The sequence below is a fragment of the Myotis yumanensis genome, unplaced genomic scaffold, assembly GCF_028538775.1.
Source record: "Myotis yumanensis isolate MYYU_CA2020_CCGP unplaced genomic scaffold, mMyoYum1.0.hap1 SCAF_3, whole genome shotgun sequence".
Classification (NCBI taxonomy): domain Eukaryota; kingdom Metazoa; phylum Chordata; class Mammalia; order Chiroptera; family Vespertilionidae; genus Myotis; species Myotis yumanensis.
The window spans coordinates 166,687,561-166,799,298 of NW_027223754.1; the positions used below are offsets into that span (position 1 = coordinate 166,687,561).

Consider the following 111,738-nt stretch of genomic DNA (forward strand, 5'->3'; position numbering starts at 1 on the left):
TTCTGTCATCACAGAACATCCTGCTGGACAGCACGGGTCCGCACAACACCTTTTTACCTGGTACTAACCGTGGATGACACGCCCTGGAGACCTGTTGGGCAGGTAGTCACGAAACTGTTCAACATCGTATAGAAGATAGAGAGGGACTACCCTCCCTTTACATCAAGCAATGCTGCTACTGGATGCTATGAACAGGGCCCTCAAAAAAGACATAAAGGAAAAGCAACTCACAGGCCATGGGTTTGACAGGTTTAGAGCTTCATGTGGCAGAGATAGGTCGGTGGTATGCTGGGAAATACCGATTCTGTAGTCGGAGGGCATCAAACAGAGCCTGCCAGGAGTGGCCGGAGCCGTCTGGTCAGTGTCTCTAGCTTCTGCTGGGACTCCTTGGAGGCTGTCTGTGCAGTGTGAGGTCTCTCCGCCGGCCCTCGGCCAAGAAGACAGCGTAGCTACGGGGATGCCTGCCAACACCCTTTCAGACGTTAGCACTCATGTGGGCAAGAAATCTGTGAGGCTCCTGAAGGAGTTGGTGCGCCAAGTGACCGAGAGGCACAGTGGGGTGTGGAGCAGAAGCGGATGGGCGGGGGGGGGGGGGGGATTCAGGAGGAGGGGGGTCCTGCTCCAGACAGATGCTCTGAATCTCTATCCAGACACGTCATATGACAGCTGTTGCCAACCTTTCGGACCTCATGGACCACCAGTGGCCCGTGGACCACCGGTTGGCGACCGCTGATTTGTGATACACGAGGTAGTGCGAGTTGGGCTCTGGGGAAGCTGACTGTGAAATGTAGGTTGAAGGGCGGGGAGTTTACCGGGGAGAGGTCTCTGGGTCACCAGCTTTGATGGCAGGGAAGGAAGTTGGTCACACAGGGGTCTCAACCAACCCTCCTGGGGAACTCTGAAATGGGATGGCACTTGCCAGGTTTTTATATTCCTTCATCAGCTAGTCACTGGATGTTGGCTGTTCCCACAAAGAATGTGACCTTCATGTGACCTTGAGCTAGGTGGCTCTTTCAGCCAAGGGCAGGTAGGACTGAAGGCTGTTCCTTCACAATTTGTACTATCAGGTGGGCCCTTTCAGAATGGGCTGCTCTGTCTTGGGGAGGGGCTGGAAGGCTTCCAGGCCCTTCCCAGGGCTCTAGGTAGTGGGGCATCACAAGTCCCAGACACTCCCTCTAGAGGAGGATGTCACCAGCTTCTTCCCAGCTCTGGACTATCTGTTCTTTTCCTAAGTCATCTTGAGCTTTACCACTAGGTGGTGCGACTGCTCTACATGGACAGGTTTGAGCTGTGGGCTTGGCTTCTCTCTTCCCCCCACTCTCCTCTCTCCCGACTCCTGTCCTTTCTCTATTTCTGTGAAGCTGAGTCCCTGACACAGCAGGCACTTAGTGTTCATCTCTCCTCACACCAGTGACCAAGCAGAACACATAGGAACCTGCTCTCTGGCTTTCCAGGACACCTCTGGAGTTACAGCCAGGGAAGATTCTGACACTCACACCTTAGCCAATGGCCCTCTAAGGCTGAGCTCTGGGCTGGGGCCTCTGAGCACCTTCCATGGAGGCCCCAGGTTTCCTCTGAGGTCCAGCCTGGTTGTTTCCAAGCACAAACACAGCACTGCACTCAGTGCTGGGGATACAGCAATAAGACAGTCACTGCCCCGGAGAAAGGCACAATCCCGTGGGAGAAAACAGACCATAACCAAGCAGTACAAGCAGAAGCCACAAAGTATAACATTTAACAATATAAGCTGCTGGGTCCCTGTCCTGGTTCTGCCACCTGTTACCTGTATGACCTTGGACAAGTTACTTAATGTTTTTGAGCCTCAGAATCTTCATCTATACAACAGTAACAATAATAGTACTTACTTCCAGGTTTGTTGTTGTGATGTAATCTGTGTAAAACATTTATCACACCACCTGGGCGTAGCCATGAATCACAAATGCTGGCCAGCATCATTATTACGTTGCAGAGTGGAGGGATGGTCAAATCAATTTTCATCAGATGTTGACCCTGCTCTCATCCCCGACCATGGATGCTTGCTGCGCTTTCTGGACTGGCCCCAGGTGATCTCTTAGGCCTCTGGAGCTATGGGCTCCTCCTGCAGGCTCCAGGAGTAACTACTTCAGCTGGAAGGCATCATTATGCCATCTGGCCACCAGGGGGCAGCTATGCAACTTAATAAGCCAAATGGGTCCCAACTGAAACAGCCTGCTTAGAGAGAAAAGTGTGGGAAAGAGATGGGAAAGTAGGCACATAAACTGAAACACATGGGACTCTAGCTAATACGGTCCCCAACTTCCTTCAATTATGGTCTTTCTTTTCCCAGCTTTGCTTCCCCAATGACTACCACCACCCAACTTCATTGCACACATAACCAACCCGTAATTAATGATGGTATTCTCTGGTAAGAAGTGGCTCATGCCCAGAGAAGGGGAATCAAAATGAGCTTCAAGAATCAGGTTTACGCCCTAACCGGTTTGGCTCAGTGTATAGAGCGTCGGCCTGCAGACTGAAAGGTCCCAGGTTCGATTCTGGTCAAGGGCATGTACCTTGGTTGCGGGCACATCCCCAGTAGGAGGTGTGCAGGAGGCAGCTCATCGATGTTTCTCTTTCATCGATGTTTCTAACTCTCTATCCCTCTCCCTTCTTCTCTGTAAAAAATCAATAAAATATATATATTTTTAAAAAGAATCAGGTTTATTCTATGTATTTGTTTTGTTATTGCTTCTCATTTTTACCCAAGCGCTTCCCAGGTCCTAGCTCCTTTGGTGAGATAAAGCCTACTACGACCAGGTCTGTCTGCTTCTCCAGGTTCACGTGTCACTGTCCAGATGTTGGAACTCAAGCCCCTGACACCTCCAACCACTTGCTGGTCTCCAACCATGTGCCTTGGCAGCCTGCCTCCAGGAACCAGCAGTTTTCAAGAGAAAAATAAGCACCGCAAAGAGCTTTTGTTTCTGTGGGTTATATCCATCAATATTTACCATGTTAGAAATTTAAATTAAGAAATTTGAAAAACACATTTTAAAATAACACTAATGAGTCCTATATAACAAAAGGCTAATATGCAAATCAACCGAACAGCAGAACGACCGTTCGCTATAATACACTCAAAGCAGGAGCTGCCCCATGGTGGTCAGTGCACTCCCACAGGGGGAGTGCCGCTCAGTCAGAAGCCGGGATCACGGCTGCTGAGCATAGCAGCAGTGGTGGGAGCCTCTCCTGCCTCCGCTGCAGGCAGGCAGTAAGGAGCGAGGTGTCCCGGACTGTGAGAGCCCCAGACTGCAAGAGGATGTCTGACTGCTAGCTTAGGCCCAATCTCCCCAGACTGCCAGCTTAAGTCCCTAAGCTGGCAGACAGACATCCCCCGAGGGGTCCTGGACTGCGAGAGGATACAGGCCGGGCTGAGGGATACCCCCTCCAGTGCAAATTTCATGCACCAGGCCTCTAGTCTATTATAAGTTCACATAATTTGTATTAAAACAACCTTTTTCCCAAAGCAGAACAAATTTAGTGACAACAGGGTATGGTTTTATAGTCTTGCAAATCTCTTTAATGCTGGCTTACTAGAAGGCAGCTAGATTCTCATATCTGCTTCTACAATCCATCTGTTAGGATATCACACATCATGGAAGCTCTGGACAACTCCTCTGTAGAGAAGTGAGAAAATGAGAGTAAGAAGGCAAATGATGTCTTAATATTATTGTGAAAAGAGTTTTGACCTTGCAGAGCCCCTAAATGGGGCTTAGGGACCCGTAGGGATCCCAGACTACACTCTGAGGTCCACACTATGCATTTTTATGTGTTGTTTCCTGACATACCCTCCACTGGCTCTCTCTCCCCCCATTTTCTCAACTGGGCAAACTCCTACTGCATCTTCAGTTTCCAGTTCAGGCCTCATGTCTCCCATAAGTTCTTCCCTGGACGTCACCCTGCTAAACCCCCCGCCTGCCCCATCTGGGTAGAATTGTGCACCTCCCCTATTTATAGAATGAAGTGTACATTGTAGTGGGTTTCAAGTTTCTGTTTTGCTTATAAGGCTCCCTTCCAGACTGGAACAAAGGAGGGAGGGATTCCATAAATGTTGCTGAAAAGATGAATGAATGAATGAATACAAAGCCATGTACTACCCACTTCTGTGAGTGTCTGCTCTACACAAGAGGTGTCAAGTTTAAAAAATCCTGCTCGGGTCCCTACTAGAAAATGAGATGCAAACAGACTTATGCAAATTTAAACACCTTCCCCTGAACTTTGGAAACTGAGAAGTTAAGTCCCTGTGGCTTCAGAACCCACATGCTAACTACCTCTCCCTAAAGCATCTTTCTGTAGGTGGACAGTTTGCTTTCTGTACCAAAATGCAGAGTTGGCATTTTTTCCTATTCATATTTATCTGATTTGATTTATCCCACATCTTAGCCTGCTCAAATGTTTGAATCCTCATCTTGTCATTCAGTATTTTGACCATCCTCCTGGCCTTGCATCTTCCAAAACTTAGGTCTGCAGACCATGCACAAAGTTAATTCACACAGAGCCCTGGGCCAGGCCCCTCCTGCAGGTTGCTTTCAGGGCTCTGTGGTTCGGCTGTTCATGACATCAGAGGGAGCCAGAGAAGGGGGTGTGTGATGAGAGACTGAGCTGTAGAGGGGAATAGTTGCAAAGACCCAGGCACCCACCGCAATTTGGGAAACCCGTCCATGCTTCCACAACCCCTCCGTCCTTAGGACCCAAGAGTCTCACCCCAAGTGTGGACAGATCCTTATGGAATTAAACCGTATCTGAGCCAAGGATCAGAGATCCAGTGTTATCTGATATAGGGATGCAGGGAGGAGTAGATCAAGTGTCAAATTCCAAGCTGAATTGTTCTGCAAATTCTGTCTGAGCTGCACTCGGGAAAGAGAGGCATGGTCTCCTAGATACTGGTTGCTGAGAGGAGAAAGGCGACGGGCAGTGGGCAGAATGCTCCTTAGGCATCCCTATCATGGGGGGCGGGGGATGGAAAAGTCACATGTCGCCAAGCCTGGCCATCCTCATTTAGCTCCATGGGGCCTCCCCACTGCCCTCTTCACTTGCACTCAGAATCCTAAAGACATCTGGAAAGGCCTGTGCCACCCCATCTAAGTAAGAATCCCGTAGATGCCTGTGAACATCTGTGGCAGCTGGCACAGGGCTCGGGGCTCGGGTGAGGGGAGGCAGGGGCCCCATGTCTGCGCCTGGTTCCTGTTTCTCCATTTGCCTACCCGATCAAGCAGCCCATCAGAAGAGGCTCTGCCACCAAGGCTAGCCCACCCTGGGCCTGAGGGCTGTGAGCACCAGCCACAGAGTGTCAGGGCAACCTCTTCCTGGGGTCCCTCTGTTTTCTCCACCCCCCCCCCAATCCCACCCCCATCCCACTGATTTAAATGCCTTCCCCTCTCTCCCCCTGGAGCCCCACAGAGGTGGCAGGGAGGGGGTGGTGGAAGAGCCCTGGGTGATAAAGTGGGGATGGGGAGACGAGATAAAGGAGGTGGCAGAGAGGCCAGCCCCATTTCCGCTCTGATAGGGACCCCACCCCAAGGGACTCGCTGACTTCTGCTGTGTTGACAGGAAAGCCTTGAGGTGGTAGAGGAGTGGATGGGAGGGGAGGGAAGGCTGTCGCGGGGCAGGATATCAGTGGCCTTGGGAGATGTCCGTTCGCTGTTGTTTCTCTTGGTTGTTAGTTCATTCTCTGAACTCCTCCTGCCACAAGCCAGCAAGGTGCTAGGCTGTGAGGGCTGCAAAGGCAGAGAGAGCTCAGGTGCTCTCCCAGGCCCGCTCCCTGCCACTCCCAGCCTGGAGGGAAGCAGCCAAGGTGGTGCATAAGAACATGGACTTTACAAGTAGATCGTCTGCCTCTGATAGTGTCTCTCACTCGCTGTACAACTTGGGGGAAATTAGTTGACCCCTCTGGGCCTTGGTTTCCTCTTCTGTGCATGGGGACATAGAGTCCTTGTGAAGATAACACCAAGAAAGGCTTGCAGCACGGTGCCTGGCAGGGCCTCATCTAGGGTAGCAGGTGAGGACGGCAGAAGCAGCACCGAGGGGAGCAGGATCTGAACTTCCGTGGGGCTGCCGGCAACCTGTACTTGTCCTGTCTCTTCCGTAAAGTGAAGATAATGGTACCCACTGCATAGGTGTGAGTCCATACACAGCGTCTAGAGTTGTGCCTGGCGAGTAGTAAATGTTGAGAACTATTAGCCTTTACTACTGTTTTCATCACCACCTGGCATCCTCTCCTCTACGCAGACATCCTCTTCCTTACAGGGGTCACCCTCCCCCTCACACACACACATCCCAAGTCAAGGCTGAAGGGGGTGGGAGTTGGAACTCACAGGTGGGCCCTCTCATTGAAGGACTGGGATGGCACCCCAGCCACGCACACAGCCTGCTCACCATGCCCCTCCCAGCTCCAAGGCAGCAGGGCAGCTTCTGTCTTGAGTGGAGCCACCCCAGGCAGGGGACCCTGTCGGGGGGAGCTGGTAGAGGGGCTCCTGGCCCTGGGCCCCCTGTTCCAGGCCAGGGCTCTGCCTCGCCCCATTATCTCCTCCTGCAAAACCTCCTCCACCCGTCAACCCCCAACCGAGATTATAGACCCTCAACTGTCTCCAACTGCTCTGATTCATGGATAAGGCTGGACCCTGTCCCCACGCCACAGTCCCTGGCCACCCCCACCTCTGCCTGCCTCTCTGGGAGCTGGGGAGCTGGTGTCCCTGGGGCAGGGGACCAAGGAACAGGGTGGCCAGGAGGACGCTGCCCCCTGCCCGTGGGTGGGCTCCAGAACTCAGAAGGAAAGCCAGTCTCTGATGGGGAGGGACCCGGTCTCCCTCTGTCTCCTTCTTGTTTCAGTGCCGCTCAGCCTGTCTTGTTTCTGTGTCTCCAGGCCGCTCTGCAGTTTCTGCCTCTCAGGCGGCTCTTCCCCCACCCCCAGAGCACACCTGGCTCCTCACATCAGATAACCCAACCACAGCAGCTCCCCTTGCCCCAACCCCGCTTCTAGCAGCCCCCTTCTCGCCCCTCGCTCTCTTCCTCCCCCGCCTCCCCCACCTTACAGCTCCCCAGGCTCACCTAGATTCCCCTGGGAGGCCTGGGGGCCCCCAAAGCCTTACTGGGTAATGAGTGTGTGAAAGACAACTCTTCTTACCCGCAACACACACACACACACACACACACACACACACACACACACACGTGCACGCATGGTGGAAACTTCATACCCGTGTGCCATGTAGGAAACAGAGTGAGGGGGAGGGACCCAGGGACCAGCCTTGGGGTATGAGGAAAATCCAGCCTGAGGAAGTGAGGGGTGGGGGGTCGCAGAAAAGGCTGGGGGTTCCACCGTTTCCTGCTTCTAGGGAAAGAGAAGCGTCTTCCCTCTCCCAGGGCTTCCTGCTTGCATGAGGTCATCCCCGTCCAGGCCAGGGTCTGGGCCGGGAAGCAGACAGATGTGATCTGGGCCCTTCACAGCCCCAGCCCCTGCCTCCCACTCCCCAACAAAGGCCGGGAGGGAGGAGCTGGGGTGGGGGTGCAGGTGGGACTGGGGGATGCTGGGTTCAGGGAGCAGGGATGAGGGTGAGATCTGGGCAAGGAGGGCCAGTACACAGGAGTGGGGGACAGGGACTGGTGGGTGCCTGGGAGGTGGGCCTGGAGGTTTTAATGCCTCTTGACAACAAATGAATCATAGGCAAATGATGTGGAAATGATGGCGTAAATAAAGACGTGTTATTTCAAGGCCCCAGTGTGTCACTGTAGGAAGATAACTGAGGGGGGAGGAACAGGAGGCTTCCCGGGCAGATGGTGCCCGTAGGTGGGGGCCCAGGTAGAGTTCCTGTGGGGGGCGGTGGAGGTGATGGCCCACTTACATCTCATGTCACCTTCAGGCGATGTGAAATGGCAGGTGGCTGACCACAGCCCGCCAACCCCTCCCCCAGAGCAGAGCAGCCCTCCCATCCCCTAAGCTCCTTGGCAATCCCTCCCACCCTCCCCTAACCTCCCTGGGCCACTGCTACCCACACACACTGTTCCCTTTGCCCAGGATCTGCTCTTGACCTACCTTGGTTCTGCCCTCTGGGGCTGCCCCTCCAGGACCAGGGACACAGGAGCCAGTGGAACGCCAGGAGCTTCCAGTGGCCAGAGCACCTGGGAACCCAGGCCGAAAACCTGGGCTTTTCCCATCAGGACAGCGCTGAGCTAACACCCACAGTGACAGTGCCTGGCACATGGACAGAGCCCAGTATATACCTGCACCTGCTAAGTGAATAAATTCATCACCTCCAAGGGGATGTCAGGAGCCTACGAGTAGCCCAGTCTAGGACTCTGGCCAACCTCCATCCCCACTCACCACAGCTCTTTACAAGGTTGGCAATTATTAAATAACTAGAAAAATGTGTATACTCATACCACCTTACATAATCATTACTATTGCATGCATTTCCTCTGAATCTTTTTCTCTGTGCTTATGGTGTGTGTGTGTGTGTGTGTGTGTGTGTGTGTGTGTTTAAGACAGTTGCCATCACAGGGCATACACAAATCTATATTCTCCTGAGATGCTAGGCTGCATTCATATGCATCTTTTTATCAGCTTTATAATTTTCTATTAAGTGGAAATATAATTTACTTCACAATTTTCCAGCTGTAGGTGTTCAAATTGTTTCTAATTTTCCCCATTACAAATCGTGTGGTGGTGGACATCATTATGCACTTATTCCATTCTGTTTCGGCTAAAGAAAGCCAGTTTAGGTACATTGGGTGGAGTCATTGAGCCAAAGGGTAAAAAACATTTTATAGCTCCCACTATATATTGCCAAACTGATTTCAAAAGAGGTTACACCACCAACAACAACGTGTACATTTCACCACACTCACTGATGTCTGAAAGTGGCTTCTACCTTTATCTTGTTTTAATTGGCGTTACTTTGAACATTTCCCTACCTTTGCTTACTAGCTGTTTCCTCTTTCCCTGAAGAGTCGTTTCTGTGCTTTGAACTTAGTCTAGCATTGTTTCAGTGTTTCTTATCAATCCGTATGAGCTCTCTCTATAAGAATGATTTTAAAGCATCGTCCATTCCAATTGCGCCCAATCTCTCCTTTTGGACATTTTTCCCCCCTTTGGATTCAGACAGGGCACTGACGCCTGCTTCATTGACCTCTCCGACTGCTGCCTCTCAACCTCCTTCCGTGGCTGCCACCCCTTTGCTCACCTGAAACCTTTGTTTTCTCAAGTGTCTGTGTTTAGCCTTCTTCCGGGTCCCCTTCGTTTCCCTTCTTTCCTATTTTCCCCTGCTCTGGTGGTCTCATCCACTGCTACCTACAACTCCAGCTCTCCCCGATGACCCCAGATCTTTATTTGTCCTCCCCCCTATTCAGAGGTCCAGAGAGTAACTGTCCACTCAATCTGCCCCCCCACCCCCCGCAACCCTGCTATTGAACCACCAGCACCTCAATCCACATGTCCACAGCTTGACTCTGTTTTTCTCTCCAAATTAGCTTCTCCTGTTTTATTCCCTAGCTCTGCTGCCCTAATACCTTTGGGCCTGGTGGTGTGTTTGGAAGGGGAAAGTGGGTAGAGGCTAGTTCTCCTGAAGAGGAAATGAGATTCTACCAACCTCCAGCTTGGAGGAAGAGGGCTGGGAAGAGGAGGAGGAGTCCATTTTTCTAAGAAGATGCTGCTCTGTGACTCAGTTTCCCTGGTTGCCTATAAAGTAGGACTGGCTCTAGGTCTAGAAATAGATGCTTGAAAGCCAAAGTAGGTGGCCCTCCTCCTAGAGCAAATTAACTCTTAATATTGACCTCACTGGCCTCCTCCTCCACTTCTTGAGCCTCTTTCCCAGCAAGAGACTACAAGGGCTGACGAAGAGGTTAAGTTAAGCCTGTGCTGGTCAATACAGAAGCCACTAGCCCACGTGCTACTGAGCACTTGCAATTTTGTGTTTTGTTATGGTTTTTTGTGTGTTTGTTTGTTTTGTTTTTTAATCCTCACCTGAGGATATTTTTCCATTGATTTTTAGAGAGAGTGGAAGAGAGAGGGGAAGACCGAAATATCGATGTGAGAGCAACACATTGATTGGTTGCCTCCTGCACACACCCTCACCAGGGCCCGGGCTGAGGAGGAGCCTGCAACCGAGGTACCTGCCTTTGACCAGAATCGAACCTGGGACCCTTCGGTCCACAAGCCGATGCTCTATCCGCTGAGCCACACTGGCTAAGGCTTTTTATTTTATTTTATTTTATTTTTGATCACTTGCAATTTTGTTAGTTAGAATTGAAATATGCTATAACTATAAAACCTAAACTGGATTTCAAAGGCTTGGTATGAAACAAAGGACGTAAACTATTAACAATTTTTTGTTTTGATTACATGTTGAATGACAATATTTTACATATATTAGGTTAAATAAATACACTATTAATATGAATTTCACCTTTTTACTTTTTCTTTTCGTAAAGAAAATTTAAAGTTACATGTGTGGCTCACATTCTGTTTCTTTTGAGCAGTGTTGATCTAGACCCCCCTGCAGGCAAAACTCGGGGCTCCAGGCTGAGGCAATGACAGGTCGGTCCCCACAGATTTAGATGCAGACCCCATTGGAGATATCACCACCCAGTTGGATACGCAGGACAGACTTTGAGTGGCCCAGTGGCCTGGACAAGGCAACATTTCCTGGGCTGGCGTGTGGCTCTCCAGAGCTTGTCTCTGTGATGCCCTGTTACTCCAGACACACAGTCACCCAGAGCCACCCACCTCCATAGTTCATGGAGAAGTTCTTCATTCATTGAGGCCAGGCCCTGGGCCCCTGTCCAGAAGCCCAGAGGCATCCTTTCTCCTGTCTAGCGCCCTCTCTCCCACGCACCTGCGCTTAGGCTCAGCCCACCTGTGGGCTGGAAGGGGATGAGAGAGGGAGGCGGGCTTGACATGCCCCTGGGCCTGTAGATACATTGGCTGGGTCAGCAGATGTATTTTATGCTCAATTTTGAATGTCTGTCCTTCCTGTTGTCCCACTGATAGGGGAACAGAAAGGGAATAGGAGGGAGCCAGGAGGGAGGGCACAGCCCACTGGGCTGCCCTTCTCCACTTCCTTCTCTCTTGCCTGTGCCCCAGAAGAGCCATAGGAGGGCACCAGGAGCTGGGACCACAGTCTGCACCGGTCTGCCCCCCTTCTCCCGCCTAGATGACTCCACCTCTCCCAGGTCCTGGCTGGGATCCGAAGGCCCCAGGCAAGTGGGGGAAGAGGAGCCACTCCTACTTTCCCAGCAGCTGCTGCTGCTGCCTCTTCCTGTTTTGCTAAAACTCTGGCTCTGGACCCAAGGGGGTGGGGGAAGTTGCCAGCCGCTCCCGCCCCCCCAAAGGTCAACCTTGTCCCCCTGGTCCTCTTAGCTAGTTATTTATAGCCCCCCAGGCCCTGGCTGAGGAGCTAGATCTCTCCTCCCTCAAATGTCAGCAGCTGTGGCTATTACCCCAGGGATGCAGCCAGATGTGCAGATCACTCCAGATGTGCTGTTGCCAGGATTGGGGAGAGGAGGCAAGGCTCTTTCTACAGCCGGTTTGGGCATTCCCAGCAGCCGGGTCCAGGTTCCTCTCAACTCTGACACAACTGAGACAATACCAGAGGACCTCGGGAGGGTGGGTCCAGCAAGTGTCCCCCCTCCCCTAGCCCAGCCAAGCCACCCGGCACGCCCCGCAGGGGTCAGCTTGGGTTAGAGACCCATTTGGATTCCTTCGCATAAATTAGGGCAGCATCACTGCGATTGAATTTGTAGGGGAAAACTGCGGCTTAGAGGGACAGAAGAGACAGGACACTGTCTCCTGTTACTAATGTCAGCATCGAGCTCCATCCCCAGCAGAGCCCTGTGTGCGTCAGGCTCTGTGCTGAGCACTTCATGTCCTGATCTCAGGAGTCCTCACAACAACCCTAATATGGCAGGCACTCCACACCGCCCGTCTGCAGATGAGGAAACCGAGCCTTCGAGAGGTCAAATTCCGTGCTGCAGCTCACGCAGTGGGTGAGCGACCAACACCAACCCAAGCAGCCCGACTCCAAATTCTTGCTTTTAACCACAATATGCCGCAGCCTCCCTTCACCATTCCTCTACAGGTTTCTAAATGGTTCCTTTAAAGCTCAGTGTGGAGCCCATCCTCAGGGTCTGCCCAAGAGTAGAGAGTGGCCTTGTCTCTCAGCCTCCCAACTACTGCCTCAGGCACGGAGGCGGCAGGTCAGAGCAGGATTAGTGCCCCGGCTAAAGGACCCAGTAATCCATTGGGTCCTTTCCAACACGGAACTGCTGTGACCCTGTGAACCCAGTGTCTCCTTGGCAGCACCGGCTGTTGGAGCCCCTGTCTGGCAGCTCTCATCCAGGCTCTTTTTGGCTGCCTCCTGCTCTCCAGGAAAAGATGCATTCCTCCATGATCGGACCTGTGGCTTCTTTTGCCTCGGTGCCGTGCCCAAGAACCTGGCACAGATTAGACGCTCAATAAGTAAGTTACACGCGATGAGAAAGAGTGCAGTGGTGGTCACATGTGGGTGGAGTACTTCAAAGTCTTAGTAAGGACACTCCCACCCATGTCCCTTCCTAGCCACCTTCACCCCATTTCACCCTCACCTCACTCAGCTCATTGCTCCTTTCCTGCCTCCACTCCCTGGACATGCAGGGGCCTGTCCAAACCCACTCCAAAACCACTCCTAGGGAAGAGAGGTGAGTGCCAGCAGGCCAGGACCTCCTTAAGGTCTTTCCTGGGGGTTCCCTGGCTACAGACAAGTGCCTCCTAAGAGGCACCTTTACAATTTGTAACAAGGCAGGACCCTGCCCTCCAGCCAATACAGCCACTGGGGCTACAGGGGGTGCTGTTGGGGGCATGGAGCAAAGCCAAAGCCCCAGGCTCACCTGTGGGTGGACCCCAGCATCCCTGCAGGGGCCCACTGGAGCGAGTAATCGTGAGCTGGCTGTGGAAAAACATTCTGCAACTCAGACGAATTTCTTCTTGCTCATGATTAGTGTATGGCCCGGTGGCTGCCTCCCTGACTGTAACCTCTGCTGGTACAGGCATCTCCGGGCTGGGCAGTGCGGACTGCAGAAGGAGCGCTGACCTAGAAGCTGGGACGCCCGAGTTCTCTGCCTGCTCCCCTCTCTGATTCATGACTAACCATGTCGTCTCTGGCAAGTTATTTTCCCCCTCGGGTCTTCAGTTTCCTCATCTGTAAAAGGAGTGGTTTGGATTAGGCCAGGGGTCCCAAACCTAACCACGCTTTAGAATTACCTGGGAGCCGCAGATTACTGGGTACCCCCCACCCCAAAGGGTCTGAGCAGGTCTGTGAGGAGGCACAGGAATCTGTTTTCACAGATTTTTCCAAGTGATTCTGATATATTATCGGGGTTGGGGGATCCTACAGACTAGATAATCTTGTAAATCTCTTGAAGCTCTTAGGAGCAAAGATTCTAGTAAATGGAACCGGCGAGTATCAGGAGGTTTGGGTGCTGGGAGGTTTTATCACAGGGCAAGTGAAGAGTAGTTTATTTCATTGTCATCATCATCATCACCATTATTATTATTACTGTGCTGACATTATTGTTATGGAGGGAGGTGGCCGTGACCCCAGCTGTTTGTTTCCATCACTAATGAGGCTCTGGCTTCAGGGGACCCTCACTTACCTCCAGGTTGGGGGTGGGACTGGGGTAAAGGGGAAGGGAGGAATGGGCCTTCTCTGGTGGGTGGGGCCTCTTGGCAAGGGAACCTTTCCTTCCCTCTCCTGGGTGGAGTTTGGCTGCATGGGCTTTGGCACCGCCCTCTGGGGCTGAGAGAGTGTCTTCCCACCCATATTCCTCCCCCACTTTCTGTCTCAGCTGCCTCAGCCCTGGGGACTGCCCCTTCTCCTCCTCCAGTCCTGACTTCCTCCCCAGGCTCCCTCAGTCCTCACCAACCTCATTCCTGAGCCTGCTAATCTGTTTGCCACCCCTCTGCTTCCTTGCCTTGCCCTGGCACATGCCTTTCTCCCTACCTGGAATGTCACCCCCCTGCCTCCACACTGACTCACATTTCTGGGCTCCTGTAAAGCCCAGCTCCACACTCGCCTGCTTCGTTCCGGCCAGGCTCTGCCCAAGCCTCTCCTCTTTGCGATGTACCCGTTTACGCTTGGAATAACAGAATCAGAAAACTGCTTTCGACTCAGAAAAATAAGTACAGATGATCCAAACCAGCTCCCTCATTTGACAGATGAGAAAACTGAGGCCCAGAGGACTTGTGACTTGGCCAAGATCGCACAGATAGTGAGATTTTTTAAATAGTTGGCTTTCCCAAGAGGCTTTCAAGTATTTTATGTGTTTGTTTTGTTTCTTCAACACATTGTGATCTATATGAGGGCAGAGGCTGTGTTTTTGTTTTTGCCTTTAATGTTCTTTATCTCCACTGTGGAGTGTGTGTCTGCGCGCGCGCGTGCACGCACGTGGTGCGTTGCACCCAGGGCTAGAGTAAGTAATTATACTATTTCTTATGCTCTCAGGACAATACTTCTAAAACTCACATTGGTCCAAACTTTTGCATATATTATTCATATGATCTCAGAGCAGCCCAGTGAGGTACGTAGCCAAATTAATTGTTATTTTACAAAGCAGGAAACTAAGACTTAGAAAGGTGAGACCCAGGAAGTTAATGGCAGAACCAGGCCTAGAATTCAAGTTCCTTGACTCCCAGCCCCAACCAGGGGCCCTGATACCCACAATGCCTCTCTTCGAGCTCTCTCCCGATGTTCCTGGGTACCTGGAATCATCAAGGGGGTGATCTTTGCCATCTTGTATATTTGTTGCTCTTTCTTCGTCCTGGGGTTGAGGAGAGCCTGTCTTTGGCTTCCTGCCCCTCCCCATCCTGTCCCACCGCTTTCTCCTTGTGTCCCCTCACAGCATTGTTGGCACATAGACGCATACACATATACTCAGAACTGCAGGTGTCTAGGGCGACAGACCACAGGGGAAACCACATCACCTTTGTTGACACTGAGGGAGGGAGGGGCGCAGGGGAAGGGACTTGCTTAGTTCTCGCCACCTGCCCCAGTCCCCACGGCCATCAGCCTCCCAACCAGAGCCATGTGGACTTGAAGCCATGCCTCAGCCTCTTCTTAATTTATCCATCCCGTTATGGCCCAGGAGGCTTATCACTTCTCTCAGGTCCTGAAATCCTGGATGGGGGTCTGCCTCGCTGCATCCCAAAGCCACACAACCCACTCCCCAATCCTAGCCAGAATACTTATGTAGCTCCCTAATCAATACAACTGTGAAAGGTGGGAACCAGAGGTGAGATAACAGGGCTGGGTCAGTGAGGAAGAAAACTTGGCATCTAGGGTGTCACACATAGGTCAGCTGGGACCTCAAATAGCCACGTATTACCAGACCTGACAGCAGGTTCTCCGTTGTTGTGACCTGCTAGAAGAAATTGCGCAGGCTGTGCATCAGACATATTCAGGATTAAGTCACTTACTGGCTCTGTGGCCTCGGGGAAGTCATTTTGTTTTTCTGAGTTTTAGTTTGCTCACTAAAACAATGGGGATAATAATGAGACATAAGTGAAAGGGCCTTGAACAGCATATGATACAAAGGAGACGCTCAGTAAATCCTAATGATCTTCCCTCCCTTCCTTCCTGCCTTCCACTTGTTATATCTGGTACCATGAAACCCTTTATTTGGAGTTGGGGACATGCCCCTCTATTAATCTGCCCCTTCAAAACCCTATGATATGGCGTTTGATCCCAGGTTCAGAAACTGGAATGCAAGGCCCAATCCAACCCAATGAGATGGTCCTCAGAGATCTCACCAGCCTTTGGGGACAGAGCGCTTTTTGATTGCCTTTGTGGAGAGTGTGTGGAGAGTGTGGACTGGGGGATGGATTGTGGCTTTGGCTGCTATATCAGGATGGCCGGATCAGGAGTGATCTCGAGCCCTGAGTTTAGACCAGATGACCTTCTGGAGCTTTGAATCCTGGCACAAGGAGGACACCTGGTAATATTTGCTGTATGAATGAATGGCCCCTTCACTTACTAGTTGTGTAACTTTGGTCAGGTTTCTTAACCCTTTATGAGCCATACTTTAATCATGACCATGATAAGGGTTATTGTTAAGAATAAATGATTTTCCCAGTGGCTCAGTGGTTGAGCGTCAACCTACTAACCGAGAGGTCACGGTTCAATTCCCGGTCAGGGCACATGCCCAGGTTGTGGGCTCGGGTTTTTGGCTTGATCCCTAGTGTAGGGTGTGCAGGAGGCAGCTGATCTATGATTCTCTCTCATTATTGATGTTTCTAAAGCTCTCTCCCTCTCCCTTCCTCTCTGAAATCAATAAAAATATATTAAAAAACAAAATAAAAAATAAATGATCTGATGTTTGCCAAGGGGGTAATATAAGACTGTTACATGGTAAATAGTCAGAAAAAAAGAAAAGAATAAAGAAAAAGCTAAGTATGGGAAGAAGAGGAAAAAGAGGGAAAAAAGTCAAGTAGGCCCAGAACCACAAAGAGGAGCCGAAGAGGAGCCCCTCAGGCTTTGTACTGGGCAGAGATTCCAGGAAGACTCGGGGGAGACAAGGCCGGTCCCATGGAGCTCATCTCTTCTGCTAGGTGCTTAGCTGAGCAGTCTGTGAAGAAGCCTGCACTCAAGAGCCTTTTATAAAAAAACCTTCCATGGTAACCAGGGTAGAGGAGAGAGAGGCAGCCTGTACCTTTCTGCCTCGTGTCTCTTAGGGTTCTTGGAGGCTCTCTAACATATCCCAGCAAGGGACATGTGACTTAGAAACTGGCTTAAGACTCGGTCATGGGAAGTAGGGCGTGTGAAATGGTAAGTAAACCTGGGGAGGGAGGGAGGGGCACAGTCCGTCTTCCCAGAGGCAGGTCCCACAAGCTACCTTCCTCTCTGTCTATACTTTGGGGGGCAGTGAGTCCTGGTGTGTGCAGAGAGTCAGGTGCTGGGTACCACGGGGCAGACACAGGCAGGGGGAGAGACCACCTTTTTTAAAATGTATTTTTATTGATTTCAGAGAAGAAGGGAGAGGAAGAGAGAGAGAGAAACATCAATGATGACAGAGAATCACTGATAGACTGCCTCCTGCACGCGCCCTCCTGGGGATCGAGCCTGCAACTCGGGTATGTGCCCCTGACTGGGATCGAACCCGGGACCCTTCAGTCCGCAGGCCAAAGCTCTATCCACTGAGCTAAACCAGCTAGGATGGGAGAGACCCTTTTTTGCTCAAATCTCTCAGAGCTCAGTGATTACGTCAAAAAGAAAGAGAAGGCTCACAAATAAATACATGATTGATGCACATGGTAGAAATGAGTACACAAAGGCCTGATTTCAGTCCAGAAATAACGACAGGAGTCCTGAGGGGATTAAGAGAGGGCGGGGGTGGGGTGGGGGATGCTAAAGGAGAGAGACACAGGGAAAAGACTGAGTGTCTGAAGTAACCAAGCAATTTTTCTGGAGGCCATGGGCACAGAAGAGGCATCTGGAAGGAGAGTGATCTGGTTTGGAAGTAAGGGCTGGGAAGAACACACCTGAGGTGGAAGAGCATGTGTCTTGCAGAGTCAGCATGGGGAGTCATGAGTAAAAAAGGGTGTGTTGGAGGTGTCCGGCTGGGGTATGGTCCTTGAAGGCCATGAATATCTGTCCCAATTCAGCAAATAACCATAGGGGGCTTGAATTCTGTGTAAGGCACTTAGCAAGACGCTACAAGAAATGCCATCACGACTAAGGCAGTAGCTGGGTTTGGGGGTGTCCACTCTTGAAGGAGAGTTGAGACAGACTGACAACGTGGGGTGGGGTCCTTTAATGGAAGGAAAGATCCCTCTGGCTATGGCAATCAGGGAATGGCTCCTGGAGAAGCTGGTACAGACTTGAGGACTGGAAAGATTTCAACAGGAGGAGAAAGGACTGTGAGGACATTCATTTTTGGAGGGAACATGATGAGCCAAGGTGAGGGAGTGGGAAGGAATGAGAACACGATGGGGAGCAGCCAGCAGCCCACTTTGGCTGCAATAATAATAGTAATCATAGCAACTAGCATTATTGAGCACTACGTACCAGGAGGCACTGGGCAGAACAGCAGCAAAAGAGAGAGAGAGAGATTGTGCAGCATGGAGCCAGGCAGCAGGGGGGCTTGGAGGCCAGAAAGGACTTTGGGAGGGTAAGTTAACAAGTGCACTCACCGCCCGCTGACTGAGTGCTGGGACACCCACAGGGACTGAAGACGGAAGTCGGCTGCTAAAAATCCCAGTTAGCAACTAGTGGTGAGGCTGGAGCTGTGCTTGTGGGAACTAGGAGTCTATGGTCAGAAGCTGGACCTCGGTGTGGCCAGGCCCTCTTAGGCCACTGTGGACTCTTGTTTCTCCGTCTGGCATGGCTCTGCCTCTGGCTCAGCCTCAATTTCTCCTTCTGTAGAATCCTGAGACTCTTGGGGTTCCTAGGAATAAGGGAAGATTGGGGTCAGGTGGAGGTTGCGCCCTGCCTTCCAGTGGTGATGCCTCACGGGAAGGAGAGCCTGGTGGATCAGGTTGTGGACCTCTCCCCTTCCCAGGAGCCACGGGGTCTGTAACCCAGCAGATTGCCAGAGGCGACAGGGCTGACAGACTAGGCTGGGAAGCAGAGTGGTGAGGTCCTCAGCCTCTGACCCCTGAATCTGACCTCCCTCTGCTAAAAGGGTGGAGGGGGTCAGGGAGGGCGCCGTGAAAAGCCGGCAGGAGCTGAGTTTATTAGCCGAGGGAGGGCTGGAGGCGGCTGCATTCCGACTCACAGACTGGAACATTTCTGTGATCCGCTGTAATGCACTGGGAGACACTGGGCACATTGCTGAAGTTTGACTCATAGGGACCGGGAGGGGGAAAGAAGGGGGGAGGGTGGTGGGGGGGAGAGGAATGGGAGGAAGAGAGGAAGAGGAGAGGAGGGAAGGAAATCCCTTGAGAAATTTTTTTAAAAAAAGAAAAACTTTCAAAACCCGCACCGCCCCCATCCCCGTTTTCTTTTAATAGGAACAGGCTGGACCCTTCGGTTCCCCTCTGCAGGCGTTGGGTGGGGGGTGGTGAAGGGGGAGGGCTGGGCAGTGATTCAAATCAGATCCTGGAACTTTCCTCAGGCAAGTCGTGCGGGGTGCGGGGTGGGGGGGGGGGGGTGTCCAGGAATCTCGGAGGACTGGGGGCTCCACGCGTGGCCCTCCGTGTGACTGTTTGCTCGCGGGCTGTACTTGTCTGCGCTCGTGCGCGCGGAGGTCCTTCCCGGGCGTGTGTCTGCGTAAACGATCGGGCCCTGTGTCAACATGGATGTGTGTCTGTGCCGTGCACGCAGGGCTGTGGGCGCGCAGGTAGCCGAGTTTCCGGGAATTGTGCGCGGGTCGGGGCGCCGCGCCTCGGGCTGGGCGGCGGGCAGCGCGGCGACCGCGCGCGGAGAGGGGCCGCGTCCCGCGCCCCGCGCTCCTCCCCGGCCGCGCGGTGTGTCCGCCGCCGCGCGGGGCACGTCTGCCGGGCGGTGTGTCCCAGGGCCGCGCGCGCCGGCCCCCTCCCTCCCCTCCCCCTTGGCCCGCTCTCAGCCTCAGATAAAGCATTTCCTTCCATTGTCATCCTACCCGGCCGGCCAGGCTGCCAGGGCCCTCCCCCTCCCGGCCCCCTCCCTTCCTCTTGCCGTCTCTCAGTCGCTCTGCAGCCTCCGGCGACTGGGGGGATGTGAGGCCGGCGCCCCAGCCCCCAGCCCCGCCATGAGCCCCCCGCTCTGAGGGCCGCGGCCCCTGGATGCACAGTCCCCGCGCTGGTGAGTACCGGGCAGCCGCCCCCAGCCCCGCCCGCCCCGCCCTGCGCGGTTCCTCAGCTCCGTCCGCCCGGCTCGGGCTCGGACTCGGGCTCCGGTTTGGGCTCCGGACTCCCCGCGGCCCGGCCCCGCGTGCGCCCCCCGTCCGCGCCCGCCCTACCCGGCTCCGCGGGGCTCGGGCCGGCTCCCAGCCGGGGCTGGTTCCGGGGCCGGAGGGCTCGGGCCTCCCGCTGGGCGCCCACATCCGCCCGCCCCGGGGCAGCGACAGGCCCGAGGGAGGGAGTTGGAGGCCCCGGGCCGCCGATGCTCAGGCCCGGGGTCCCTTCACCCCCATTCCTGGGGAGGACGGAGCGGGGGAGCGGGGGACCGGGGAAGGAGGGACGGCCACCGCGGCCCCGGGAGGGGGCGGTGCTCCGGGGCGGAAGGTTTGGAAGCGCGAGGGCAAAGGGCAGGACCCACGGAGTTGTGACCGGGCCGGTGGTGCTGGACATCCCATCTCGCGGATCCCGGCGGGGCCTTGCCGCGACCCCTCGGCTGGGGCCAAGTGACCCCCTGGATGGAGGGTCCGGGACTGGGAGGTTTCTCTGAGCACCGCCCCGCACCCTGCTCTCACCCATTAGGGTGAAGAGACACCTGTGCCCCAGTGTGCTGCGGAGGGGCTGACAGAGGTAGAACCGCAGGCGGTGCCCTGAGTGTTGGGGACAGGATGTGCGCACCCCCAGGCCTGGGGTCTGCTGGTGCAGGAAAGTGTGAGAGCAGGCTGCAGATCTGGAAGCTGGGCTGGGCTCTGACACGGGGAGTTTCTAGACCTGTGCGCTGAGAGAGAGCTCTCTGGGGCCTGCAGGCCACCCAGGTCCCCCCAACCCCTTCTTCCTTCCCTCTGGCTGCCCATTCGGATCTGCACATTTTGGATCTGACCTCGCCAGCCACTGCTGCTCCTCCCACCAAGTCCAGGCCATTCCCTAGTCCCTGTTGGCTGTCCTGCATACCCAGAGGCCTCCCCCTGCATCTGGACACTGGCCGTATTGCTGCTGCCCATCCCTCCCCACACACCAGTTCAACATCTGCTTGAGGCCCAGCTTGGCCTGCCAATTTCTAGGGTGAGAATGGGGCATTGGGTTTTAGTGGCCCTGCTGAGGACTCAACCTCTGGACTGTTCAGCCCGTTCCTTTGGGACTTGCCCCTGGACCCAGGGTCTTCTTTAAGACTCCTTCCCAGGCACTGGGCTGAAAGAAGAGAGACTGTGACTCAGTTTCCCACCCCCTAACGGGGCACTTTGGCAGCCCATTTCTCCCCAACAGGACCCTTCCATGAAGTGGCTTAGGTTGCCACACACACACACTTCTCTCTTCCCACCAGCCCTCTTAGACATCCCAGGCTCCCTTTTCAGCATCTGCAAGCCATCTCGTAGCTCCTCATAGCTTAGCATCTCATTCTTCTTCTCTGCTCTCTATTCCCTCTACCCACCTCAATTAATAAGTAATTTTCCTCTTTTCTGCAGTCACTTCTGAGGGAAACTAAGGCACAAAGCAGACGTGCTGTGTTATGCACAGTGAACCAAGACTGGAACCAGGTCCTGGACCTGCTGGGACTCCTCCCTTGCCTTTAGTCCCCTGATGCTCCTGGAACCTAGCAGGGCCAAGCTCAGAGCTGCCGCTGGTGTTACATCTGGAACGGTCTGGGGAAGTGTTCTCCTGAGTCCTCTGTGTTTGTTAGCTTGAGCTCATGGGTGGGTGTCTCTTTGGCCACCAGGTCTTAGGCTGGGATTGTGAGGCTGGGACGTTGCATTCAGGTCTTGCACTGACCCTCCCAAGAATCTAAAATGGTCACTCTGCTTTGATACTGAAGTTCAGTTTCCCCATCAATAAAATGGGGAGAAAATTTCAGGTGCACTTCCCAGAGCTCAGAGGAGGAGAGGTTAACTATAAAGAGAGGGATCAGTGTTCAGTGTGAGGGCTATTATGTCTCCCCCCCCCCCCCCCCCACCCCCCACTACCTTCAGGAATAACAAACACCAGCTTTCATCCTTGGTGGCTTCTGGGAATGAGAGTTGGAACTTTCCCTTCCTCCGTCCCTTCCTTAATCCTGATAATGGGAGTGAGCTCATGTGTGATGGGAGAGTGGGGGCCCTCTCTTGGCTGTGGGCATGCTTGCCCAAGGACCCGGGAGGAAAAAGCCTGTATAACCTCCACCTCTTTGTCTTCTTTCTCCTGGCCTTTCGTTACGAGCTGGTAATTTAGAAGTTGGCAGGGGCCTGAGAGAAGATGAGCTAGTGTAAGGCCCAGGGTCACACAGTAGGGAATGGCGGGCCGAGTGGAGCTGGAAGCAGACCTAACCCTGCCGGTGCCCATTCTCCTGGCCTTCTCCCTGGCCTGGCTCAGGTCCTGTCCATGCCTGCCCCTCAGAGCTTGGCCCTGGTCTGCCTTCAGCCAGACTGAGACTGGGGCCTATCATGGGCCTGGGAGCTGGGGGGAGGGCATGTGTCCTCCCTGAGGCTCCAGGACTGCGTTTGTGTGTGTTGGATTTGTTCACTAGATGGGGTACTTCCTCTGGGGCAGGAAGCTTTGATTTCCTGTGGTGGGGGCGTTGGTAGGATTAGGAGTGGGGGGCTCAGCTCTGGGCCATCCCTGATGTTGTTGTTTGGAACCACAGAAGGGGCAGACTTGTTGCAAAGGCTGTGTCCCCCAACCCAGGGAAGGCAGGATGGAGAGCACTGGTGAGGAGGCCCAGGCCGAGGCTGGAGAAGGAGGCTGTGAGGCTGCTGAGATGAGGGGGGTGGTGGGCAACACAGCAGGAAGCCTGGTCACCAGGTGACCCTGCCGGGTATTGTGTTTCCCTGTGATATTTCCCCCTGTTTCTGTGGTAACCTTCCCTGGGGGACCCAGGCTTTTGGGCTGCAGGAAGGTGCCCCCAGACAGCCCTTTCCTTAGAGGCCTGAGTGTTAGGAGGAGTCCCTAAATCTGGCCACCTCCTTAACCCTTTTGGCTGCTAGGACCAGGGCCTGGGAATCTAGGCAAGTGGGCAGAGCACTGAGGGGTGACTGGGCAGAGGCCCTTTTGCATCTTTTTGGGGTGAGGGAAAGGGGGAAGAGAAGGGCTGCTGGACTTTGGGGAAGGCTCTGTGCCTGCACTCACCCCATCTCCTCACTGCCCTCCTTCAGCGTCCCCCCCTACAAGGGGGAGGTGGACAGCATGCTGCCTGGGGCAAGGGATACAGGCGGAGGTGGCGGAGGCGGGAGGGGTGTTTTCATCAGTGAAGCATAGCTTCTTTGGTCCTGGACCAGTTCCCACAGGCAAAATAAATTCAGGATAGTGACTCTTTAGTGTGGGTCAACATGTGATGGGTGCGTGTGCACACGGGGTGTGCAGTGGGGGCCTGTGTGCCCCAGGCTATGTTTGCAGGTGTGGTTCTGTGACAGTTAGTGATCCACCTAGTGGCTTTGTGTTGGGTCTTTTGGGAGTATGTACACGTGTAATACAGATGTATGCCATCTGTATAGTGTATACCTTTGCTGTTTATGGCTCTGTGTGGGGAATATGTTCATGTTTTGGGGAGCTGTATACCTGTGCAGAAATGGCTTTTTAATAGAAGTCCAGATGTTGGCTGGAAAGCACCATCTCATTTGTGGTCCTCAGTCTCAGTTCCTGGACCATTTGTTTGGGAGTCACCTCGGAGTGTATTAAAAAGAAAGATCCCCATCCAGACAGATTCCGAATCTGCAGGGGAAGGGCCTGGGAATCTGGATTTTAGGCACTTCTGGTGCAAAGCCGCGTTTGAGGACAGGAGGCCCACCGATGTGGGCCAACCTCTTCATTTTTTTCTTTTGAAGAAATGTTGGGACTTTTAGAAGGTGTGCAGTTTGTCCAGGGACACAGGGGCTATTGAGAGGAAGAACCAAGACAAAACTCAAGCTTATGAAGACTGGCCCAGGGCTTAGCTATGCATCCTCTGTGTATGCAGGTATGCCCCTGTCCACACTCAGCGTGACGGAGGGGGCTAGGTGAGGCTGGTGCACACACTCACTGACCCTTGACCTTTCTCTCGGGGTCCCAGGCTTCCTAATCTTGCTCTCTGGTTACATCCTGCTTCCATCTCCCTGGGGAAATCCTGGAACTATTGAGCGTCAATCCTAAAGGTAATGTTGGCAACCAGGAGGCCCTATTTACTGAGCCAGTCATTCAGCTGTTCATCCATTCACTGGATTCTTACTGAGCCTTGACATGTGCCAGGCACAGATATGCAGTGAACACATCAGCAGAGCATCTGACCCCAGGGAACTTCCACTCTCGTAGAGGAGACAGACAGGACAAGTAAGCAAGTAAAGAAATGAGTATATACATCTAGTTACACATTGTGATAAACTCTAAGAAGGAAATGAACTGGGTGCAGTAATAGAGAATAACAAGGTGGGACTTCCTTAGAAAGGGTGGCCCGGGGAGGCCTGCCTGAGAAGGTGACATTGACGCCTTCTCTCACCTCCCCAGACTAGAAGTGAGCCCTCAGAGCCTTCTGAGCATGCTTGGGAACTGCCTGGATCCAGGTGGGGGATCTGAATTGCCAGCCTCTTGCCTGGCATGGGATACAGCAGGGTCTCTGTTCCTCAAGCAGCCCCCAGAGATTGGCCAAGGAGAAGAGGAACAGGGAGAGCTGGACAGGGTCCACCTTGAGGCCACTCCGTGGCTTGGGAGAGCAGCCGCTCCTTCATAGGCGAGTCCAGGCCCTGTGGGCATGTTGGATGTTGGGAAGGTAGCAGCCTCTCCAGGAGCTCTCAAGCGCCGCCCCATTCCTGACCCTCCTGCCTCACCTTCCTCCCACCTCATTTCCTTCCTCCCCATCTCCCCACCCTGGGACTCCTGTGCCAAGTCCCTCCCCTCTAGGTCTAGCCTGGCTGCCTCTGTGGCCACCGGAATTTATTTACCTGGCTCAGAAATCACCGCGGAGAGAGGGAAGGGGTCCAGGCTGAGAGGGGGCCTAGAGCCCTAGACCCTGGAAAAGAGGACAGAACCCGAAAGAAGGGTTGGGCAAATACTGTCGAGGACGGGGCCAAGAGAGGGCACGGAAGACACCTTGGCAGGGCACCACAGAGCCTCTCTTGGGCCCTTGCAATTTCTCCCCAAACTGGCTGAAACTCTCAGCCCAGGGGGAGTCATCAGCTAGAAGGCAGTGCCCCTCTCGGGCAGGTTAACTTTCACATCGGCGGCGGCCCTTTCACCTCCAACCTCCTCTGGGAGGGCACCCGGGGCTGCAGGCTGCAGAAAGGTGCAGCCCTCTCTAGAGCTGAGAGTTAGAGGAGCCTTCATCTAAGGGAAGAGGCCCGCCTGTCCCCGCCTCGGCTGGCATTCCACCCTGGGCCTCCTTTAGGCTGCTCAGTGCAGAGACCCCCTGGACTCCTGTGCCAGGCTCGGCCCTAGCCACTCCACAACCTCCACGGCAAGGTGGGGAGGGGACTTCTCCTAATGAGGAGGGCCCTGGGCTAAACTCACCATCCCCGCCCTGTCTCCAGCCACTTCCTTTTTTCCTTCAGTTCCCCGCAGGGATTGGAAACCCTGGCGCTTTGAGACTTTGGGCCTTCAGGGCCCAGCCTGAGCCTTGGAGAGAATGAGGGGTACCCTCTTCCCTTTCAGCAGTCCCCGCTCAGCTCACTGCAGAGCCCATTTCAAGGAGCCCAGCTCTGGCGCTGTAGTCACCCCATTTCTCCCTCCCCCAGCTCCCAGGATGGCAGGGAGAAGCAGGGCAGGCTGGGAGCCACAGGGTCGGAAAGAGCCCGGGGTGGGGGAATTTGGGGACTGGGCTGAAACTGGCTTGTTTTGCTTGCCCCACAAACCTTCTTGGGCATCCGCTGCGCCCTCTGGGGCGTTCAGGTTGTGGAACTGCTCTCAGAATGACAGGCCGGTGGCACCCAGTTGGGTCAGGGGGTGGGGGTGGGGTGAAGGCGGGGAGCCCCAGGCAAGGGGGAGCTGGAGGGTTAAAAATAGCAGCAGCCGGGTTTCAGTTAGCAAATGTGGAGGCGGGGAGCTGGAGGCGGGGCGGTGGCAAGCAGTGTTTGCCCACAGCGCAGGGCTGTTTCCCCTGGGTCCCAGGAGTGAGTCACCGTGGAGCTGCTGAGGAGGTGCTGCCACCTCGACCCTGGCGCAGGGGTTGAGCGCAGGCTTCACCCCGGGTTCGGGAGGATGTGCAGCTCCCTTCCTGGCCTTCAGGGCTGTCCTGAGAACTGGGCCAGGGGGATTGTGACATGTAGGGGAAGAAGCGTGCCATTCTGAGGCCAAAGACCTGGGTTTGAAACCCAGCCGACTGGCTGAGAGACCTTGGGCAAGGTTGCCGAGGGCTCTAAGTCTTGGTTTCCTCGTCTTTCAAGTGGGGATTTTCTCACATGCATGTGTAAGCACTTGGTGGATTCTACAGCACCCGACAGAAGTTAATTATCACCTTCGGTCTGCTGTGCCCATTGCGGAGCTTGGCGGGAGGGCCTTCCTGTGAGGACACAGGGGGAGGCCTGGACGACCTTTGCAGAGCCCTTTCTCCTGCGAACAGCTAAGTGTAACCTTAGTTACATGGTTCTCTGTGCCTCAGGTTTCTCCATCTGTAACGTGAAAATAACAGTTTCAGCCTCATGGAGTTGCTATAAAGATTAAAGCAAGTAATGTTAACACCGTGCCCGGTATGAAGTCAGTGTACACAGAATATTCGTCATTCTTATTAGTGTTATTTTCATATTTTTGAAGGTCAGGGATAGGGAATGCTGAAAACGCTAAGAACAGAAACTGGGCCCAGCCCCAGTTCACAGAAAAAAATCAGGCCAAATTCACTGTTCCAGATTCCTCCACCCATAAGGGCCTGGAGCAGCAGGCATCTGGAGCCAGAAGTCATAGGGTGGACTCCTCTCTCACTTCACTGCTCCTAGCCTTCCCCAGTGAGGTAGGACGCCGGGGAGCTGAGGGTCTCGAGTCCAGCTGGCATTGGAGAGGGCCTGGGACGGGACCACCCTGATGGCCCCATGGGGAGCACCTTGCCAGCATCTGCTGGGGTGACCTTTCGCTAAGCCCCTCCCTGGCAGCTCTTAGATGAATATGAGGCAGAGCAGGGATGGGAAGGTCAGTGATGTCAGCAGTGAGTATTCCCAGCACAGCGCCCTGGAAGAGGCAGAAGGCATTTCTCTCAGTAAATGATCATTATTCAGCTTGCAGGCATTCATCGAGTAAGTCCTGACTGTGTGCCCAGCCCTGTGCTAGGTCCTCTGTGTGATTCAGGAGAGGCAGAGGACGCTGGGTTGTAGATCACTCAGAACCTCAAGAGACTTGAGGTCCAAGAATTCAATACATGGAGTCAATGAAAGCCCAGTGGTCTGGGTCTCTGGGAACCAGAGGTTGGGTCTTGACTCTGCAACCCATTGGCTGTGTCAGTTGATATTTGTTTGTGTGTGTGTGTATTCTGTTTTTATTATTATAGAAGCAGTTTATGTTCATTGCAGGTAATCAGACAACACAGACAAGCAAAAATTAAAAACTAAATAAAAACTCCGCGATCCCAGCTGTCAGAGATCCCTGCCAGGATACCTGGGTGCACACCTTCCCATTTCCTGACAGGCCTTTGTACATCATGCTTTTTACCTAAATGAGATTACATTGTGTGTGCTGTTCCTCCAGGCAGTGCTTTCCACCTTCCACTAAGGTCACTTTTCATTTCATCGAATTCCCAGTTGGCCAGAAATTGTTCACATCTGGTTTGTCCAAATCAGTACCCAGGACCAGGCATCTGGCTATTGCATTCCCTGAAGGCTGTGTAAGCACCCTGGCTGGATTTGTGATCTGGAAAAATCCGGCTCACCAAGTCTTAAGGGCAGCCTTGGCCACAAAAGGGAGTCATGTCACCTGGAGAATCTGCCCTAAACACTGGCCATCTTCCAAAAATAACAGGCAAAATAAGGGAGCTACCGAGGCCTAAGTGGGATGGCAATCTCCAGGGTATTTACTGCCATTAATATTAATGTGGCTTCCCTGTTAATGCCAGCATTCATCAATAGCTTGTTGCTATTCACAGACTCATACCCATGATGCTCCCAGGCCATGGAGCAAGCCAGGATCCCCGCAGTGGCCTCTGCCTTCCCCTAACCCAGGTGCAAGGATGTCAGTGGCCCTTTGGCTGTGTTCTTAGTCCCCAGGAGCCTGCCATGAAGGTGGGTGCTCCCTTCTACACTAGTGGGTGCTCCATCCCTTCTACCAGCCCACGGGTGCTGTGTGTGTGTGTACGGCCTGAGAGAGAGAGAGAGAGAGAGAGAGAGAGAGAGAGAGAGAACGCTCGGGACAGCATCTCTTCCCAAGGGAGTTTGCTCACTGTGAAGGGTGACTTGCTGTGGTTATGCAACCTGCATTTCTGTAGGCCCCACAGTTTGCAGAGTGCTTCCACACAGCCTGTGATCCTCCCCTGCAGCCCTGGGAGGTTTGCTTGGTTAGTTATACCCTGCTGGAGGCAGTGCACAGGAAACAAAGTGGTAACATGTACATTGAAAAAGCAGGAAAAATATAGGATGAAAAAGGGAGTGAAGATGGAGTTGGGGAGTGCCTCCTAGAGACCAGAAACATGTGAGGGACACATGCAGAGATTATTCTCTGTTTTCATTTTTGTTGTTGTGGATGTTTTCTGGATGGAAGACCAGCACATTGTGGGAACATGTTGGCACTGGGCATCACCCCCAGGCCTTCGGAGGCCGGCCCCGCTGTGCCCTGTGGGCCCTCAGTGAGGTGGGTGGCACTAGTTGTGCACACCAGTGCAGTGATTATGAGCTCAGGTTCTGGAGTCCCAGAGCCCTCTTGCCATCTGTGTGATTTTCCTAATTTCCCTGAGCCTCAGCTTCCTTCTTTGTAAAATGAGGGTGATAATAGTATCAACCCTAATAGGGTTGTTTTGAGGACCAAACAAGATAGTAAAAGAGATGTCTAGTACAGTAACCAGCACACAGTGAACATTTAATACATGGTTGTTGATCATTACTAACGTTAATAATTATAATGCGATAATTATTAATGTAACTTAAACTTTTCCCTGGCAGTCTCTAGAGTGGCTGAGTGGCCTCTTGGTTGGCATAGGTGAGAGGCACTGAGGAAGGCCCCTCTCCTGGCTCACGTGCAGCAGGGAGAGGCAGATGGGCGGGCAAGCAGGAGTGGGGTACACACACAGGGAGGCAGGGTCTGGCCTTGGAGGGCCCAGAGCCGAGGGATCAACGAGGAGGGCAAGTGAATGACTATGAGACCTCTGAGGGGGGAAGGAGAGGCCCTGAGAGGTAGCCCCAGGTGGTGACGATGCTTCCTGTTGGGGCAAGCGCTGGCCCTTGAGAAAGATTGTCTAGGACTGTCTGCTAAGAGGGAGTAGCTGGTTTAAGTGGAGCACCAGGAGGTGGGAGAGGTGGGGGGAGACAAAAGCAGAAGCTGACAGGACCTCACCTCTTCTCCTCGTGTTACAGATGGGGCTCCCATCTTCACTGCTCGGGATGTTTTGCTTAAGATAGGAATGATGGTGGTTAGACATTCGGGCAAACTTCCTGTCTTAGGGATTGGAACTACTGGAGCGAGGAGTGAGAGTAAGTGGGAACTTTTACTTCCGAGTGCTTCAGGACCTGCGTAAGTGGGGCCGTCTGGACCAAGGGCTGGGACTAGGGGAGCCTGCCTGCTCAGGAATTCCCTAAGTGGCAGGGCAGGCCTCCCCTGCTGCAAGAAGGCTGTGGTGACAGGAAGTGGATGCTGCCTGCCTGAGCGAGTAGCTCTGCTCTTGCCCTCACGCCTTCACAAAGAGCAGGCTGGGAGGACCGAGTGGTGGGTCCCAGAGGCCCCCGAGGCCGGCAGGGCTTGGAGGAAACCCCGTTTTTCTTTGCTACGGGACTGTGAGGCTCTCCAGAGAGCGCTAGTCCCGAGGACCGGTCGCCGCCCACATTCAGCATGCCCAGTTCTCCCTGCCTGCGGGTCCAGGGGTCTCCATCATGAGAGGCATGGAGGGGAAGAGGACCTGGGGCTGGGCAAGGAGCCAGGGAGGGCGCTTTTCCCACCCCTGGAGAGCTCAAGCTGCCGCTGCCATGGTTACGTCTGCTTCCTGTTTGATTCATCTCAAACAGCAGAAAGAGGGGGGCGAGGCTCCCAGCTTGGCCACCGCTGCGTGGGGCTGTTTACAACAGCCGCTTGCGGGATTCCCAGAAAGAGACTCCAAACCGGACATCCTGCGGCTGCAAAATACCCAGGTGTCAAGAGCTAAAAATAGCTGCCACCCGGCCCCAGCACGGGGGAAAGGGGCAGGCTTGCTGCGAAGGCTGGAGGGCCAGCTTGCCGGCTCTCACATCCAGCCTCCTGCTGGGTGCAGCTGCTGAGCCTGCAGAGCTCCAGTCCCCTCGCCTTAGGCTGACAGGAGGCCTTTGTCGTGGCAGCCCCACGTCCCAGGCAGCTCACCTGGGAGCCCCGCCTCTGCCCCCGTGGGCAGCTGGTCCCTCTGCCTGCACTGTGGACCTTGCTTTGGGATGCTAGTGAGAGAGCCTCGAGGGACCTGGGAGCCTCTAGAGAAGGGATATGGCAGAGCACTCGAGAGCAGGGGAAATGAAGCGGGTGCTCCTCCAAGACCCCCGACCCTTTGCCAGCCCCACGTGCCCACACGCAGTTTGAAGTCATTGCGTGGAATCTGGGAAGCCAACAGTCAGTTGCCATCAAGAAGTGATTCTTCAGGATTGTCTTCGCGGGGCCCAGAACTGAAATAGGCAGCTTCTCCCCTCCAGCCTGCAGCAGGGGTGGAATTTACTGCTGGTCGGGGTCTCTGGGGGCGGTGCGACTTTCCCGGTGCCCAGCTAGGTCCTGCCTTTGCTCTCCCCTTGCTGGCCTGCAGGGAGAAAAAGTGTTGGGGAGAAGCAGTTGGGTGTGTTGGTTAAGAACTTGGATTCTGGAGCCCAATTGCCTGGCTCAAGTCCCAGCTCAGCCACTTCCAAGTTACGTGACTTCAGACAACACTGCTGGGCCTCAGCCTGCTGATCTATGTAATGGCAATAAAAACGGTAACCATCTTGTTGGTTTGTCATGAGGGTTAGATGAAGTAGCACATGTAAGGCACTTAGAGCAACTCCGGGCACACAGTCCAGTGTTAGTTTACAAAAGTTCAGATGGAAGAGCAAGCAATGAGACTGGTTGGGAGAGACATGGGATACACGATGGGGCTGAGGTCGGCGTCCGGGAGAAAATGGACTGTGGTAGAGGAGAGGAGGATGAAGTGCTTGTGCCAGAGAGAGGCTGCAGGCAAGGTCAGGGGTAAGCAGTATTGATCACAGCCATGAAGGCAGCACCAACCACAGGCGAGGTGGCTCACGCACAGCGTGGTTCATCTCAGATGACTGCTCCCACGCAGATATTCTTATCCGCTCATTACAGGAGCAGCTGAGGCCTGGCCAGGTTACATCGTGTCCCTGGCTCTCCCTGCTGGTCACTGAGGGAGTCAGAGTTTGAAGCCAGGTCCATCTCTACTCTGAGGACCCTCACTTCCATGACTTCATGTGGCACGAGTTTCCAGGCAGCTTCCAGCTCCCTGGGTTCTGGGTAAATCTGAGCAATAGGCAGCTTCGTGCCAAGAAAATTAGTAAGAGAATTTCTGGAAGGGAGACTCAAGAAATTGTCAAAAGGGGTTGATTCTAGGGAAGTTCAAGGGAGTTGGATGAGCGAGAAACTTTGTTTTATACTTCTTGAGGCTCCTTGGAAATTGGTTAGTATCTACGTAGCATTTTTTTTAAATTAAAAAAAAAAGTGTGCTTTATTTTAAACTCCTTGGAAGTGAGAACCAGATTTCATTCTTATTTCCATCTCTTCAACCCCCAGATGAGTGACCTCACAGGGAGGTCCTTAGTACCTGTGTCTGGGGTTAACTTTCTGGGTTTGATCTGGCCTGGCTGTGCCGCTGACCTGCCAGGTGACTGGGACCCAGCCCCTTGCCCTCTGTCTTCCCTCCTCTGTGTTAGCCTGAACAGTCTCTAAAGGCCACCGTTCCCAAAGTCCTCAGACTCTCTGACCTGAGTGCCTTCCAGAAGAGCTGCTCTGAGCTCAGCCCTCGCTGTGTCAGAGAGGTCTGGCAACCATGCTGTTCTTTCTTGTGTTTGTTTATTTTGGGATCTTCCTGAAGCCATTTCACCCCCCAGCTTTCCTCTTCTCTGCCAGCCAAATACGGAGTCAAGCTTTGTCCCGCCTGTGTCGGAGCTGCAGCGTGGGGCGGGCAGGGGTCAGCATTTGGCCTCCTGCTGCTGCTGCCTGCTCTCCTCTGGCTGTTGGGGCCTAGGCCTCCTTAGCTGGTCAGGAGGCCAGGCATGTGGAACCGCTTAAGAAAGATTTTGGAGGTGATGGGAGGAGGCTTCTGGGTGGCAGTGCTCCTCGGGAAGCCCTCTCCCTGACCAGGGGCCTGCCACCCCTGGGGGAGCAGGTGATCAGGCAGGCTCAGGTTTCTGCGCGGCAGGTAGGGCCCAAGGCAACAAGGTAGGAGGGGAGAGCAGCTCGGGCAGGTGCCCAGGGATAGAAGAGTGGCCTTTGTGTCTGCTCTGGAGGTTGCTGAGGGCCGGGGTGGACCACTGGAGCAGGATTTCTGGGGCTCTTTGGTTCTGGATGAGAGCAGGTGTTCTGGTTTGGGGAGGTGACTCGGTAGGCCCAGTGCCTCGGTGCTGAGTAAACTGCCCCTTCAGCCTGACTACAGCTGCTTCCCAAGATGGTAGAAATCGGGGGGGGTGGGGGGGGCAGCCAGGATTCCAAAAAGGAGATGTGTGGAGAAGGATCCAGCCCTATGAAGCATTCTCGGTCCCTCAGGTCCATTCACTCCTGATCTTATTACAGTTAGACCACAAATTAGTGGTAGCTCTGAGAGGGGCCAAGGAGAAGAGGGGTCCCCTGTGTTATCCCCAAGCCTGGGTTGCAGGATGTTCACTTTCTGGTTCCAGTTCAACCACCGACTGTGTCCCTTTTAATACCTTTCCTCCCTCTGGGACACAGGAAAGCTGTTCCCGGGATATTTTCTCTATTGTTCTGGGCTCTTCTGAACTCAGAAGTTGTCAGCACAGAGCCAGGGAGTTAGGGGAGAAGCAGAACTTTTTTCCAGGAATTGCTTTTGGAAGCAGCCCCTGTTGGCAAAACACACACACACACACACACACACACTTTTTCTGAACAGAATGTAGACCATCAATCAGCATCACAGAACATCCCTTTGGGGCCAGGCAGCCACACACTACAGAGTTCAGGGCCATTAGTTTTCCTCCAGAAAGTGCAGGGTGTCCAGAATCCGCAGTTACCAGGGGAGCGAAGCGCAGAGAACCGGGTTCTGTTCCAGAGCGTGAAGGCTGCTGACCAGGCCTCAGGCAGGGACCCACGGAGGTAGGAGAGAATTCCCCAGAGGCAGGGACTTTAGGCCGGACGTGGCCTCTGAGAGTGCAGCCCGGAGCCTGGTTCAGAAACCTGTCTTGGGGGACCAGGTCCTGCAAAAGAGAGAGGCGGTCCTAAGAGAACCTGAGATAGGGGTTACCACGTCCTGGGGTGGAGAGGCTGCCTCCCACGCCAGTGTTCCTTGGGGCTCACAGACCTTGAGAAATGTTCATGCCCGGTCCCAGGCAAGGGGCCAGGAGAGAGTCATTATGTTCCACTCACCAGTTTCCGCTGGGTGCCCAGCAAGGTGTTAGGTGCAGATGGGCATGGCTTACAAACGACACCCAGGGACCATAATTAGTGGAATGTCCAGGTGGTGGACACAGAATGGCTGCTCTGGGAAGCCAGGGGAGGTCAGGATGAGCTTCAGGAGGACATGGGCGTGGACTGGACTTCAAAAGATGGGCAGAATTTGAATAGGTGGAGTGGTATTTCCCTCCCAAACAGTGTCATTCAAAGCTCGGGGCCCTGGTGATGGAAGCCAGTTGGTGGGAGCCTCTCTGTGCCTGGAGTTGCCCCCTCCCCCAGCGCCTGCCTGCAGGGAGTTCTCCTTTTCAGCTTTGGAAGAGGAACTGTGGCTGCCCCTTAGACACAGCCCAGAGAGCAGCACTCACCAGTTGTCCTCCAGAAAATATTCCTTGTGCCAAAGGAGGGCTTCTGTGTGTCCACCAGACGCCCCCTCCCAGCTTTCCAATCTCCTGGCCTCCTGTCTCCTCGACCCTGAGCAGGGGCAGCAGGAGGGAAAGTGTCCACTTTGGACAGGTGGCCTCTGGACTCACCTTGTCTTCCCCCACCCCATCCAGTCTCTGTACTCCTCAGGGCCCCTCTGCTGCTCACAGCTCTGGCCCTACCGTGGCGTTTCATGGGTTCTGAATGGGATGGGTCTGAGCTGGGCTTGGGAGGCTGTGACAGGTGGCCATTTCCAGAAGGAAGCACTTCTGTTACAACTTATTCAAGAAAAAGGCTGAGCAGTTCTTTCTCTGGGTGGGGGGCCGGGGGCCGGGGGGGGGGGTGGGGGCGCTGGCTGAAGGGCACAGGCTGGAGCAGTAGGAGGAAAGGGGTACCTACTATGGGGTCCTTGGGCTGCGCATTCCAGACCCATCACTTTGCAGCGCCCACCAGGCATGACTTGACCTCCAGGCCATGACCTAGTCCCTCCCCCACTGTGAAGCCTCTGAGGGGGCTCGGGTCCCCTTTTCCAAGCCTCCTCCTCCTCCTCCTCCCTCTTGGCATCTTCAACAGGTCTCACCAGCCCTGCTGTCCCACCTCCGGCCCCACCTCACCTCCCAGCCCCTTCTTTCCCTTGGGGCTACGGGAGCCTGGGCCCAGGGAAGATTGAATCTGAGCACATTGGGAGGGCTGAGGTCATTGTTGGGTGAACGGGCCTCCCTGGGTTCCTGCTGTGGACTGAGCTCCCGCAGGGTGAGCTATCTGAGTCCCTTAGGAGATTGGATGAGGAAGAGGGAGCTGAGGATCGCTGTCATCCGCATGGGGATTTGAGGAAAGGAATGGGATGGAGTCTTCTCTTTTTGGTGAGCTTCTGTTGGAGGTGCCAGGTTTTGGAGGGCTCAAGCCAGGGGCCTGCCTGGCTTGGACATGTTCCCTCCCTCTTCCTTGCCCCCTTCCTGCAGCCCCTTCACTCCATCTCTCTTCTCTCTACAGATGGGACCCAGGTGACCCCGGGTGCCCACTGCCCCAGTCCCCCTGGCACAGGTAAGCATCCTGAGGGAGACTGGGTGGGAAGTGGGAGCTGAGGGTGGGAAGGACATGAGGAGGGCGAGTAGCTGAGCAGTGGTTGGGCAGGGGAGCTGGCTGATCTGCCAGAGAGTCTGGAGGTTGGGGTTCTGGGGGAGGGGTGAATTGGGGTTGCATGGGAAAAGGGTGAGGAGTAGAGATAAAGAGGCCACTCTGGATCCAGGCCAGCCCCAGTGCTAGGAAGCACGACAGGAAGAGGAAAGGCAGGATGCGGTGAAACAGGAAGGCAAGTAGGAAGCTCATATTTATACTCAGGCCCCTGCCTCCCGTCGGGCTCATGTTCTCAGTTGTTGGCTCGTCCTGTCCTCACGCCAGCTCTGCAAGGGCGTGGCAGCTCTTGCAGGATGGAGGATGCCTTGTGCTGCTCAGGTAGGAGGGGAGGGACCCCTCTTCCTGGCTCTCTCATCTCCCTTGCCTCCTATTACGAGTAGGCTGTGCTGAGCAAGGAGGGGAGTGGACTTCCTGCTGCTGCTCTGGTTAGGACATGCCTGTGGGCTGGGCCTGGGCTGGGGCTGGATGAGGCTCCCTTTCTTCAGCCAGTATCCACTGAGGACCTACTGCCTACATGCCTGATGCTGAATATTACACATGGCAGGGAGAAATGAGGTGTCCTCTTTGCATCCGTCCTGGCTATCCAAAAGCTTACAGGGAGGCTGTGGAGATAGGACACAAAGAAAGAAAAGTAATAGCAGACTGCAGTATGTGACCGGTGCCAAATGAGGGGACGTCTGGTTAATGTGTTGATCCATTCATTCAAGAAACATTAAATTCACCATCTATTATTATTTAGTCTTCACAGATGTGTAATTTTCAAAAAATTAAATATAGAAATTAGGAAAAGAAAAATTAACCCCATCTCTGTGCCAGGGGCACCTTCCTATGCATTTTTTTTTGGGGGGGGGGGGGGAATACAGAGATTTATTTATTGATTCAACCAGTGTTTATTGGGTGCCTATCATGTCCTGGGCACTGTTCTAGCTTCTGGGATAGGGAGCAATAAGCAAAACCAAGTCCCTGACATTGGGGCTTCCCTCAGACCACGCAGTGCTTGTGGGGCACAGAACTGTCAATGTCACTGAAATCCATGTGGCACCGGGCTGGGTCCAGGGAAGAGAAGAGGGAAGATTCTAGCTGGGCTTGGAAGGGTGGGACCTAGAAAAGTAGAATTAAAGGGTGAGGACAGCACCAGGAGGGGGACATTGTAAGCAAAACTCAGAGGACAAAAGGCACATGGGCTTTTGACAGGATGGGAGCCGATGGCTGAGATGGAGGATTTATGTTCAGATGTAGGAGAAAAGATGAAAAAAGCAGGGTTAGCACCAGACGGTTCAGACCTCCACATGCTGAATCCCCCTGCAAGCCGTCCCCAGGCTTTTAGGCAGAGCCATTTCCAGAAGACTTCTGCTCTGGACCCTGGAGGTGCTGGGAGTGAGGGATGGGGCTGCCCATGGTCCGTATGTGGCTGAAGCTACAGCTGCAAGCCCTCTTGCATCATCAGGCGAGTCACCCCAGGAAGCCAGGACACCAGATGAGGAAGGACAGAGACCCTTCCTGGGACAGGAGTGTGTTGACATTGGAGGCCCATACTCAACCAGAATGCCCGGGTTCCCTGGATGGATGCATGAACAAGGGGTCCGGGAGTCACAGCTGTGCATTGCCAGTTACGGGCTGCATCTGGGTGCACAGCCATCCCTTCTGGTCTCCTGACACCTGCTCTGCCCCTCTCTGCCTTTTCATGGTGAGAGAATGTTAGAGCAGCTGCCCCTTAGCCTCAGCCTACTGCCGGTCCCTCCTCTGTGCCCAGTGAGAAACACCCGCCAGGGGCGGCAACTTGCTGAGAGTCACTGGGGGAACGGAGCTGGAACACTGGCCTCGGCAGGACCGGAACCCATGCTCCCAGTCTGCTCGGAGCTGGGTGGCCTTTAGCTGAGCCTCAGTTTCCTTATTTGGGATAAGAAAAGAGTAGCAACCACCTCCCAGGGCTTATGGTGGTGATGAGGTGAGAAGGTTTTGCAGCCACATGTGCACATGTGCTACAGAGGCTAGGACAGTGACTAGTAATGGTTGAGCTGGGCCTGGAGGCCGTGTTTCCCGACTCCCTGGCTGGTGCTTTGCCACAGTGCCTTCAGCCCCCCACAGCCTCAGGCCCCGGGGACAGCCTGGGGCTGCCCTGATGGGGGTGGCTCAGCACTGGAGGAGCCGAAGCAGGCCTCTTCAGAAAGGTTTCAGCGCTGTGTGCTCTGAGGGCACCTGCTCCCACCCAGACCTGCCTCCACTTCTCCGGGAGCATCTCCGGCTGCTCAGCCCAACCTGGCTCAGCTGGCTGTGCTGGTGGAGAACCTGGTCCGGCAGCTAGTTATAAATAGCCCCTGCACCCACAGGCTTGGCAGGGTGCTCCTGGCGTGGGTGCAGAGGACACTCGAGAAGAGGCACCTGAGTTGTGTCCTCACCACTGCAGGCCCAGAGCTGGCGGGAGGGCACCCGAGAGCAGGCTCCAGGGCCACATGGGCTGTGCAGCCCTTGGGTGGTGGCCAGGGCTTGGCTGCAGGTTTGAGGCACCGCTTCTTTTTTTTTAAATCCTCACCTGAAGACATTTTCTCCATCGATTTCTAGAGCGAGCAGAAGGGAGGAGGGAGAGAGAGAAGAGAGGAAAAACATCTATGTGAGAGAGACACAGTGATTGGCTGCCTCATACATGGGCCTTTACCGGGGCTGGGAAACTTGCAACCAAGGTACATGCCCTTAACTGGACTCACCCTTCGGTCCTCAGGCCAACACTCTAACCACTGAGCAAACTGGCCAGGGCGAGGCATCGCTTCTTTATCCTATGGCCTGCGGTGGAGTAGGGAGGGTGGTGACTGAGAGGGCCTTTGAGGCCCTTTGGGGTTGGAGGCTGAATAAGGGTGAGCGCTGTGCACCTGTCTGATCTCTGTCTTTGAGCACAGCTCATTGGGGGCAACTGGGTCAAATCCTCATTCCAGGTGGGCAGAAGGGAAGGAGAGAGCAAGGCCCAGAATGTACCACCAAAGGGCTCTCAGCTGTTTCTAGGTCCCCACAACCCCAGCCTCCCACCTTTTAGTGGAAAGCAGAGGCTCAATTCGAACCCCACAAGCGATAGACTAACCATGGACAGTTGAGATCACCTCCTTACTCATGGGTGACATGGAGTTGAAAATACCTGCCTTCTAGGGCCGTGGTGAGGATGGAATGAGGAAAAGGCCCCTAGAGCAGTGATGGCGAACCTATGACACGCGTGTCAGAGGTGACACTCGAACTCATTTTTTTGGTTGATTTTTCTTTGTTAAATGGCATTTAAGTATATAAAATAAATATCAAAAATATAAGTCTTTGTTTTACTATGGTTGCAAATATCAAAAAATTTCTATAGGTGACACGGCACCAGAATTAAGTTAGGGTTTTTCAAAATGCTGACACGCCGAGCTCAAAAGGTTCGCCATCACTGCCCTAGAGCATGTTTTGTTACTTTGAGTCAAGTGAGCCTGGCGGAGGCCATGAGGCTGTAATCCGCCCCTGCATACAGACTTTTCAGCTGACTCTACTCCTTTCTGTGTGTCCTCAGGCTGCCCCAGGCCCCACGCAGACACGCCAGGCCCTCAGCCCCAGCCTATGGACCTGCGGGTGGGCCAGCGGCCCCCGGTGGAGCCCCCACTGGAGCCCGCGCTGCTGGCCCTGCAGCACCCCCAGCACCTGCACCACCACCTCTTCCTGGCAGGCCTGCAGCAGCATCGCTCGGTGGAGCCCATGAGGGTAAAGATAGGAGCTCAGCCCCCAAACCCCCTCTCTCCCTTCAGCCTCCCCCCAGACCCTGTCTCAGTCCTTAACTCCTTGCCCCTTCCTGGGCGGCCAGCCCTGCCCACAGCTCTCCATGGACACGCCGATGCCCGAGTTGCCAGTGGGGCAGCAGGAGCAAGAGCTGCGGCAGCTTCTCAATAAGGACAAGAGCAAGCGAAGTAAGGATGGAGGCCTCCCGCCTGTGTCCATGGCCCACCCACCTGGGCACAGAAGGGCTGGGGTGGTAGTGACGCCAGCTCAGGTCACCTTCTGCTTGCTGGGCTCTGTCTGTGAATGTAGGTGGGGTAGAAATGGGGGTGGTGTCTGAGGTGGGGCCTCGGGCTTGGCTCTTGCCTGAGGAATCCTGGGACACCTCGTACTATACTAGGGGTGTGGAAAGGCAATGGGCAGAAAATGTGCAGGCAGGCCACCTGTCCACCCACTCCAGCCCCACTCATGGTGTGTGTGTCTCCCCCGCCCCCCCCTCCCCTGCAGGCGCTGTGGCCAGCAGTGTAGTCAAGCAGAAGTTGGCAGAGGTGATTCTGAAGAAACAGCAGGCAGCCTTAGAGAGGACAGTCCATCCCAGTAGCCCCAGCATTCCCTACAGGTAACGCTCTCTCCCACCTGTTCCCTCCTGTCCCTGCCATGCCCTCTCCTCCCTATAAGTCCACCTGTGAGCACTCATTTACCCTCTCCCAGCTGCTTATCACCTGATCCTTATGCCTCACCTCCCTTAGTAATACCTCCCCAGTCCCCTCTCCCAACTGACACCTGCCCTCCTCTCTTCTTCAGTTACCTCCCCACCCCCCACCTGAGGCTTCCATCTTTGTGCACACACCCACCCACACAGGCTTTCTTCTTCCACACAAGTCCCTTCTCTTTTCTGTGTCTCCCCTAAGCACAAAAGTACCCTGGTTCCTAGAGCAGGTTCCTCTCAGGGAAGACGGTCACCAATGTGTCTGGGACCCTGGCTGCTGGTAGGGTGGGTGGCCCGATGCTGCCACCTGGAGATGGCCCCTGTTCCTGCCAGTCCCACCTGCCCCCCCTGCTGGCTGCCACCTCCCCTGGCCGGTCCGGTGGCCATGCTGAGGAATGAGGTTGTGGCCAGGTCTCTGGGCACCCCCATCCCTCTGAAGCAGCCTTGGCACTCACCCCACAGGACTCTCGAGCCCTTGGAGACGGAAGGAGCCACCTGCTCCATGCTCAGCAGCTTCCTGCCTCCTGTTCCCAGCCTGCCCAGTGACCCCCCAGAACACCACCCTCTGCGTAAGACAGGTGAGTGGGACAGGCAGGCGGGGACCCTTCACGAGTTAGGGGGAGGGCCTTGAATTGGGACGACTGGGAGGGAGGGCTCATGGGCAGAGGGGAGGAGGGTGGGTGTGGGGCCAAGTAATGCTGGTGCTCCCATAGTCTCTGAGCCCAACCTGAAGCTGCGCTACAAGCCCAAGAAGTCCCTGGAGCGGAGGAAGAACCCGCTGCTCAGAAAGGAGAGTGCCCCTCCCAGCCTCCGGCGGCGGCCTGCCGAGACCCTCGGAGGTGAGGGCCAGCAGCGGGGCATGGGCGCAGGCAGGGGTGACTGATCTTGTCCTTTTGGGTGAGGTCCCACCAAGATGGGTCCCCTCCTCAGGGTTCCCATGGGTGCTGGTACAGGGTGTTGCCCTACACACTTGCCAAGGGTGAGTTGGGGCTGAAAGCCAGCCTCTGCTCTGTTGGCTAAGCTGCCCAGAAGAATTGCCTTAAAAAGTGTGCAAAGGCCCTGGAGACTAGTGGTGGCCTGCCCTCTTCCTGCCCTTCTGGGAGGAAAGCAGGAAGCAGAGGCAGCCCTCTTGGCTACTGGCTACTGCCTGGCCCCTGACTGTGCCTCCCTCTCCCCCCCACCCCCCTGCCCCCCAGACTCCTCCCCCAGTAGTAGCAGCACACCCGCGTCAGGGTGCAGCTCTCCCAATGACAGCGAGCACGGCCCCAACCCCATCCTGGGCTCGGAGGTAAGGCCCTGCTGGGTGGACTCTCAGGAGCAGTTCTGAGGCTCAGTCTTCCTCTCAGCAGGGGCCCTGGGGCTGCTGGGCTGCTGGGGCTGGGTGTTCTGGGGAAGGCATGCCCAGGGGTGGAGGTCTGGGACCAGTGACCCCTGCCCTGCTCCCCATGGCAGGCGCTCTTGGGCCAGCGGCTGCGGAGGCAGGAGACCTCTCTGGCCCCGTTCGCCTTGCCGACAGTGTCCTTGCTGCCCGCAATCACACTGGGGCTACCCGCCCCTGCCAGGGTGAGTGGCTGAGGCGCCCTCCCCCATGCCAAGCTCCCCAGCTTCCTTTACTCCCTTCTCCTGCTGCCTCACCCATCGCCTTCACTGTTCTCTCTGCTGGAGCCTGCTCCCCTGTGACTCCTCCCGCCTCTCCCCCAGGCTGATGGTGACCGCAGGATCCACCCAACTCTGGGCCCTCGGGGGCCAGTCCTAGGGAGCCCCCATGCTCCCCTCTTCCTGCCCCATGGCCTGGAGTCCGAGGCTGGGGGCACCATGCCCTCTCGTCTGCAGCCCATTCTCCTCCTGGATCCCTCAGTCTCTCACACCCCCCTGCTGACTGGTGAGTCCTGCTGCTTCCCCAGGGGAGGGGCTGGATCCCTGCACCCTGGTAAGGGCTGACCCCCTCCGCTGCCCCATCTTTCTGTGCATCTCCCTGCTGAGTCTCTGCCCCCCACCCATGCCCTTGCTTCTTTCCATTCTTCTCCATGGTTCCCCCCTGATGCCACCCCCCACGTTCTTTCCAGTGCCCGGGTTTGGGCCCCTGCCCTTCCACTTTGCCCAGTCCTTACTGACCACCGAGCGGCTCTCTGGGTCAGGCCTCCATTGGCCGCTGAGCCGGACCCGCTCAGAGCCTTTGCCCCCAAGCGCCACCGCCCCCCCATCACTGGGCCCCCTGCAGCCCCGCCTGGAGCGGCTCAACCCTCACGTCCAGCTGATCAAGGTGAGGGGAACTGGGTAGGGGAGGTGGTAGGGGTTGCTTCACTGGGCCCACGGGGGCTGAAAGAAGAAGGGAGGATTTGGAAGGGCAGGGATCTGGAGGGCCGAGAGCTACTTGGCCAATGGCAGCCCAGCCAAATCAATGGCCACCCAGCCCACCACGTCCCACCCCACACTCCACGCTCCAGCATGGCTTCTCAGCGGGTATCTTCCCTCCTCAGAGGTCAGTCAAGCCGAGTGAGAAGCCCCGACTACGGCAGATACCCTCGGCTGAGGACCTGGAGACGGATGGTGGGGGAGTGGGGCCCCCGGGGGATGACAGCCTGGCATGCAGGGGGTCAAGCTCGGGGCAGCATGAAGCCAGAGGCCCTGTTCTCCAGCAGCACCAGCAGGTATGGCAGTGCCCGAGTGCCCCTCAGAGGTGTAGTCAGTTAATGCAGGGGCCTGGCATAGACGGGAGGGAAATAGGATATCAGTGCAGGGAACAGCCCTGAGACCCACGATGTCCGCCAGATCCACACACACACATGCGCACGCGGTGCACATATGCACGCAGGCACACTTTCACTACACGTGCACTCCAGCAGCCTGCCAGGCTCCGGGTGAAGCATGTCCCTTGTCCAGCAGTGGGACTAGCCTTTGATGGAGCCATACACATGTCTCCCCTAGTACTTCTCCCCGGGACCAGTACTGTTTCCAGGAAGGTGGCTAGGGCAGGAAGTGGGGCAGAGCCAGGCTCAAGCGCGCTAACCAGCACTCCCACCGTGTGATCAAGCCACGGGGTAAGCGTTTGCTAGGGCTGCTGTCGCAAGTACTACACACTGGGCAGCTGAAGCAACAGCAGTGCATTGCCTCCGTTCTGAAGGCTAAAAGTCTGAAATCCAGGAGTTGGCAGGATTGCGTCCTTCTGAGAGATGTGAGGGAAGGAGCTGCTCCAGTTCTCTCCTCGGCTCGTAGGCGACTGTCTTCTTCCTGTGTTTTCACATTGTCTTCCTTCCGTCCATGCCTGTATCCCCATTCCTCCTCTCTATACGGACAAGAGTCGTGGTTTAAGGCTCACTCTAATGACCTCACGTTACCTTGGTTACCTCTGTAAAGACCCTGTCTCCAGTTCAGGCCACATTCCAAGGTGCCAGGGGTTAGAATTTCCTTCATCAATAAGAGTGGGCCCATCAGATGTGGTAGCAGTGGCTCACGCAGGTCCCCATGTCCTCGGGCAGGTGCACGGTCCATGTCCCTGAGATTCCTCACCTGGGTTCTGGCTTTGGAGTCCCGAGGGCCCAGGGAGCTCGGGGGATGGGCTGGTCAGTCTGAGGTGCAGATCTTCAGTGGGCTAGTGGGAGTAGGGAGCTTAGAGTCAAAGGCCGGAGCCTGGCTGGGAGGCAAGACTAGAGGCCTCACCCCTGGAATCACACCAGGAAAGGGGCCTGTTTGGAGGTTTCCGAGACATTGGGCAGAAGCACAGGGAGCAGGATCCTGAGAACCTGGAGACTGAGGCCGCTGTGTCCCGCAGGTGTTCCTCTGGGAGCAGCAGCGACTGGCCGGACGGCTGCCGCGGGTAGGCACTGGGGACCCTGTGCTGCTCTCCCCGGCCCAGGGCGGTCACCGGCTCCTGTCTAGGACTCAGTCATCCCCAGCTGCACCCGCCTCGCTGCCAACGCCAGAGCCCCCCAACCAGGCCCGTGTCCTGCCCAGCTCAGAGGCCCCCGCCAGGACCCTGCCCTTCACCACAGGTAAGTCCTGGATGAGAGTGGGGCAGAAGGAAGGGCTTGAGACACACAGAGGCTGGGGCACGGGTCCATGTCTGCGTCACAGTACCACTCAGGACGAGGCCACAGCACACTTTCTTGGTCTTGTGAGACCCACACAGCGTCTGTGAAGCAGGGGGATAGGTGGTGGTTCTCATTTTACACACGAGAAGACCAGGCTCAGGAAATCTAAGGTGACAAGCTTGTGGCCAAATAGCAAGCCGGCAGTTAGAACTGGCTAAGAATTGTCAGGAGCTCCTGACAGCTAGTTCAGGCCTTTCAAAAATGACATCTATTGTTTTCACTCTGCTTGGAGAAAGAGCTCAAAAGCATTTTAGAAGTTTTGCCCGGCCGGCGTGGCTCAGTGGTTGAGCATTGACCTATGAACCAGGAGGTCACACTTTGATTCCCGGTCAGGGCACATGCCTGGGTTGCAGGCTCGGTCCCCAGTGGGGGGTGTGCAGGAGGCAGCCAATCAATGGTTCTCTGTCATCATTGATGTTTCTATCTGTCCCTTTCCCTACCTCTCTGAAATCAATAAAAAATACTTTATTTTTTAAAAAGGCATTTTAGAAGTTTTGAAAAATGCAGAAAAAGCATAAAAATCAGCCATCAGTATCCCCCCACCCCGAGGTAGCCACTCTTAAACACTGCTCGATTCTGTCCTTGTCCTGGGTATCTGTACACACACCACACACAACACCACATGTACCACAGACACAGTACCCGCTTTATTCAGTTAACATTACAAACACTTTGTGATATAATCAGTCTTCAGAAATGAGGTTTTTATAGTGTCCCATCATAGTACTTTATTTTTATTTAGTGCATGGGGCGGCGTTGGGGGTGTCCCTCAGCTTGGCCTGCACCCTCTTGCAGTCCAGGACCCCTCGCTCCTTACCTCCCGCCTGCTCGCTGCTCCTTAGAGCTGCTGTGGAGGTGGGAGAGGCTCCCGCCACTGCTGCTGTACTCACCAGCTATGAGCCCAGCTTCTGGCTGAGCGGCACTACCCGCTGTGGGAGTGCACTGACCACCAGAGGGAAGCTCCTGCATTGAGCATCTGCCCCCTAGTGGTCAGTGCGCATCATAGCAACCAGTCATCCTGGTTGTTCCGCCATATGGTCGCTTAGGCTTTTATTATATAGATTTCTTACTGGTTGGGCAGTTAGTCGGTTACTCGTTTTTCCTCATTTGAATTTCCTCGTACCTAAACCTTCATTCATCCCTGGGTCAGTCTCAGGGAGTGGCATCCCTGGGTCCAGTGGTGTGAGAATTCTGAAGACCCTGACACCCTAGACTTGCTGAAAGGGATGGTCCCACTGGCAGTGCACAGGGCCTTCCTAGTTGTTCGCTGATCAAGCTGAAACAGACACTCCCCAAAACCGCATCTGTCTCGTCACGTGGCCCCGTGTTGCTCTGGGCTTCCCAGCTCCCAGTTTTGGAGTTTCTGTGGAATTCTGTCTCCTCTGCCTCCTCCTATTCGAGTCAAGACATCCAGTGTGAGACCCCAACATCGGGCCTCCCTTGGTTAGGCTCTGAGTTCTTGATGTCGTGGAAAGGTAGTGGCCATGTAAGGAGGACTGGTGTCAGGAAGGAAGGTGGGGCCGTGTTGGTGTGCATGTGAGGTGGTGAGGCTGCCTGGGTGAGCAGCCGGGAGTGTGAATTCGTGGGAAGGGCCAAGGTGTAGGATGGGGTGTGGGGTGTGTGCCAAGCCTGGTTCCATGTTGTCGGGGGGGCACTGGGGACTCCCTGGGGTCCTGGCTCTGACCCCCGCTCCCCTCAGGGCTGGTGTATGACTCGGTCATGCTGAAGCACCAGTGCTCCTGTGGAGACAACAGCAGGCACCCGGAGCACGCGGGCCGCATCCAGAGCATCTGGTCCCGGCTGCAGGAGCGGGGGCTCCGAGGCCAGTGTGAGGTGAGGAGGTGGGCGGGCGCTGTGGAATCGGGGAGGTAAGAGTAATGGAAGGGAAGGGGCCGAGGGCCTAGAGCCAGCATGAGATGATGGAAGAGGCGGGTGGTGGTATGGCAGGGAAGGGGGCAAGCAGGGCCTCAGGAGCTCCGTGGGCCCTTCCTCAGTGTCTCCGAGGCCGGAAGGCCTCCCTGGAGGAGCTACAGTCGGTGCACTCCGAGCGGCACGTGCACCTCTACGGCACCAACCCGCTCAGCCGCCTCAAACTGGACAACGGGAAGCTGGCAGGTAGGGGCCAGTGGGGTCTGGGACCCTCATACCTCCGCTGGCTCACCTTGCCTACCCGTCCAAAATCTCTCCTGTCCCAGCTCTGCCAGCCTGTCCCCCCAGCATCCTTGACATCCCCACGCCTCCCCTGGCCCCTCTGCTGCCCATCCCCTCGCCTGTGCACCCACCCTGGCCCTCTTTCCAGGGCCTCCCTGTGTCCTGGCCAGGCCAGAGGCTGCGAGGGTTCAGCTCACACACACCGGGCCTCTCTCCACAGGGCTCCTGGCACAGCGGATCTTTGTGATGCTGCCCTGTGGTGGGGTTGGGGTAAGTGTGCCCGGGGTTCTCGAGCAGGCATTGCCGCGGGCTCTCAGGTCTCCTTTCCATGCCCCCAGGCCCCACCCTGCCTGCTTGTTCTTGTGGTTCTGCCAGACCCGGCGGGCCAGAGACTTTCCCATAATGCCCCTCTGCTGCCTAGAAGCGCCTTGCGGACAGGTGTGTCCTCAGCCCACCAGTGTCTCCTAAGTGTGGAGCCTGTGCCTCACACTGAGAAGGTGCTTGGTAAATGGCGAGTGAGGCTATGAGAGCAGGGCCAAGGTCATCCCTTCATAAGACCCCAGGGGTCGGGCCTGGCCACTCACCGGAGTGAGCCCCCAGGCAGAGTCGGGGCTGCCTGGGCTGGGACTGTGGGTGCCTCCAGTGTCCTTGGGGACTCAGGCACTTCCCTCCCGATCCCCACTTTTCTCCCTCCCTCCTCACACTGCTTGGGGGGCTTCCGGCCTCCCTAGCAGTGCCCGCCTTGCCTGAAAGGTCCCCGCAGTGGTTGCCCGGCCCGCCGGTGTGTGGAGGCAGGGGATGGAGGCCTGGTTTGGAGGGAAATGGGAGCTTAGCTGGGGGGACTGTTGGGAGCCAGTCAGCGCCCTATTCACAACTTCCCATTTCTTGCCACTTTCTGATTTTTCCAACTGTTTTTGCTTCTGTTTTCTCCTCCCTCCTCTCCCTCTCTCTCTGTCTCTCTCTCTTTCTCCAGCCTCTTGAGACTCTCTCTGCCTTCCTCGCCTCTCTTGGTTCGCCTCGCCCTCCCCATCTCCCCATCATGCCCCCCGGCCCCTCCCTAGCCTTGAGGCCCAGGGACTGGGTTTGGGGGGCCTCCCAGCCTGGGCTAGGGGCCCTGAGTGGAAGACAGTGGTGCAGACGGCCCCTCGAGCTCCGACGTCCCGCAGGGCCTGAGCAGAGCCAGCTGGGGCTTAAAACCCGCTCCAGGCCCAAACCCCAAGTCCCGCCCAGGTAACGCCATGCCCCCTCCTCTGACCGGGGAGGCAGGCGCCATGCCGCCAGCGCAGTGCTGGCCACATACGGGCTGGTGATGTGACTGAAGCTGGGAAGGAGACGTCATGTTGGGACTGGGGGATACAGGAGGCCTTGCCTTTGGGCGGTGGGGCACTGGGGAGGCAGCACTGTCTGCCCAGCTCCCTGCCCCTGGGGTCCTGGCCATGGGGTGGGCACCAGCCATGGGCCCTGGCTCCCGTGGGAAGCCTTGGATGATGCGGGCCCTGACTCTGGCCCCCACAGGTGGATACTGACACCATCTGGAACGAGCTGCACTCCTCCAATGCAGCCCGCTGGGCCGCCGGCAGCGTAACCGATCTGGCCTTCAAAGTGGCTTCCCGCGAGCTGAAGGTAAGACATCTGGGTTGAAGGTGGGCAAGCCACGGAAGGAGGGAGTAGAATGAGGCAGCCGGGGGCCCAGACCCAGGGCCCCAAGATCTCATTTCTCTTGGATAGCACCACAGGGTTTTGGAAGGGTAATCAAGAGCTCTGGGGACCAAAATGAGATTTGAACCATAGATTCATGTTACTTGGTGGGAGTCCACCACTGGGACCCTGGGCCTTTGGTCTCTAAGAGACACAAGACACAGGTCATGATCACCCAGGATCATTTAACATAGACCCAATGTGTGACTGTAGGCAAGTTGCAGGAGTCTCTGGACCTCTGTGCATTGGCAGATTGTTTCTTTGTAGTGTTGAAGTTTTTGGGGTTTTTTTTTTAAATTGGTTTTTAGAGAGAGAGGAAGGGAGAGGGATAGAGATATAGGAACATCAATGAAACATCGATCGACTGCTCCTGCATGCCCCCTACTGGGGATCGAGCCTGCAACCCAGGCACGTGCCCTGACCAGGAATTGAACCTGACCTCCTGATTTATAGGTTGATGCTCAACCACTGAGCCACACCGGCCGGGCTCCCCCTGCAATGCTGAAGTTTTGTAGACTGGGTTGGTACCTGGGCTGGACACCTTACAGGGGCTTGTCCTGAGGTCCCCCTCCCCCCACCCCGTTGTTTAGGAGCTCAGCCCAAGGTGGTCACGGTGTCCTCAGTGTCAAAGCCCTTTGGTGGGCCTTTGCAGTTAAGGGCACAGAACTGGGTTTAGAATTCTGGCTCCACCGTTTACAACCAGGCAACTTTTCACAAATTGCTTAACCCACCTAAACTTCAGATTCCTCCTGTCTGTAAACTAGAGCTAATAATAATGTTTATCTCATGGAGATGTTATGAGGATGAAATCCAGTATTTATAAAGAGCTTAGCACAGTGCCAGGCACGTAGTTTTGGCCCGATGAACAGCTGTTATTACAAAGTGCTAACAGCCAGGACACACCAGGCGGGGGTTTCTCTGCTCGCATCCAGCCTGAAAGCAGAGGATGCCAAGCCTGGGGGCTGAGTACCGGGCACTTCAGACCCATCCTGGTCCTGGGAGGAGCTGGGGCTGTGGCATGTTTATGGCGATGGGGTCAGAGGGCTGGCCCTTCGGTTGATAAGCATTCTTTCCATTTCCAGAACGGTTTTGCTGTGGTTCGGCCCCCAGGACACCATGCGGACCGTTCCACAGCCATGTAAGGTCTGGGGAAGGCCTAGGTGGGATGAGCCTTTTGGGGCGGGACCAGGCCAGGATCGGGTAGAGACGGGAGGCCGGACAGGTGGAGGCGCAGGAAGGATGGGCTGTCAGGACTTCCCTTTTCTCCTCCCAGGGGCTTCTGCTTCTTCAACTCCGTGGCCATCGCCTGCCGGCAGCTGCAGCAACAGGGCAAGGCCGGCCGGATCCTCATTGTGGACTGGGTGTGTCCCGGTGCCCAGCCCCTTCAGACCCAGAGCCCTGTGGAAAGAGTTCTGAGCCTGGCATCAGGAAATGTGGTTTCATGTCCTAGCTCTACACTGGCCTCCCGAGCCTCCGTTTCCCCCTTGTATAAAAGGTGGGAGAAGGCCTTCAGCCATAACAGGCTCCCACAATGGGAGGAAGGAACCATTTGAGTGCTGTCTTTTGGCCTCTGTTGACTTCTTTCTGCGGCTTTAATTTCTGCATTTCCCCTATGGATAGTGACAATAATAGTAACAGCAGATAACATTAACATTCCACTAATCACATCCAGACACTGATGGGTTTTACATGGGACATATTTATTCCTGACTGTAACCTGGTTTTCAGACAAAGGAAGTGAGCACAGAGAGGTTACGTAACTTGCACACAGCAACACACCTAGTCTGTCCTGAGCCGGATGTGAAACCCGTTGGTTAGTGCTCGCGTACATGCATCTAAGTATAAGCTGCCCCACTCTGTGTTGACACCTGTGATTGGGACATGCCTGTACAGAAGCTGAGGACAGTAGAGGAGCTTTCCACACGTGCACCCTTGCATGGTCCTGTGAGCTACCGACTGCAGAGCCACAGCTTTCCCTAGGATGGATGGCGGTGGGCCTCACGTACCTGCCCCTCTGTACTTGAGCTTGCTTCTCATCACCTGCATCATTCCATGACCTTGGACAAGACACAGTAGTGAGATTTTCTGATGTATCATCCTGGACTCTTCCCTCTCCTCCACTAATCCACTCCCACACACTCTTTCACGGTCAGGTCTGCCCTTGGCATGCTTCCTCCCCTTCAGGGTCTCGTAGGCACCCCCATTCAGCATGTTATATACACATCTCTGCATACATGCAGAGACTGAGGCTCAGAGAGGGCCCATGGATTACTTGGGGCCACTCATCAGTTTTGCTCTAGGAACTCCAGTTTCCTCACCCCATCTAGGGTCCTGACCCTCAAACTGGTCACTAACCTCAAAACCCTTCCAACCTGCTCCGGTCTCCATCTCTCTAATCCACTGCCCATCTCCCACAGGATGTTCATCATGGCAATGGCACCCAGCACACCTTCTACGAGGACCCCAGTGTGCTCTACATCTCCCTGCATCGCCATGACGGTGGCAACTTCTTCCCGGGCAGTGGGGCCGTGGAGGAGGTAACCACGTGTCGGGTCTACCTCTTCCGGCCCCATTGACTCTCTCGTGACCCTTACTCTGCCTCTGTTACAAGTAGCTGTGTGATCCTGAATAGATTGTTTAGCCTCTCTGATCCTGTTTCTCCATCTGAAAGTGAAGAGGGTATATGAGCTGGTCTTGCAGAGCTAACATCCTGGCATTGCTCTCCTGGGACTCTGCTCTCCTCATGTCTCTCTTGCGTCCTGTTTTCCAGGTGGGAGCTGGCAGCGGTGAGGGCTTCAACGTTAACGTGGCCTGGGCCGGAGGTCTGGATCCCCCAATGGGGGATCCTGAGTACCTGGCTGCTTTCAGGTAAGTGCTCTGAGGCCTAGCCCATCCAGGCCACCCTTTCCTGCCCTTTTCCCCAGCAGCACCAGGTTGGAGGCCATCAGTTGGTTTGTCAGCCGGTCCTCATTCAATCACCAGACATTATAAGTCAGCCCGAGGCAAACAAAAGCAACGGCACTGTTATACTGGCCTCTAGTAGCCTCCAGTTCCAATGCGAAGACAGGAAATAGAATGAAATAGTCAAAGGGTACTTTGTAAAGGCACTTGTTACCAAGAGCCAATGTTGAACTGAGTGCTGGGAGACGGGCAGGTGGAGTGAGCAGAGCAGACATTCAGTCCAAGAAAGCTGCCTGGAGGAGGTGGGCTTTGTGCAGAAGGTGAGAAACTTAAATTGCAGAGAAAGATGATGTCCATATTGGGGGAGTTGTTTAGGAAAAGCCATTCTAGAAGAGCTGCTTTGGGCTCTTGTTCAAGAGCCCTTATATATTTCTTTCTGGGGCTCCACCACTCCATTTGGGAAAAGGAAATCTGGAAGTAGGTCTCCAAATACTTTCCTGGAGATATTTTCCATGAGAGCTAATTCTGTAAAAGCCCTGCCCATAGCCCAGGGCTGTGAAAGACACCAAAATGGACCCTAGAGGTGGGTCAGGGATGGAGGAAGGCAGCTGTGGGGGTTGGCAGGGGCTGAGGAGGAGAGAATATATCTGGGTAGCCCAGGATCTCAGAGTCTAGTCACCCTAGTCAGCCCTTAGGTGGTGAGTGGCGAGGCGTGGTGGCAACTGAGTACCGAGTATTTCTAGTCCCTGAGGCTTAGTGACCTGTACCTTTTTTGTGGCTCTGACCACTGCACTCCATAGACACACACACACACTCTTCTTTCATCCCCTCTCATACCCCATTCTTGGCTCCTTCCTGCCTTGTTCCAGTTGAGCACACTTGGTGGCTGAGCCCTTAGGCTGTGTCAGGGTAATGGCACATCCCTGTGCAGAAGAAGTGAGAGGGGCCCTGGCCGGTTTGGCTCAGTGGTTAGAGTGTTGGCCCATTGACCAAAGGGTTGCAGGTTTGATTCTTTGTCAAGGGCACATAACTCAGTTGCAGGTTTGACCTCACCCCCTATTGGGGCTCAAGTGGGCGGGAGACAACCAATTGATGTGTCTCTCATGTTGATGTTTCTTTCTCCCTCTCTCTCCCTCCCACTCTCTTAAGAATCAATGGGAAAAATATCCTCAGATGAAGATTAAAAAAAAATAAGGAAGTCAGAGGGATCCATTAATCCTTCTGGGAGATTGGGTATCTTGGAGTCCTAACAGCAGGGTGCCCCACAGTAAAGGTGGTAGAGAGGGCTGGCACCAGTGGGGGCCCTTGGCCTCTGCCCAGCAAGGCTACAGTGTGGTGAGCCCTCCTTCTCGCACCCTCACAGGATAGTCGTGATGCCCATTGCAAGAGAGTTCTCTCCGGACCTGGTCTTGGTGTCAGCTGGGTTTGATGCTGCCGAGGGTCACCCAGCCCCACTGGGTGGCTACCATGTTTCCGCAAAATGTAAGGAGGGCCCAACCTAGGGGAATGAGGGCTAGACTGGGAGGGGAAGGCGGCTGTGTCGGGCCAGGACTGTGAGTGTGAGGACTGAGGTATGACAGCTGGCCCTGGGATTCCCTGGGTTCCCCTAGCCTAGCATAGCCCAGGGCCCTTTCTCACGACCAGCTCCATTCACCATGGAAAGCTTGGCTAAGTCACACCCTGGGAAGCTCAGCCATAGGACTCCCCCGCCCTAAGTGTGTCATTCCCAGGATGGGCTTGCAGCTTCTTTGGAGGGAGGATAGGAGGAGCAGTGTTCTCAGAATCGAGGGAGCCCGCTCAGCCTGCTGGGCCACGGGGCCTGAAGGACAGAAAGAAAAGATGGTGAGACTCAGTGAAAAAGACGTCGCTGGAGTCGATGCCCCCGGTTCAAGTCCTAGCCCTGCCGTTCACTAGCTGTGAACCCTTGTGCAAGGACCTTAGCTTCTCTGAGCCCTGAGTGAGGCATACTAATAGGTTTCACATGGGACTCCATGTGAAGGCGCTTGGGATGGTAGTTTTCCATCTGCATCATCCTATATAATAAAACCCTAATAAACAAATCGACCAAACTGCGGACCGACCAGTCGCTATGGTGCACACTAACCACCAGGGGGCAGATGCTCAATGCAGGAGCTGCCCCCTGGTGGTCAGTGTGCTTCCACAGGGGGAGTGCTCAGCCAGAAGCTGGGCTCACAGCTGGCGAGCGCAGAGGCCGTGGTGGGAGCCTCTCTAGCCTCCGAGGCAGCACTAAGGACCCCTCAGGGGATGTCCGCTGGCGCAGTCTAGGCTGAGGGACCCCCCCTCCCCCCCTAGTGCACAAATGTTCACCGGGCCTCTAGTTATGTATAAGGGAAGAAGCAAGCAGGGACATAATACATGGAGAGGGTCCACCTCTCCTCTACCCCTCTCCCTCCCTTCTCTCCCCTTTCCTCAAATATCTAGGTTTTGGGTACATGACGCAGCAGCTGATGAGCTTGGCTGGAGGTGCAGTGGTGCTAGCCTTGGAGGGCGGCCACGACCTCACAGCCATCTGTGACGCCTCTGAGGCCTGTGTGGCTGCTCTTCTGGGCAACAAGGTGAGCTGCTCCCCTCATCCATGCCTCTGTGGGAACAGGAGCCCAGCACTCGCGCAGGACTGCCCCCAAAGAGCAGACAAATGGGGTGCATCCCTGAGGGCCCACAGATAGGGCGGGGATGGCCAGGCCTGGAATAAGAGGGACAGAGCGGATGCCTCTTCCCCAGGTAAGGTCTGAAGCCAGAACCTCTCTGCCCTAGGTGGAGCCAGAGGCACATGCCTATCTGTGCCCAGAAACCAGAAAGCCAGGGCCCTTGGTGTGGGGGAGACCTGGGCTATGGGTCCCCAAGACTGGTGGTTGATGTACTATTTTCTTCCGTAGGTGGATCCCCTCGCAGAAAAAGGCTGGAAACAGAAACCCAACCTCAACGCCATCCGTTCTCTGGAAGCTGTGATCCGGGTGCACAGTGAGTGTAGAGGGAGGACACCCACTGACCCTAAACTTGGGAGAACCTCACGGGTGCTGTTCCCAGTCACCAGAGCTTCCACTGCCAGCCAGGCTAGGGACCTTGGGGCTGGTCAGGAATGGGCTTCCTATCAGTTACCTCAGCCGGATGGTGGGGCAGCCACCCCAAGTGCGGATACCCTCAGAGCCTCCACACGGGCCCCGCAGGGACCACCAGACAGTGGCCTGCCTCCTCAAGGCAGGGCTGAGCTCCCATCTCCACCACAGCCCCAGGCCAGGGCCAGTGAACAGCTACACTCAGGCTCGTTTGTTAACAGTGCTGGTTCCCACCTCAACCCTCAGTCCTGGCCACAAGGGCCTCAGACGCTCTGCCCGTTTGGGGGGCTGGGTCTTAAGATAATCCCACATTTGGAAAGCACTTTAAAATTTCCATTTCAACTCAGTATCTATGGAGCATTTTGTGTAAATACCCATGATCTATGCTAGGGATACAAAAAAGGAATAAATTAGGTTTCCTTGCATCTGGGCTCAGTAAGGGCATGCAGGGAACATAAAGGTGTTGCGGGAACTTTGTACAGAGCCCTCGCTCTGGGCGTGTTCCCTGGACCTAACTTCTCACAAGAGGAGGCAGGGTGGGCACGTCCATGTGGGAGCCCGAGGCGGGTGAGTGGCTAGCCGGTGGCCACCCCGTGATGACAGTCAGCTCTCCCCGTGCTGGGTCCTGGGCTGACCATTGCTGGACTGACCATCTGCTCCTGTCCTATGTTCTGGGCTGACCATTGCTTGGGGCTGATGCCCTTAGGAACCATGCACCTGTGGGAATAGGCTAGAGGCGACCTTTCAGCCAAAGGCGGGGGAGAATGGCTTGGGCTCCTATGAGGCCACCTCATAGCCATGCTGAATGCTCTGCTCACTTTGTCAGGGCTGTGGGGGCCAAGTCGAGGAAGGTTGTGTCTTGAGGTAGAGGCAGGTGAGAGAACTGACCGCAGATTGAGGATACGGCCGCTACTCTTGGACCCTGGCCTGAGATGTTCGGTCTCCGTACCGGTCTAGGATGTGTGAGGAGGCAGGCAGGAGGACTTGTTTTCCCCAACCCTCTCTGACTAGGCTTCTTGTCCCAGGTAAATACTGGAGCTGCATGCAGCGCCTGGCCTCCTGTCCAGAATCCTGGGTGCCCAGGGTGCCAGGAGCTGACGCAGAAGAAGTGGAGGCAGTGACTGCACTGGCATCCCTCTCCGTTGGCATCCTGGCTGAAGAGAGGTAATACCGACCCCCGGCTGGCAGCCTCGCCACCCCTTGAGCCCTTCCAACCGGAGGATCCCAGATTCCAGCCCAACCTTCTTGGGAAGGTGGGCTGAGGCCCTTTCTGCAGCCCCCGGCCCCCCAGCAACCCCATGCTTATCCTCCCCCAGGCCCTCAGAGCAGCTGGTGGAGGAGGAAGAACCTATGAATCTCTAAGGCTTTGGAATAATTCTGCCGGCCCATCCTGCCCTTCCGACCTGGTTCTCTTCTTACCTCTGGCAATAGTACCTGCTCCTGGGGTTTTCAGAGATCCTCTGGGCAGGTAGTTGTGGCCAGAGAACAGTCCCTTGACAGTCACTCCAAGGAGACTGAAAAGGCCCCTGGGTCTAGGATAGGGACCAAAGAGGGCAGCCGGCCAACCCCCTGTAGGGCTCTCCTAAAAACAGAGTCTGCCCATGTGGGGTCCAGGCCCTACTGGGCCCCCATTCCTCAGGACTGCACGGAGGACTGGCTCAGTCAGGCCCACCCATAACCACTATTCTTGGCGCTGTAGACCCTGGACTTTGCACACAGCCCCAGGCTCCACACAGAAATGTGAACTTGGCCTCAGCCAGGGTAGCCCTTCCTAGGCTCTGAGGGCTGGAGTGGGGGGGAGGGAGACAGATAGGAGGAGCCAAGGGGTCCTATATCCCTGAGTGCAGGGGGAGTCCCTCCTCTTGCCTGTTTACTCAAATGACTATGGAAGCCACCCCAACCCCGCACCACCACCGGGCAGTGAGACAAAGCTCCCTCAAGAGCAGTCATCGTTAGGCCCCCTCTGGTGCCGACCATCTCAGTGCCCTGGTGGAGGAGAAGGGTGCTCTTGGAGTTCCGTGCTTCCTGATCCAATGGTGCCAAACCCTCATCTCCCCTCAGAAGCACAGTGTGACCCCCAGGGATCCCTCGGTCACTGCCCCCTCCAGGAGTGTTCTCTTTCTGGGGTGTCTCCCACCCCAGCTCCAACTCCTGCCCCACATAGGACTAGCTTGGCTGAGGGGGAAGGGGGTGGGAGAGTAGATGCAAGACATGGGGTAGGGGAGGCAGACTGGCAAAGTCAAGGCTTCTGGGGCCAAGAAGGATAGTATGTGTGTGCGAATGTGTGCGAGAGTGTGTGTGTGTGCGTGTGTGCGTGTGCGTACATGTCTTCCCTTGGACAACCATACCCTGTGTATGTATGCATGTTTTTGTAAAAAAGAGAAAAAAAATGGAAAAAAGTCTGAACAATAAATGTTTTATTTGCTTTAAAGGTGCACATGACAGGGGATGGGGTGTGCAGGGGGCACACAGCTCCACAGCACAGCGTGCGTCTGTTCGCTGTGGAGAAGAAGGGACCAGCTCCCCCCAGCTCCTTGCCCCTTGTGGAGCTGCCCTGCAGGAAGAATCCATTCTGAACACTCTAGCTGCCCCTGCCTGCCCCACCTGGGGTAATAAGGAGGTGGCAGCTTTGGGCTGAGTCCATAGACAGAGGGCCCACTGTGGGGTGGAGTGGGGGGGTGGGGGGCAGGTATATAGCTGCTCAGAACCTTCTCACTAAGGCATCCCCAAAGAGTCGTGAATCAGACTTACCTGGTTCCAGTCCCAGCTGGGAGGTCAGTTGTGTCATGTCCCCTCTAGGGGCCTCTGTTTCCCAGTTAAAGGCTCCGGAAATAGACACTGTTTATGGTTCCTGCTCTAATGCACCATGACTTCTTAAGCGTATACTGAGCCTCAAAGAGAGAAGAGGTGAGGCCACAGGCCTGGACAAGCTCAGTGCATGCCAAGATGATGGTGCCAGGGCTGCCAGCGCCTGTCTCTATGGCTCTGAGTGGGCCAGGCTTGTCCAGCCTGCGGGAGGAGAGCCTCATGACCTCAGACCTGGCCCCAAGCCCTCACAGCCGGGGAGAGTATGAAGGGAAGAGGATCTGTCCCCTTCCCATCTGTCCTGCCTCTTGGGTGACAGACACTAAACCCCATCTGTCCTGGCTGAGGCTGTGTCCACGGGCATCCTCACCCCGGCCAGGGTGTGCCGAGAGCCAGAGGAGGGGAGTCAAGCCGGTGGGTTCCCCCCTGCCAAGGGGACCAGAGGGAGAGGGTCTCCAGCCCCTGAGACACCAGCCCCTCCTCTGCCCGCCAGGGCACATTGTGAGCTAAGGAAATGGCTTTACGAGACAACTAGAGGCCCAGCACCACCAGCCCTCCCACCCACTGCTCTCACAATCCCCCCAAGAAACAACCAGAGGCTGTCTGATACAAACAGTCGCTGTATTTCTGCTTAAGTGACAGTAACACAGATAAGGCAAAGAGCTGAGGTGGGAAAGGGGTAGACCGTGCAAAATGGCAACCTAACATAAAAAGACACACGTATCAGTAGCCTCTTCCCTCCCGAGTCAGGGGCGCCCTTGGGCCAGTGTATGGGCAGAGAGCAGGTTTATCCTTCAAGAGGGAGGTAAAAAAAAGATCTAAGCTCTAGGTGAGGGGCAGGAGTTGGGGGAGGGGGTATCTCATAGCAGGGGGTGTTCTGGGCGTAACCAGGGGCAGGTGTGAGCAGGCCGAGTGGAAATGCAGGGCTGCAGGTGTGTAGGCACAGATCTGGGGTCCTTCCGGCCTACACCATGCTGCCCCCTACTCAAGCCCTTCTGGGGGCAGGAGCACCTTCCCCAAGATCCTTAGTCTGGCCTCAGGTGGGGAGTCCTGCTCTGAGGTGTGTGGTGCGTGTAAGAGGGAGGACTTGGGTGGTAACGGAGATGACTGACCAGCACGCTCGGGAGGCCAGCTCAGGGTGGGACAGGGACACTGAACTCTCTGCCCAAGACCTTGGGGGAACAACAGGATGGGATGCTGGGGTTTGGGGTGAGGTCTCTACTGGAGACCCCTTACTTGACCTTCCCTTCCCAGGTTTCCACCCTGGTCTGAGGGAAAGTCCCTGGGGCAGCAGGGACCAGATCACCTGCCCCCAGGCATGGGTCAAGGCCTCTTGGCCCCTCAACTGTTGCCTTGGCCCTTACAAAGCTTCCTCACTGAGCGCTAAGAAAATAGATCTATTTGAAAAGCTTCCCTCCAGCCAGGCTAATGAGGAGCAACAGAGCAGGACCCCTTTCCATCACCCCCAGGTCTCCCCCAAAGTGGACGGGGACAGTGTCCTGGGAGACCAAAGTCTTCCTGTTGTGTATTTCCTGCCACGGTGCTGGGGTTCCCCAGGGGTGGGACAGTCCCACCTGATGTCTCAGAAGCTGAGTCCAGGTCCTGAGGACCCCAGGGTGCCGAGATCTCACCCCCTGGGTCAGAAATCGCTGAGGATGCTGATGTCGGCAAAGTCAGCCCGGTAGCGGTGGGCGTAGAGGCTGAGCAGGAAGGCCCACTTGAAGGCAATGAAGCTCCAAACGCAGGACAGGTAGTAGCTGTTGGGGTCTTTGAGGCCTGCAAGGGAGAGGAGCCCGACTGTGACTCTAGAGGGCCTTGCCCTCTTCCCCAGCCCCCATCCCACAGGGCTGGGGCCGCCCTCGCCAACCTCCAATAGAGGCTGAACCAGCCTTCAGGATTTGCAGGCAGTGGGATGAGGGAAGTTCAGGGCTGGCCATTCACAGTTGTGGCATCTTTTGCTTTTGTCACTTTTACCCTCGGCCACTTCCAACCCGCTTGAACCTGCCTGAACATCAGATTCCCTAGGGTCAAGGACAAGGGCCTTTGGCTTCTTGCTGGTTGCAGCCACCAGGGGGCACTGCCATCCTACTACATGTGCTCAGCACTTGCCACACATTTCACTGAACCCTTCCAACCCCAGGGTATGGCTACTCTCATTCAACCCACTCTAACAGAAAACTGAGACACAGGAGGTTAAGCGATCTGGCCAGTCCCTTGGATGTCAGTGCCACGCCCCACCCCCCCCTCCCCCCCCCCCCCGCCCCATCCAGTCCCCCCTCCACCCCCAGCACTGGCCCTCACTCTGGTGTCGGGTGATGGCCAGCACAAGGAAGTTGCAGAAGGTGGCAATGGAGACGGCTGAGAAGAGGACGCCCACGAAGAAGAAGCCACGCAGCCCCTTGAGCCAGGTCCTCCAGTAATCCTGCATGTACATGATGTGCGTCACCAGGACCCACAGTGCCAGCACACCTGTGGGACAGACTTGGTCAGAGGGACAGACACTGCCATCACCCTCTCCTCCCAGCCTCCTGCCAGTGACCCTGGGTCCTCCAGGGACTTTTAGGACCCCTAAGCCAGACCTATTTCTGGGTTAGGAAATGCTGAAATACAGAGAGTGTTGGTCTTTACAGTCTCATGACTCTGGAATGGAGTTTTTGGAGGCTATAGGGCCTGTGATATCACGAGAGCCTGATTGCAAGAGCAGATAAGGGAATCTCTCTTCAGTCACACAGTCGAGATCGGCAGAAATATAAAACCGTATCATTCTCCCTAATTTTTTTTGTTTTGGAAAACTTGACTGTTTCCTTACACAAATATTACTTGTGCTAATTCAATGTGATTTTTAATATTTTAAATGCTTACAAATGTTCTCAGTTATAATTTCTAATATGGCACATACAGATATAACCCACATAAAATTTTCTTGGGGTTTCACTACTTTTTAAGACTGTAAAGGGGCCCAGCCTGAGGGCCACAGATGTGGGAAGCGGTCCTCCCTCCCTGATGTTCCTCCACCCAGCCCTCAGGGCTTTCAAGACCTTGCTCATGGCCATACCCCCGTCACTCCCTCCAGTTTGCTGCAAAGGGCAGGCCTGGTGCCCTCAGCCTTTCCTGGGTCCACCCTCTGGGCCAGGCTGGGCATTTCCCCGACAATGCCAGCTGCTGCTCAGCCAATATGAGTGCCCTCTGTGCCAGGCCGTGCCTGTCGCACAGCCTAAAGAGTGGAACAAATATCAATCCCATTGGCAAGGGTCTGGAGCAGGCCTGCAGGGTCCCTGCAAGGAATGAGGAAAGAGGCAGAGCCAGCTGCAAGCCTGGCAGGTGTGGCCACACAGGCGGGGGGTCCTAGGAGTCAGGAGACCTGTGCACACATGCACAGGAAGGATGGACATCTGGTTGGGGAAAGTGGTTGGTTATCTGTGGCAAGAAAGAGAAGAAAAGGAAGTTGATAAGGAGGTGGGGGTGGGAAGAGTGCTTTGACTGAATCTATGATGTTTTAATTCTTAGGCTGGGTGGTAAGTGTAAGAGTGTTTATTAAATTATCCACCCTTTTTCAGTTGCCCAAAATATTTCATAAAAATGTTTTTTAAGTTAGGGAAAACAAGGCAGAGGGGAGCATCATCACAGAGCTATGCTCCGGTCACCAGCCCAGAAGTTGTCACAATTTAGGCAGCCTGGAAAGGGATGAAAACCATGAGACTGCCAGCCAGGAAGCCTGGGGCCATACTCCATGGCACTCCCTCATGACCTCTCAGAGCCTTAGTGTTTCATATCTAAAGATGGATAAGCCCAAAGGTCCCGCCAGCATGGAAACTTGGAGACTCCAGTTCCACACTAGTGAGATGCAGCCCTGCCAACGCTGCAGCTTCCCCTCCCGCCGTTTCACCCACACTCTCCCAGCTCTGCCCCTGCCCACCCCAAACTTCCTGGAGGGCCTGGAATATGGGTCCCTCCACCTCTGAGATCAGGATGAGCCCGAACAAGCATCTCTCCATGGCCGAGGCAGGAAGTGGGAGCAGGCCAGAGGTGGACAGAGTAGCAACCCCACGGCTTCAGCTCACATCTTACGTGATCTGGGTTGTGTGCCAGCCACCCTTCCCAGAGTCTTTGCCTATCTTCTCACATGCATCCTAGGTGTTCATTTGGAGAGCCAATGGCTTCTTAAATGGCCCAAGAAAGAGGCTTGTTGTCACTGAGTGCGTTTGAGGAACAGTCAGAATGGCACCAGTCTGGGCCAGCCCCGTTGCCCTCTGTCTCTTTAACATGCCATGGGGTGGCTGGGGTAGCTGAGCTCTCAGATCCTCTGCCACTCAAAGATTCTGGAAGCTAGCTCAGGAGAAAAATTAGGTCAGAGCCATGCCTCTGTGACTCAGCAATTTCTGGGTTAGGAGATGCTGAAATACAGGCCTATGGAAATGCCATCTCTTAGCCCCCAAAACACCCACCCCCACATATACCCACGTGCCAAAAGGGGCTGAGCAGGAGGAAAAGGCAGATGGCTATCTTGTGTGTTCCAGGTCCCAGGTCTTTGTTAATTAGCAGGCACAACCTTCCCCACCCCTCCCTTCCCCTGCACACAGGGCTCACCTCCAAACACCAGCCAAGCCTGGAAGCAGGCTCGGTCCCACCTACCCCAGCTCTCACCACTGTCTGTGGAAGAAGGACCTCCCTCACCAACTCCACCCAAAGGTGCTCAGTGAAGGAGCAGGAGGCCCCACTGGCCCCTTGGCAGGAGGCAACTGTCCCTCAGCCCCGCTCCCTTCCCTAGGACACTGTGGGCTCCAGAAGCCTGGTCTGCATAATCCAGGCAGAACGGACAGGTCCCCAGGACCACCCACACGCATGTCCATGCCAGACCTCACCCCTCACTCCACCCGACCTGCTTCCAGGAACAGAGACCCTGCTTCTCTCAGGGAAAAGCAAGGCCCGGAGCTCCTCTCACTCACAGCTCCCCTGGGAAGAACACAGAGCCGTTTGGACTCCTGGGGCGACTTTTCTATTCTTTTCCTCTTTCCTTGTCTGCTAGATGTACAGTAAGAGTGTGTGTGTTTCCCCAGGGTTCCCACAGCAAAGCTTCCTTCTGCAACTGCCTTTCCTCCAAGCTTCTTCCCGGCACCACCGGGATGGGAGAGAGCGGGTCTCCACCCATGAATGCTCTTCCCGCTGGCCCCAGGGGCCCCAGGGGCCCCAGGCTCACCCTGTCCCAGAAACCAGCACCCCACTGGCCACTGCCTGCTACCCAGGAAGAAGACACACACTAGGGCTGCCCTCTGGTGACTCGGCAGTTTCTGAGCTAGAAAATGCCAAGTCAGAAGTGGGGTGCTCACAAGTCAGTAAATTCGCTGATGCATCACCCCAAAAAGAGGAAGAAGTCTGACTGGCGACAGACTCTCAGAACCCACTCAGGGTGGAGAGGGCACGTGGGTAGCCCTGGCCAGGCAAGCCCTCCCTCGCCCCACCACACCACCGCCAAGCAGCTATGGCTCTTCCACGACCACCTCCTGGATGTCCAAGGCCAGACTGTCAGGGAGGCACCAGGACCTTGCTCCCGCTGATCGCTGCCCTGGTGCCCAACTCCACAGCTGGCCTGCCTCAGAGGGAAGCCTGCAGGGACGGACAGGGCAGAGTTGGGGTCAGAGGGAAGCCCCAGGACTCCCTGGAGCATAAGCTACAGGGCCTAGTTCAGTGATGGCGAACCTTTTGAGCTCGGCGTTGTCAGCATTTTGAAAAACCCTAACTTAACTCTGGTGCCGTGTCCATATAGAAGTCTTTTGATATTTGCAACCATAGTAAAACAAAGACTTATATTTTTGATATTTATTTTATATATTTAAATGCCATTTAACAAAGAAAAATCAACCAAAAACATGAGTTCGCGTGCCACCTCTGACACGCGTATCATAGGTTCGCCATCACTGGCCTAGCTCATGGCTCTCCAACAGGCAGCTGTGAGATGAATGAGAGAGGACACAAACTGCAACATTACAGGCCTGGAAAGCATGTGGGGGGTGGGTAGAGGGGTGGGAGGGAGGGTTGGAGGATGGGGGTGGGTAGGGTGTCTCTAAGATCATCTCCTTCACTGGCATCTCCTCCAACTCCTTACAGATGAGGAAACTGAGGCCCAGGAGGCATTGATGGGCCCAAGGTCACACAGCCTGGGCTCACTACACCAGGCCAGACTCCCAGCACACCCAGCTCTGATCCCAGGGATGGCCCTCCCTCCTCACCCCCAAAACAGCCCCCATCTCAGGTCTTATCAGTACAACCACAGCGCCTGGCCTGAAGACACCACCTTTCTGAGGGGAAAGCAGAAGGCTGGCAAGAAACAGGAAAAAAACTGCAAGAGAACCAGGAGAAACAGGGTAGATGGTGAGGGTCCCGGGGTGGAAGGAGGAGTCGGGTCTGCAGATAGGTGAACAGAGGTAGTCTGGCAGCCCCCAGGGAGAACAGAAAGCCACAGGTGGTGGGGCATCCAGGCAGGCATGAGAGCAGCCCAGCCAAGGCACCCACCACCCTTCCTTGGTGACTCCCCAGTGCTCTGGTTGGCGCTGCGTAGGCTGTGGCTATGTATGCCCTCTTATAAGGCAGAACCCACCTCCCGCTCCTTTTCTACCCAGGGATGGCTCTCAGTAAGCTCAGGGGCAATGTGTAAATCTAGTTATTCGTCATCAGACATTAAGGTCTCTTTGGGCAGAGGGTTTTAGTAATGGAAGAAGCACATCATCTGTAAAAGCATTATCCTTACGTGTATTTTTTTTTTCCAAAGGTCTTTTCCCACACGTACTATTTCATGTCGCTGTGTAACCCCAGGCGAGCTATTTATTTACTCCAAGCCTCAGTTTAAGCAGGCACAACAATAATGCCTACTTCACAGGACTGACATAAGGATTAAACGAGACAATGCAAGCAGATTGCTTAACAGTGTCTGGCACGTAGAACGCATTAAAAAAGTTAGCAAGTAGGAAAAAAATGTTTCACTTTCACACCAATTTTACAACACAGAGAGGCTAATGGCATGCCCTAAAGGTGCACAGCGAGCACAGAGCACCGGTGAGCACCCGGCTCCCACCAGGGTGCTGACGTTCTCACTTCAGCGCTGGTCTCCGCTTCCCTCCTAGAGGCACCGAAAGGGCGGCCAGGGCGGGTGAGCAGATATCGGTGCAGGAGTCACAGCACCAGGGTGGCCCAGAGACACCGACGCGGCGGAAACAGACGTCCAGTTTCCCTCGCATCCCCCGAGTGCTCTTCCAGGCCCCCCCACCGCCCCCCCCACCAAGGCCTCCGCTGGGCGGGGTCCACACCAGAAAGAGGCAGGTGGGCTTCCCCAGGAGCCCCGGCCCTCCTCCCACTTACCCGTCTCTGCCCTCGCCCAGCCCCAAGGAAGAGGCGCTGCAGCAGCGGGACCCCCAGAACAGGTGTTTGGAGGGTCTTCGCACTGAGCCCGGGACAGCCCGGGGAAGCGGCGGCGAGCGACGCGGGGCGCAGGGAGGAGGTGCCATGGGCAGTGGGCGGGCGAGGGGCCGCGAGCCACCCCAGGCGGCAGCGCCTGGCGGGCAGGCGGGTGCCAACCCCCGCGGGACGTCGGCGCCCCGGGCAGCGCCAGGGCGCGGAGAACGCTTGGGCCGCGAGAGGCCCGCGCTGCGAAAGGATGTTTTGGGTCAACACCCGCCCCTGCTCCCCCGGGAGGTGTCACCCGCCAGGAGCCTCGGGAGCAGAGCGCCTCCCCGCTCCCCACAACCCGGCCCCAACGCCCCCCCCGAGCCCCGGGGTACCTGCGAGTCCCCCCATCGCCGCCGTCCACGGCTGGCTGTAGACCACCGTCCACACGATGAAGATGGAGAAGCCGGCCACGGAGCTGAGGCCGGAGTAGGCGGCGCGGAGGCCGAGCTGCCTGCGAGACGGGGCCATGGGCGGCGGGCGCCGGGCGCGAGGGCGAGCTCAGCCTGCGGGGAGTCACAGGTGCAGGGCCCGGAGCCGGAGCCTGAGCCGCCGGCCGCCGCGAGCTCCGCCCAGGCCCGCCCCCGCCCCCGGCCCCGCCCCGCGCCGCCGCCGGCACAGCGCCCTCCCCGGCCGGAGGCCGCCGGAGCCCGAGCCCAGGCCCGCAGAGCTCGGCGCCTGCGGTCCTGAGGCTGCCGGGCTTTCTGATGGTCAGGGGGATGGATGCCCGTTCACAGGGCAGACCCCGGGCTTGTCCTCAGACCCGCCGTATCCGGGTACTTGGGCATCGGCGGGGCCTGGCAATGCATGTTCATAGAAGCCAGCTGCGGTGGCTGCTTTCAACGTTCAATCTCTGGATAGGAGGCACATTCTCTTTTAAAATTTGAGATTTAAATGTCTCATTACAAATTAAAACACCAATTAAGAAACATGAAAGTACACAGTGAATACGATTCCTTCCGCCCTGCCCGGTCCCCTCCCAGACTTTCTTCAGACGGTACTTCACACTGAAGCTTGAGAATCCCTGCCACCATCACCTTCTAACTCTCGCTCACAGCTCCCCTTTCCTTTCATCTCCACAAGCCTCACCCCCTCACCCCAATCCCTACCAAACATCACCTCCACCCTCAGCATCAGATGAAAGGGGAAACCCCGACCTAACACAGAGCCCTCAGGGCACTTAGAATCAAGTTGGGGAGGCCTATCACATACCTGCACAGAATAAGTAGCCAGTATTTCTTGTATTCATTTCTTTTCGCTGCAAATTACCTCGAATTTAATGGCTTAAAATAGCACACATTTATAATCTTCTAGTTCTGTAGACCCCAAAATGGGTCTCCCTGGGCTAATATGAAAGGGATGGCAGAACTGCCCTCCTGAAGGCTCAAGGAGAACATCCGCTTCCATGGCTAACTATATACATTCCTTGACTCAAGGCCCTCTTTCCTCATCTCCCTTCATCATCTCCTTTGAACTCTGCTTCTGTTGTCACATCTTCTCTCTTCCTGACTCTGCTCCCTCCCTCTTTTCCCTTATAAGGACCCTGGTGATTAAGAATCTGGATAATCCAAAATAATTTTCCCACATCAAAATCCTTAACTTGCCCAACCAGCATGGCTCAGTGGTTGAGCATCAACGTATGAACCAGGAGGAGACAGTTCGGTTGGATTCCTGTCAGAGCACATGCCCAGGTTGCGGACTCGATCCCCAGTAGGGGGCATGCAGGAGGTGCCCATCAATGATTCTCTCTCATCATTGATGTTTCTATCTCTCCCTTTCTCTTCCTCTCTGAAACCAATAAAAATATATTTTAAAAATCCTTAACTTAATCACATCAACAAAATCTCTTTTGCCATGTAAAGTGATATATTCACAAGTTCTGGGGATTAGGACATGGACATCTTGGGAGAGGCATTATTCTGACTACCACACCCATCTGAAATTAAACTCCGTAAGCAGGGACGGTAGCACCTTTGTTCACACCAACACCTAGATGAATGCTGGGCACATAGTAGCCCCTTAGTAAACATTAGTTAAATAAATGAATGCAAGTGAATAAAGGTAAGCATTAACTAGCAATTATGCACATGAAACCTAGGCAGGGTATGATTAATTAATTGCAAAATGAGTGGTGTAAACCAGTGTAAATAAACCCCATCTGCTTCATTTCAGAATTGTCTGGGAGCTTCTTTTTTTTTTCTTCTTTTAAAATATATTTTTATTGATTTCAGAAAGGAAGGGAGAGGGAGAGAGAGATGGAAACATCAATGATGAGAGAGAATCATTGATCGGCTGCCTCCTGCACGCCTCTCACTGGGGATCAAGCCTGCAACCCAGGGATGTGCCCTTGACTGGAATCGAACCCGGGACCCATCAGTCCGCAGGCCGACGCTCTATCCACTGAGCCAAGCCAGCCAGGGCAGAGAGCTTCTTTAAAAACAAAAAGACCCCAGACTCCTCTCCTGGCCCATTACATTTGAATGTTGGGAGTATTTTTTTTTTTAAATGAGAAGTGATTTTAATGTGGTGAGAACCCAGCCCTCCTCCGGGAACCGCTGATGGAGAGACTCAGAGCTTGACGGTCAGAGAAGGGAGTGAGCCCCAAGGTCCACAGTACACTGCCATGGATGGCTTCAGAGTCCACAGTACACTGGCCAGCTGGCATGACACTCCAGGCAGTGGGAACAGCATGTATACAGACAGCACAGAGGGAAGAAATAACATGTCAGGTCGGGAATCTGTAAGTAGTTTGTGGTCTGTGGGTGGAGTGCTGGGTTTTGAAGTTAGAAATGTTCTGAACATAAAGGGCTTTGAGTGCTCTGCTAAGAAGGCTGTCCCCCTCCCTGTGGAGCCAGGGAAGGGAAGAGAGTAACAGTTCTGTGTTCTAGAAATGTGGCCAGAGTAATAGTGTAGGGGTGAAATTTTCCCCGCCTGTAAAGTGGGGACAGCAGTGAAATCTACAAGTGTTGTGATGAGGACATGGTGCTTAAGAATGCCTAGCACATAGTAGGTGCTCATTAAATGTCCACAAGTATGATTAGTAGCAGCAGACCAGCTGCCATGGCAAATGATGTGGGGAGTCTGAAAGGTGGTTTAGGTCAAGGCAGTGAGAATGGAAACAAGGGAGCTGATTCAGGACTTATTCTAATTAAACTATTAGAACCTTAAAGGTCAGGTAGGAACTAATTAGCTGGGCAGACAGAAAGGAGGAGAGCAAAAATATTATGAGTGGACATATTAGGAGTAGTGTAGAGTAGGGAGCAAACATGTTAGGCTGGAGTATGAAATTGTGCAAGAAAATAATGAAGAAATAATTATGCAACAGTAGCTTGGGCCCAGGTTGTACAAGAAGGTTAAGGGCAGGCTGAAACTTTTTCTTAATTGTGGAAACTTTTTCTTAACTGTTGAAGGATTTTATACTCAGATAGAGTTACCACTTACTCTGTGGCCCTTGGCCCCTAATTCAATAGAAGTTTCTGCCAAGAAAAAAATTTTCTATATCTGCCCTCTCCAAAATGATATTATTCACATATGGCTATTATTTGATATGTGACTCGCTGAATTTTCAATGGTTTTTAATTTTAATTTTAATTTAAATAACCACATGTGGCTATCATATTAGCATGTGGTCCTCTCAGAGCCCCAATTGCTCCATATATCTAATGAGAATGATGATGATGGCGCACAGGCTTGCTGTAAGGGTTAAGGTTTATTGAGATTCTACAGTTAAAGCACTTACCACAGAATAACTCAACACATGTTTATTGCTGTTGTTGAAATTGTTTGCTATTGTTATTATTGAACAGGAACAGCATGACATAAGCCATGCCTTGGGAATATTAGTTAGACTGTGGTGTCCAGGTTAGATTGAACGGGAAAGAAAACTGGAAAAGAGAAAGCATTCACAAGGCTATTTCCATGGTAAGGTGTGGGTTAATTGAGATCTTACTTGAGACAGCCCATGAGAATGGAAAAAAAATATGGAAGGATTATGGAGCTACAAGCTGAAAGGTGTACATACAATTCTTCCCACATCAGCTTCCTTTCTGCAGTACTTTCAGAAAGCACACTCCCAGCCCAACCCAAAACAGAAACCACTGCCCACCCCCCAGAAAGTGCAAATGCCCACCATTAGTAGCTCTTTTTCTGGCACGTGACATACTAAAGTTGAACTTTGAACACTTCTTAGATTCTTTGCAGTTAAATTGATGCCATGGGAGGGAGTTCTGAGCAATGGAATCAAAACAGAAGCAATGTGTGCCATTACCAGGTTGGACCCATACAAATTTCCCATGTATCTGCCATTGCCTCTTCCCCTTCTGTGATGATTTTAGGGGCCACATGTTGAAGACAGCTTAGGACCCTTGAATGAATGAATGGAGCAGAGCTACTCCTTCCATCCCCCAGCCCCTCATCGGACTGTAACATGAGTGAGAAGTGCACCTTTGTTGAGCTAAGCCCCTGAGATTTCAGGGTTGTTTGTTATAGTTAACCTTATTATCACAATACGTCATCCTCATTCCATTTCAGGTCATGTAAACATAGCCTATGGCTAACCTGTCTGAACTATCAATCCCTCTGAAGTCACTTTGCATTGGGTCCCACCAATATTAAGGCAGATTCCTGATTCCCACCTGCAGGAACCGTGCCTCCTAAGGCATTTCTTCCTCACTCCCCCAAAGCAGGCACATTCCAGACATACCTTCTCCCACAAGGCTACGTGGAGGCTACCCTCACTAAGCTATATTCCAGTTGATAACATTTGTCAGGACTTCCTCCTCTCTGTTCCTTAATCTCCACCCAGCAGGATGTCATCTGGAGCACGTCCTTGTTTTCTATGGCTCCAGCCCCAAACCTAGACGTCATTACTGAGTCCTCTTTTCCTTCACCTCCTACATCCAATTCATTAATTGGGTCTGCCCTATCCTCTTTCCATCTCCTTGCCACCACCCTAGTCCAGTCACTATCATTACCTCCACTGCCTCCTGCAACAGCCTCCTAGCTGGTCTTCCTTTGCTCGTTCTTTCCCCTCCAATCCATTCTCCACCCAGCAGCTGGTGTGATCTTTAAAAATAACAACCTGCCCAGCCAGTGTGGCTCAGTAGTTGAGCATCGACCTATGAACCAGGAGGTCATGGCTCGATTCCCAATCAGGGCACATGACCGGATTGCAGGCTCAACCCACCGTGGGGGATGTGCAGGAGGCCAATCAATGATTCTCTCTCATCGTTGATGTTTCTATTTCTCCCTCTCCCTTCCTCTCTGAAATCAATAAAAATTAAAAAAAAATAATAACCAGAACATGGTGCTGCCCTGCTGTAATCTCTCCAATAGCTTCCCACAGCTCTTAGGGTGCACTGATGGGGCCTCGCCAACTCCAGCTAGCCTCGGCCCTGCTCGTTTCACTTCTGGCACACTGGCCTTCTTTCTGTGCTCGAATGTGCCAAGTTTGTTCCTGCCTCGGGGTCTTTGTATTTTGTGCCTGGAAAGCTCTTCTCTGAGTGCCCATAAGATCAATCCCTCATCACTCTAGTCTCAGCTCAAACATTACCTCCCCAGAGAGGCAATCCTGTTCTTATGTGAAGTACAATCCCATGCCTGATTTATTTCCCACAGCACTTATACTATGTGAAATTACTTATGTATTTGTTTATCCTTTCCATCCACGCCCCTGCCACTTCATTGGAATATAACTTCATGAATGCAGGGGCTTTCTCCGTTGGGTCCAACTTCTCTTGGTTTGTTCAGAGCTGTCCTGGTTTTACCACTCGGTCTAGGCCAGTGGTCGGCAAACTCATTAGTCAACAGAGCCAAATATCAACAGTACAACGATTGAAATTTCTTTTGAGAGCCAAATTTTTTAAACTTAAACTATATAGGTAGGTATATTGTTATATACTTAATTAGGGTACTCCTAAAGCTTAGGAAGAGCCACACACAGGGGCCAAAGAGCCGCATGTGGCTCGCGAGCTGCAGTTTGCCGACCACGGGTCTAGGGCAAACTGTGATGGTTAGTCACCCTATTTCAGTGATGGCGAACCTTTTGAGCTTGGCGTGTCAGCATTTTGAAAAACCCTAACTTAACTCTGGTGCTGTGTCACATATAGAAATTTTTTGATATTTGCAACCATAGTAAAACAAAGACTTATATTTTTGATATTTATTTTATATATTTAAATGCCATTTAACAAAGAAAAATCAACCAAAAAAATGAGTTCGTGTGTCACCTCTGACACGTGTGTCATAGGTTCGCCATCACTGCCCTATTTCCTGCCTTGATCACTTCTGCATTCCCAGCATCTAGTCTAATGGCAGGTGAATAGGTAGAATTCAATAAATATTTGTGCAATGAATAAAGGAAGGAAGGGCTGGCTGTCCATAAAGAATTCTTTGATCCTGGCTCTAGGGGGCAGCCTTCCCCAACCTTGTGACTTGAGACCCAGCTTTGCAAAGTTGGGCTAAAATCTCCTGTGCATGAATTTAGTGGTGAGTTCCACTGGATCCTCCCCAAAGATCTTATATGGTTCCCTTGCCCATCCCCAGCTCTCGTGGAGTTCAAGGCTGAGAACCCTGATTAAGGCAGCCCAAGGTTGTGCCTGACACAGAGCTGGGTCCCCTGTCTCCACCCCACCTTGGCCCCCTTCTGCAGCTTCATCTTCCTCATGAGGTCAGGCTTACAGACCACAGAGCAGAAAAGACTGTCTTAGAGAGGAGGAGCCGGTGGCTCACTGCAGGGAGGAGCTGGCCCCATCCTGAACATCCCAGCTGCCCAGGCTGCAGGAAGGCATCCTGAGTTGAGGGCTCAGATCCAGGGGCTCACCTTGGCTCCCCACTGCTGCTCCCCAGGGCTGTGGCTGTCTTCTGACCCTCAAAGGGGATACCTTCCCTTCTCAGGGCTAGAGAAACTGCTAGGCACCTGGTTTCTCGCTGAGACCCACTTCCTCTGCTTGCTCGCTGACAGTCAGGAAGTCCACACAGAGGGCAGGTTGCTGAGAGGATGCTGAGTGGAAGCAACAGGTCTCAGAGCTCAAGAGCTTAATGAGCATGTGAGTATCCGAGGCAGGGTGAGAGGCATCGAGGCGAGGGGAGGGGAAGCATGTGCTATTGCAGCTGCAGTCGCATTTGGGAGGGCAGCATGGAGGGGCCCAGGCCTGCTCACCTCTCCTAACATTCTCTGGCGACTTCCATCTCCTGACCTGAACGCCCCAATCAAGGTACCTACTCCAACTCTCTTTTTCCTTTCACTTTGAGGTTGTTCTTGGCTGAGGGGAGGGGGAGAAGAGAGAGAAGGAGAGCGGCAAAGCCTGCAATTAACCTCTACATGGCCTTGCACCTGGTACAGCGGGGAGGGGGGAGGGAGAGAATACTAAGGCGGAGAGAAGGAGTGGGGGGGGGGGGGGCATTAACTCTTCCTAAAGGACAAAGCCTGGCACAGGGATGAGTATGTATTTGTCCTTTAGATTTGAATTTGGGGATTTGATGTTTGAATGAGAAAGTTAACTGTGGAGGCTTAATCAATACATACAGATCCTCCTGTAGTCCAGCTGCAAGGCACTGGGTGAAGTTAAGGGACTAGAAATAAGGCTGTCACCTATGCCTAGTCCAGAGTATGGGACCCCAAAATAGCACCCTAGAGAGGCCACATCTGAGGCACTTCCAGGAGGAGGAAGAGGATAGAAAGGTACCAGGAAGAAGGACAGATGGGGGGGGGGGGGGTGCGGGTATGAGGGAGGTGAAAGGACCTGCGGTAGGAGAGGGGAAATTAGTTCACCTATTGAACTCAGGAAACTTCTCTGCAGGGCCTCTGCATGCAGGCCCTGACTCTGAGGCCCTGCAGCCTCAGGTAAAGCAGAGCCAGCCCCTACCCTTTGGGAGCTTACATTCTACTAGCGGAGGGATCACTGATGATAATTAGGCAGATTTCAATTCAGTTGTGGTGAGCGCCAGGTGTTTGGCAGGGAACTAGGGGGAATCCTGGCACAAGCTGAGGCTCTATCAGGGGAGAGGAGCCAGGCTGAGGTCAGGGCTGCTTTGCCTGGCTCTCAGGGCCCCTGCAAGCACCCTGGGTAAGGCCCCGGGAGCCTGAGGCCCAGGGAGAACTGAAGCCTGAGGGAAGATTAAACTGGAATTCAGGGCTTTCAAGGCCTCGCTAGGAGGGGCAGCCAAGAGCAGGAAGGGACTGCCAGAGCCTGGGCTGGGACCTCTGAGCAGCAGGAGCTGCCTCTCTGTAGGGAGGGAAAGACTGACAGACAGCGGAGGAGAGGAAGTGGCCGGTGGCTCTCTCATTCAGAACTGCAGACTTTCCTCTCCTCCACTTCCTGCTCTGGACCCCATCTCTCTCCGCTTCCCGCTCTGGACCCCGTCTTTGCAGCCTTCCCTGGGCTTTCAGAGTGTCCTCTCTGGAGGGAGGAAATGGGCAGGAGCTCTAGTGCCTGGAAGTCTTTGAATGTTCAGCTTCCTCCGTGGCCCCAGCACTTCCTGAGTGGGATTCGGGGCAGGATTCGGGGCTGCTCTGATGCTAGGAAGGGGCCTCTCTCCCTGGCTTCCTGGCCTCATTACCCACGTTCTTGCTCCCTCTTCAGCCAGTGCTCTGGATCCAGACCGAACCGGGCATCTGCGAGCCGAGCTGGGGCTGAGGCTGGGGCTCTCTCAGGCCCCTGCAGCTGACTGCCTGGTCTCTGAAACACGCGGGCACAGTCTGAGTCCTGAACAAAGGCTGCCCGGATAGGCTGGACGATGGGAGGGCTTGAGACTGGGCTTGGAGAGGCTGGGAATGTTGGAAAGACGGAAGGGGGAGGAGGTGGTGTGGGAGGGGGCTGGGGAGCAGTGTAGCTGGGGGAAGGCTAGGCAGACCAGAAGCTGGGACATGGTGCAGGAGTGAGGGAAAAGGACACTCCGAGCCTGAGGAAGGGTGGCCCTAACCAGACTGGAGCCACCATTTTAGAACATTGATTACTCAAGGTCAGATGCAGTGTCTCCTGGGTATTTGGAACACACATACCTTGAAAAGTAGCAGCTGGAGGGAGATTTCAGCTACAGATTTATGCACGTTCATATATCACCCAATTTCCCTGGCAGGCAGGCCTGTTCTCCTCCTTTTAGCACAGCTTCAGACCTGCCCCTGCCGTCTCTGCTGCTCTCCCCGCCTCTGTTTCCCCTACAGTCCAGTCACCACCACTGGCCAGCTCACTGACTGCTTCCTCGCCCCTCTCATACATGGATAGTGTGAGCACCAGTCAGAAGAATGTGCCTCCATGAAAGTGTGGGGCCCCTGCTCTTGCCTCGGTCATCTCCCCACTGGTCCCAGCCCTGTCTCGCCCTCATGAACTTCCTTCTAACTTGCTCTCCTCTGCCTCCCTGCCCCACCTCTGTCATAAGTGACTGGAAGTGACCTGCTAGTCCTGAGGAGGTTTGGCTCAGTGCCCACCAGGGTTCCAGCTCCCTGCCTCTGCCCCCACCCCAGGAATGGGCAGGGAGGAGGTGGGGGAATTGGAGTGAAATCACCCTTGGGGAAGGAGCCTGGGCAAGCATCACAGGACCTTGAACCTTCCAGAGCCCTAAGGTAGGGCCCACATGATGGTACCTATTCTCTTCTCAGTCCCTCTCCATGTCGATCAACCATGACCAAGGTGGAGTCCCAGGGATGCTGCAGTGGCCAAGGTACCAGGCAGAGGCCTTACACCCTCTGGTCTCCAAGCGGGCCCTTTCTGCAGGAGGCCTGGCCCACTGGAGCCCTGTTAGTTAAAACTTCCTCCAACCTCCCACTCTCCTTTCCACCAATCAACCTCAAATGACATAGCTGAGTCTGTGAGCAAAGGCTGCAGCACAGGAGAAAAGAGTAGGAGACAAAGAAGCAGCAAGGAGGGAGAGAAATGACAAAAAATGCCCTGAAAATGAACTGAAAAACCACCCCCCCATCCCTTCCACCCTGCCCTGGGTGTAGGCCCTGGGCAGGCACCAGATGACTCCCCACAGTTCCCATTCATTTCATTTCCACCCATAATCAGTAAGCACCTACTTTATGTCAGACACTGTGCTGGGTAGAGAGGCCCAACCAGATGAGTGTGTTAGGGTGATAACAGAAAATTCCACTAGACTCTGTGGTCCTGAAGCCCAGTATCTGCTCAGTTTTAGATCGTCAGGGTACAGCAGAGTTCCTGGCACTTACAGTGAACATTGTGGAATGAATTACACATTCTTGTGGCATTCCCTAGGGAGGATGTTGAGCATAGTAATCAGGGAGTACAAAATAGTGGGGAAGAGTGTATGGGTTTTGCAGTCGGACTGCCTGAGTCAGGCTCTGCCCAATTCAATGTATGAGCTTGGGCAAGCTACTCTCCCTCTCTGACCCCAGTATCCTCATTTGCATATAGGGATTGTTCTGAGGATTAAAAGGTGATGTCTATAAAATGGCAACCCGTGCCCTGCACATAGGACAGCTGGAAGAGACCATCACAGGGCTAGAGCAGGTGTGTGTGTGTGGGCAGGGGGGGGGGGGGGGGGGGGGGAGGGGGCCGGAGGGCATAATGGATGGATGCAACAGATTATTCATTAGCTGAATCCTCCAGGCTGGGTGGCTGATTGGATGTGGGGGAAGGAGGGAACAAGGTTCCTTGCTTAGGCAGTGGTGAGGCTCCTGGAGTAGGAAGCTGAGAGGGGCAGGGCAGGAGGAGGGGCAGGTGGGTGAAAAGGCAGTTTTAGACCAGCCTAGTGAGAAGGACCTGTGAAGATTCAAGAAGCTTTAGGCTCCACAAGAAAAAAGGCCTGTGTGGGAGGAATATGGCCCAGAATCAAAGCCAGGGACTGAAAAGCCCTCCTTACCCATTCACCCTCCTCAACTATTACGTGGGAGCCTCTGCGGTCCCCTGCCACCTGCCTGAAGAGAATGGGGCAAAAGGTTTGCTGTATGGGTAGATTGAGTCAAGGGGCCCTGCTCTCCAGCCTCCATCCCCTGCCTGTTCCTCCGCCACCTCTGCAGCCTGTGTGCACCCAGGCCTGGGGGCAGTGACTCTGGATGTGGGCGTTGCCCCTTGGTGGGAACTGTCAGGCTGAGGCAGGACTGCGAGTGGTCATGTACCCGGGCTCTAACTGCTTCGGTAGAATCCCTCACTGCTCCACATCTCCCTAGTCATGGCACCTTGGGCATGGCATTTGACCTTTTGGTGTCTCAGCTTCCTCATCCGTAAAGTGAGGGAATAATAATAATACCTATCTCAGGATTGTTGTGATGATTAAATCAGCGAACGTATATAAAGTATCAAGTACAGGGCCTGTGCATGTTAATTATTATTATTATTATGTATCTGTCCAGTCTGGGCAGGGCTGGCAGGTGTCCCTAAGATGACTCACCAACTGGCTTGGGATGTCTTCCTCAGGCACACTACCCTAGTTCCCTGCCCCTCCAGGCCTCAGCCTCAGTCGGATCTCTTCTGAGCTGTCATTCTATTGGCCAGCCCCCACCCAGGAATCCTGAACCATAGAAACCTGCCCATCATGGGCTCGGTGGGAGCCAGGGGCTTTGGCTGCCAGTTACAACAATGAGATAAGTGGAAGGGGCAACCTTGATGGTCTCCCTTGGCTACCAGTGAACAGGTCATCAGCAGGCCATCTTCTCAGGGAGGGGGAATGAGAAAGAGACGTGAAAACAGAAAGGCAAAGCAAGGATATGTTGAGGGAGAACACAGGTGGGGGAAAGTGGGTTTGGGACACTTTCATTTTCACCGATTTGAATGACTTTCTTTAAATCCTTGCACCCCACTCCTCAATTTGTATCCTTTAGCTTCCTCCCTTAGACATATAGTCCAGATTAGAAGAATGAATATAACATATACACAACACAGCATAGCGTGTGGTTTCAGTGAAGTCGGGCAGCCTGAGGTCAAGCCCCGGCTCCATTATTTACTAGCTGTGTGGCCTCGAAAAGTTACTTAATACCTTTGAGCCTCAGTTTCCCCATCTGCAAAGTGGTAATTCAAAGGGTAATAGCAGAGATTACATACTGTACATGTGAAGCACTTGGACCCGTGCCAGGCACTGACAGGCTATTGTGGCCCGCAGAGAGGTCTATAGGAGCAGATGTCCTGCCTCATTCCCCAGCTCCTTTTCCACCTGCCCAAGGTGGGGGCAGTCGGAATAGTGTTCTGACCCCACTGACCGTCTCTGGAAACTCCCCTGCCAGTGCTTCTAGACCAGGTCACTGGCCACAGCAACCTGAAACTTCAACACTCCCCACACCTAACTCCCCCTGAACACTCTTCCCCAGGCGCACCCGAGACCCCAGCCTGCTCTCCCTTCCTGCCAATAGCCAAGCTGTTCTTCCTTCTGCCAGCTTCCCAGGGCTTGGGTGGGTGGATTGGGGCTTGGGTCCAGATGGTCCTCAGGTCCCCCTCCTTCCCTGGAGGGGCATGTCAAACTCCACCATGGTTTCTCACAGTGTGGACAAAGCAGGGAGCCTGAGGGTGCTAATTCCAAACACCAATCTCCCATTTCACACCAGTAGGACTGAACCTGAATTGGGGGTGTGTGTGGAACTTGCATTTTGATGAGCTCCTGGGGAGATTTTCCAATGCACAATCATCACAGCGAAAACTGGCAGCCCCACCCCAGCTCCAAGAACACAGTCAGCGGTGCCAGATGGGGACTCGGTGTCCCAGAGCAAGGGGACGGATTGTTAGAGAAGCGCTTCCCCCAGTCCAGGCAGGCTCCGCACCAGAGGGAAAGGGACAGCGATGGGGCCGAAAGGGAGCGAGTCCTAGAAAGTCGGGGGCGGGGCGCGCGCCTCTTTCTAAAACCCTCATTAACTTGCTGAGCAATTACCGGGGCGCCGCAGGAGTCGCTGTCTCTCTGCCGCGTCAGAAGCTGGAGTGGGGCGGAGAGGGAGGCGCGGGGGCCACCTGCGCGGTGGTGGAAACTGAGGCCCAAGGAGGGGGCGAGCCTGCACGGGGCTCTGCAGCTCCCCGCTGGGAGCGCGAGTGGAGGACGGTTCCTCCCAAACGCCCTCTTTTCTTGAAGCTCAGCCACAGCTTCATCCGTCTCGAAGCACAGTCCTTCCTCTCCAGCCTCAGCTTCCCCAACCGCGCCCGCGTGTGCACGGAGGGCGGAGAGGGGGGCGCGGGGTGGGCATCTGGGCGCGCAGCGGTGGGAGGCCAGGCAGTGGGATTCCCCACCGGAAAGCAGCCCAATCCCTCCCCCGGGCTGTCTGAGACCCTGAACCGAAACAGGAGGCAGAACGCCCCAGCCGGGAAGCGGCCTCGGCCCGGATTTCCCTCCCGGGTGGGGCCACAATGACTCACCTCCTCCCGCCCCCTCCCCCCCTTCCCCCGGTTTCCTTGTTTGCATTTGTCCTCCGGGCCACGTGGCGACCGGTGCAGCCACTCACCGCCCCTGCCCGGTCACCTGGGCCTAGTGGCCCCGGCACACCCCCCACACACCCCGGGGCGCTCCTGCCCCCTGGGGTTTCTCGGAGCTCGGGCTCTTGCCCGCTCTGCAGACCCCAGAGTCGGGGCTCCACCCCTGCCCGTGTCCGCCCCCTGTCCTACGCCCTCCCGACCGTGAGGCCGGAGCCTCCTCCCTGCCCCCTCAGCTTGTCCGGGAGGGGAAGGGGGCGGGCAGCACAGGGGGTGTGACAGCTCCCGCCCGGACCAGTGCCAGCTGCAGCCTCGCTTCAGTGCCCCGTGCCAGCTGGCTCTTTCGTCTGGGACGGAGGTGGAGGCTCGGGCTCCTTGTCGCCGAGGGGGGAGGCCCCCCGCGGGCCCCCAGCCCTCCACCCACCCAAGAGGAGCCTCTCCTCCCAGCCGGCCTCTGGCTGCCCTGGCGGTGGGTCCAGCTAGGAACTGGCCCTGGTCACTGCGCCCGGGACTCAGAGCCCGCAGCCCTCCAGGATCCCCCTATCGGAGCTGACGGGGCTCGCTGGGGAGCCTCCCGGCCTTCTGCTAGAGCCTGCAGGGCTGGACGAGCTTGAGAAGGATCATGAAGGTGGGTAAGGTGGGGCCGGGGGCGAAGAGCAGCAGAAGAGGAAGCCGACAGATGGGGAGTTTGGGTGGGAGAGAAAGGGTTGGTCCTGGGGGAGGGAGGAGCGGAGAAGAAGGGTTTGAGCTGAGGCTACATTTCTGGGGGATCCAGTGAGTCCATAGCTTCACTGGGAGGTGGTGGAGGTCCCTGCAGGGACTTGGGTAGCGGGGTGGGGCAGAAGTCCAAAGAAGGCCGGGAAGGAAGGCTCTACCTCCCGCCAGCGGGAGACCCCTAAGTGCGCCAGACCGACAAGACCCAGCGAAGGTCTTCCTGTCCCTCCCCCAGCTCCTGGCAGGGCTGCAGCACCGCCGCCTGTCCAGTCCAGAGGATTCTAAGGAAGCGGTGCTGCCGGGAGAGTTGTGTCCTGGTCCAGCTGCCCCAGCCCCATGGCTGTCCGCCTTCCTCCCTTCCTCACAGGTGGGCTGGCCAGGTGAGAGCCGCTGGCAGGTGGGCCTGATTGTGGAGGACAGCCCAGCTCTGGGAGCACCACAGGTGGGAAGCCTACCAGACGTGGTGCCTGAGGGGACGCTGCTCAACATGGTGCTGAGGAGGATGCACCTGCCCCGAAGCTGCTCCTACCGGCTGCTTCTGGAGCACCAGCGCCCCAGCCGAATCCAGGGGCTTCGCTGGGTGAGTGCTCATCGCCTGCCCAGGCCAGGAACCGGGGCTGCAGCGTCTGGATAGGGAGCACAGCCCTGCTGGTGGTGGCCCAGCTTGCTCTGGGAGGGTGGCGGGTACTGCTGGATGGACAGCTGGCCAGGCAGCTTAGCTTCGGTATGGGTATGTGTGGGTGGCTCACACAGCTGCATTGTGTGTGTGTGTGTGTGTGTGTGTGTGTGGTGCCCAAGTGCCACCATTTAGGCATGGGGAAGAGGCAAGGGATTTGCCATTTATTCATGCCATTTATTCATAACCTCTGCGTGCCTTGGGTTAGGTGCCTGTGTGTTCTCCCTGTCGAGGGTGGGGGGGGATGGGGGGGTGGGGGGGTGGGGGGGGAGGCCAGGTCAAGTCAGGGCTGAGGTAAACTTGGTTACTAGTCTCCACATATCACCGTGGCAACCTTCCCGGTTAGTGAGCAACTGAGCTGCACCAGTTCTGTTTTTTGATTTTGGGGTGAGGTGGTCATGCGAACGTTGCTAGGCATCTGGCATTGGGGAGTTCAGGGAAGGATTCTGAAAAGTTTAGAGAATCTGAGGCGACTGGAGTTCCCCTTGTCATTGGATAACAGCTGTGGAGCTGCAAAAGTGAAGGAGAGAGCAGGAGCGGGTCATAGGGGGTGGGGTGCAGGATCCAAATGGTCAGAGAAGCTCTCCTCAATCTCCTAGACTTAATAGAGTGGCTTCACCTGAGATTCAGTGTGTGTCTTGTGTGCCCACCTGTATGTATGTGTGTGGGGGGGGGGGAGGGGGGTGCCGGGAGGGCACTTGTGTAAAGGTGTGGAGGGAAATAGGAGCAGGTGGCAGACTTGGGGGAGCTCATTTCTTATGGGAAAGTCCCGTCGAATAGAAGGACCACCACCTTCTGCCTGCTTCCTCCTGTCTCTCTCAACCGCCATTTATATTTACCAAAACATGAGGCTGAGTTGAGAAAACTGAGGCCCACCAACATGAGGGGGTCATCCTGGTGATCAGAATTGAGAGGAGAATCTAGGTGACAGTCCCCCAAACCCTGCCCCCCAGGGTTTTCCTGATAAGGGGCCCCCTGGCCTTGGTCCTGCTCAAGATGGGGCTCTGGAGGAGGCAAGGGAGCCAGTCACTTCTGGGCTTAGCTGCCCCCCCCCCCCCCTTCCGGGTCCCTGGCAGTAGCTACTGCTTGGAGCCAGTGGGCTGGAACACTCCCTCCCTCTTTCCCTCTCAGGCTATAATTACATGTGCATTTCCTGTCCTTTTCCCAGCTTGTAGAGGCAAGGTGGAGAGTGGGGGGAAGGTCAGGTGCTAGGACAATGAGGTCACTGGAGGATCCCTTGGGACCCAAAGTCTGGGAGTGGGTAGATGAGGCCGCCAGGCTGTCTCCTGACCCCTCCAACCCCTGGTGTGCTGGGAGGCCAGAAGGGTGGGGGTGAGGGCTGTTGGAGTGTAAATGGGGTCAAAGGCACAGAAGCAAGGCCCCTCCCCTGCCAGGTAGGGGGGCAAGTGGGGCTTGTTGATTAGAGGGAACTTAGATTTTTATGGCTGCCACACCCTCTCCTGATGACCTTCTCTGGGGAATGGGGTGGGGTCGTTTCAGCCCATTGTGTCTGTGACTATAACGCTGCACCTTGAATCTCTGGATGATGCCTGTGGCCCATGAAGAACTCACGTGAGAGGGACAAGCGCCAGGCAGGGAATATGCACACACAGGGTGAAGGGTGGATGTTGTGAGGGAGCAGAGCCCAGAGTCCCAGAAGTCCAGTGCTGGCAGTTGTGCAGCCCCTGCCTACCTCTTAGAAAAGCAAAGAGAAACCCATCAGCTTCCTGAAGGCTAAAGAGAGCACTTTCTGTTCCTACTGGACCAGGACAAGAGAAAAATAAAAGCAGGTTACAGCAGGAGGGCCGGAGGTTAGCTATAGAAAGGACTTACCAACCCTGACAGAGGTGACACTGGAATGGAATGGAAGAGCATCTCCTTGGAAAACATGAAGGGGAGAGATTGTTTGGTGTCTGGGAACCAGCAGAGGGGTCATTCTGTCTAGAGGCAGCGACGAGATCTGGATGACCTCTGGTGGGTCCCATGAGCTCCCAGAAGCCTGGGTTGCTTCTCTGTGAGTGAGTGTTTTGGGGATGGTATGTCTATGCTCTAACTCAGAAAACATGCTTTCACCCAACCTGTCCAAATAATGGTAGTAGCTAGTAGTTATCTAGGACTTAAGTTCCAGGCACTTGTCAAATACTCGCCCAACAGCCTGTGAGATAGGTGCTAATGTCATCATTTCATTTTAGAGATGAGAAAACAGGGGCACAGAGAGGCTAAGTGACAGGTCCAGAGTCGCACAGCTGCTAAGGGACAAAGCTGGACTTTGGTCCTGGGTAATGTGGCTTCAGAGTCCAGGTTCATGGTATGTTTTCTCTTGCTGTGGATGGTAACACTGACACTCCAAAACATCACCCCACCCCATGCCACCTCTCCCTGTCCCACCATGACTAGCCCTGGCCTGAGACCCTAGCCGTGGGCTAATGGAACTGGTCTGACGACAGGTCCCCATGTGTCTGTCTGCACTGCCAGTCGGGCTCTGACACTCAGCGACAGGGAGGGAGGGTGAGGCAGGTCAGGTGCTGGTGCCATGGGAGCTAGCTGGCAACTCCTCTTCCACCCTGAGTAGTTCCTGTGAAGGCATGAGAGGAGGTGGGCGAGGACCTTCACCTCCACCCATGTCAGCTACTTCTTTCCCACTGAGAACCCTAAGCTGACACTCAGGGTCATGGGGTCAGGGACAGGGTCAACAAGGTACATTCCTTATAGTGTCCAGTGCCCAACCTGAAATAAAGATTAATCAAGTTACTTAACACTTACTAAGCAGTTACTACAAGCCAGGCCCTGCTCCAAGTGCTTTCTGTTATTCTCATTTGATCCTTATAATAACTATGGGATAGGTATTTTTTTTTGGGGGGGGGGGGGGTCAGACAGGTGTTTTTATCACCAACCCCAGGTGCAGGTGAGAAAACTGAAGCACAGAGAGGTTAATAAGCAGCCCTGGGTCACACAACCAGCTGCTAATAAGTGCCCATCAGCAGATGAATGGATTAGAAAACTGTGGTACATCTACACGATGGAATACTATGCTGCTGTAAAAAAGAAGGAATTCTTACCATTTGCGACAGCATGGATGCAACTGGAGAGCATTATGCTAAGTGAAATAAGCCAGTCAATGAAAGAAAAATACCACATGATCTCACTCATTTATGGATAATTAAGACCATTATAAACTGATGAGCAAAAATAGATACAGAGGCAGAGCAACATTGAACAGACTGTCAAACTACAGCAGGAAGGCTGGGGAGGGTTGGGGGTGTTGGGAGGGGGGGTAAGAGATCAACCGAAGGACTTGTATGCATGCATACGAGCATAACCAATGGACACAAGACACTGGGGGGCATGGGAGGCTAGGGGAGGGTCAAGGGGAGAAAAAAAAAGGAGACATATATAATACTCTTTGTAATACTTTAAGCAATAAAACAATTAAAAAAAAAATAGAACCAGGGTTTGAACCCAGGCATCCAGCTCCTGAACCCACACACTTGACCACTGCCCCTGAATAGCACCCACACCCCAACATGGTGGGCCCAGAGGGACTATGATAACAAACCTATTGAATTTGTTTTACCCAGTGTTCTCCAGGCTTACTTGCCCATGGAACATTCCTGAGTAGAATACCTCTGCTATTTCAACTTCTATGGCACAGTGGGGGAAACATGGGGTAGTTGCCATGGAGATGGCAGGGCATCGTGGCTAAGAGCATGGGCTTTGGAATCAGACGGGCACAGTGTGAATCCTGATGCTTATTTTACCTACTCTCAGGGTATGTTATGCAACCTCTGAGCCTCCTGCTCTCTAGCGTGAAATAGGAAACAAACATCTACGTTGAGGGTCAGTGCTGGTAGCAGTTATTCAGTAGGATCTCCCATTTCTAAGCAGTGTGTGAGTTTCTTCGTCTCTCTGGGCACCTGCTTTCCTTGGCAAAGTGAGAGGGCTGCCTTTAGAGCCCTCCTCGGCTCTGATGGGCCAGAGCTCTGACCCTCCTGCTCATCCCCTGGGGCAGGACAGGAAATGGCTGAGGCAAGGCCTGTGGATCTGGGATCTGGATGGTGACCAGCCTGGCCACATGACCTGGCACCTCCCCTCCTGAAGTGCCCTCTGGGGTCAGAATAATACCAGGAAGGGAGCGTGTGCTGGAGCTTGGGTTGTGGGCACCAAAGGGAGTTGGGGCAGGGACTGGGGCCACCTGGGTATTTTGACATGAACAACAACAAGTCATTAGCACTTGGCACTGTTTGTTCCAACACTGGGGGCTGGCTGGGTAGCATTCCTGCCCTTCCTCTTTCCCTGGCTCCTCCTTCTCCTCATCCTCCTCCTCTTTCTCCCCCTCCTCCTCCTCCTCCTCCTCCTCCTCCTCCTCCTCCTCCTCCTCTTCTCCTGTTGCTAAGTCTCTAGGGCTCTGTGTCTGGCACCAGGCTGGGCCCCATGACCCGGGCAGGGATACCCTTGGGACACCTAGTGACTTCCGCTCAGCGCTGGGCCAAGCATCTACACATGCCAGGCCTCAGGCCTCTGCCTGGCATACGGTGGAAGATGCCAGAATCAGGGGAGGGGGTTCTGGCCCCAGGCCTGGTTGTACCCCAGCTCCCAGCCAGGTCATTTTCAGGGACCTGAGTGCAGATGGAAAAGCAGGAGAGGGAGAGAGTGCTGGTGAGAAGAAGGGGGAAGGGAGAGGAAGGGGAAGGTGTGGTGGGTGGAGCGAGACCAAGAATGTGAGCACTTCTGGTCGGAACTCGAGTTTATCCAAGGCTGTCTGGCTGTCTCAAGTATGTATGACTGAGTTACCTGAGCACTTCACCTCAAGAGTTTTGTTTCCTCGTAAACCAAAGAAGACAGATTATACCTGCCCCGCCTCGCTCACGTCTGATCCTATTTAATACAGGATCAGAGGGAGTCACAGATGTGATCATGCTTTGTAAAGCACTCTGCCTCAGGGAGGGCTCGTACAGGAAGGGCATCCTGTCCAGGGATGTCCACAAATTCCAGTTCTCAGGTGACAGAGAAAAGGGTTGGGAGAGGTTTTCATGGCCAACATCCGGGGCACCTAGGCTGGGTGGCTCGATTGATACAAAAGGCAGGAAACCTGTAAACTGATGTTTTTACGTAAACCCTGTCTTCTGGAGCCAGTCCTGTGTGCTTCCCAGCCCTCCTCACTCTACAGCAGGGGTCCTCAAACTTTTTAAACAGGGGCCAGTTCGCTGTCCCTCAGACCGCTGGAGGGCTGGACTATAGTTTAAAAAAAAAACTATGAACAAATTCCTATGCACACTGCACATATCTTATTTTGAAGTAAAAAAACAAAGCGGGGAACAAATACAGTATTTGTATTTGCATGTGGCCCACGGGCCGTAGTTTGAGGACCCCTGCTCTACAGGGTTATGGACAAGCAGCAGCATCTCAGAGAGGTCAGGAGCGTCGTGCAAGCAGCCGCCCTTTGCTTCTCAGATGAGTAATAACAGCTAACATGTACACACAACTCTATACCAGGCAGTGCTGTATTCAGAGCCACACTGCTGATAAATGGAGGAGCAGGGATTTGGAGCCAGGAGTCTGGCTCCAAGGTTCGTATTAACCTCCAGGGCGCGCGGAAGCCCACACAGGGCAGGTTTGCCCATGGACCTGCGGTTGGGGACAGACCTTGGCTCTTGTGACGCCAGCTGAGGAACAAGTGTTCCTGGCCTCCCAAGCCACGCACCCCCGGCCTCTCAGGGCCTTCTTATCGCACGTCCTCATGCTCATACCTGGGAGCCTGGGCACACCTGGGCCCCGAGTAAGCAGAACTGGGGTCTCGGGGTGCTCATCTGTGGGGATGAAGTGCTTGGGTGACTGGGGCCAGGATAGCAGGGTGGGGAAGAGGCGATGCCGGGCACACCGTGTGATTAGTGAGTATTTGTTTACAGTTGTCGCCCCTCATCCAGTGGCTATGTTCCAGGACCCCAGCATGTACCTGAAACCAGGGACAGTACTGCATCCTATACACACTGTTTTTCCTAAACACATATATCTGTGCATTTAAAGGAAGCACTTTACTACTTGTCTTTGGCATGTCCAAATCGCTAGCACCATTAATGGTGCGCTTTGGGGCCAGTATTAAGTAAAATAGGGCTTACTTTTTTTTAATCCTCACTGCAGGATATGTTACTGATTTTAGAGAGAGGAGGTGGGGCGGGGGGCGGGGGGGAGGGAGAGAGAGAGAGAGAGAGAGAGAGAGAGAGAAAGAGAAGCATCAATCAGTTGCCTCCCCTATGCACCCTGACCAGGGATCGAACCTGAAACCTAGGTATGTGCCATGACAGGGAATCAAACTTGTAACCTTTTGGTGCACCAGTTCCAACCAACTGAGCACCCGGCCAGGGCTAAGGGTTATCACAACAATGGATGTGATACGCCAGACGCTACTAAGTGACGAACGGGTGGGCAGTGTATACAGTGAAGATATGCTGGACAAAGGGATGATTCATGTCCCAGGGGGACAACACAAGATTTGATCACAGTGCTTAGAATGGCACACAATTTAACACTTATGAATTGTTTATTTCTGGAATTTTCCATTCGGACCACAGTTGAGTGTGAGTGGCTGAAATCTTGGAAAGCAAAACCACAGATAGGAGGGAGACTACTGTATTTGTTGAATGAGTAGCTGAATGGATGCGTTTGGAGTTGGGGGTTGGGCAAGGGGTGCAGGGATGGAGGAGGGGTGGGGTCCAGGAGCTGGATTTGAAGGAGGGCCTGGCACTAACGTGCAGACTCTTCCCATTGCCCTCAGACACCACTCACCAACAGCGAGGAGTCCCTGGACTTCAGTGTGAGCCTGGAGCAGGTAAAAGTCTGACGGTGGAGCTGGGGAGGAGGGGGCAGCATGGCCAGCGGGTCAGGGCCTGAGCCAGCTGTGCTGCCCGCCCCCCAGGCTTCCACAGAGCGGGTGCTCAGGGCGGGGAAGCAGCTGCATCGACATCTCCTGGCCACCTGCCAGAACCTCATCCGAGACAGAAAGTACCACCTCAGGCTCTATCGGTGAGTGGAGGCCTTGCCGGCCTCCTGGCCCAACCCCTCTGTTTTTCTCTTCCTTTTCATTCTATTCCTGGCATCTGGGCCTGGCCCTGCTTCTAGCAGAGCTGGGGCTGGGCCTAGGAAGGTGCCTTGTGGATGGACAGTTGCTCCCTCTCTCCTCTCCCCTCCTGCCATTTGACTGTCCGTCCTTTTCCCTGTCCCCTTAACTCTTGTAGGCAATGCTGCTCAGGCCGGGAGCTAGTGGATGGGATCTTGGCCCTGGGGCTTGGGGTACATTCACGGAGCCAAGCCGTGGGAATCTGTCAAGTCCTGCTGGATGAAGGTGCCCTCTACCATGGTGAGCCTGAGCCCAGGGCAGGGTACCCGGGGCTGGGCAGTCCTGGGGAGCAGGCATCTGGAGTAAGGAGGGATGAGCATTGTAGTAGGGCCTCAGACCCACTCGGCCTCAATTTCCTCTCCTCCCCCATGTCTGGGTCTCTTCCCGCAGTGAAACATGACTGGACCTTCCAGGACCGAGACACCCAGTTCTACCGTTTCCCGGGTCCAGAGCCGGAGCCCTCGGGAGTCCATGAGCTGGAGGAGGAGTTGGTTGAGGCCATGGCCCTGCTCTCCCAGCGGGGACCGGATGCCCTGCTCACTGTGGCACTTCGGAAGCCGTGAGTTGGCATCCTGCACCCCGAGACCCCAGGCCCCACACGACTCCCAGACCCCATAGCTTCTCAGTTTCGTCTCCGAGGGGCTCCCTTACTTCTCGCTGAGAGACAGGACCCCGGTTGGATCAGAGACCTGAGCTCTGACCTGCATTCTACCAGACTTGCTGGGTGATCTGAGCCCTCCTTCCCCACTGAGCTCGTTTCTTCCTCTGTAACTGAGGGTGTGGGGCACGAGGCCTCTGAAGACCCTGCCCACTCTGAGTGGCAGCAATGGCTGAGAGAGGGTGGGCTCACGAGTCCTCAGGCAGGTCTGGGTTCAAATTCTGGTTCTACTGGCTGCGAGCTGGGTGGCCTCGGCCTTTCCGTGCCAGCTTCCTCTTCCGTCAAAGGAGAACAAGAATGCCCACGTCACGGGTTGTCGTGAGGACAATTGAAATGATGCGTGTGAAGCACTTAGTCCCGTGTCTGGCACAGTGTGAACTGGGGAATGGCTGGCCATTAGTGATAACAATCCTTGCTGAGGCACCGGCTGGCCTCAGGCCTGTGCTTTGTGGGTGAGTGGTCCCAGCCCTGGTCCCAGCTGGAGTTCATTCTTTGCTTTCTGGTCCTCCCTGGCCTGCAGCCCAGGGCAGCGCACGGACGAGGAGCTGGAGCTCATCTTTGAGGAGCTGCTGCACATCAAGGCTGTGGCCCACCTCTCCAACTCGGTCAGTCGCAGGCCCCGCCCTGCCCCGCCCTGCCCCGCCCTGCCCTTTCCCCAGGAGCCTCCTCTCCTGTGACCACCCCAGGAGGCGCCAGCTGCTGGCCCAGAAAACATGTCCCTCCCCTTCTGCCTATGGCTTGGAAATTTCCATCTAAATTGCTGTTCCCAGCATCCTTGTCTGAAAACCCTCTGCCTCTCTTAGCCCTCCCCCACCCCCCAAATCCCAGGCCACCTGGCTTAGCCACATCTCTGCCCCCGGACACTCATGTCTTTGGGCCTTCCCTCCTCACCCCTCACCTGGCCCTCTGCCCTGGACTTGCCCACTGACCCCCCTCTGCCTCCCCACAGGTGAAGCGGGAATTAGCAGCAGTTCTGCTCTTTGAACCCCACAGCAAGGCGGGGACTGTGTGTAAGTCAGACAGCTGGCAGGAAGCTGGGCACCAGGGACCTGGACATGGTTGGGGGCCCCAGAGAGGTGGTGGGTGCTGGGGCATGTCTGACCTGTGCTCCTCTCAGTGTTCAGCCAGGGGGACAAAGGCACCTCGTGGTACATCATCTGGAAGGGATCCGTCAATGTGGTGACCCATGGCAAGGTGAGTGCGCCCAGCTCCCCAGCCCCCTGGGTGGTAACTGCGCCTTGGTCGTCCCCACGGGCAGTGCCTCTGGTGGACCCAAGGCTGCTGACGCCCAGGTCTTCTCGTGCCTCGGAGCTTCTCCCCGCTGTGGCTCTGTTCCATGAGGGCTGGGGCTGGGCGGGCTGTGACTGAGGCCTGGCTCCAGGGGCTGGTGACCACACTGCATGAGGGAGATGACTTCGGACAGCTGGCTCTGGTGAACGACGCACCCCGGGCAGCCACCATCATCCTGCGAGAAGACAACTGTCATTTTCTCCGAGTGGACAAGCAGGACTTCAACCGTATCATCAAGGTGCCGTTGCTGGGGGTGGGGAGGGCAGGTGGCAAGCACAGTTCTCTGGAGAAGTGTGGGGCAGGGGAGGGACCAGAGAGAGCCTGTGAGGGGCAGGGAGCGAGGAAATGGAGAAGCTCAGAGATGATGGCTGGAGGCGGGAGCCCAGCCTGGGGGTGTGAGGAAGTCCACAGCATGCTGATGAGGTTCCATGAGCCCTGAACTCTGCTCTGTGTGGGAGACCATGAGGGCAGTGGGGCTACCGAGGGGTGGGGGACTAGGGTGTGAGGGCGGCAGTGTAAATGGAGGGCGGGATCCATGGAGGGAGGGTGGGGAGGGATGGAGCAGAGGAGGGGCTCAGGCTGTGTGATAAGCAGGGGTGGGATGAAGGGCAGATCCAAGTGGTGGGTGTTGAATAGAGTGGGAGAAGGGCTGAGGGTCCTTGTGGGGCTCAGGGTCTGAAGGAGGGAGGTGTGGGGAGAGGTGCCTGAGATGGGGAAGAGGCATGGTGTGTGCTGAGCACTGGGTGTGGCTTGTTCTTCAGGACGTGGAAGCAAAGACCATGAGGCTGGAAGAGCACGGCAAAGTGGTGTTGGTGCTGGAGAGAACCTCTCAGGGCGCTGGCTCTTCTTGCCCCCCAACCCCAGGCAGGAACCGGTAACACACCCACCAAGCTCCCTCTCCACCTTCTCTCCTCCTTTTCCCAGGCTTTGCTCCCTTCCTCCGGGTCATACCCCTGCCTGCTGGCCTCCTGGGTAGAGAGACATCCTGGGACTCAGATGTACCCCTGAATAGCCACCCCTCCACCCCTAGGTGGGGCAGGGCGGACAAATAGGGAAGAGTGATATGACTGATTACTGCCATCTGTCCGGGTTGTGGGAGGGGGGTGGTGGCACCAGGGCATGGATTGGCCATTTCTACCAGGTATACGGTGATGTCTGGCACCCCGGAGAAGATCCTAGAACTGCTGTTGGAGGCCATGAGGCCTGATTCCAGTGCTCATGATCCAACAGGTAAGGACAGGAGACACCTGCCTATCTGACTCATCAGGCGGTCAGCGCAGCCTGGGAGAGGGCTGGGCACCTGCCTCTGACCTGATTGGGTGCCGGCTTGGTCCGTGGGGCCAGTTGGCAGTAAATCCTCATTCCTGTGCTCTTGGCTTGGGTAGGGAGTGCAGTCACAGGGGCTGGGCATCGGTGGTACTTTGACCATGGCAGCACTGGGGGCTGGCACTCCAGCTGTGCGTGTACCTGTGTCCAATGGGCTTGACCTCTGAAGCCCCACCTGCCACCTGTCTCCCATCCCTGCCTGCCCTACAGAGACGTTCCTCAGTGACTTCCTCCTGACCCACAGAGTCTTCATGCCCAGCACCCAGCTCTGCGCTGCCCTCCTGCACCAATATCCTTCCAGCCCCGGGGACGGTGTGTGGAGTGGGGAGAAGGGATCGCTCATAGCATGGCTGTGCCGAACCCTCCAAAGTACCAGCCTCATGCCAGGCCTGTCAGCACCTTCCTCTGCCTGAGGTGCGGGGGGTGGCTCAGTTGGATGCTGTGGTTTCCTTGACTGGCGCCCACCTTCCACGCGGAGCCCGCGGGAGGCAGTGAGCAGGAGCGCAACATCTACATCTGCAACAAGAGACAGCAGATCCTGCGGCTGGTCAGCCAGTGGGTGGCCCTGTATGGCCCCATGCTCCACACCGACCCCGTGGCCAGCAGCTTTCTCCAGGTACCTGGGAGTGAGGCAGGCTGGACAGGGCTGCCCGGGTGGACAGGGCTACAGCGTCTCAGTGCATCTTGGCTCCTCCCAGAAACTCTCAGACCTGGTGAGCAAGGACGCCCGGCTTAGCAACCTGCTGCGGGAGCACTGGCCGGAGAGGCGGCGGCACCACCGGTAACTTTGGCTCGAAGTGAACTTGTCTCACGCACGACAGGCAGGGCCTCGCTGACTGAGGGCACCAACTCTGGACTCAAACCCAGGCCCTACCACTCACAGCTGTGCTGTCCTGAGCATGTGACCCCCCGCCCCCCCTGCCGCAGGACCTCGGGCTCTTGTCTATAATGTGGGGGAGCACCTACCTCATTGCACAGGGGAGAGTTACTGCTCCTTCCCAGGGCAGAGCAGTGCCTTGCGCACGTGCATGCGAATGTTGCCTGTCGCTGCTCATTTGTCTGGCCCTGCTTGTTTCAATGAGTCGTTCCCACCAGCCCCTTGCTGTTCACCCTCATGCCACGGCTCAGCCATTCTCACACATCACAGTCATTTGTGTGTCACTCTCCTATCCCGAGTGCACCTGCTGCTCTCACTTCCTCCACCCGCACCTATTTATTACCCAGCACCATCGGTGCCAGTTCCTGCCAGCCCCACCCAGTAAGGCTCCTAGACTAGCTTCCCCTTCCCAGACAGTGCCATGGGGACAGCTCACTGAACCGTCTGACCCCTGGGCCCATTTCCCCCTTGAACTCCTTTTCCCTCCCCTGTTGGCCTGGGAAAACCAGGACCCAGGGCCCCAGTTTCAGCCCCTTTGCCCCTTTTTAGGGGACATTCACCAAGTCTGTGAAACTCTGCCCCTGGGGTGAGGGCGGATGGGACCCAGAGCGCCGGGCACCTCCCTGCTCCTGCCTGGCCTCCAGTCTCACCCCCTTCTCCCTTGCTCCACAGGTTGGAAAATGGCAGTGGGAGCGCATCTCCTCAGATAAAGGTGTCTGCTCGGAATCGGCTCCTCTCACCTCTGTCAGCCTCAGCTTCTTCCCTCTGCTCCCCCGTGACTGTAGGGTCCTCCTTCATCCCCCATCTGAGGGGTCCTGCGTGGAAGGTTCCCATGCACAGACACCCCTCATATCCCAGGTCCTATGGGGACACTGAGGTCTAAGGTCACCCCTTCACCCCCCCACCACCCTTAGACCCAGTTAGCAGTTCCACCAGGTGAGCCTCTGAGGCCCAGCGGCTCCTGGTGGCCAGTGTGGGAGCCCAGAGGAAGGCAGAGCCCCTCCTCGGAGTCAGAGGTGGCCAGTGCTGCTCTGGGGGGACCCAAGGGGGAAAAGAGGGACTGGAGCTGAGATTTGGTCGAGGAATGGTGGGGAAGGGACTGGAAAGGTAGGTTGGATCTGACTGTGGGGAGTGCTGCATTGGGAATAAAATCTAAAAGCCTCCCCTGGGCTTCCGGGTCTCCCTGTGCCTCTCCCACCTCACCCCGCCCGGCCCCGCCCCCACCCCCCCTCACTGCTGAAGACACTCATGGGCCCCTTCTCTTCTATAGGTGAAGCTTGTTCCCACCTCAGGGCCTGGACCTTTCTTTCTCTGGCTCTTTGACTACCTGGATCCTTCCTATCGTTCTGATCTCAGCCAGAGTGTGGGGTTTCCAGAGAGGCCCCTTTCCGTCTCTCTATGCAGAGCAGCCCTCCACTGGCCACTGGCCTGCAAGGTGTCTACTGTGATTTTCTTCAAAGCAGGATCACCATGTGGAGTTGTTGTATTTGTCTGGTTGCTCATTGGCTGTTAGTGTCACATCCCACTAGACTGCTGGGCTCACGGTGCTGCCTGTGGCTGGCACTCGGGAACCGCGTGGACTGGTCCTCATGTGCCAGACACTGTGTAGGAGCCTGCGATGCAGTCCTGGGCTGGGAGAGCCAGCCTTGGCCTTAAGGGTCAAGCGAGGGACCATCTCATGCTCAGGGCTAAGACGGGGGTCTCTGAAAGCAGGGAAGGGAATGGTTGACTCAGGCTCAGAGCCATGGTCCAGAGTGTCCTTGAGAAGTAACTGTTGGAGCTGAGAACTGTATGGTGTGAGGGGGAGGGGCCCACGGAAGAAGGGCTGTGGGTTTGACAGGACAGTTGACATAGCTGGTAGATAAGGGCACAGAGAGAGGGAGGAGCAGGTGAGGATTTCAGCTGGGCCACTTAACAGCTGTGCTGCCTTGGGCAGGTTCCTTAACCTCTCTGAGCCTAATTTATCTGTAAAATGGGAATAATAATAATATTTTTGTCAAAGGATGATTCTGAATATTTAGATACTTGGAATAAGCGTGTCCATAGCCTGGCATGTAGCAAACTAGCAAATGGTAGTCGAAGGAGGAAAGGGAGGAGAAAGACAGCTGAGGTGTGTTCACACTAGAACAGCTCTGGGCCTATTTGGCAGAGGGGGTGACACGCAGGGGGGCACACCCTCATTCTTAGCCGCCATCTGTCTCTTTTCCTGGAGCCTTGGTCCCAGGGCCTCACCTGGCTCAGGTTCCCTCAGCAAGCAGGGCCCATGCTCCCAGTGACAAAGGCCCCTCCCTGGCCCTGCATGCTCCCCTCTGTGTCCTCCCGGCCTTACTTTCTCTCCCTCTCAGGCCCGGAACATGTCTGTTTGGCTCCCTGGCCCGGACGAGTCCCTCCCCAGCAGCAACTGTGCCATCCGAGTTGGAGACAAAGGTGGGTGGCCTGCACCAGCCAGGATATAGCTCACACCCTGCTGTGGTCACCCTTGACAAGGGTGTGGCAGGCCAAGGATGGCACCCTGTGCCCCTCGGGGCCTCAGGTCCAGCCTCCCCCTCTGCTGGGCTCAGGGCCTCTCCCTGCTCTACACAGTGTGCCCACCCAGGCTTCTCCTGAGTGCCCTGGCCTGCTCCTTGGGGCCCCTCCCACTCTTTGCTGCCTTTCTTTCCTGAGGTGGGGAGACCAAGCAGCCCCTTCCCACAGCTCAGCCTGATCTTCCTCTCCAGTCCCCTATGACATCTGCCGGCCAGACCACTCGGTGCTGACCCTGCAGCTGCCTGTGACGGCTTCAGTGAGGGAGGTGATGGCAGCGTTGGCTCAGGAGGACGGCTGGACCAAGGGGCAGGTGCTGGTGAAGGTCAACTCTGCAGGCGGTGAGTTGTGTGTCGAATAGGGTGGCCCCAAGGGAGGAGGGGCCCTCAGAGCCATGCCCAGATCCCCCAATTGAAATCATCATCTTTATTGTCTTCATCACTGTTCATGATGCCTGGCATTTGTGGGAGGTTGGTGACGTCTCTTTAAAGTGCTTTAAATGTGGTGCTTGTCAGCATGAACTCTGGGGCCTGCTGCCCGCATCTGAACCCGGCTCTTTAGCGCCCTGTCTGCATGTCCTTGGGCTCACAGGGTGCTTCATCTCCCCATGCCCTGCTTCATCATCTGTAAAACGGGGGTCAGAAGAGGACATGCTTCCTAGAGGAATTGTGAGGACCACATGGCTCATCTGTGGGAGTGTTTAAAACAGTGTCTGGCACATAGCACTCCTTAGGTATTAGCTGCTACTGGTATTCTTATCATGCTTGTATATTCACTTAATCCAATAACAATATTATGAGATAGGTACTTTTGTCCTATCTCAGACAAGGAAACTGAAGCTCAAAGGGATTAAGTGATTTTCCCAAGCTCACATAGTGAGTGTAGCTAGGCTTTGAATTTAGCCTGGTGCCTGGCACAAAGCCAGGCTCAGAACATGGCAGCATGGATTTTTAAGACCCGCCTTCAGAGAACTTCAGGACATTAACAGCCACTGTTGTCTGTGAAGGATGCTGCCCAGGTCTGACCGCGGGAGCCCAGGGTAGGCTGGAATTAGGGGCGTCCAGAGAAGAAGGGCAAGGAGTGGAGGCAGAAAAGCAAAACCTTCTCCCTTCAGGACCTGGGGAGACAGGATGAAGTCACCTGTGCCTACGTGCTCTGGAAGCATTGCCCTCTGGTGGCCACCTGGAGAGTTGCGGTTGCCCAAAGCCAGCATCTATTGATACCCTACTCAGAGCCAGGTGCTGTTTAGAGAACAGATTTCTAGAGTGTTGTGATCAACACCCTTGTCAGTAACCGATATTTTATTACAACCCCCCTGCTATGTGTATATTTTCTTATGTCATATACATGCATTCCTACACTAATGTTATGTGATTAAACTGTACACTAAATAGAGGTACAAAACAGATGAGAAAACTAAATTGAAGTAGAAAGAGCTAATATTTTTCCTGGACGCGTGGATGGCCTTGTGTACCTTACTTTGAGGCTACGGTCTAGGACAGCCGTGGGCAAACTATGGCCCGTTTGAAATGAATAAAACTAAAAAAAGACCATACCCTTTTATGTAATGATGTTTACTTTGAATTTATATTAGTTCACACAAACACTCCATCCATGCTTTTGTTCCGGCCCTCCGGTCCAGTTTAAGAACCCAATGTGGCCCTCGAGTCAAAAAGTTTGCCCACCCCTGGTCTAGGAACTGAGGACTCAAATATGACTGGAAACACGGTCTCAGTCCACAAGAGCTGATGAACATCAACACCAAGACTTCTGTAAAGGCACTTCCCAGTTTTCATAGAGCTTTTACATGTATCATATACGTGTAGCCACTATTTATATAAATTATTTCATTTGACTGCATAGTGAGGGCAACTCTTATTGTCTCCATTTGACAAAGGAGGAAACTGAGACTCAGGGGGCTCCCACCTTGCCCAAGGTCTTCCTGTCTCACTAAGCATCCCCTTTCCTTCCCCACCGGGAGTGTGGATGCGTGGGCACGTGCACCTGTGCACTTAGAGCACCTGTCCAGGACTCTAACCCTGATACTGACAGAAGGACCTCCCAACCTCCCAAACAGGGCCTCCACCCTGCCTCCAGCTGCTATCCGGCCTCACTCCCTGTCCCCGCCTAGTGCATCCTCTGCTCTCTTTGCAGATGCTATTGGCCTGCAGCCAGATGCCCGTGGTGTGGCCACATCCCTGGGGCTCAACGAGCGGCTCTTTGTTGTCAACCCAGAGGAAGTGCATGAGCTGGTAGGGTCAGGCAGGCTGCCAGAACCCAGGGCAGATCTGTGTTTTGGGGGTGGTAGGGATGGGCACTGAGGAGCGAGGGGCCTGGTCTGGCTGCTGCTGGGCCTTAAGTGGAGAGAGGAAGGAGCAGGTCTCCGCTGATGGGGTATTCCAAAGGATGGGAGGGGCGCACTGATTGGGAGCTCTCAAGTGGAAAGAGGAAGATCTGCCCCCATAGGGGCTCCCTAGGGGATAGGAGCCCTACAGGGAGGCATCTCGGTATCAGGGAGCTGTCAGGAAGATGCCTCCTTGGGAAGCCCTATCATCTAGAGGCCCCTTCACTGCCTGCAGCACCCCTGCCCTCCCCAACACTCTTCTGCTCATGGGCACAGAGTCTACCCCAAATTCTTCTCCCACCTGGTGCCTTTCCTCTGGACTCCATGGGCACTCCCCTGAGTACTCTCCCCGCTGCAGACCCCACACCCTGAGCAGCTGGGGCCCACGGTGGGTTCTGCTGAGGGGCTGGACCTGGTGAGCGCCAAGGACCTGGCCGTGCAGCTGACGGACCATGACTGGAACCTCTTCAACAGTATCCACCAGGTGCGGGGAGCGGAGCTGAGGGGAGGACAGCAGGTGGCAGGCATCTCGAGTGGCATGTGCTAATCTCTTGTGCTGCCCCCTCCCAGGTAGAGCTGATCCACTATGTGCTGGGCCCCCAGCACCTGCGGGACGTCACCACCGCCAACCTGGAGCGCTTCATGCGCCGCTTCAATGAGCTGCAGTACTGGGTGGCCACGGAGCTGTGTCTCTGCCCCGTGCCCGGCCCGAGGGCCCAGCTGCTCAGGAAGTTCATTAAGTTGGCAGCCCAGTGAGTGCCTGTGGGGATCCCCGGGATGTGTGGCAGAGTCCTTAGGCCACTTTTTCTTAAACCTCCCGGTCCCTGGTCAGGATGTTGCCAAATCTGGATGTTGTCTTGAAGTGGGGCTCTGTGGGTACGGCTGCTTCCCCTGAGGATCTCTGGTTCTTCCGCTAACAGCCTCAAGGAACAAAAGAACCTCAACTCCTTCTTTGCCGTCATGTTTGGCCTCAGCAACTCGGCCATCAGCCGCCTGGCCCACACCTGGGAGGTAGGTGTTTCCTGGGGGGGGGGGGGGGGGGGTGGCCAGGCCCTCCTCCCACCCCAGTCCTGAGGTTGGACCCCAAGCCCATCCTGGGGACAGGACCCAGAGCAGCCTCATCTCCATCTGCCTCTCCTTCGCAGCGGCTGCCCCACAAAGTCCGGAAGCTGTACTCGGCCCTCGAGAGGCTGTTGGTGAGTGCTGGGCCGCGGCCTGTCCCTCCAGAAATCCTGCTTCTTGGCTTCCCAGCAGCCCCTCTACTTGTCCTTGGTCACTGCCAGGGTTTCCAGTCCTGAGCCGGGACTTGGCTCTCTCTTGCCTGTGAGTGTGGGGAGCTGGCTGAAGAATGGGTGTGTAGCATTATGGAGGGGGTGCATAGGGTAGTCTATCCCCCAGGATGTGGGGATTAGGGAGGTACATTTGCTGTGGCTCCGAGGTCCTGTGTGAAGACCAGGTCAGGCACATGCGGTATCTGGCCCTGGGTCTGAGATGCCGGGGGAGCACCGGGACTCAGGAAGCAGGTCCCGGCACCAGCACCCACAGTGTGCCAGGGCCTGGTTCCAGGAGCCTGTGGTCAGACTAGGCCAAAGGGCGAGGAAAAAGTTGAGGAGCGGAACTCCAACTCCCAAGAATTGTTGGGGGGGTTGAAAGGTTTTGACAATGTTCAGGAGAGAACTGGCTCAGAGGTGTTCTTATCAGTATGGCTCTGGGAGCTCTTGAGCAAAAAATTCACCTGTGGGGCTCAAGAGGGTGAAAGGAACTTACCTGCCAGAGAGGGGTGGGCATGGGGGTGGGGGGGGGGGGGGAGAAATAGAGAGAGAGAGAGAGATCCATGAAAGCTCAGGGCCCTGTGACTAATGACTATGAAGTTTCCTTGGCGGCTAATTGGAAGCCAGGAAGCCACATGCACACATGGCCTTCCTGCCTGCCTTGGTGAGACCTGGGGCTGAACAGAGGCTGAGCTCCAAGGGGTGGGCATATGGCTCTTCTTTGGCGGGGTGGGGGGTGTGTGGGGGGCATTTGGTTGTGTTACGGTATGTGGTGTGGAGGACCTTCCCTTTCTCACTGTGACTTCTTTCCTCCCAGGACCCCTCATGGAACCACCGAGTGTATCGACTCGCCCTCACCAAGCTCTCCCCTCCTGTCATCCCCTTCATGCCCCTCCTTCTCAAAGGTAATGGGACCAGAGCTTACCTTCCAGCCTCCATCCTGTCATGCATTCCTGCGCCTGTATGTCTGCATGTCCACCCAACCCTCTCTGAGCGATTCCAATGTGCTGACGCCTTGAGGGGCACAGCGATGAATTAGGAGTTCACAGGCTAGAAGTTCACAGGCTAGAAGCAGAGTCAGCACATACGGACAGGCATTGGTGACATCAGATGGCCTCTGCTATGAGGCCTAAGAGATACAAGGAAATTATTCCAGGAGTTGGAGGGGAGCCAGAGGACGAGGGCAGTGGGGGGCGGGGGGGGGAGCGGGGGCGGGGGATGAGGCTCATTATTGGCCCTTCACCTTCCTTGGACTGCTGAAGGGGAAAGGCATTTGGGGATCTTTGAGCACGACCAGTTTCTTTGCAGACATGACCTTTATCCATGAGGGAAACCACACCCTGGTGGAGAATCTCATCAACTTTGAGAAGATGGTGAGTTCCAGGAGAGCAGTCGCCTCCCACTGGATTGGGTTGGGGGATATGACTATGGCCTTGGAAGAAAGTGCGGGGAGGCGGGAGGGGGCGGGGGGGAGGGTTAGGAGAAGGTCTAAAGTTATTAATAACATGAATGTGAAGACTTATTTTAAATTAGCCCTTTCGTAACTCCATTGTATACTGGAGAGCCTGCTCTATTGGGGGTGCTGGGGGGCAGCTTCAACTATCTCACCCTTCGACGACAGCCCCTCCCAGGCCTCTTCCTCTCTGAGCTCTTCCTGACCTCTGTTCTCCCACTTCCTGGTTCCTGCTGGGCCTCTGCCTGTACTGGGGCAAGGGAGACATGCCCCCTTCTCCCACCTACCCCCATAGCCTCTTAGCCTCCAGTTCAGGGGTGGGCAACCCCTGGCACACGTGCCAAACTGGGCACGCCAGTAACTTTTGCTGGCACGCGAAGCCCTCTCTTATAATCTTCCATTTACAATTTTTTTCTTAATATCGACTTTTTTATTTTTCAGATAAATTCAGTGTAGGTGCATCTTAGATAAATAAATAATTTTACATAACATGTATACATTAAAAAATAAATGTATTTTTCATCATCATATACTGTGTTTTTGTCGCGCGAATGCATTTTATTATTTCTTCAAGGTTCTTCACATACGTATACCTTAAGAGATATCAAGTAGGCATAACATGTTCTCAAAAAATTAGGGTTGGCACGCAGAAGAATTTTGAGTCAGAGATTTTGCTGGTTTGGGCACGCACTCACAAAAAGGTTGCCCACCCCTGCTCTAGGTGCACCCTGCTCTCAGGGAGCTCGGGTTCCCAGCTGCCCCACAGGCCAGGCCGGGGTTCTGCTCTCAGGCCGGGTCTCATGTCCTTGCTTTGTCCGCAGAGAATGATGGCCAGAGCCGTGCGGATGCTGCACCACTGCCGAAGCCATAGCAACGGTGAGAGGACTGGCCCCCCTGGGTAGGAGCCCCCCATGCCCCCTTCCAGGCTTGGCTGTGTCTTCCTGACTCCCTCCTCTCTCCTACCCAGTGCCTCTCTCACCGCTCAGAAGCCGCGTCTCCCACCTCCATGAGGACATCCAGGCAGCGAGAGTTTCCACGTGTAAGTGGGGCGGGGTGGGTGCTGATGCGTTAGCATGTTTAGGCACTTGCATACATGATACATCTATGATACATGCTGATAGCTTCACAGCACCTCTATGACGTATGTGGAATTTTATCCCAACTTAAAGAGGCACAAACGGGCTTGATGTTAAAATAACTTGCAGAGGCCACACTAGTTAGCAAGGGAGTTGCGACCCATGCAGGCTTGCTCAAGACCTGCATTTCAAAAATTGACTCTCAGTTTCATAAAATGGGATTAATCATAATTCACACTTCATACCACACTGTCATCATTGGCCTTCTATTATATTTTATGTGTGTGTTTATTCTGATAATGTAATGAACATTTCTGGACCCAGTCCAAGCATGAGCACACTGACAATAAGACCTCCATGTGCTAGGGGTCCCCTCTCCTGTCCCCTCGCCTCCCCACCCATGGTAACTGCTATCCTGAATTTTGAGTTACTCATTGTTTTGTTTTGTTTTGTTTTTAATGAAACTTTAAAAAATATATATTTATTGACTTGAGAGAGAGAGAAACATCGATTTGCCATTCCACTTATTGAAGCATTCATTGGTTGATTCCTATATGTATCCTGACCGGGATCAAACTCACAGCCTTGGTGTATCAGGACGATGCTCTAACCAACTGAGCTACCTGGCCAGGTCATTTTCTTGTTCTTTAAAATAGTTTTATCATTCACACACAGATACACACACCCACACACACACACACATACTTTTAAATGCCATATATATATACATATATATTATATGTATTATATATATTATATATATATTATATTCTGTTGTCAATATATATATATATACAGAATAATCTTTAGTTTTCATTGTTTTTAAACTTAGTAAAAGAGATACTATGCTATATGTAATCTTGGGGACCTGTTCTTCCTGTCTTAACCGACTGCTGTTCTGCCCCCAGATCAGTGGGGGGTGGGAGACCAGTCTCCAGGGCTGGGGTGGGAAGTGGCCGGGTGGGTGGTGGAGGGCAATAAGGCTGATTTGCTCCTCGGAGCGGGAAGAGATGGGCTCTACAAAGCAGTGTCCAGGCCCTCCCTGACCGCCTCCCCCATCCCGCCAGGCTCGGAGCAGTCCCTGAGCACCCGGAGTCCAGCCAGCACCTGGGCTTATGTCCAGCAGCTGAAGGTCATCGACAACCAGCGGGAACTGTCCCGCCTCTCCCGGGAGCTGGAGCCTTGACGAGGGGGCTGGGGCTGGAGCAGCAGGCACTTCCCGCCTGGAAAGCCAGGGCACGCCTGGGCCCAGGGGCCCGCAGGCCGGCCGCAGCTGGGCAGGGCTCTCCGAGGAATGGACTTGAGGCCCTGGATCGGGCAGCGTGGAGGCATCTGTCCCCTGTGATGATTGTCGGCCGCGGAGGACCTCAGAGTGGAGTGAGCGGAGGCCCAAGCCAAGGAACAGGGGATAGAGAGGCCAGAGTGGGTGGGAGAGCAGAGCAGGCGCTGGGACTCTGTGTTCAATAGAGAGCTCTCCACACCAGGTTTTTTCCAGACTCTGTGCCTCGTGGCTTTGTTGTCCAGCCATCTCCTGGCCCCTGTGGTGTGTTTGCACAGTGGACTGCGAGTGTCTGCATTTGTGTGGCATGTGTGTGGCAGGGGCAGGGCCGGCGGTGGGGAGGGCGGGGCGGGAAGGGGCAGCCCTGCTTTTCTTTCCATAGCACAGGAGAGAAACAGTTGGGTGTGGTCAGGGCTGATTGTGCATGAGTGGTGGTCCCTGAGGAGCCCTATTGTTACCGTAAACTAACAGAGATGCCTGTGTGAGAGCCCAGGCCTGTGGGTGTGGCAGGGAAGGCGAGGAGCTGAGGAGGAGGTGCTGTGCCCTGGAGTGGCCCCAGAGAGGCTGACGGAGCAGCTTCATGGCCGCGTGTGGTCTCTGGGACCAGGCAGGGCTCCCAGATGGCTCACTGCTGTCCATTTTACACACCCCCCCACCCCACCCCCCTCCGGGCACAGCACCTGCTGGAGCCTGGAGCCCGTCACTGGCTGGCCTGGGTAACCCTCTGCTCTTCACGGTGGTCAGAGGGAACAGTGACAGTCCCGCTACAACTATCTCCTTCCACTTCCTGTCCCTCGGCCTGGTGCACATCTTGGCAGAGGCTTCCGAGGGGAGTCCATCCCTTGCTGAGGCCTAACAGGCTTCCAGGAATTAGGCTTTCTCATCTGTGGCAAGAATGGTCCCAGCCGGCTCTGTCAGCATTAAGTCCTCTCTTCAGCATGTGCCTGGGAACCAGTTGCTCAGAGGACCCCTTCCACTGCTCTCTGCTCTCTGCTCCCCGTGGCCCCGGGCCTGGCAGGGGGAGGTGCACTGTCTGGCCCCACGAGGGGCCTCTTGGCCTTGGGGATGACCCTGGGGTAGGTGTTGAGCTGCAGGGTCCAGGGCATGTGGAGGAAGTGGGCCCTGCATTTGCTCAGCAGGTACATCTGCCAGGGCTCAGGCTAGACACCCCTACACATACCTCCCCTCATCCCTACACACACACCTCCCCTCATCCCTACAGCGCCAGACCTCTTGTCCCTGTGCTCAGGGACTCATGCAAGCTGCTTCCCGGAAGTGCCAGACGCTTAGCGACAGGCAGCACAACTGGGATGAAACCTCAGGTTTCTGAGCCAGTCAATGAACAGTTCTCTGCCTCCATTTCTCTGTCTGTGAGATGGGTGTGATGATCTTAGTCCAGTTCTTGGTGAAAAAGCAATCAAACTGCAGCTCTGCCTCCAGAGCCCAGGGGACAGCTGTGGGCTGTCCTGTGTCCTCAGCCTGGCGGGGATGCCTCCTCGTGGGCGGAGTCAGGCAGAGCCCGCTCCCCAGGGAGAACCTGGCGTGGAGCAGGTGGCAGCGGTAACCAGACCAGTTCCTTTGCCCGGAGAGGAGGTGGAGGACCCCTGGGCACAGAAGCTTCCAGAGCTGAGCAATCACCAGGCTGAGCCTCAGCCTGAGTGAGTCAGGACTCCCAGTGGCTTTCTTCTCTTTCAAACCCATTGTTGTCAGGGTTTCGGCAAGACCGGCCTGCCCTTCACCATCCTCTGAGACCCAAGGGCAAGACCAGCCTTGCAGCGACGCAAGCCAAGCGAGGGAGGGGGCTGTGTCCCCATCAGTGTTTCTCCTCTGTGGTCACACCTACGTCCCTGAAGGACCTGGGCACCTTCTGAATCTCCCTCAGCCTTGGACTGCCCTGCGACGTCCCAGCTGCTCAGTCTCTTGGGCGGGACACCTTGGAGCCTGTGGGAGAGGCCTTGCCAGGAGAGCGGTGCCCAGGGTGGCAGGAGGACACTGACTTGGCGCCGAGGCCCCAGTGACCAGGCTTCGTCACCGCAGAGGAGGGAAAGGCTCCAGGTCACAGTGACTCAAGCTCTGAGGGGTGCTGCCTGTCGCCCTCACTGCCCAGGGGTGGGGTGGGTGGGGTGGGTGGGATGTCCTGGCAGCCCAGGCTGTGTGTAGGGCTCTCAGTCTGTGTCCCAGCTTCAGGGGAACCCTGAAGGGAGGAGGAATTCATGGGAGGCTGAGAGAAGGAAGTGCAAGGTCAAGCCTTTAAAAAACCATTTACCTAAAAGAAGGTGAAGCAGAGGGGATGTGTGTCCTATGGGGGAGGACAGAACCGAGGGGGTAATCCCTTCTCTCAAATACTCACCTTCCCCTCCCTTACCTCTTATCCTTAGCTTCCCTGTACAGGCCTGAGGCAGGCTGGGGACCAGGCCAGGACTCTAATTGTGGGGTGCACACCAGGGAGGGGCACATCTCCAGCAGGCTGAGCAGGATCTGGTGAAGGGGTAGGGCAGGGTGGGGAGTCCAACCCTCCAGCTGCTGCAGCTCCATTCCCTGGGAGGGAGTCCTCCCCTCTCTCCTAGTCCCACCTTGGGTCTCTGGCTGCTCTGTTTTTTTGTATTTTATTTTATTTCTTTTTGAGAGGAGAGAGAGAGAGAGAGAGACATGGATGTGAGAGATAGAAACATTGATCAGTTGCCTCCTGCACACACCCCAACTGGGGATCAAACCCACAACCTGGGTATAATTGCCCTGACTCAGAATTGAACCCACGAACCTTCAGTGCACAGGATGATGCTCCAATCAACTGAGCCACACTGGCCAGGACAAAATTAGGTTTCTTAATAGAGCTGTTGTTCCCAGTACTTATCATGCTAATCAATTTTAATTGTTTCCATCCTTTCTAGCACACTTTCACTTCTATTATCTTTTCACCCTGATGATGGGGAGGTATTTTTACCCCTGTTTACAGTCAAAGAAATTGAGGCACAGGAAGATTTGCCTGAGGTCACATTACTGGTTAATAACAGGTGGGTTGGTGAAAGGGCTGGATGTGTTTCCGCCATGCCTATGCCATGGGCCTTGCTCATCCGTGCCCTTTCCTTGTGCCCCGGAACTCCAGCATTTCATAGGCCCAGGCATATAAACTCCCCTTTCCCGTCCTCCCTCCCTCGCTCCCTTCATTGTGGAGTCCTTACTACGGGCCTGGTAGAGACTCTGTGAATGACAGGCAGTCCTGGCTCCCCAGGGAGCAGACCAGCCAGCCGGGCAGATGGATGCAGAGCAAGGCCAGCAGAAGGGACAGGGTGCCTCAGAGGGCAAGTCCAGAGAGCGGGGGAGGCCTCATTTGCAGGGCTCACTGCTCACCCGCAAGCATCCAGGCCCACGGCTGCTCCGAGTTGGAATGCAGGTACACAGCCCCAGTCACTGTCCACCCCGCTCCCAGAGCCCTGCACACCCGTCGGCAATCCTCTGCCTCCCAGAGTGGGGGCATTCTCAGCTTCCCACTGGTACAAGCCACCCCATGTAGGGCTGGTGGCTCAGGCAAAAGTTCTTACCTGGCTGTTGTTCTCGATCCCTCCCTCCCTTCCATGGACAGATAGGCCAGAAAGTACATGCATTTCCAAATGTGTCCTTATACCTTACCCCGCACATAGAGTTCTGGGCTTCTCACATCTGCCAGGCCCACGGGCTTGAACTACATGGGTGTCTACTCAGGCCTGTCCAGTTGCCCCAGGCACCCCTCTCCGAGGTCCTGGACTCTTCACCTGAGCCTCGCCCTCCTGCTGCCCAGCTGACTGGGCACCCGAGGGCAAAGGGGCTTTCTTCCTGAGGGGAGGGTAGCGGGGGGTGGGGGGGTGGGGGGGAGGAGGGAGGAAGAGGGGGACCGCGGGTGGTGGCTGCCGTCCCTCCCAGTGACGATGCTGACAGCACTCACTCTCGGAGCTGTGCTTGGAGAGCTTGGAGTCTGACTCAGCTGTGCTGAGAGAGCGCCTTCTCTCCCTGCCCCGGGCCTTCCTGGGGCAGGCGGGCCCATCTCCCATTGATGGAGCCGGAGGCGGCTGCTCTGCTGCTGGTGGCGGCGGGTAGAACACAGAGGCAGGAGCATGGGCCCAGGGACCCTCAGGAGGAGGAAGAAGGCCAGACTTAGAGCCAGGCCCACTTAGGTTTATAGGCAAGTGAGATTCTGGTGGCTCGTCTGTGTTTAGACTGACCGGCATGGACCCCGGGCCAGGAGCCTGGACATGCAGGGCCTTGCCTGACCGTCATGCTCTTGGCTCTGGGGCCGTGCTCAGGGCCTCAGTGCTCTGGCTGGGACGTGAGCTCTGGGCAGCCCGATGTTCCCAGGCTGCTGGGTGGAGGAGAGGGCAGGCTTTCCTGGCACTCAGAGGACTCTGGGTAGCAGAGGGGCTGACAGAGGGTGACATTTGCTAGGGCCATGGCAGCAGGACATGTTAGGCTCTTTCTGCCTCCAGAAAAGTGCCCTGTGAACCAGAGCTTGAGGTTCACAGGTGGCAGGTGGTCCTCCCACAGTGAGCAGCCGGGGGCGGGGGCGGGGGCGGGGGCGGGGGGTGAGGAGCCTTGGGCACAGTGGCCACGGGCTTTGGGCAAGTCCCTTTCTCCCTCTGGGCCTTAGTTCCCTTACTTACAAACAGAGACTTGGACGCGGTAGGTGAGGGATGTGTTCCTGCATTTAGTGTCGATGACTTAGTCAGCTCAAGCCATCACACGGGGTGAGGGGGCCCAGACCTCTCTTGGTCATGATGCTGGCGACTCCTCCGAGCATCTTCCCAGCAGTGGCCTCCGGGCAGACTGCCCTGGAGAGGGCGAGCCAGCGCAAGCGCGGTTTTATCAGAAGGCTTCTCAGAGAGTTCCCTGTCCCTGAATAAAACTTCCTGCAGCGCGCCTGAGTCTTCCTTGCCTGCAGAAGGCCTCTGTTGTGTGGATATATAACTTGGGAGAATTCTAATGGTCACTTTAAGGGGAGAAAAGGAAAGACAGAGCCTTGAGGCAATGGCGCTGAGGGAGTTGCTATAACATGGGGCAACGGGCAAGGTCTGGAGTCTTCCTTAGAGCAGGGATCCTCAAACTTTTTAAACAGGGGGCCAGTTCACTGTCCCTCAGACCGTTGGAGGGCCGGACTATAGTTAAAAAAAAAACTATGAACAAATTCCTATGCACACTGCACATATCTTATTTTGAAGTAAAAAAACAAAACGGGAACAAATACAGTATTTGTATTTGCATGTGGCCCGCAGGCCGTAGTTTGAGGACCCCTGCCTTAGGGCATACTGCAGTGGCTCTAGGGACCACAGGGCCCCCAAGGGAGAGAATTAGTGGGAGAGGTAGATGGCCAGCCTTCTCCGTTTCTCCTTTCTCTTGGTTCTTGGCTCCTGCACCCTGTAGCTGCGGGTGATCTCATCAAAAAGCCCCAGGAGCAGGAGGCCGGAGCTGTGGACTAACTCCCCATTGATGGCAGAGCAAGGCTCAGCTCCCCAGGCTGCAGCCACACCCCCAGACAATGGGCGCTCACCTTTGCCAACCAAGCCTGGTGAGCTAGACAGTGTCCATCATTAAAGACTTATCCACAGGACTCGAAAAAAATTTAAAATGTACATTTATTTTTTGAGATAAAAAATTCACAGTATGGTGAAGTTCCAGAAGCTGCCACTTTGTGTCTCTGTTTTAAATGTCATTTTCCTCCTCATCCTATCGAAACTAGGTTTTCTGTGGCTCTATTTTTCTTTGTTTTTTTTTTTTTATTGCTTAAAGCATTACAAAGGGTATTACATATGTGTCCTTTTTTCTATTTTTCTTTGTTAACGCACACTTATCTGGTCTTGTTATGCGCTAAGCACTGTTTTAAGAGCTTTGCAAGTATTAACTCATTCGGTCCTCACACGAGCCTGTAAAGTACTCTTACTTGCTCTATTTTAAGTGACAGGGGAAACTGAGGCATGGAGGTCAGGAAGATTGCCTGGGGTTGAGATAAACAGCTGGTGAGTGGCAGAGCTAGGATTTGAACTCAGGCAGTCTGTCTTTAGAACCAGTGGTCTCAGCATTATGTACTGCTGCCCCAATCATAGATTTTTAAAAAAATATTTTTTTATTGATTTCAGAGAGGAAGGGAGAGGGAGAGAGAGAGATAGAAACATCAATGATGAGAGAGAATCATTGATCAGCTGCCTCCTGCACGGCTCCCACTGGGGATCGAGCCAGCAATTGGGCATGTGCCTTTGACTGGAATCGAACTAGGGACTCTTTAGTCCACAAGCTGATACTCTATCCACCGATCCAAACCGGCTAGGGCCCAATCACAGATTTTAATGTACTTTGTCCATCGTCTCCCTCCTCCTTTAGACGCTGAGCTCCTTGCCCTGGCATCCACTTGGCTTCGCGCAGCCCATGAATGAACGAGAGAGTGAGTGAGAAAGAGGGAAATGCCCACAATCCAACTACCTTAGCACACGAATTATGATAATTTTATTGCAGATCTATAGATCATGGTCCAGGAAGGGCTGCTGCCAGTCCTGTCATCATCTTTGTGAGGACAGAGCAGCTGGCTGTGCCAACACACCTGGGGCGAGCAGCCAGGGAGGTGGCCGTGGCAGCGCCCAGCTTTGGTTGGCCTCTGCCAGGCTCTGTCTCGATCTTCCCTTGCTCACACCCTTCCTGTCTCCTTGTTGCTGTCTGCCTGTCTCATTCTCTTCTCTTTGTTCCCATCTGTGCCTCCAGATCCTCTCCAAAGCCACTGGGGTTTGAGGACATGAGATAGAAATTTTATTTTCTAATCACTGTTAGAAATGTGAAACAAACATTAGCATAGCTGGCAAAACGTGGAGGCAGGTGGTTACTCTGGGATCCTAGAAAGCTAGATCAAGTCGAGTTATATGTTACATTGTGGATTCTGAACCTCCTGCAATCCTGGGTTCACTCTGATCCCTGTGATGGCTGCCCTTCGCAGTGGTGGTGCCAGAGGGTGGTATGGGGGCTTAGGTCCCCCATAGTTTCCATTAGTCCCAAATAAACATGTAACATAGCTTAAAATGATGTGTTTGCTATGGAAACACAACTACACATGAATCCCCAGACCCCATTACACCCACTGCACTTGAAGCTCCCCTCCCGCCATGAACAAATTCTGGAACCTCCAAATCTCATAGAGGGATCTACCTGCTCTCTCTGTTTTGCTCCTCATCTTTCCTTTATAACAAATGGGGGCTGGAAGGCCCATTCATTCATTCATTCATTCATTCCTGGTCCCAGGCACATGTTGCCGGTAGTATCTAACACATATTGGATGACAATACAAAGCAGTAGAAGGGTCTGGCCAACATGGCTCAGTGATTGAGCATTGACCTATGAACCAGGAGGTCATGGTTTAATTCCCAGTCAGGGCATATGCCTGAGTTGCAGGCTTAATCCCCAGTGCGGGGCGTGCAGGAGGCAGCCAATCAATGATTTTTTTCTCATCATTGATGTTTCTATCTCTCCCTTTCTCTCTGCAATCAATAAAAACATATATCTATAATCAATACAAAACGTATACATACATTTTTTTTTTTTATTGGCTGGGAATCAAACTCGGGCCTCCCGCATAGAAGTGCCCTTGGCCGGAATTGAACCTGGGACCCTTCAGTCCGCAAGCCGATGCTCTATCCACTGAGCCAAACCAGCTAGGGCAATAAAAAAATATTTTTAAACAAAGATTCAAAGTAGTAGAAGGGATCCGTGAGGCAGGGTACCCGTTTCAAGGAATTTCAGAGGCGAGCTGAACAAACATCTGTACGGATGAAAAGTTAGATGGCAGTGCGTGGGTTAACTGCCAGCACCTTGGCAGCATCTATCAGAGGCGGCTGTGATGTGTCAAAGGCAAACACAGGACAAACAAATATCAAGAACTGAGTCCATAGGCAGAGGGATCCTGTGGGCTGGTGGGAGGAAGTCCGGCTTTGTGAAAGGTGGATTTGCCCTGGGGCTGAGGGATGAGCAGCAGACAGACAGCTGGCTAGTGGGAGTGGGCATTCCAGGTAGAGGACTGGCATGGGGCTTGGCCAGCAGAACCAGAAGCACAGCCTGGCACTCTGTGATGAATGGCTCAGCAGCCTGTCTGACTAATGTGCCCAGGGCTGGCCATGAGTCTGATGCTGAATGTCAGGGCTGCCCGCAAACTTAAAAATAAATGCCTGGAAACCCACATGTGGTGCACAGTATACAAGCTCCTGTGGGAGAAAATCACACAAGGAACCTGTCTAACACTCACGACAGACGGATGTGGTTCACAAGTGATCGGGTGTGGGTGACTGTCCTGGGCCTCTATCCAGGGCGCTCACATGCCACAGCGGGATGGAGGCTGGAGACACAGGATCTTCAGGGGAAGGATCCCTGTGGGAGTGACTCCAGGCCTCACCTGAGCTGCACCGGCTGCAGGGTCCCTCAGGTCTCTGGTCCTAGCTGGAGTGACTCGGTCCTGGTTTTACAGAGGGCAAGGGTGGTGAAATAGGCTGGCCTGGGCATGTGCCCCCTGTGCCAGTCTCTCTCACAGCCCGTGGGTCCTGACAGACCCCTGACCACTCTGGTCGCCCAGAGATGAGGGGGGTCTACTTCAAACAGCGACCAGATGCCTCGGCTTCCCTGTGCTCCATCCCACCAGAAACCAACCAGTTCCAAGAGTAGTGTTCCAGCCCAGCCTGAACCTGCCAGTCCAGTAACAGCATGGACCAGGCACATAGTGGGCACCCAGGAAACATTTACTGCTGGAATCCCACTCCCCACATCGCTCACAGCTGACTGCCTCCTAGAGCCTGGCCTAGGCAGCTTCACCCTCTTCCCCACCCTCCAACCCTCCACAGAGGCAGCAGCTGCACCCTCTCCACACCCGACGTGTCCGGGACCCCGCCTCCTGGGGCACTCACCTTGCTGGCTGCCTCCCATGGTGGCTCCTGGGGAAGAGCTTACAATGAAGGTGGAAAGTGGATGTGAGGACCTAACTAACTGGGGGAGAACTGAGAACAGGGGTCCTCAAACTACGGCCCGCGGGCCACATGCAAATACAAATATTGTATTTGTTCCCGTTTTGGTTTTTTACTTCGAAATAAGATATGTGCAGTGGGCATAGGAATTTGTTCATAGTTTTTTTAAAACTATAGTCCGGCCCTCCAACGGTCTGAGGGACAGTGAACTGGCCTACTGTTTAAAAAGTTTGAGGATCCCTGACTTAGAAGGAAGAGCCACAGAGTTTTCTGTCCAAACCAAGCTGGCCGAGAAGAGAAACTGTCCACAATACAATTTAATGTGTCCGCCTCTCTGTACATACAGGGGTGAACAAAGGTAGGTTTACAGTTGTTCATATGGGAAAAGACCTGCAGGTTAATAAATAATAACACAAGAATAAAGTCTGTGTTTCGCGTGCTCACAACTGTAAACCTACTTATTTGGTCCACTCCAGTATATACATATATTGGTTACCCCCCAAAAGGTATATACACTTTAACATCTGATAAGTCATTAATTTTCACTCCTTTTCAGGCTTAACTGGTTTGAAATCATGGGTGAAGCCAGACTAAGCTTTAAACAAAGAAAATGTATCCTAAAGTGCCACTAGACTTTTTTTTTTTTTTTTTTTTTTTTAATTAAATCTTTATTGTTCAGATTATTACATTTGTTCCTCTTTTTTCCCCCCATAACTCCCCTCCTTCCAGCTCCCACCCCACCCTCCACCCTCACTCCCCACCCACTGTGTTCATCCATAGGTGCATGATTTTTGTCCAGTCACTTCCCGCATCTCCCACACCCCTTTTTCCCCCAAGAATAGTCAGTCCATTCCCTTTCTATGTCCCTGATTCTATTATAATCACCAGTTCATTCTGTACATCAGGTTATTTATTCACTTGATTCTTAGATTCATTTGTTGATAGATGCATGTTTGTTGTTCATAATTTGTATCTTTACCTTTTTCTTCTTCTTCCTCTTCTTAAAGGATACCTTTCAGCATTTCATATAATACTGGTTTGGCGGTGATGAACTCCTTTAGCTTTTCCTTATCTGTGAAGCTCTTTATCTGACCTTCAATTCTGAATGATAGCTTTGCTGGATAAAGTAATCTTGGTTGTAGGTTCTTGGTATTCAGCACTTTGAAAATTTCTTGCCATTCCCTTCTGGCCTGCAAAGTTTCTGTTGAGAAATCAGCTGACAGTCGTATGGGTATTCCCTTGTAGGTAATTGAGCCTCTTTCTCTTGCTGCTTTTAAGATTTTCTCTTTGTCTTTTGCTCTTGGCATTTTAATGATGATGTGTCTTGGTGTGGTCCTCTTTGGATTCCTTTTGTTTGGGGTTCTCTGCGCTTCTTGGACCTGTAAGTCCATTTCTTTCACCAGGTGGGGGAAGTTTTCTGCCATTATTTCTTGAAATAGGTTTTCAATATCTTGCTGTCTCTCATCTTCTGGCACTCCAATGACTCTGATATTAGACCGCTTAAAGCTGTCCCAGAGGCTCCTTACACTATCTTCACACTTTCGGATTCTTTTTTCATTTTGCTTTTCCAATTGGGTGTTTTTTGTCGAATCTTTGGTTTGATTATTGTACTCCTCTGGTCTGCTATTGGGTATAATATTCTTTATTTCAGTCCGTGTATGCTTACTTTCTAATTTCTTTATCGTAGCATCGAGGGTCTCATTAGTTTTCGTGAGGTTCTGCACAAATTTATGGCAAGCCCTCAAAATTGCGATTCTTAGCTCCATATCCTCCATTTCTGTCATGTTTTTTTGTCTCCGCATCTTTTATGCTTTCTTGGTGCACCCCCTTGTGGTCTCTGTGCGCAGTCTTGTTCTAGCCAAGCCTTAATTGTTGTAGTTAACACTAGGGGGATTTGACCCTCAGGCCGGCTGGCTATAGTAATCAGCTGTGCGGAAAACTCTGTCTTCTGGGGAGGCGCTAATCCAGCCTTTGCCTGAGGCGATCAGCAAATGGCTGTGCGCAGGCTTTGGGCGGGGCGGGCTCAACAGGGCGGGCGGAGGGAGCAGTTATGGCCACGCTCAGTCCCGTTCCCAGAGGCTCTGCTTCTCAGAACCCCGGCAGCCGCTGCAAACCTCGGAGAGAAAGCTGCCCTCAGGTTCCAACTGATGCCGGGTAATCCCGCTTCTCCCGATTGAGTCTGGGTCCCTAGAGACTCGCCCGGATCTGGAGCCCAGAGTCTGAGACTCAGTCCCGACAGAAAACGACAACCGCGCCCTCAGCCACCAGCCCGCTTTCGCGCGCACCTCGGTACCTTTGTATTTTCCACACTGCGCCGCCTCTGAGCCTCGATTTGCTGTTCTCTTTCCTTCTAGTTGTAGAGTCTCTCTTCAGCCAGCCTTCCTGTGGTTCTGGGTGATGTCCGTTCAGTCTTTTAGTTGTATTTTTGAAATGGTTGTTTGCGGCAGCGGTCTCCGGTGTTTACCTACGCCGCCATCTTGGTCGACTCCCACTAGACTTTTTTTTTGCCGGGGCAGGGGGGCGGGGGGGCAGGGGAATACATAAAAGATAAAGTTCACGGTACAAAACCACAACAATCGCTGAATTGAGGGCGCACAAATCCTGAACAAAACGATTCTTGATGTTTGCTATTCCATTGCTTTGTGTTATCAGCAGTGCCTGGACCAGAATGATATCAATTTGAAAACAGGTTTGACAAAAAAAGAAATGATTAATTTCTGTAAATTCTTTTAAATTTTGAAAATGAACAGTATGTTAATAAACATTGACTTTAAAATCATTCAAAGTGTGTATCCATTTTTGGGGGACACCCTGTATATGTGCCTCTAAGATATCTGTGAGGCATCTTTGCACGAATGTATGGATGAATGCTCATATATCGGCTGAGTGGATTTTTTTTCCTGTTATTCTATCTATTTTTATCCAGATCAGCATGTCTTGGGTTGCAAAGTCTTGGGGATTTCAAATAAGGTCTGGGAAGGGGGTATGAGCAGCCCTGAAGGTGGGGTCCCTTAGCACCACAAGTATTCAAGTGGAGGCAAAACCACCATGTAGGACTGTTTAGGGCGTTGCACCATCACATGAGAAGTGAAACTAGGTGACCGCTGAGGTCCCCAATTCCAGTGAATCTGACTCCAGGCCCCTTTGCATAGTGATGCAGGCATAATGCAGTGGCTGCTGCTGTACTTAAAGGTGTGGTCTGGGGCCATGTGGCCTCCGTGCTTGCTAGGGTGGACT

General features: G+C 54.7%; 3 protein-coding genes and 1 long non-coding RNA gene across 10 annotated transcripts; 2 read left to right on the top strand and 2 right to left on the bottom strand.

Annotated features, from left to right (window-relative positions):
- Positions 1-17,079: 17,079 nt before the first annotated feature.
- Positions 17,080-20,148, bottom strand: LOC139007194 (uncharacterized). Its single transcript, XR_011470835.1, has 3 exons — positions 19,936-20,148; positions 18,188-18,441; positions 17,080-17,882 (listed from the first exon to the last, which is right to left on the bottom strand). It is a non-coding gene; the product is annotated as an uncharacterized lncRNA (long non-coding RNA).
- HDAC7 (histone deacetylase 7) lies at positions 19,632-55,786 on the top strand. 6 transcript variants are annotated; one of them, XM_070410353.1, is made up of 27 exons: positions 19,632-19,778; positions 21,277-21,348; positions 34,856-34,906; positions 38,529-38,716; positions 38,817-38,919; positions 39,236-39,347; positions 39,900-40,015; positions 40,151-40,276; positions 40,634-40,725; positions 40,890-41,000; positions 41,139-41,319; positions 41,504-41,700; positions 41,918-42,088; positions 43,210-43,429; positions 45,228-45,361; positions 45,523-45,643; positions 45,900-45,949; positions 47,195-47,302; positions 48,460-48,515; positions 48,651-48,738; positions 49,795-49,914; positions 50,148-50,245; positions 51,642-51,760; positions 52,721-52,854; positions 53,176-53,260; positions 54,381-54,519; positions 54,672-55,786. In XM_070410353.1, the coding sequence occupies exons 2-27, from the start codon at positions 21,321-21,323 to the stop codon at positions 54,715-54,717; spliced, it is 2,994 nt and encodes a 997-aa protein (XP_070266454.1). In that variant the 5' UTR covers positions 19,632-19,778; positions 21,277-21,320; the 3' UTR covers positions 54,718-55,786. The 6 variants fall into 6 exon arrangements, with proteins under 6 accessions (XP_070266454.1, XP_070266455.1, XP_070266457.1 ...); XM_070410354.1 differs by lacking the exon at positions 21,277-21,348; XM_070410356.1 differs by lacking the exons at positions 19,632-19,778; positions 21,277-21,348 and adding an exon at positions 21,384-21,504.
- A 976-nt stretch (positions 55,787-56,762) lies between these two features.
- Positions 56,763-64,141, bottom strand: SLC48A1 (solute carrier family 48 member 1). The gene is made up of 3 exons (XM_070410358.1): positions 63,933-64,141; positions 58,462-58,629; positions 56,763-57,936 (listed from the first exon to the last, which is right to left on the bottom strand). The coding sequence occupies exons 1-3, from the start codon at positions 64,066-64,068 to the stop codon at positions 57,800-57,802; spliced, it is 441 nt and encodes a 146-aa protein (XP_070266459.1). The 5' UTR covers positions 64,069-64,141; the 3' UTR covers positions 56,763-57,799.
- A 12,905-nt stretch (positions 64,142-77,046) lies between these two features.
- RAPGEF3 (Rap guanine nucleotide exchange factor 3) lies at positions 77,047-99,761 on the top strand. Of its 2 annotated transcripts, XM_070410359.1 has the most exons (29): positions 77,047-77,571; positions 78,025-78,237; positions 85,106-85,159; positions 85,247-85,353; positions 85,566-85,687; positions 85,838-86,006; positions 86,626-86,710; positions 87,055-87,115; positions 87,223-87,299; positions 87,487-87,633; positions 88,157-88,269; positions 88,537-88,625; positions 88,932-89,010; positions 89,187-89,337; positions 89,420-89,502; positions 90,271-90,310; positions 90,869-91,033; positions 91,944-92,025; positions 92,316-92,462; positions 94,276-94,373; positions 94,824-94,949; positions 95,036-95,217; positions 95,386-95,476; positions 95,611-95,661; positions 96,554-96,641; positions 97,045-97,109; positions 98,011-98,065; positions 98,157-98,228; positions 99,333-99,761. In XM_070410359.1, exons 1-29 carry the CDS (start codon positions 77,566-77,568, stop codon positions 99,449-99,451), a joined length of 2,937 nt encoding a protein of 978 aa, XP_070266460.1. In that variant the 5' UTR covers positions 77,047-77,565; the 3' UTR covers positions 99,452-99,761. The 2 variants fall into 2 exon arrangements, with proteins under 2 accessions (XP_070266460.1, XP_070266461.1); XM_070410360.1 differs by lacking the exon at positions 90,869-91,033 and having other exon boundaries at positions 77,265-77,571.
- Positions 99,762-111,738: the final 11,977 nt, after the last annotated feature.

Excerpts from the sequence above, each read along its gene's own strand:
- SLC48A1 (XM_070410358.1), bottom strand. The coding sequence starts at position 64,068 with ATGGCCCCGTCTCGCAGGCAGCTCGGCCTCCGCGCCGCCTACTCCGGC. Across the intron at positions 58,630-63,932 it reads GGCGATGGGGGGACTCGCAG|GTGTGCTGGCACTGTGGGTC; the intron begins GTACCCCGGGGC and ends TCTGTCCCACAG. Across the intron at positions 57,937-58,461 it reads GGCCATCACCCGACACCAGA|GCCTCAAAGACCCCAACAGC; the intron begins GTGAGGGCCAGT and ends TCTCCCTTGCAG.
- RAPGEF3 (XM_070410359.1), top strand. Across the intron at positions 85,354-85,565 it reads TACCACCTCAGGCTCTATCG|GCAATGCTGCTCAGGCCGGG; the intron begins GTGAGTGGAGGC and ends TAACTCTTGTAG. Across the intron at positions 92,026-92,315 it reads CATCCGAGTTGGAGACAAAG|TCCCCTATGACATCTGCCGG; the intron begins GTGGGTGGCCTG and ends CTTCCTCTCCAG.
- HDAC7 (XM_070410352.1), top strand. The coding sequence starts at position 29,280 with ATGATGGTGGTTAGACATTCGGGCAAACTTCCTGTCTTAGGGATTGGA. Across the intron at positions 48,516-48,650 it reads GCGGACCGTTCCACAGCCAT|GGGCTTCTGCTTCTTCAACT; the intron begins GTAAGGTCTGGG and ends TTCTCCTCCCAG. Across the intron at positions 49,915-50,147 it reads GCAGTGGGGCCGTGGAGGAG|GTGGGAGCTGGCAGCGGTGA; the intron begins GTAACCACGTGT and ends CCTGTTTTCCAG.